Source organism: Trachurus trachurus (genome assembly GCF_905171665.1).
Source record: "Trachurus trachurus genome assembly, chromosome: 15".
Taxonomy (NCBI): Eukaryota; Metazoa; Chordata; class Actinopteri; order Carangiformes; family Carangidae; genus Trachurus; species Trachurus trachurus.
Window position 1 is genome coordinate 13328612 of NC_139906.1, and position 144179 is coordinate 13472790.

Consider the following 144179-nt stretch of genomic DNA (forward strand, 5'->3'; position numbering starts at 1 on the left):
TTGGTTTCTCCATTTTTAATAAGAGATGGTATTTAAAATATAAGACATAACATAAGCTTTAAAATACAAATACATTTTTTGATACAAGTAAAAATTATTCACATTATTTTTTGTGTAGATCAACAGAGTTAAAAGTGGGAACACAACAGACTAATCTGTTAACTGTTAATCAGAACAGTCCTAATTTAACAAAATGGGGAACTTTAGTTAGGGTGAAGGTGAATGTAAAAGGAACAATATCTTAGATCTTTAAAACAAGCTTTGGGGAAAAAAAGGACACTAATAATAAGTTGTGTCACCTCACACTTCTGGTTGCAAAGAGGTAGCCCCTGGTATCAGTTCACATCCTGTGTGGAAAATTTGTTTTTCCAACAACAAGCACTGAGGAAATCTTGTCTGCAGGATCCCATGGGAATTTCAGACATTTGCCACAGCAGAGATTTTGTTGTGGCCCGAGTGCCCCTGGTGTGTATCTGTTGTGCTATTGTTCCCTGAGGACAAGATGAGCATGAAAAAAAAAGCTGAATAACATGTTTCAGGCTGCATTCAGTACCCAGATGAGATTACCATACAATCCTTCTGTGCACGATCCTGACAAGGGTCAACTGTTCCACTTTATTTCTTTATTTCCCCAAGTTGAAGTTATAAATAACAAAGCCTTGTTGTAACTGGATTACTATTATGACTGAAATTGGTTATTGGGAATGATTATTAAATTCACTGGGTTATTATGGGGATTGGGTTTGAGGTGACTTCTAGTATTGTTCTGTTAATGTTGGAATATTTCTAAGTACATTACTAAAGTAGGTTGTATTTAAGTATAAATTTGCAGTACTGTGCTTGAGGATTTTCTTTCTTTATATATGACACTTTGTTGTAATTTCAACTGCCTTACTACAACAATAACAACAACAAGCCGACAGAAAGCAGATTGTTAGATAACTGTTTTAAGCCACTTTGCACAAATAGATACTTGTTATTATTTTAACAACTGCAAATGTTTGACAGATACAGATGTCTGTTGTATTGTGCTCTGGAAGATGTGTCATGTGCTTTCCCTGTTATTGTCTTGAATTTAAAAAATCTGTCAGTCAATTGATTAATCAGGAATTAGCATTTTAATCCATTATAAAAACTAGTCATTATTTGCAGCTTCATATAAAATAATTACAAACTCAACGAGCTGCAACAAGTAACAATGAGCCAAGGATGTACTCTTACTTTTGACACTTTCTCTTGTATGGTATGGTTATAGTAGTGGGATTTAATGAAAGCTTAATGGTTCTTCATCAGTGCTATTAGTGCTTTGTTGGTCATGTTATCAATTTACTGTTAAAAGGACATTTTTCTCTTGACCTCATCAACTACACCCTCTTTATCTAAAAAGGTTGATTGATGAAGGATCCATGTGAGGTGAAGTAATGTCATTAAATTAAAAGACAGCCATTTACTTGGATTAAGCATTAATATTTCAAAGAGAAAGTTGAGCCTTACTCCAGGAGTCCGTTATGGGAGCACACTGTTTTCCCGTCTCCCTATGAAGGTGCTTCTTCAGCTGTTTGGCCAGACGTTGCCACCTGATGAAAAGCAGTCACATCACAAACTCTTAAAATTGTGCTTATGTCGGCGTTAAAAATGAGCAAGTTGTTATTCATCTCACTTTTCTTACCTTTCCTGTGTGTCGTTGTACTTATTTAACCTATCTGCCTCCTCCCTCTTCTCCTCCATCCATCGCTGCAGGAGTTCCTCCTTCTCTCTCCAGGCCTGTGCCAACGCTTCCTTCAGCTGCTTCTGCTCTGTTCGCAGGGCTCCCAGCTCTTTGGACTGACACTCTACGGTAAACTCAAACTCTGAAAGGGTCGTCTTTAGGGTTTTACTTCCTTTAGCCAGAGTGAGCGCCTCTTGACGGAACCGGGACACACTGAAATTGCCAAGTAATGAAATGGTAATTTAGTTTAGCTTGATCACCCTGTGGTATTGTCACTTCACAGTTTCCAGTGTTCATACAGCAAACTGATTTATTCCTGTCCATCAATGTGTTGCACTGGTACTGTACCATTGTACAACTTGTGCCATTAATGCAGGAATGGACTTGAATGCAACACTAGATGGTAGTTTCATAGTTCATCAACTCATGTTGTTCCTGGACATAATACCCAAAGTAACCATTTTAACAATCACATTTACTTGATAACTTATAAAGTGATTATGGGAAGGTTTTCTTTCAAATTTGTCTGCATTTCTTCAACATGATTTGTGTCTAGAAGGTAAGGGACAGTATAAAAATGACAGGGTTAGAGAAGGAGGCTGAATATTATATTTCATTGTTCCCATATAGAGGACAAACCTGATTATAAGATGCAGCTGCTTTTCTTACATTTGTTTCTGAGGAGAATCTTTGAGAATAGAAGACAATTTTTTACTTGGGATAATCAGGACCCACTTCTACTTGGTAAAAAGCAGAGAATACATCTGAAAACCTGAAATTACCGTGACTCCCAGTGCTGCAGTTCAGCCTCTTTCAGATACAGGACGGTGGTCAGGTCAGAAACAGTCTGAGAAAGCTGTGGGGACAAGGAATGGGAGGATTGCATAAAGGTCAAAGGTCGACACCTGCTCACAAATTAAAGAAGGATCAATCTAGGCCAGTTTGTTCCTGCTTGTGATCTAACTTCTTGACTTCCATAGTCTGATGATTATTTTACAAGGTTAAAGCACCCACAGCTATCTATTAATGCATTTTCTAATGAACAGATGTATGCCTGAGGTTTATATAAAATATATTTCCCAACATGGTGCTGCTTATATTTAAATAATGGTTGAAACTGATTTGCTATAGCTGGAGGCTGATGTTATGGTGTCTCATTATTATTCTCAATTAACCCACCTTTTCTGCCAGGTGTTCACTCTCTCTCAGCTGGAGTTGAATAAGTCTGGTGTTTTTTCCAAATTCAACCCCGCCTCTTTCCAAACTGACAATGAAAACAGTGTAGGGATTTCAAATAAACAAGTCAGGCATTATAAATTCAGACAGACACAAAGGTCAAATGTGGGTTAAATTAAATCCAGTGTATTTCTGACCTCTTAGTCTGAACATCCTCCAAGATTTGTTTGCGAACTTCAAAACGTTCCTCCAGCTGAGACACTGACAGAAAACAGACAAAAGTCCTTAGGGACTTGGAAAATATCATCACTCCAAAAGCTGATCCAGTAAAATATTCATCTTACAGCTTGTAAAGACGCCAACATAGGGAAGTTTCTCCGCTTGGTCTCTCTGCTGCAGTCCAGCACGCACGTGATTCTTCCAGCTTCCCATTGTAGTAAACACTAAACTTTTAGGGGTTTAGGGTCCTCAAAACGCAGCAGGTAGCAGCTTTTGTTGTTTTCAGCTCTCACTTCACAACAGATATCACACTGACGAGGTCAGAGGCGAATTGATTGTTTCCACGAAGCCATCAGCTGAGGAATGAGTGGCCTGCAGCGAAGTTTCACAGCCCCTCCTCCATGATTGGTCAGCAGGCAGCTGACAGACCCCTGCTGGATACAACCTGTGGTCTTACCTCATGATCGTACTCCTGTCTCATTATGTAATAATTAAAATAAAATATATTGATTTACTTTTTACTTAAAACAGCAACACCACAGTGAAAGCCCAATATAAGTAGCTTAAACATAATAAATAACATAAAGTACTAACTTCAACTTCTAATTAAATATATCAGAACTTCTAATCGGACAATATTTCAAGATTGTAGCGATTATTGCATTCGACCTACGGTATGTGTGTAACATCCAATTGCAATGAGGCTAACTTTAATTAATTGAATCTGCACAGTAATAAAGGTTGCCAAATAAGTGTAGTAGGGTTAAAAAAAAATCTGGAAAACAGAAAGTAATAGGAAAAAAAGGGAGAACAACAGAAATATGAACCATTTATTATGATATTAACGCTAAACGCTAAATTTCAAAATAAAATACACCAGTGCAGAATGTGCTCAATTCTTCTAGAAAGAGCAGTTGACAGCTCTAAAAAGTACTTCCGGTTCATACTTATTTTCTCAATAAGTCGCTCGAACATAAAAACCTGCTTTCACAAACGCTAAGGAAATACGCTCATATCACCACTTTACCGATCAAAGTCCGTCGTTTATAAAAATAATTCTGAAATACGGCGTTTTTACGATAGTTGAAATAAGAGAGAGCGGCTGGTTTTGGAGTGGGAACCGGAAGTTGTTGCTGTCTCATCACTGGCACTAAACGTGTGCTCTGACAACACACTGATGGAAAGAGGAGCTACAGAGTTATTAACCGAGTAAACTAAAAGCTTAACACAACCGAAACTAACAGAGAAACGACGACTTCTTGTGTGAGTGTTTGGCGTTAATTTGACAGCGGTGTCGCGTCACTAACACTTTAATTTGCAGCTCTGTTGTGAGTCAGCTGGAGGAGCTAGCCTTTAAAGCTAACGCAGCTAACCAGAGACATCTCAAACTTTACCGATCTAACAGACATATCTCGGGCTGTTATCTGGCTAATGTATATACGTTGTCCAGGCCCAATGGCTGGGTGGTTTAGTCGTTGAGACGTCGCCAATATTTGCTGGTCCTGCGTCCAGTATGAGCGCATCAGCTGGGGACAGAGAGCCTGGGAACCCCTTGGACAATGTAAAGGAAGAGATCAGTGGCCCTACCTGCACAGGTGACAACAGCAAGCATGTAAGTAACGAGGCCGAGCAGATGTAAAAAGGATGTAAACATTGTTTTTTGTTTTATTATCTAAACAGGATAAACTAAACTGCCTCTGTGTAGACGCTAGTAAACTACAGTGGTGGATGTTGTCATACCTATATTTACATGATAGCAGTCACGTCACTGCCACCTGCAGTAACTTATCTGTTTATCAAGTGAAGGCTTATACAGAAATAGAGCTGCATTCACTTTTTGACCACTCTATATGTGGCAGTTTCATTATGAAGGATTTCTATAGAGATATCTAACTATCCAATAAGTAAACTATTCTGATTTATCATTGAAGTAATTTTTTATTGGAAAAAATGTCAGAATTTTATTGGTACTTTCATCTCAATACGTGAATGCACATATTCGTTTCTGTGATAAACAGTTTAGGGTTTTTGTATTTACTTTTTAAATAAACAATCAGTTATCATACAGTCCTATACATCTTATATTACTTTACTGGGACAGGTGCTACAGTCAGTGTCCTCTGGTCTAGGGCTTATAGTGTGGGATGTTATTTACCTGGATGTTATATTTTGTACATCTGAAAATGAATAAATAAAGTAAAAAAAAAAAAGATAGTTTCTATTTCCTTACAAGGGCAGTGCCATGTTTTAAAAAAAAATGTCTTTCTCATGTTTTGTAGACAGGAGATTGGACGTGGCTAAAAGGGTTTTACCACTGGCTAATTTACACCTCAGTCAGTGTCCTCTGGCCATCCTCACTAACTTATGATGTAATCAATGCTTTTGTTTATTATTTTGTAGGACTCAACCGTATGCTCGGGCAACACTGAAATTAAGAGCCGTGCTGTGGTCAAGTACTCGGCCGCCCCGCCTCCTCCCAGCTATGCCTTACTGCAGGAGAAGACGGACCTGAAGCTGCCTCCTGCTAACTGGCTGAGAGAAAACTCCCAGCTGGGCAGTGCAGGCACCACAATCTTAGGGTCCAGCAGCAAGAGCAAACCTTTCTCCAGGTATAATGTCATGAGCAATAGTATTACTACAACCTACTACAACCACACATTAGACATTGAGTGCTGCAGTTACCAATAGATTTTATTTATTTACCAATCATATTCAATTTGGATTTTGAGAAAAACTACTGTCTGTCTCCAGTGTTGGTGGCTTAATTGATCTTTAATTTAACCACATTTCTCTACTTGTGTCAGGTACTTTGATTCAAAGCACTGTCATTGTTGACAGCTTATTAGATACACCCAACTAAAACTGTTGCAGTCTAATGCACCAGCCACACAATATAACATAATGATTCCTATTTAGTTTTTAGTGAAACAGTTTGAGAGATGAGCAGAGAGATATTCAACCATATGGTAATTTTTGATCGTGACATTTTGTCCATCCCATTTATTTCAATAAGCATTAAATTAAATATTTGGTTAGATTTTTTTCAAATGTGATTTACTGTTGACGCCTGTTGAGTACAAGTCACAGTTTGTATTGGAGGCTGAAAGCGTCACGCACTGTGCTCTGCTTAATTGTGGAAACCTGCTGGCAGATGGCCCCTGTTGGTCAGAATGTACTCAACATAATAATGCGGTGTAGACACTGACGAGACACACTGGATAACTTCTGGCTGCATAAAGTGTTGATAATCCTCAATTGAGTGGATTAATATTGTGCTTATCAGTGGGTAAATAATGAATACGGACACTATTAAATCTTTAATCAGCCTGACACTAATCCACCGATGTGATTAACTTCCTGTCCGTCTTTTGTAGTTTTGGGATGGCCTATGACTTCATTGATTGCATCGGGGATGATGTTGACGTGGTGTCAGACTCAGAGGTTTGTGGAGCTGTGGCAACAAGGCAAACATTTCTTTCTTTGGTGCCCAAACAAGCTCACACAGCTGAACTTGAATATTGTTTTCTGTCCAATTCAGAACATCAAGAAGCTTTTGAAAATTCCCTACAGCAAGTCCCACGTCAGTATGGCTGTTCACCGCGTAGGGAGGACTTTACTTCTGGATGAGCTGGATATTCAAGAGCTCTTCATGAGGTCTTCTCAGGTATTTTTTACTTTTAAAGTCAAAGACAGTTTCTAGAGGTAATAGTGCAGGGTGTTATTTACCTTGATATGATCTGAAAATGAATAAAGTATTTAAAAAAGAAAAAAGACCGTTTCTATTTCCTAACAAGCGTTGCAGCGCCATGTTTTTAAAAATGTCATTCTCATGTTTTGTAGACAGGAGATTGGACATGGCTAAAAGAGTTTTACCAGCGGCTAATTGATCAGAAATGGCAGAGGAAAAAGAAGAGTAAAGAGCACTGGTATCAGAAAGCAATCCTGTCAAAGTTCCTCTACTACAGGTGAGTTAACTGGTGTTAATTGAGTAGTGGAGAGGAACGAGTGGAGTTTACCATCTGTCACCACTTTAGTTCTATCTCTTTGTTTCCTGCAGTATAAATGGTGATGGGGCTGCAGAGCCTGTACCAGACAACCGTCCTGAAGGGGAGGAGGAGAACGGGGCAGAGGAGTTCAGTTCTTCGTGGCCCACGACCTTCACCAGCACACCGTCTGACACCGAAGAATCAGATGCTCCCAAGCAGGTTAAAAGCAACAATAATGATAAAATTCAGAAAATGTCAGAAAAATGTCCCACACTTCAAACGTTATTACTGTATATCTACAGTATGTACTGTAGGTATATTAATTATATTAATGTGATGACTGAAATAGATGATTAAGAAAATCTCAGAAAACATATTTAAATGTCAGATGATCAATAAAATGCCAGATAAATATCAATTAACGGCAGAAAAATCTCCAAGAGAATAAGTAAAATGTCCAAAGTGTCCAGAAAATGTCAATAAAATGAGCAAAAAATAAAGAAACGTATAAAAAGGAAATGGGCGATATGTTTGCCCTAGGGCACTTATCTACTTTTTTTATGAAACAGACCAATTTGCATTGAAATGGAGATATGGAGATCCTTAGAAATTAGGTGATTGTAATCTTTATTAGGAACTATCCCTTCATATTCAATGGGACAAAATGTTACAGTAATTTTATAACCAGCATTTCTAGATTGAAAGTATCTCTTCGTGGCTGCAGGACTTGCAGTATGTAGAGGCCTTAGTTTGCACTGCTTACACTGACTGTATTGCTCCTTAAAAATATATAGGAAAGTATGGACAGTACGTTTGCCCTGGGTCAGGTGACGTCCGTCCCCAAAGAGCAGAACCTCCCTACACTGTTCAACGAAGGGGAGAACAGCCAGGTAATACAACTTTTTACTTTCTTCCAATGATAGGCCTATACTGTATGTGACACCTGTTTCCAATATATACTTGCTCATCAGGGTTTAAGAAACGACTTTCTGCGAAACATCATGTGGACGTTCGAGGATATCCACATGTTGGTCGGGTCCAACATGCCTATTTTTGGAGGTGGTCGCTATCCTGCCGTCAGTCTGAGACTCAGGTTAGAAGAATCCATCTGCCCTCACCCCAGATCTTGAATTAATGCTGATTTACCGTCTCTTATACCTGCCCTCCCTCTGTGTTTTTCAGGGACAATAATAAACCAATCAACATTCTGACAGGTATCGACTACTGGCTCGACAATCTCATGTGCAATGTCCCAGAACTGGTCATGTGCTTTCACGTTAATGGCATAGTTCAGGTGAATTGCCTCTGGCTTTTGTCCAGTATCATTATCGTCCATGTGATTATCGCCATAGTTCATTTTCATAGTATAAAATGTCATTTATAATGGCAGTGAAAATGTTTTACTGTCACAGATTTTTAGCCTTCACCTTTTCAAATGAGGTGATACATTTTGTGGTTTTTCCTGCAGAAATACGAGATGATAAAGACAGAGGACATTCCTCATCTGGAGAACTCCACTTTCTCCACAAGGGTAGTGAAAGACATTGCCCAAAACATCCTTTCCTTCCTGAAGTCCAACTGCACCAAAGAGGGTCACACCTACTGGCTTTTCAAAGGTGGGAGATGGCTTATTCGTTCTTTGTGCTGTATGCTAATGTGAGCACCTGTCTCCATGGTTTCTAATTGTTTTTCTTGACCCTGCAGCGAGTGGGAGCGACATTGTGAAGCTTTATGATCTAACTACTCTGTGTGAGGAGGCTGAAGAAGAGAAATGTCAGAATCCCTTCACTCTTCCTGTAGCAGTATTACTCTACAAGTAAGTATCTGAAGATTTGTACTATCGTTTAGTCATTACATTTCAGGATGATTAACTTCTGACTTAATACACAGTATTATACTATATGTATTTTTATGAACTTGCAGACTTTGATTAAGGCTCTTAAAGGGTTTGTAAAATCTGAACACCTAGCATTTTAAATAATTTAAATTTTGAAATATTAATATAAACATTTAAATAGGTTGTTTCCAGCTCAGCACCTTCCTCAGTTTTTATAAAGTTTGCTTAAATCTGACAACTGTTTTCTATTTTGTGATACAGAGTGGCCAGCAACCTGATGCTGAAGGCGAGGCAGAACAGAAAACACTACGGCACAATCAGAACTCTGCTCTTGAACTGTGTCAAACTTCTGGATCAGGAGAGACATCCGCAGGTAACGAGAAGTACTGAGCCAGTCTAGACTGGATTTAAACACTGACGCTGCTTCTAGGTAAAATGATAGATGCTAAAAAGGGGAGAGAATAGTTCTTTCCCGTACTAAATTTAACATCATAAACCACGATGAGTGTAGTCTAATTAAAATATGGTTCAATAATATAATATTACAGTAATATTATACGATTATACTCTTACTTTACAACTTATCGTAAAATAAGAGTGATATTTTTGATTTATGTTTGGACACCGGAGAAAGTACAAAAGTGATATCACTCTACTAAATCTGAGAAAGTTGCAGTTGAGATGTGATTGAACCCGACTGCGCTCCTGATCCCTTCTATCTCGTGTCTCTTCAGATCATCGCCTCGGCCCACTACATGCTGTCAGAGCTGTTCCAGCTCGACGAGCCCCCTGAAGAAGATGGAGGGGAGTCGCTCCGCGCCGGTGGCTCAGAGGACAGCTACAGCGACGAGGTGGAGGACGAGGAGGAGGAGGAGGAGGAGGAGCTGACGGAGGACAGCGACGACAGCAGCTCCTACAGTAACTGCTCCAGCCCGCAGGACGACAGCAAAGCCGTGGCCGTGATCCGCTCCGTAGGGGAGCTGTCGGTGCCAGAGAAATACAAATCCACTTACCAGATCAGAGTGAGTGCGTCTCCTCCACAGAGACCTAATAGGAGAGAGTGGAGTGTGTTAAACGATACAATAAAGACTATCTTCCCTTCTTCTTTTTTTAAATCTCTGCAGCCAAGTTGTGCTTTCCCTGTCTCTCAAGACAAAGAGGAGAGATGCAGACACGTCCTGTGCTACGCCCTGAAAGTGAGTCTCGACATGACGTCTGTGCTTAGCGTACATTCACTGCTGACGATGCAGAGTTTGTCACTTAACAGTTAATAATTGTAATGATACACAACACAGGGCCTGAAGGCGGTGGATGGCAGCGTAAAGAAGGAGAGTGATCTCCCGGCTGCAGATCCCAACACACCCATACCTCTCAAATATGAGGACAGAAGTGCTATCGGAGGCTGCACGGCCGAGAAAGGCCTCTCTCTTCTTCTGGAAAGAGGTCAGTCTGCAGTCCTTCTTACAAAGGATAACTGACATAACAAAGTGAGATTTGTTTTTTCTAATGAGCAGGGACTTACATCATTTTACAACCATATATGTGCATGTCGCTAGCGGGCCCCTTGCAAGCCGACCAGAAGCACCCGACACGTTCAGGGATGATCCCCGGGTCGTGGCAGCACCATATGAAGCTGCAGCTCTTCCTCAAAGCCTCCAAGGCCTACTACGTCCTGTCTGATGCAGCCACTAACTTGCTGAAGTATGGGCGAGCCCTGCGCTACATCAAGCTGTCTCTGCAGTGCTACGGTAACATCGTCAATTAACTCTAAACTTTGCAAAAGTTATGTTATTGTAACACTTCATTTTGATATGTATTTCTTTATTCATTCACATTTTTTATTATAATACTTATGATTGCTCTAAAAATCCTGTATTATATGGCTGCTATTATTATAACATTTAAACTTAATGCCCATTGCAGTTTTGTGAAGCACTATAATAACTTAGCATTTGTTTGTCTTTCTCCTTCCCCTCCTCTCCTGCTGTTTCCTCCAGATGCCTATTGCTCAGTGAGCGGTACACTGCACCCACAGGTGTTGCACTTTCACAGCCAGTGCCTGTCTCTCTGTGGGGACATCCAGCTGATGTTGGCCCAGAATGCCAACAACAGAGCAGCTTACCTGGAGGAATACAGCTACCAGACCAAAGAGGACCAGGAGATCCTGCACAGCCTGCACAGAGAGAGCAGCTGCCAGGGTCAGTCACCGAACACACACAGTCATGCAAAATCTGAAGGCACACGGTGGCCCAGTGGCGTTGGCCAACATTTTAAAGGCCTGGTCTGATATCTGATGTATTCTTTTTTTTCTGTTCAAGTTGTATTCACTTATTGATCATTCACAATCCTTTTACTCTGCATCCACCAGCCTTTAATATGGCAACAGACCTGGCAATGGACCCAGAGTACCAGCTGTTTGTTAGCAGTAAGTGCTACGAGGCAGCGTTCGAGCTGCTCGAATCTGAGGCTTTGAAAGACCAGGCCTCGGATCAGCTGGCTCAGGTGCTCAAACGACTGGGAAACATCCGCAACGAGATGGGAGTGTACTACATGAACCAGGCCGCGGCCGTGCAGACTGAGAAGGAAGGTAATGATGGATAACAGCTGCAACTCTAACAGCTGTACTGACCAATATCATTTAAAGTGGAACTATGCAGGATTTTTATACTTAACTATGCTACATTTTTACCTTAATTAAACAGCTCTGGAGTAATTGTGATGGTTTACAGTACTAAATGACATGTAACTTGTTACAGGGAGAACGGAGGCTCTCTGCCGTCCACCTAGCGTCTTGTGGCTGAAAAACAACTGTGCAAGATCAGTGCCGCTGCCCCGGTGTCCCCGCTCTCGAACTGTGCACCACGACACAAATGCGCTCCGTAACCCATAATCTCTTGTTTATGACAGATAATACTCCACAAATATACACATGGTAACATCGTGTATGATATATAACATTATGTACCACTCTATTCATTGATTTCTTGTCGGCTTTGTTGTAAACGAATGCACATGGCCAGGAGGAGGGTTAGCAAACAAGAGTAAAAGCGACCAGACTTGCGTAGTTCCCTTTTAAAAACTGGTTTGATCTCTCACCTGTGTCTCACTGAGCTTTTCCTCCTCCTCCTCCTGCAGTAAAGAAGTCCGTATCTGTAGCAGAGCAGGAGATGTGGAAAAAGAGTTTTGCCTTCTTTGAGAAGGGCATGAAGGACTTTGAAGCCATCGAGGACAGCACCAACACAGCTCTGCTGCTGTGCAACACTGGCAGGCTGATGAGAATCTGCGCTCAGGCCCACTGCGCCATCTCAGCCGACCACAGCAGAGGGGAGTTCTCACCTGAGGAAGCTCTCTACTACAACAAGGTGCCGTGTCAAAAACCTTTTACATCTTAAATCCACACTGATCTCTCTACAGTTAGATGCTCTTAATGATTTCCAACTAATTCCAACCCAGGCTATCGACTACTACCTGCGGGCGATGAAGTCACTGGCGAGCAGAGGGAGCCACCCAGCAGTGTGGGACAGTGTAAACTGGGAGCTGTCCACGACCTATTTCACCCTGGCTACACTCCTGCAGGACTACGCCCCGCTGTCCAGGAAGGCCCAGGAGCAGGTGCTTTAGTTCGACACATTTAAATGATGACGATGATCTTAACCTTTGCCCCTCTCCAAATGGCTCATTTCAAAGAGCTGTAAAAACATTTACATCTTCAAAAGGTCCCTGTTTCACAGATGAATATGACTCATGATCAAACATATAATCATTGGTCTTGTGGGTGTTTTTTCAGATTGAGAGGGAGGTGACGGAGGCGATGATGAAGTCCCTCAAGTACTGTGACCTCACGACTGAGTCGGCTCGTCAGCCGCTCTACCAGTACAGAGCTGCCACCATCCACCACCGCCTGGCCTCCATGTATCACAGCTGCTTCCGCAACCAGGTGGGAAGTCATGTCAAATTCTCCTTAATAGAAAATCTTTCTTTTTTTTCCTATATTTTTTGCTTTTAGAGCTAATAAGAGTTAATAGAGTTGTTTTTGTTTATGCTAAAAGAAAAATGTGTTACTTTCTGTGAGGAAAAGAAAGCACGGACTAACTGGAACAGAGTCAGAGTCTGTGTTTTATACTTACCACAGTATAATACACACTGAATGATGTCTGTGCCTCTGGCTCTAATCGTGTGACAGGTGGGGGATGAACACTTGAGGAAGCAGCATCGGAGCCTGGCAGAGCTTCACTACAGCAAAGCTGTTTGTTTATTCCTCAGCCTCAAAGATGCGCCCTGTGAGCTGCTCCGCACGCTGCTGGAGAGGGTGGCCTTCGCTGAGTTCACTATGGCAGGTGAGAAACTTGTTTGTTTTTTTCTTTTTTTATTAACAAAACCAACACCAAACAAACACACAACATGAAGTATTTCATCCAGTCCAACAACCTCAAAACGTAACAAAACATTTTAAGATATAAAGCAGGAAATCCTAGATTCTGTATACAAATAGTTTTAATTACAAAAAGCAAATATATTAAATCATGTTTCACACAATCCTCTTTCAGTCGGGTACAGACTTTTTTTACAAATCTCAAGCTTCAATAAACTTCAATAAACAGAAGCTTCAGCAATTTTTTTTTGTCTCTGTAGCATCACCAGTTCCACAGAGAAGAAAATATGAGCCTCCCTCCTGTAGGCAGTCAGCAGTGTTTAGAGTTGGCACTAGAGAAAGACTGAATTTAATGTTTCCTCCTGTGTCTCCACAGGTCAGAGCAGCAGCGCAGCTAAGCTGAAGAGCCTGACCGGTGCTCTGGAGATCATGACAGAGACTCGCCACGCTTTCACGCTGATTCACAAGGAGCTGCAGGAGGAGCAGGCAGAGGTCGGTTTCAGAGCAGCCGGTGGGAAATACTCTCCCTGGCTCGTTCATCTTCATAGAGCTTTTGTCCTCGATCACACACCATCACCTACAACATCGTCTCCTTTCATTTTCTCCTGCTATAGCCGAGTGAACCGAACCCTGCGGGACCTGCAGAGGCTCCTGATGTGACCGGCGGTCCCGCCTCAGGACCGAACCTCCAGGAAGTGATGAAGTTAATTGGCGTGTTTGAGCCAAGTTTCTCTTTCCTGCTGCTGCAGCTCATCAAACTGATGACGACCATGAAACGGAAACCAAGGTGAGCAAGAGTCTCTTAAACCTGCAGTGTTCATCTGATCGTGAATGTCTCTCTAATATTTTTTTTTTTTTTGCAGCAATAAGGACGAGGAGCTGCTGAAAACCTACAAGAACGTCTACTCCAAGCTGCTGCGAGCCGAGAAGAACGCGCCGCTCCTCAGCCGCGTCACGCTCTACGTCGAGCTCCTGCAGCAGCTCACCCCGCAAACAGGAAGTGACGACACAGGTGCTCATTCATGATATTGACATTAAACACAACAAGACTTTAGACTCCGCACGGACATCGAAGCTGCATCATTCTGGGGGAAGACTTGACAACTGTTTTCTCAAAGATGCCGTGACAGAAAACAGAGACTTTACAGACATCATTATTATTAACAGGCACATCCTCAGGCGACACTTGTCTCACTCTGAATTACAACGTCGAAGCTACTATTCACCTCCTGCGCCTTGAAAACAAACCCATCTTTTTCTAACATTTGCAACACAGGTTTTGAATTGTACATTTTTGTTGTAAATTCAAAAAGATTTTATTTAATTTTCTTATGGTTTGAGCACTTATGGGTCATAAGATAAAGCTCCTCTGTGTGGGATTTGTTGTTGTGCAAAAACACACCATAATAAGAACAATTTCACAATCACAATGAACCTCTACACAGAGGAAGGCTTGAAAAGTGATGAATCGTTTAGCACGGGCTCAGAAAACTTTAATATAATTGGTATTTTTGACTTTTGATTCACTAATACCAATGATGCTGTGAATAGAACAGATTTGAAGTGTGACTGAAGACGAGTTGAAATAAGCTCAAATGCGTTATTTGCTTTCCAAAACAACATTGTGCAATAGTTTGGCAACATTCAATGCAAACTCAAAGGCTAGTTTGTTCACATTGCTGTATCTATAAATGTGAGTTTATATCAGCATGGTTTGCTGTGACATGAAAATAAAAGCTTTTTCAATTTTAAACACTGTTTCTGTAGATATTCTGTCTCATCACCTTGGGCTAATATGACGCATCAGATTAACCTTTAGTGGAAGTTTGAGCTAAAATAGTGTATTTATCCACACCTTTTAATGATGCACTGTGCACAGCTGCTTCACCTTCAACAAGGTAATTCAGAGTGACTGATTTTTAGTGGCGCAGGCGACACCGTCCCCTCTGGCACTGACTCGAGCTGCACCGTTCAGCCCCAGTCGCTGAAGAGGCGACATGATGTTTTTAATGCAGTGTCAGTGAACTGGGTCACCCGGCTGTTACTGAGCTGTATCCACACCAGATGGAGCAGCAGGGGAGAGGGTGGGAGGGAGGGAGGAGGAGGAGGGGGGGCAAACTGTCCCTGCACCTCATTAATCAGGCTGGACCCTCGGTGCTGAGCGTGACTGGCTGTCGGACAGTGACTGAGGTGAAAAGGAGGAGCAGGGAGGCGAAGCCGCAGAATTATTACATCGTAAATCTCACTGTAGTCGGATAAAGAATTTAATTAGACTCTTTAAAATCTGGGAAAAATTATTCTTAGCAATTAAGTTACCAGATTGTTCTGTTGAATAAGAGGATGAAGTACAAATATAAATAATACCACATTGAAACTGTTGTGTAACTAACTATCAAAGAAAAAGCCAGAACTTGATGTGATGGAAATAAGGAACGACTATGCAACAACAACAACAACTACCCAAACAATATGATTCTGTACAATATAGTGCAATAATAAGTCCTTACTAGTTATACTGCTTATTTCACTGTCAATCAGTCACTGTATGACACAGCGGTCATTGGTCTGATCCTCTTGAGGTTCCTGTTGGGAGGCGGCAGGCGTCTCCTCTTGGTAATGAGACGCTCTGTGGTTCAAAATGTTTTGGAGGATGTCTTTACTCTCACTTGGTGGTAGGTTGTAGAAGAAATACTGTGGCGCCATCTGAGTGAACCTGAACAAGAAAACAGTGTTAGGAAAACCACTGAAGTGATGAAATGTTCATTCAGTCTCATTTTGGTTCAATTTTTGTGTAATGTAACTGATGCACATTATATTTCGATTCGCAAAAACTTGTCCTCAGTCAAAGTTAGTTGTGCATGGCACCCACTAATGCTGGAGAGGAGTCTCACAGTGCATGTGGTCCTCACATAATTTGAGCTGCAATGAACTGATGCACACATTTGATTTCAGGATGTGAAGGCTAAGGGAGCATGACAAAGGCTGCAGGGTTTCTCTTTTCCTGTGCAGCTCCACATTCCCAGGCATCTGCTCAATCCATAATCCCCTCTGAAACCAGCAAATACTAGAGAACAGGATTATGATACCCCCCCTCCCTCCTCCCTCACAACCAGCGCTGCTGCTAGTCTAATGCTGAACTGGAGCTTTACATCTGGTCCACAAGAGGAAGGGAATGTGTTTGATTAGTTTTAAGCCTCTCAGACACGAAGACATGAGGGTGGTCTACTTGGTGGTGGTTCTTCAAAAAAAAAAACAAGACAATGCAGCCTTGTTTATGATTAACAGATTTACGATTGACAGATTCAGTGATGTGGATGCAAGACAAGTGCACACTTTGAAATGAATATAATGTTAACAAGGCTGAGACTCACTCCTCGGGCGTTACGTGGGTGACGGTGCGGAGACAGTTGTCCTCGGAGAAGGAGTGCTCATGGAACAGCACCCACTCTGGCAGGCCCAGCTTAGGGCTCTTGGCTCCGTAGCCAGACAGAGGATGGATCTGTGCCACATGCTTATGGGTCAAAATGAAGTAGTTCCCTGATCCATCCACATCCCGAGCCACCTGAGCCGAAACACAGCCAGACACAGTCAGGTGGATTTCAACAAAGGAAAAGCAGTCACTGCCTAAGGAGACATTTTAAATGAACAGGAGCAGACACGACGAGCATCAAAAATGCATCTGTCAAGTCATACTTAGGGTTTTTGCCTCAGGAAACAAAGGAGATTAAACAATAAAGGGCTGTGAAAATATAAATACTGAAGGAAGCTGAAGTGCTGAAAGATGTGCTGATTTAAAGTGTCGTGAACTTTAAGTGCCGTAACGAGTGTGAGAGGATTCAGCAAAACGTCAAGCACTGAAAGCCGTTGAAGTGTTAATTGAAATGTACAATTTACAAAACTGAACAGGAAGTTTCAGGTGAAATAGGAGAGGCCCTAAAAGGAATTAGAGGTGATTCATCTGTATTGACTAAAATGAGTGTTTGCAGAAATGTAAAAACAGAAAATTGTGAATTTTAACCGTGAAAGTTGTGAGAAAGTCAGAAGACATTTTTGTTTATTTGTGTGCTGCTGTGTGAAGGTCTGACACAAGGGTCCTGGTAGACAATTAAATGTCAGTTGGTGTGTAAACATAAAAAGGAGCTGAAATCTCTGCTGTATAGAAAGAGGTTAATTGAGTTTAAGTGTTAGTTCAAGAACAACAGATAAAAGCAAGATGAAAAGTCTGCTAAGGAGTAAGATATGGAAGCAGCTGAACGGTGAGTTAAAGTGGAAGTGGAACAGGTGAAATGTCAGTTGCAGGATAAAAAAAGCAAAAGGGAGTTCAAGTGTGTATTGTGAACAACTGAAATGTCTTTGTTTCCATAAGCACTGAAAAGAGTTGAACTGACATAATAAGAGTAAATATCAGTATCAGTAAATATCACAATCATGGCTAAGTGATAAATCTAAGTATTAGGCTGTGTAACTTTCCCAATATTCATTATTAATATTAGTAATAACACAAACTAATTGTTGTTGATTCTACATATTTTAATCATCTCTAATACATTAACATTTAATCAAGATCATGGCTCATTTCTGCTGCGTGTGTTTGATGTAAATTGACGACGTTAAGCTGATAATCTCTCCTGCTGATCTAGTGTGTTTTTGTCGTGTGGTGTTTTGCTGCGTGTCAAGTCGTGTTATCCGACCTGCATGAAGAAACCTGCCAGCAGGGCTCTCCTGATGTTCAAGGTGTTGCTTCGGGACCCGAAGGCCGGCACCGAGACGGGAAGCTCGATCCTCTTCAGGGTGTCGGTGAGCTCGGTGTGAAGAGCGTCAGCCATCAGTAGAGAAGTGTGGTTCAGGTAGAAATCCTTACACCACTTCTCTACCACACAGTCTAATGTTGAGGTAAAAGAGATGTATTAGATAATAGATATTTCTATTAAAAGATAAGAACTGTTTGCTATAAATACACATTTTAAGGTCAATAAGCCTGTTTTTATTCTCTCTGAACTCACATGGGTCCTGCTGACACTGTTTAAAAGCCTTGTAGATATTGATGAGGGTGAAGTGGTCTCCCTCTGGGTGCTGGAACTTCATGTGGCACTGGGTGGCCTCCAGCTTCAGGTCCACAGGGGGAACCACGAAGCACGTTGGTGCTGAAATAAATATTACACAGGACAAATGTAATGATCAGAATTTACTGTTTTCCTTTTTTTTGGATAACATGTTATGTTTCCAGTGTGTGTTACCTGTTAGCATGGCAGCGATGATGACCACCTCGCTGACACAGTCGAACTCACAGGAGGTGAGCAGAGTCTTGGCCATCTGCGGCTCCAAGGGGAACTCGGACATGATGATGCCCATCTCAGACAGGTTGCCGTCATTATCCAGAGCTGCCAAGTAGTCCAGCTCCTCCAACGCCTGCATCAATCCTCCAGGATCTGGGGGGTAGAGAGGGGTTTTTGGATTATACACCAAAACAAACGGAGGTAAAAACCAGAAAACCAACATGTCCTTTTTGATTTCCCACTATCTAAACTGAGATTATTAATTACATCCAGAAACTGTTGTGGATTATTTGTGTGCTGTAATCCAAAGTGCTGATCCACTGGGACAATCCATATAGAGTATACTGGCACCCTGCTGGGCAGCGAAAAGACTCAGCAGATTAGGATGTTATAATCCTCACCAATATCTGCTGCCATGCATCACTATGCACCGTGAAGTCTGTGGGAGCTGCACAGGAGATTTTGTGCTCCGTCTTTGCCACAAACATGTTTTTGATGAACATCACGGTGGATGAAAAGAGATGTTTTTCAGAAAGAGAGCAGACACAGAGCAGGAGGAAATAATAGATGCTCTCTATTATCACACAGCAGCTACTAGTTTGTCTGCGCTCTAATCAACTAATGGGAGGCTCAGTGTGTTTGTGTGTTTGTTGTTGGAGTGGGGGTGAATAAATCCGGAGGAACAAAAGCCACACGGAAGCAGGTCAGCTCTGAAAGGATGCTCGCAGAACAGGAGCTGTCAGTTCAGCTGAGGCATGGATCACTGCCCCCCAATAAAAATAAAAAAAAGTTCCTGTCTGCTGGAACAAAAGGGGAACGGGACTGAACCAGCTCAACCCAAAATTCATATTATCATCACCACAGAGGACGTGAGGCTCAGGGAACAAACGAGGCTCAACACCATTTCTCTCATTAATGTAAATCTCACCTGGCCTGTCGATGAAGTCGCAGTGTCCCAGCCCTGCGATCTCCATCCTCTTCAGGAAGAGCACGGTGGAAGTGATGTCAGACTCCACGATGTGCGGTCGCAACTCGGCAGGAAGCTGTCTGTCCTCCGGGTACAGACAGAAACACTTGCCTGCAGCAAAGAAAGAGCCTTTTTTTATTTTTTAATGTTCATTTTAGGACAAGATGGCAGCCAGAGATTCACAGCTTCTCACCTGTTGCACCTGTCGCCAGCCGCCGCCGACTCTCCGCCTGAACTGAGCTGATTGGCTGAATGATGATCGAGTTAGTCCTGATCCTGGGGTTGTAAACCTGCAACACAATCACAGTGTGTTGACTATGAATAAACAACTGTTCAGAAGCTAAATGTAAACACATATCATTAATCACTTCATTATATTTCAGAGAATCAATTAAGGAAACAATAACTCTTCCTCCACTGGCTAAATGAATACACACTTGCATTATACTTACAATACATAGCATTTTCTGCAGGATAAGTACTTTAACTTTCAGTAACTTTACATTGTTAAACTTCTTTTACTTTTTTGTTCATTTTTATCCATTTATTTCATGTGGGACTTCCTGGTATTGGTACTGGCTTTTACTCAAGTTTCTCATTTAACTATCTGGCTACTTCTTCCATCATTGATCATCTACCATCTCAATATTATATTTACTGAACGTATACACAAATCTACTCAGGGCCGTAATTTAACACATTTTCAAATTAGAAGGCACCTAAAACTTGATTTATACGTAGATGTTTAATGGTGTATGGCACAGAAACATTTCAGACTGTAGAGTGAAACTTTGAAGAACATTTTGGTTTCCAGGCAGCAGTTTGTGAGGTAAGCTGAATTATTTACCCATGACAATACACTGCTATGTGATTCTTGTTATAGACAACAAAATACATAAAACATAACCAATTCATACCATCGTGATGGTTAAAGTGGCAACATATGAATCCTCTACATCCTCGAGGGATGCTAAAGGCACCTACTTCTGCTGCTATAGCAGTATGATATATAACCCTGGAGCCCTACTTTAAAAAGTTTATGAGGTCTTTAAGTAATTACTCGAAGTCTTACTCACATATCTCCTCTCAAGGCCGGCATCAATGACAAAGCTGATGGAGCGAACAGCCCAGAAGAAGTCCTCGTTCGGACTGGATGTGATGAATACTCTGCGGGTCCTGCTCGTCTCCTCTTCTCCTGGGGAGACGGGGAGATTCCCGGACTGACCAGGGTGCACAGCAACAGGCAGGAGCTCACCCAGAGCAGCGGGCAAGCTGTGAGCCTCATGCTGCAGGATGTCATGGGCCAGATCTATCTCCTGGTGGAGAGAGGAGAAGAGGAAGAAGAAGAAGAAGAAGAATTGATTGATTGATTTGGATCCCCATTAGCTATGGAGAAAGAGAAAAAGATAGATAGACGAGTGGTGTTTTGTTTGTTTTCTTGTCACAACTATGTTTCATCATCTTTAATATTTTGAAATAGGGTATAATATTGGTGTTGAAGTAAGCCAATGTAATTAGAACAACAGAGAGGGGCAGGTACTATAAGTTTTCTTCATCCTGCTCCTTTTCATTCATGGTGACAATGTGTACATTATGTAATTTTGTGCAACCTTGTGAAGAATGTATACCATGAATGGAATAAACCAAAAAAAGAAAGAAAGAAATGCCAAAACTATTCTTCCTGGGGTCCATACAACATATTTACAATGTACCAATGCAATTTATGTCCCATACAATACAATCCATGTTCAAATACAACATAAAACACAAAGAAATACAAACAGATACACAACACAACAATATAAGACAGCTCCCTAGGTCAGCAGTGGTACGTAGTATTTACATATCATGATGTCAATACGTGTCACATATTATATTTGGGTCACACAATTAGAACTCAGGTTTCTATAGCCCATTGATGTTACATCCAGTGCCATCGAAACTCAGTTCAAAAATCAGATTTGACAGAATTAAAGCAGATCTGACAGTATCCGAAGAAGAGGGGAGTGAGACTACAACATATTCACAGACTGTTATTTCCAGCAGTTTGTGTGTGTGTTGTGCTGCTTTATACCTGTGTCGTCACAAGGAACACAACCACATCTCCTTCCTCCTCGGAGTGGTGGATCTCCAGCAGCAGACGGAGAGCCGAGCAGAAGTAGCCCTCGCCCGTGCTGCTGTGCACCACCTCCCTGGCCCCGGGGCTCTCCAGGTGAATCAGAGGTAGAGGCGACCCGGTGAAGTGAGTCAGCTGCTTGGCGCCGGGCTGGGCCGAGCTGAGGAGAACCACGCGGAGCTCCGGCCTCTGCAGGGCGATGTCCTTCAGCAGGCCCTGCAGGACGTCGGTGGCCACGGTCCTCTGGTGGACCTGGTCCACCACCACCACGCTGTAGCGCTCGAGCAGAGGGTCCGACATCATCTCTCTCAGCAGCATGTCATCGGTGCAGTACCTGTGGCCAAGAGAGGAAAGCGTTAGGAAGGAGCCTGAAGAGACTTTCCTGACAGACACTGCATTCAAATTCATAAAACCCTGAAATAAATCATCAGGTTTATTTAATTCTAAGCCTCTAGGCTGCGGCAGTGGATCCTGGAAATCCTTTCAGCATACCTCAGAATGGCATCTTAATGAAAGCCACTTTGTCTACACTTCAGCTTTGCCCCCATTAGTGTAATTTACTCTGGTAATTAGTCTGGGGAGTGGATGCTTTCCTACTCACCGGCTGCCTGTTTATCTTGTCCCCCTCCCCTCAATGTGCTGACTTTCTCTTTTTTTCCCCCAGCTGACTTACAAGGGACCCACATGAGGGAGTGTGACATATGGGCACATGGAGAAGCCAGGCAGCTGTGGAGCCCCTGAAAAGAGCCCCCCTCCCTCTCCTCTCCATCCCTCAGGTCTTTTGTTCACTGCTCTCTTGGGGGTGAGAAAAGGCGGGGTGATTTAGCGGTGCATGTCGTCACTGTGCATTGTTGTAACTCAGCAAGAAGGGGGGAAAGTATCAGAAAGAAAGGGTACACTTTTATATTTGAAGGTATAGTCGTGGAGCTGTTGCTGCTCTAACGTACCGTAGGACTGTGTCTCCAGTGCAGCAGGTGTCCAGGGGGATGCTGTACCCAACCTCATGGCCGATGTTGACATCCATCTCATCAGCAACCCTCAGGGCGAGATCAACAGCCTGCTGGGCGTGGATCTGAGTACAAACCACCATGCCGTGCTGAAACTGGACTGACAGGCAGAACTCAGCACACCACTGAGGGATCTGTTTCAAAATAAGAGCAAGGGAAAGTGGGCAGTGAGAGAGAGGAGGCTTGGATATAAGTTCACTTTGCTGTTGCATGAATGAAAATGTGCAATCTCAGAGCATCAGATGGCCACAGTACTCACTTGAGAACTTCTCCCAGTTTTAGCAGAGCCACTGACTACAACAAACTGTCCTTTAGCCAAAGAGTCCATGAATTCACACTTAGCTTTCCACACTGGCAGCTCTTTTCTCTCCTTCAGCAGCTTGTAAAACCTGGAGGAATAAGGCAGTCCATCAAACTGATTAAGCTCCAGAATGTCATCATACTCTTTGTCCCCGTGACTCAAAGCTTCTGCGTCTGAACAAAGGGCAGATTTCCCCTCAAAACAGTCCTCTCCAGTTGAACTACTCATGTCCTGCGCCATTACAGCTGAGCTCCCGGTCTGTCCCGTTCAGACTTCATTTACAGATCCACAGGAATGAAGTTTGGAAACCTCCAGCTCTCAGCAAACTGTTGGACGGCACACAGACCGCCTCTGCAAGTGAAGCCAAATGAAAGGCTCACTAGGCGGCCAGCCCAGTGTTGTCATGTGGCCATTAATCCCATAGAAGAGCGGTCATCACCAGATGACACACACACACACACACAATGGTGTGAGAACAAAGATGGATGGGCATGGACTCAGAGGAGTCTGGTGTTTACAAAGAGAACTGGCTCACATGCAAAGAACACAAGCTTTACATAGTGTAAAATGCATTTATATATCAACTGTGGTTTAATTTAGTCATTTAGAAAATTAATTATCTCAGTGGTCGACAAAGAGGAGCAATTCATGTCCCGATCCAAAACAGGAGTGAGCCAGAAGCCCAGAACATGGAGACCTATAGAGGTTGGGGGTGGATGTAAAATCATATTAACTTTGGTAATCGTATTAAAACTATATTTGAAATGTGTGCCTGTGATCTGTTGTTATTCTTAATTTTTAATGGCTTATACTGTAGCTTCTATGTGTTTATACCTGACAAGAGCTGGACATTTGTGGCTTATAAATGCTAAATTCCTTTACATCATAAACTGAGCAGAGGAACATAGGCTACTTCCTCATATCTGATCTGAGCAGCTTTTTTTTTTTTTTTTTTTACTCTACTACAATTATCTGTCAGTTTTTATGACATGCTTACACGTTTACAATTTAAACTACAACTTCTTAATTTTTTAGGGCCAATTAACAGATAGTTAAGGGGCAGCTAATTTTTTTTTTTAAGTAAGTCAAACATCTCAAGTTTTCTGATTTTAATTAATTCTAAATAATCTTAATCTAAGCATTGTTTAAATAATGAATAAGAATTGTGAAGGTGTCACTGGATAATTATGATGAGGGTATAACTCATGGCCCTTTTAATCCTTACAAACCAGGCAATCCATTGATTAATGAAGAAAATTGCAAATTTATTCAATTAAAATTGTTGAACAATTAGTTCCACATTGGTCAGCTGCAGCAGTAATGATATACTGACATAATAATGGAGTCACAGCCATTTTCCAGCTTCATACTTCCACTTGATATACTATGATTACAATTACATACTGTACGTTTACTGATGATTTTAACTTGAGGGCTTTTACTTTTTACAGTGTGGTATTACTACATGACTTAAAATAAATATATTCTTCTTTCAGCTTGTTGAAATGTTTTCTTTACACACTTTAGTATTTTTTATTCATTTATTGATATAGACTTTTGGTTTGATTGTGTTCTTCAGTTTATAGGTCAGGGCCTTTTTTTTTTTTTTTTCTGTTTTCACATTCCTTCACAGTAATAGTCTAAATTGGGGAGCTGATCCTTAATCAGGACTCTGGCTTGAGAAATCCATGAAGCAAACATAACAGTCAAACAGGAGGGAGGGGATTCAGTATTTTAGTGTTTGTAATGACCAGTGTTGTTTGACAGGTGGCAGTGTTGAACAACCAGGACTCTGCTCCAGCAGAGCAGACCTGCAGTGATGAGCGAGGCAGCAGACTGCTGGGACTCTGTCACACAGGAAGTCACTGAAGTGTTTTTTCTTGACACAGAGAACCACTGTTTATTGGCTGCTGCGTGTCAGAAGTCATTTTCCCAATTACCTTCATAAGTGTTGGGTTATTGCTCTTTGTTCCTCTGCAGAATTGTGATACATATTCATGTTACCGAAATGTTCAGACTCGTGGTTCATCACAGTTTCTTCTTGTTGGCTCTGTAATGAGGACGGCTGACTGACACTGAGCTTTAAACAACAACAGTAAAATAAGTTATAAAGACATCTTCCATCCTTATGTAACAGGTCAAAGCTTCGAAGCTCAGCAGAGTGAGAATAAAAATTAAAACAACATGTTATAAACAGTCATAAAGGCAGTTTTATTTGGCTCCAATTTCATCAACCAAACTTCTCAGTTTAAATCCTGAAACATTTGTCTCTGGCCTACGAGTTACAGGTTCAAATGTTCAAAATCACGTTTTCACCAGCTCGTGTTGAGTGGGGAACGACCTCAAAGCAGTTCTTCAATTACTGTGCTTGTAAAAAAACAACATAAAAAGAGGAGAAATGATTACTGACGTACAATATTTACACTTTACAATGGTTTTTAAACATGTTACAGTTATGCAAATAAACACAGTACATTTAGGATTTACAAATGGCATAAACATTTAACGACTAACTGACACAACAGCACTAACAAATATTTCCCAACAGAGAGCAGAGCTGCTCTGACCGTTGGACGTGTGAACACTTCCAAAACAAAGAAGAAAGCATTACTTGCACACTTCTGTACACGAATGCATCAACGCAGGTACGCAGGGCTTCACTGACTTCAATTGCTCTGCAGTGGTGAGACGACCAGCACTGCTGAGTGGACACACTGCAAATTCAAAATGCATTATCCAAAGTGAACACTGTCACAGGGAAAAGAACAGAACTGCACTGTGAGGATTTTAACAGCTGAACAAACCTCCTCTTATACCAGCAAGTCAACAACAAATAACATCAAGGAAAGTGCCAAACTCAAAGTGCAACAGCATGCTCTGAATCTAATGAACGACGCATGAATAATCAGAGTTCAAGAATAACGCAGCCATACAAAATCAAAATGTAATGGGTTGGAACAAAAAAAAAAAAAAAAAAAACACGGGACAGATATGGTAAAACATCATGTTGGACACGGTGGGGGAGGAGCTTGGAAAGCTCACAGCGCTGAAGTCATCCAACTTGGCTCGCACACTCAAGGACAAAGTGAGCGTAAATGTTAAACACACAAACACCGGAGTTAATGTTGAATTATTTGGTGTTGGTGTAATTCTCTGGAACACAATCAGTCTGTCAGATCTGTTGAGGCTGTGCAGCGTCTGCCAGTATTGAAGAGAACGCGCCGGAGCGTCCAACACATGCCGTGAGCAGTGTGTCAGAGCCTGTGTGAAATGTGTGAAAAGAGCGTTTCCTGTTTGCACTTCACCGTGAGAGTGAACTTATAAGGAAATGAAGGAGACTGACTGTGAGACTGTAAAATGAGCTGATCTGATTGATCCCTCAATAAAACCAGAGTCTGAGGCTTTAATATGAGTTCAACTAGCAATTAGATGATGCATCTAGAAAACTGCTGGAACTGCTGTTTTTTTTCCATTGTGTTCAAGAAAACAAAGGGTTTTATTAATGTCTATTTTTAGCACCATGACCGCATGGATATAAAAGATGTATTTGATATTGAATACATCATAAAAATATGAAAAACTGAATAAATAACACTGCTCTATGGGCCACAAGCTACACTGACAACTTGCTGAGTTGTGCTCCATTTCCCTTTATCTGCATTTAAGTCCAAAAACCAACCTTTTTGCACTTCTATTATTCAAGCAACTTGACTGGTTATAAAAAACTTCATATATTTCAGCATTTTGTTTGAGAAAAAAGTATAAAAATCACCAAAGAATGCAAAAGAAATATCCTACATGACACCATGTTTCTTTCGTTTCTCAACATCTCCGTGGGGAACGTCGCCCTTCATCAGAGCGCTCTGTGCACAAACTGGTGATACTGAAGTTAAATAGTTAAATAGATAAATAGTTCATTGGTACCTGAGCGAGGACAACAAAGCACCTTTTAGAGGCGTTAACACTGAGGTGTGATGTTAGCCCCCTTTCACTAGAAACTCTGCGACGCTTCCAACTGTCCGCAGCGTCTGACAGACGTCCCAGTGTTTAGTGCAAATTAATAAAGTATCTATCCGTTGACGGGAGATCAACTCGTCCACGACGTCAAGAGCTCAGCAGTCCTTAGGAGTCTTTGGTGGTCTGTAGGGCAACACCGGCACAGGTCTGAAACATGAGCAGAGGCACAAACAAACAACGTCATTACAACAGGACAGACACAATTTTAAAACTGAACTTTCAACAAACAAAACGTGTTGTACAACATGCTACAGTAAGCTTTTCACAATCTGAGTAAACATGTGGGTCTCCTGTCTAAACAAGCCTGAGGCATTTCTACTTGCCATCTACTTTTATATCATTGTTACTTTTTCAGCACAGCACAAACCTAAACTGATTCATGTGACTGTTTTATCATAACTAGATTACATACGGTAAAGAGAGATATGAAAGGCAACAAATGTCTCATTCACCTTGTTAGGAGCAGTGTAATAACCCTAAAGGCATCACTAACACCAAAATAAAAAGTGGTTTCATAAACCAGGAATCACAGCAATGAGCCAATGTGGAGGTTTTAAGAAAAAAAGAAAGAAAAAATACAACTCTCGTACAACTACAATAATAATCAGACCAGCACTCAAACACATGCACACAGCATGGGAGCAAATGGGAGTTTAACGAGTCACGAGAGTCTAAAAAAAGTGATGAAACTGATGAGAAAGTCTATTAGAGAGAGAGAGAGGGGCTCGATGGTCATTAGTTATTAGTTGTTGGAAAAAATAAGAACAGAGAGCAGTGCTTTTCTTCCTCGATATCACTGCTTCCCTGCAGAGCTGCTGTTTCTTCTGAAGCCAAACATCACGCAACGTTGTGCCTGATTCTACTCTACTAAGTCTAAAGGCGTCACTTGAACAGGCAGCAATGTAACTTGGACATGTGACATGTGATTGGAGTCATGTTGCTCTGACCTGCTGGGTAGAGGGATGGTGGGTGGAGGTCTGGGCACGGTGGGAATAGGTATGGGAAGAGGTCCAGAGACGGGGATGTGGACCCCCACTGCTGCGGCGCTGTGACCCAGCCGAGAGCCCCTCCCTAGCGGGTCCGCAGGAAGGGGTTTCTGTGGTGGACTGGGCTTATCGAAGTCCTGAAAACAACAGAAGTCAACTTAAGTCACAAAGCACATTAATCTTCTCTTTCGACAAACGCGTAGTGACCTGAATAAATAGCACGTCACCATCTATCTGCCTTCCTGTGTAAATCAGCTGCATAGACGTTTACGTGTAGACAGAAGCACGTTTCACTAGAGGGCACTGTGTTATCAGCATCTTCTCTGAACTCCCACCACTAACATGAGACGGATCCCAGTCCGCCGCCTCCTCCTCCTCCTCCTCCTCCTCCTCCTCCGTCTCCACCACGTCTGTGGCGGTGCTGTGTGAGTGCAGAAGGTTATCTGAATGAGGTGCCATCATGTGTTACTAATCTACAGCGAGGAGGCGAGGCAGTGATAAACATCTGCTACCAGGAATCTGGCTACCGTCAACACACAAAACCCCCACTCTGACCACGCCACAAAACACCCCACACACACACACACACACAGAGGAGTACGTGGACAAACTGAAAGTAATATGCACACACAGAGGAGGGGGGGAAAAAAAAAAGTTTTCCACATCATGCATGGATAAGACTTAGAGATGTGGAAGGTTTAAAAGATTCATGAGTGCAGCCAAGATGGGACTGAGTTTGTCACATCAACATACAGAGTCATAAACCTGTGAGTGTTCGGTGCCGTGTGACCCAGAGGACGCAAACTCAGCCACGTTTGCACAGAGGTCATTTTTAACAGGAATGCCTGGGGAACCAAATAACCTGTGAAAAGATTGGCTGCTACAGCGAATGTGCTTTCCAGGTCTTCACTGAATGGACAAAAGTATGTACACACCCTGGAATAAACACACTTGTTTCAATACAAGGCCTAAAAAAATGAAAGAAATGGTGTCAGAGTTTGATGTGGGGGAACTTTATTGATCGGCATTCGGCACAGGGCACAAACCAAAACCTGTGTGTGGGTCTTCATCTTATCTGTTCAGGTGTCCACATGCTTTTTGGTCATGGAGTGTATTTTTGTGTCTTGTTGCAGGTTATTAGGAGTTTAACCGACAATTTGTTTAATTAAATTCCCACAACACGCACGGCGACCACATTGTTGTGTTTGATTAACAGTCCAGAACCAAAGATATACAATCAATTGGATGTAAAATTAATTACCATTAAGTGCTAAGAAAACCAGTTTATATTCACATTTGAACAGTCGGAACATGAGCATACGCCTTAAATATTTAATTGATCATCAAATTAGTTGCCTGTAGCAAATTAAGCAACCACACCGCCACAAGTCGCACTCTACAATCATATCTTATATGCTGCCAAGAAATCACCAAAAAAAAAGAAAAAAAAAAGGCAGCAATTCATTCATGTCATATAATATTTTTTTCTTTACATAGAAAAAGTTGTTTTTACAAACACAACATTTGCCCAAAGCTTTTCAGATGCAGTCAAAAACACAAGATACCCCCTCAGAGGTTGAAATGTTGTGCTGCTTTCATCAGACGCAGCTCCGTTAAAGCCACAGCAGGTTCCTTTCACTTAGAATCTGCTTCACAGTCCCATGTGGATGCTGCTCTGCCTCTTACTTGTTGAGATTTTTTTTTTTTTTTTTTTGGGAGGGTTGGGTGGGGTGGGGTGGGGTGGGGGGTGATAAAACGTACACAGCGAGATCCCATTAGAGGGATCTGTGTGAATATTAATTGAAACTAGCACAGACTTCCACACACAGTGTACCACACACTGGGATCATCAAGTACACATCACACCAGTCCTGTGGACCGTTCACAGTTTGTGTAGTTTGAGTGAAGAGCGACTCCCTCTCCAGAAATACACACTAAATCAGCCTGTTTTTTTTTGTGTTTTTTTTCTTTCAACTGAGGGGAGAAAACAAAGATGTAAATGGACAGATGCATCCACTCAAATGCAAGAATAATCCAGGACCCATGTGCATTCTAATGCTGCTCTTGGCAGAAAACCTCACACTGTAACTGGAGTCTTGGTGGTGTTCACATGTCTTAATTCAAAATGAAGGATTGCACTGTCCTCTGGCTTGAGAAAGATCTATGAGCCTGGGGCTTACAAGCACCTTTCAAAAACCCTCCGGAGGAGCTAAAAAATGCGCGGTCGTCTGGCCAAAAAAACAAAGCTATTTTTCTAAGTTCCTGAAAAGATGACATTTTGGAAAGGCACGACTTTCACTCCTCGGCCGCGTGATGCCGCAGTCTGCTCTTGCGGTGCACCTGAACCTGGTTGCAGTTTATTTTGCCTCACATTTGTTTGACTCTACAGGTATCTGATATGTTTTTTCTTCCTTCAGCTGAACAAGATAATAACAATGTGGTTGTTTGTGACAAGTCCTTGCGCCCACACTGGCTCCTATTCATACACCGCCTCATTGGAATAAATGTAGGCTTCATTCTCCTGGAAACCCCTCCACATTAATGTGGTGCTGTCGGCATGCAGGCAGAAGACAGCCTTGTGGAAGAAGTCTTAAAATAAGACATATTGGCACAGACAGCAGGGGAGGTTGTGTCAAGTATTAGAATAAGCTCGTAATACACTTTCTCTTTAAGGATTGATGTCCTCTATGTCCTTGCTGGCCTGTTATTAAACCTCTAGAATCCCCTCTTCTGTTTCTGACCTACATGCGTCGTCTCTACTCGCTCCATCTGTTTCATTACAGCGAAATGAGCTAGTAGATATTAGCAGGTAGCAGGGCTTCATTGTTTTGGCAGCCCAGTGAGCAGCCTATTTATGAAGCAAACAGCGGCCTTTCAGCTAAAGTGCATCTTTGGTTGGCACACATCCATAACAATCAAGGGTGATATGCTGGACACCACAAAACCATCCGAACCTGGGTGTGATGCCAGGTGTTTCTGCTGAGCAAATACTCACATCATTTAAAGTAAAAGTACCAACACAGTCATGGAAAAATACTCTATTACCAGCAAACGCCCAGCACTAAAAACCCATAAAGACCCCAGTTCATATAGATTCACGAGTGTGTGCATTACATATTACTGCTCTTTCCCATCAGGTGTACTGTAGGTGTTTTTAAAGACAGTTTAAACTGCTTTATATACAGTTGGAGGTTGCGCCCCTCCAGCGGGTCACCACATCAATCTTTGGTGGTCATAAGATGATTATTGGGAAAGTTTATTTTGCTACAAATTGCTGCAGTTAAGTTTTGCGACTTCAGTATTTTACTGCACTCACCTTCACATCACTAATTTACATGAAACTATTTCACGACCTTCAAGGGGAAATGTCTCTACACACTACTTTCATGTAAAGGCTCACTGGCCAAAGCCTTTTGGGAAACACTACTTCAATCTTTAATAATGAAGAGCCTATTTTATAAGCTCATGTTTTTTTAATGTTCAATATTATACTGAAAAGTAACTGGTAACTGTAGATGTAAAATTCATGCTTGCAAACTCTAGTAGAGTGTAAGTATAAAGCAGCAGAACATGGAAATAGTGAAGCACCCACTCCCTGATCCACCTGTAGTTAGTTATGTTCCAGCACTGCTGCTAATCTGACGACTGACTGATTAATGTAATGAGGTATTAAAACGACACGCTCCCTCCTGAGTTGTTCATGCTCTGGGATTATGTTTTACTCTTTATCCAACAGACAAAGTGTCATATCACAAAGCCAATGTCTTTCTCTTTTTTTCCCCTTTTAAAACAGCATGTATCTGCCAATTTCCCGTGCACCCCGCTGCAGCTCACAGAGAGCCAACATCCAGCACAACTCTCCTCGTTGTGCTGGTACACGAACGGATCAGGATTTGGATCCACCACCGGAGCAGACAGATGGATTTACTATCTCCACTGCATCCGATAGTGCTGGCTCAGCAGAAAGCTGTGCCTTACTCAGGAGCTGGGTCACAGCGAGGGAGGGAGATGGATTGAATTTTGCTGTCGATATGTGAGCGAGCGAGCCGCCCGCAGTGCAGAAGTGCAGCGAGTTGTGGCATCCAGCATCTTTGCTACAACCTTTAAAGATGAGCATACAGGTGGCCGTGCAAGTTTTAGACCATTAACTACAATTTGCATATATTTTACATTAGCACAGAACATTTTTTAAGAGTAGCAGAGTTCTCAGATGGATTTCCTTCCATCCCACTGGTTTCTGTTAATTCCAGTATGGCTATGAAAATCATAGACCTAAAATTAGTTTGACATAGGTAATCCATTACCGTCAGCACTATTTATTCTTAATATTAATACATTAATACATGATATGGCTCTGCAGCATGAGCATGGACCCATTTTAAAGCTCCTCATCTGAGTCCAAGACGGTGACATCAGAGAGACAAAATCCATGTATGTTTGTTGTCGACAAAATTACAACTTGTGTCCAAGATCATAAACGAACTTTGAGCTCACTTGTTAAGCCGACATGGAGAAGTACTAAATGGAAATCTGAACATCAACAATTCATTAATCATTGGGCAAACGTCATCTGCTGAGGAGGATTATGTGATATGACTGAAAGCTTCAGAACACCAAAATTGTTTTGGCAACAACATAGCCCGTGATTGCAATGCTTTTTCAGCAGCTGATTTAAATGTCTGATGTCAGAGCGTCCTTAAATGCACCACCAGGGATTCATCAAGATCTAGCTAGAGCGTAAAAAAGAAAAAATGCAAACGAAATGTTCAGTGTGACCTATTTTGAGCAAGTTTCAAGTCTCAGCTTTTGAATGAAAAATGAAATGAAATTGATATAGAGCAGAAAATCATTGTAGAAACCTACAGTATGGTTCACCAAATGGTCAGGAGTAATGCACTTTAAAATATTGATGGGCTTTGCCATACAGTATACATGGGCCGTTAAAGCTGTTAAAAAACAGTTTAAACAAGCGCACAAACCTGGTCTGTTCTGTATGCCGACTGCTGGCGAGGCAGACTGAGAAAAGGTGGCACTCGAGGTGGCGAGAGGGACGTGTGGGCAGGCAGGACCCTGTGGTGGGCCGGGAGAGGAGGCAGGGTGGGCTGGCCCACGCTCAGAGACACCGGCATGGGCTGACTGATGTGCAGGGGCTGGTACAGGGGCAGTCGGCGCAGGCTGTGGGAGTGGAAGTTGTGTGGAGGCAGGAGAGGCTCCGCGCTCAGGAGAGACGGCTGGAGAGAGGATGAGAGGAAGTTATCTTCATTAGTTTTCTGGTACGGCAGTAATGTGGCGGTTTTTGACTTCTCATAAAAAGGGAAGACATTAATGAGAGCCGTGTCCTATTCAGGTGTCCCAGTAAGACAATAAACAGACAGTAAAGTGAGGCAGCTAAATGGAGTTCAGCCATCTTTGATATTATTATTCACACCAGAGCTTTTACTGCAACCTATCAAAATGTCTTTCTATGACTCTTCTCTTTCATCATATATACATGATGCATAGATGATACATATATGATGATATATATACATAATGCATCATCATCATTCCTTGGAAATGATTGAATCATTAACAGAAAAGTTATGGAAAACCATTATTTGTCATAATGTCAAGCCTGTGAAGGTTCTGGGAGATTATGAAGGTTATTTTTCACTCTCTCTTGACATCTTGTACACTACATGGTAAGATAGATTACTTATAAAATAATCATCACTTTAAACGATCATAAAAACAATAATTAGCTGCAGCTCTAGTCTTGTGTAATGATTCCCGAGAAGCTTCAACACGAGACGCTGAGGTGTACCGCAGGCATGAAACGTAAAAATTCCACTTCAGTCATAAACCTCCTCCTTAGTGTGAACTTGCTGATGTCAGAGTCGGTCATAAAACTGCAAAACAACACTATTATTAATATGACGTGCTGAAAATGTAAAAGCCAGAGTCTGACCACATGGCCTGACCAGCTGTTAGCCCTCCACTGCAGGAGAAACCAATAACACCTAAAATGGCCAGAGAGGATTTGGCTGCTAGACAGGACGCATGCACACATGCACACGCACACACAATATACAGTTAATGTATTCAAAGAGAGCCACTTTGATGCTCACTGACATGTGGACACCAGTGAGTGGCTCAAGTGGTCCTTGTCATGGACAGTGTGCTGCTAAAAATACAGATGAGAAGGATGTCAGCACCCAACCTTCATGTTACATAACTTTTATGCGTAGCTGCTGCAGATAGAGGTCCGTGCAAACAAAAGGTAGCTGCACACACACACTCATGTATATATGCATGTGTCTTTAGTTCGTCATACACATGCAAATGACAGGTAATCTCCCCGTGTGCTTATCATTTCCACCAAACAAATCAAAACCAATTTTCTTCCTCTGCCTGAATCAATCAACTCTGCTCCCTCCTCATAAAAAAAAATCGTTTTATCATAAATATTAAAGAGGCTAAAAAAAACAAAACACAACAACATCCTGAGTCTCATTTAAAAGAGCAGTCTCTCAATTAAAGTTTCTCTTCCTCCTGTCGACAAAAGCGACATAATTAATATTTCTTTGATGGAGATATAGTGAGGCTGAATCAATCACCCGGTTTTACCGTCATCTGGCTTTGTCAACAAGCCTGGAAGCGTGACAAGTTTAGCTAAAGTGTTATTACAAAAGAAATCAAATCAAATGGACTGTGACAGAAAAGAGCACACAAACACACAGGCTCATATACAGTTAATATACGATATGTACTGACTCACATATACACTGGTTAGAGGATGTACAGAGTTACTCACTTTGTAAATGTTGGCTGTGGAGGGTTTGGGTGGAGGTTTCCGCTGAGGTGTGGGTCTGTACATGGACTGAGTCCTGATGGGGCTGGTTGGTCTGCTGGCCTGCACAGACCTGTAAACACAGCAACAGAGCTTAAAGCCTCTCAATCAGCTTCTTACCATGAGTGATGTGGTTCGACATGATCGCAGACTTTTCTGCCAAAGTTTTGAGGATTTCACAGGATGGACGTTGTGTGTTTGTGTTTGTGTTTTTGTCTTTGGTTTTCTCTCTGTTTTGGACCTGTGGGCTCTCTTGGAAAAAAGGGTGACATCACATTGTTTCTCTGTGCCAATCGGCATCAGTTGAGCAACAAACGAGTCAAAATGTGACATGAATCAAGTGTAAGCAAACCAGAGCAACATGGTGCAGACAACAGCTCAAGTTTTAAGTCTTATCCTCTAATTCTTCTTTTGTTTATAAACATAGATACTACTCATATATACACAAGACCTCTCACTGGTTACATTCACGGTTCATTCAAAATTAATTAAATGGAGGTTTACCAGTCTCCATTTCCCCCAGCATTACTGTTCTCTCCAGGAAACTTCTTGGAAATTATTAGGGGGATATTTCAAGATGTTATGGAGATAAAAAAAAATGGAAATAAAAGTTTTACCAGCTTTTAAAATGTTTGTGTAATGACGATGCTGACATTTACATAAATTACATCTTTAAAATAAGGGGCACAGTCTGACTGGCTGCTGTGAATTGATGGATTTAAACTACTTGGTTTAAACTTCACTCAATAAAAGTGATGTACAGCCACACAGTAGAACAACAAAGTCAGGAATTGATATAAAAAGTATTAATAGGGCAACTGTAAGGTGTTACTTCAAAATAATGGAGTTAACAGTTAGCAGGAACAAGCTCATTGGTTTTCTCTGGTCACCTGAGTTTCTCCAAAGTGCTCTTCTTATTGGTGAAGAGCAGTCGCAGCAGAGTCTTCCTCTTCACAAAGATGATGACGGTGGCCACCAGAAGGCTGACCAGGGTAACCAGGATTGCCACAGTAATGACCACGCTGTCGGCTGATGCCACATATGACAACACGCACATTAATACACACACACGCACATCTACAGCACAGAACGATGACAGGACATGACGCAAAGACCGTTACCGCTAGGCCACCGTCAGTGGCACAGTTTCACAATCACACTTTCCTGTTCATTTATCTGTCTCACTTTAAAAATCCATTTTCTTTCACAGACTCTGAAGTATTATGAATTTCTGTGTGGTGGAGAAGTTGCAATGTTCTAGGAAAGTTATTCTCCAGTCCAAACAAACACATCAATCCAATCCTGACTGCACAATAAAGTGATGTACAAGGTGCAAGCGGTGCAGCTCTGTGTTATTGCTTATTTCTGAGATAGTGCTGTTGTCTTTCTGACTGGGTGAGTGAGGATAGAAATGAAATCGTCCTCAATACCTGCAAGTCTCATCGGTCCGCTGTCAATGCTGCCACCGAAACCGCCTTTCTCACAGAGGGGAGGGGCCCAGTGCGCTTCACAGTGGCAGTTCTTCTTGTTGTTGCACACCTGCAAACATTTCACTGTTCATTACATGCAACACTGATATTTCCCTTGCTCTGCATCAAACGCTATCAAAAGGCATTTGTATTCCTTCCAGCTCAACTCCACATATAAATGATGCACCGCCCTCTACAAAGCCTCCATCCCCACAACTGAAATAGTTGATTTTTTTCATAAATACAACCGCTCTTATTTAGTTAGTCTAAGTGACTTTCAGTATAAAAAGGACACCGTGTAGCGTGTGCGTGTGTACAAGTGCGAGTGCGTGTCATAATAGATAAAACATGTGCAATGGGAGAGTCCATCCTGTAAAAGCCTCAGGTTTCCATTGCAAGGGTTTGATCCAGGAGGATTCCCTGGCGGGGTAACACAGTCCAGCTGTCAGTCGGAGGGAGGAGGAGGTAGGGAGGTGTACAGCTGTGAGGGATTTACATTAAGTACAGACGTACAGTCAAGTGCCTTCCCTGCCTCCAGGCCATGGACACTATTTGACTGGGTTAAGAGGCACTCGGGGGCTCTGAGGGAGGTATGATTTGGGGGAGTTTTATGTGCATGAAGGGAAAAGGAATTTGTTTCTAGAACAGAAAATGGACAAACAGCGGTGCAGACACAGTCTGTTAATTTCATCAGAGGGAGAAGGTAACCTTATCTTCCTCATCTCTCTAGTAGAACAAGAATAAAATACACAAAATGTGAAATGTGACATGTAAGGCGGCACCTATTTGTTTAAAATATGGGCTGCTAACAAAGAAAAAGAACAAGAGAAATGATTTACTATACATAGAGACATCTCATATATCAACCAGTGAATGTTATAATGGGTGCACACCCACGCTTCAGCTCCTCACACCAATATGCTTGATATACCAGGGAAGCTATAGCTGTAAACACCTACTTTATAAGCAACAAAAACAGACACCAATGTACCTGAATATAGTGGAAAGATGCTTCCAAAAAAAAAAGATGAAGTGAGTTAACTTGCAGGCAAACAGCGGTCTTTTAAGTCCCACAGTGAATTCAGTGAATCCCTCTTTACCAGTCAGGTCTCGTATTGTGTGAGGTGTTTGAGGAAAATGTCAGACAAATTGATTTGGTAGATATTTGTGTAAAAGAGAGACTGCAGCTCAGGTCCACCCTCTTAGTGACAAAGATTGCTCAAGTTTTCTTGAAGAGTCTTTTTTCTGTGATTGTTTTAGTTGTTTGTCTTTTTTTTTTTTGATGGGCAAGGTGATTGGTCAGTCGCAGGTTTGAGGAATATACAGTTTTAGTTGTTTCGCTTTGATTTCTCATCATATACCACCTCTACGCCGTGAATATCTGTAATTGACAGTGAAGATCAGAGGTTGCTGCAAACTAATGTAGCCTCGGGTGAGTGTTGTTAAACAAAGTAAATAAAACATAAACTCAGTGCCTGAATCATTGATAGGAGAGAAAGGTGAACATTTCTTGGCAGGAAGTGTTGATTTTACACTGCAATAGAGCTACAGCTGTGGTCTGCCCCCCCTGCACTGTTGCACTGTATCTCCTTTCTCTGTGCAGTAAAAAGATGATGGACAACAAAGTAAGTAGACCCTAAATGATGCTGTTAAGGGGGATTGATTTAACCTCAGTTGGACAATGAAGATTGATCACACAGCAGAGGAGCAGCTGCCATAACTCACTGTGCTGCACTGTAAATACACTGTTGCTCTGCTTTTGTGTTCAATTATAGACAAATACACAATCCTCATAGGCTTGTGTATAAATGAACACTAAATATTGAGCTAATATGTACTCACCCCACGTCCGTTGCACTTCCCAGAGCACTCGTGCACACCAAACACACTGACGTTCTGGCACTGTCGGTTCTGACACACCTGTAAAAGAAACAGCATCACTGATGAACACAAGATAAAGAGCAAAACGAAGACAAGGCAAGAAGATGTTTGCACAGGTTTAGTAACTGAACCAGAAAATATCCTGCATGATTGATGCCAGCAGCATGTACAGGCAGAGCACAGTTGCAATATGCCTATTTAAATCTGAAGTAACCATTTCAATCGAAAATACATAAATTATTGAGATTTAATACAGAAATATTGACACAGAGTTTTAATATCCCCTGAGGTGATATTTGGTGGATATCTACAGCAAACTGGGCGGTGGCTGCACTTCACATCACAACCTGAGATGCAGTTCAGGAGGTGAAAATGCAGGAGGCAGAATATGCTGTGTGTCGTCCAGAACAAAGACAAACATCAGACTGGAAGAAGCCAGCTGTTGCTTTCATGTAGAAAATAAGGCCTGCATTAGGCAGAGCAGTTTGGAGCTCTCAACTTCCTCAAACTGCCACTATTATGCGGGCTGCCAACTTAATGCCCCGATTGGCATGGAAAACGGAAAACCTTTTTGAGAAGAACAAAAGCCCATGACAAAGACCCACCTTCAGGCCATCAACATTTCCAGATAATGTGTGGCTCTAACTCATAATTTAGGAGACTGTAGCCAGGAGACAAGCTTACATGGCAGACAGCCATTTTGTGCTCAAAGCTCAAAGGCCTTTTAAGCGCTGAGGGTAAGTCCTGTGGGGTGAGTGAAAGAGCTTCTGGGGACTTGTAGAACTGTGAGACATCACCGTTTTGTTTTCTAACATGTTCATCCAGATTTTCAACCACACAGGCAGAACTCTGGCCTTTGACAAGTCATAGCTGCAGCGCGTTTGGCAAATGCAGCCATCCATACATCTGCTGAGGAGCAAGCAAAACACTGTAAAACACTGTGACTTGGCCACATCTGGGCCATTTGTCAAACTCTATAATTAATCAACAGAATGGCAGTGAATGGTGTGAAAGTAGAGTGTGTGCCCACAAGTGGATATTTGTTTTTCATTTTCTCAGGGAGAACTAGAGGTTGAAAGAATCCCCGGGTACATGACGAAATATTAACCGCCTCATATGGTACTACACTATAAGCAGGGGCCAACACCCAAAGGTGTGCTAGTGCTACAGAGGTGCTTTAAAAATGAATTTTCACCCACTTGTTGATACAAAACAGGAGAGGTTGTTAGTGAAACTGCCCATATGTGCCCCAGGTCATCTTGCTCTCACAACCACTTTGCCATTAATGCAAGACTGTGTACAGGCCTGGTAACCTCACCCACAGAGACAGTTCAGCAGGGAAGTGCTCCAGAAACCAAAAACTAGAGGCCTCTAACTTTTGGCAGGAAGAGGCCCTGATGTCACCGTTGTGGTGAGAGGTTGTTAGGCAGGCATATAGGAGGAGAAAAGTTGAGAGGCACACCTAATAAAATAACTGGTTGCCATGAGGGTCTTTCCAGCCCTGCGCGTGATGTGTAGTGCACATCTGGATCACTGGATTCACTCAGGAGTTAATTTCATTAGTGCTGTTTCTTAAGGAGAGTCTGCCTTGGCTTCTTGCTGCAGTACAACCTGCCAGTGCCCAGAGGAGCACTACTCTAGACTCATACACTTGTCAGTGTTTTGGTTCTTTAGAGAAGGGATAATATAACTTCAGGGAAATAAACAACAAGCTAAGAGCTACAGTACTTTAAAACCAACAGAAACAATACAGTGATTACGATGATGACGATGATCCCTCACCATGCCATCTCCACACTTTGTACCAGCCAAAACGAGTCCGGGGTCGGGCATGTCATCACCGAGGTAGACGTGTGTTCCTCGACACAGGATGCGCCCTCCTTCCTGCAGCGGGATGTTGGTTTCAATGGAAACCGCGTTGGTTCCGATCACTGGCCGGTTGGCTCCTCCCTGGCACTGGATTTTGCCACACTTTGCATCCCTGTATTCAACACACGCGCAAACACACATGAGTGTTCACAGGAAGATTATACAGATCATTAAAAAAAAAAAGCCTAAAACATAAAGGCCTGTCCATGACAGACGGAGATAAGTAACTGTAGAAAAAGATGAAAGACCGCTGAAAAGAGCTGCAGCGCTTCAGTCCTCGGGTCATTAAAGCAATTACATCAATTAACAAAGGGCTTGATTACAGAATTCACCCAAAGGGAGATTCGTGGAACAATTAGCTGACAAGAATAGCATGAAATGATTCATGAATACTTTCTCAAACCGTAATTAGCTACTATCATACCCAAATTACATTTTTCATCCGTGTAAACTTTTGTTTGAAGACCACATGTCAGATTCCACAACTCAGTGATGATTGCTAATGACACCACTTAAGTTAATCAGTTATGTTTTGCACAGACGTTCCTCTGTACCTCTGCCGCACCGGTGCAGCTGCTGCGTCTTACCTCGCATCGCATTTGGCAAAAGAGCCTTTGGAATCCTTCCCACAATTCCCGTAAGGATCCCCCGCAGAGTTGACTCGCTCAAAGCAGATCCCCGGGGCGGGCTTGGCTCCTGCACGCACACACACACAACCGATACAAATACAAAAATTCAATTGTCAATATAAAGTAGAGGATGTCAAAATTAGGACATGAAGATTATATATATGCATGGGTTGAATCACTAGTGGCTGTTGTTGATTTACCCGGCCCCCACAGGGTGATGCATTGTTGCTCGTGAGTCTGACAGATGCCGTTGTAACAGTAACCGTCGACGCTGTGACACGCGTGCCCATCATGCAGATAAACGTTCGCTGGGCAGTGAGGGTTGGCGCCGGTGCAGAACTCTGGCAGGTCACAGGAGTTACTGGACTCTCGACACAAGGTGCCAGCTGGCTTGAGCTGTGAACACAAATATAGTAAAGTACAGTGAACCATGCAGCAGTGTCGTGGTACTCGAGACCGGTCTTGAGGCCACCGCCACGTTTTCAAGGTCATGGTCTTGTCTCAGAATCCACTACATTTTTACCCCGTCTCGGTCGAGCTGGACTCAGGATTTTTTCTCAAGACCTGCCAAGACCACAGCTGCAGGGACATCTTTTTTTTTTAACCACAGATGTCTCTCACTGTCACTAGCTCACTTTGGTTTATGCAATGTAAATCAATAACTTTAAGATAATTAAAAATGTATCTGCTTGTGTAACCATGTGAAAAACTTGGTTGCACCAGAGTCAAGAGTAGGAGACTTGAGCAGTGTTAGAGCCATTTTGTATATTACACATAAGGTGATACATAATTTAGATTTGTTGGATTTATCCTTTATATACCATATTTGAGGTTATGAGAATGCCTATTAGTTAATAACAACTGCTCTCTTCTTATTGGCTGAGACGTGCGTAACATGATGTGTGCGTAATTTGGTTCAGTTATGATTATGGAAGCGAGGAGAGCACACTAGTTTTTGACCGTGCTAATCGTGCTAATGATTATTGCCTGATTTTGGATTGCTACACAGTTTTATTTTTTGTTGTAACTTGAAGAAAGGTTTCAATAAACCCTCGTGAGAAAGAACTGTGGAGTTTTGTGGCCAAAGACACTACACTACATGCTCACTCCATAATTTTAGTGTGTGTTTAAAAAAGTAAAAAGAGACTGAGCCACACTTACAAGCAGTTTCTCGGCTGTGTTCCTCTGTTCAATCCAAACTTTGAATCCATTAAATATGGTCTAGATTTTTTAAAATAAAATGATCTTTTCTTTTTAGCTGAGGATTAATATAAATATCAAGTCAGATGATTATTATGAGTACTGGTTCTGGATACGGTAATGGTCTTGAAAATGGTCTCGCATTTTATCAACCATTCGTTTGGGCTTGGTCTTGACTTCGTCTTGACCCCCTGAAAGTCTTTTTCTTGTCTTGGTCTTGACTGCAATTACAATTGTGAAGACACACAAGAAGCCCATGTACAGTTTTCAGAGGTGATTTTCTTTTGTATCTTTGTATGTAAAGACAGGGACACCCACTTGTGAAGGCCGTCTTCCTACACTTTTGTTGTGCAGCACGAGTTCTACCCTGCAAGAAATTGTACGCATGCTACATGCCACAAGGTCAAAGACACTTTTGTGTAACGTCAAGGAAGAAAGCTAAAGTCTTGCCTTGAAATGAAGAAGAAGAAATATTTCTAAGGACACAATGGGTATATATAAGATATATGATATATGAAATGACTCACATCTGAGAAAGAAAAAGATTTCCACGTCAAAGCAAAACCTACTGGTAACAAGCTGAAAGCAAACTTTATGCAATCCAACTGAAGAACTTCCCTTCAATTGAAACCTGTCTATTGAGATAACATATACTAAGTTGGAATGAACTGACCTGAGATATTAAATTATACAGGAAGACACACTATTGTGAATCTCTTAATAACCTGCCAGAGAGAATTAAGAGAGTTTTAGAAAGTTTCTGCCTTTGTACTTGAGTTTAGAAATGAAAAATGTCCATCTTTGCTGAATAAGGCTTTGAAAATACAGTTTTATAATACAGGTTTCCAAAGGTTTTTCAGCTAATGGAAAATGTGTACGTGCATTTAAATTGGGTAAGACTGGAAGATCTTAAGTGGAAAGAGAAGGTAGGTGACTGACCCCTTGCCTGCATGAGAAGCCTTACCCTGCAGTCTTCACAGCACTGTCCGTGGGCGCACACAGCGTCTCCCTTGAGGGTGCATGTGGTGGCGTTGCAGCATGGGTTCATACATTCCTGAGGACGAGGGATAGAAAACAAAATAGTTAACAACATGTGGATCTGATCACTGCTCTGAAGTCAGTTTGCTCCTGTCAGATCAAGACTTCCAGGTCAAGGGAGCACACTTCCTGTCCAGGGAGTCTCGTTTTACATAACCTGACCTGGAGAACCTTTGGATGAAGACATAATAACTGAAGCTCATGTCATCTGGATTTGGGGAATTCTGGAGACCCCTGAGTTTAGTGCGCTGACCCATGAGGGGTGAAAAAAGGTGGGAGCTGTTAGGCAGAAGAGCAAACGATAGGAATCAGATGTAGCAGCTGGACGATTCTGCGTTAGGATCATCAACGGAGATTGGATGTGAAAAGGTGTGTGTGTGTGTGATGCCTATCAGGGTGCCACAGAAAGGAGCGGGAGAGAGAACTCAAAGCTCTTATTAGGAGGCGAAGATTTGGGGCCACTTTGCCACAATGACAGGGATCAGTTGGCTGCTGGCAGAACACGACAAAAGGAGAAGAGGATACATGAGGAGAAGTTGAACTGCTATAAAACACTTCAGGGAGGTGTTGAGGTGTTTATCCTTTATTGGATGCCAAAACACATCAGCTTTGTTTTCCAAGGAGTGCCATGCATTGTTCTACCACTAAAATAACTCTCTCTATCCTTTATCTTCGCTCACTGTGGATGTTACTTACGCAGGGCCCTTTGGTCATAGCGAGATGTGTTGTAGGGCGCGAACTGGAGACAGCTGGTTTGGTGGATGTCTAGTTTTAAGTTGATGTGAGGTTTTATATGAGGCTGGTTGTTTACCTCTTGGCCCTGACGTACACGTATTGTTTGGGGAGAAAAGAGAGGGTTGCTTTCATCTCTCAGTCGAAGAGGCCTGGCAGATCAAACAAGCAGACCCTTTGTGGCAACATTATGGAGGTTATGGAGGGGCAAGCTGGCAGAAAATACTAGCTGGAGCTACCACTAAAGTATGGAGAACACAGTCATAATAGCACTTAAGTAAATGATAAAAGATAGTGTTGAGCCAGTCAGGTTTAAAGAGTTACTGGGCCATAATTACACATTGTAACACTGAAAAAATACTTTGTTTTTCAAAACAAGTGAACAGACTTTCTGGTCTGGTAATAAAATGGGATTAGTTAAACCGTGATACAAATGAATCTCTTACCAAAACTTCTTGCATTCAGTTTGATAAAGTTATCAGACTCATTCAAGACCAAGTAGTTCTATGTGCCTACCAGTTTATTTCCACCTACTTCCCACCCACCTAAATGTGGAGGGGTTTTTTTGACCAGGAGAATCATAACAAACGAGAATAAACAGCACGATTTCATTAGGGTCCTCGCACCCTCTGGGCCCTAATTAACAGTTCATATCTGGTGCTCGTCTCATTTTCAGGTTGAAGCTACAGGTTGTGAATATTAATTAAGCTGCCAGTTAAATCTATAGTGTTCCTGCCTTCTCAGCCAGCAGAAGCTAATTACTAATATGAATCTTTAAGCTCTAGTTATCTGGAGTATAACTTAAGTTAGAAATGTCGAAAGCTAAATTTTGACATACAGTATAGTTACAGCAAAAGGAAGAAAATCAAATGGGGCAAAATGATAGAACTAAAAGAAGGTGGTTCAAGTATGATATGGTATATGACAACAACCAGGGGCCTCATTTATCAAAGAGCGTGTAAAAGTCCTCTTAAATTTTCAGTACGACGGAAAGGCAAAATGTGCGTACGACCAAAAAATATACACTCTTTTCAGATCTATCAAACTCCGCGTACACACGGCTGCACGGTATTTCCCTTGATAGATCACACCGGACCTGAGAAAAGCGTGGATGAGAACACGCCTCATACCCAGCCCCCTAAACAGCCCCACACAACCATATGTGGTCAATGCAAATCAGTTACGTGCATATTAAGTAGCCATGTGCGCTCTGGAAACGTGTGGAATGACGTCAGTGGAAGACGGTGAAGACAACAGACGGACGGAGAGCGGAGAAAGAAGCGGAATTTCTCTGAAAGCGAGATACACGGTAACACGGCAATATCAGTCAGAAACATCATCTTGCATTGAAAGGCTACAATAAAAACAAAAAACTCCCAAATCTAAATGAAACAGAACAGAAAGAAGAAGAATCATATTTATTCTGCCCCTTATTTTAGATTATGTCATAATAATTTAAAGCAGGGTTTCCACTGCCAGTCAGTACTACTTTGCACCCCTTAACCCCCAACTTCCGTTCACTGGAAGATTTGATTTTCATTTGTGCATAGCTATATATTTAAAAAAAAAAAAAAAAAAAAAAACATTGAAGTCCACCAGTCTGTGACTTTTCCTAAAATGATGTTGGGCAGCACCCATTTTTGTTAAATAGGCTACAATAAATATTATTCACACAAAAAATATCGATCATGTTTTCTCATTTGCTTTGATTTGCGCCGACATTATTGGGCTTGCTGCTTGCTTGTGTGTGTCCAGTCTGGCTACTTAACACACGCACGTCGCAGAAATTATTTTCCAGACTGGACAGACTGGTTGTGGAAGAGGTGTAGCCTAGGCCTACATGCAGGGGGAAAATATCAATATGATATCAAAAGAAAACGAAATTCGTTTTATAAAGCCAGTATTTAGGAGCAAACTAGTGTAAATGCACAGGGGGAAAATCAGAGTCGCTGCTTTCATGTAAAGTGCCGACGTCAACACGTGTGCGGTGGTGGTGGTGGTGGGGGTGCTGGGGGGGGGGGGTCATCATCACCACCACTTGCTACTTCAAACAGTGTCCGCGCTCCTCTCTCCCTCGCATACTGCAGTTCTCTGACTCTGCAGCGGCGTCGCCAATTCCTCCTGTTCTTCAAAAAGCGTGTAAATGCCGGTACGCCATGGTCGGACTGGTCGTAAATTTTTGCACTTACTCCCGACAAGTTTTGGTTTGATAGATCCCAAATTAGGCGGAGAAAAGTGCGTACGCACAAAATGGGGGAAAGAGCGTGTAAAAAAGCGTGTATCCACAATGATAAATGAGGCCCCAGCTGTTTTCAATGTTTGAGTCATTGTTGTTCAAGCAAAAAACAAAAACTGTGGTGATTTAATGGGTTTTGGATGATGGTTGGTTGTGCACTTTTCACTTTTTTCTCCACCCTAACATTCTCCATGAACTCCATCTCCCTTGAGAGATTTACAATGATATATTCAACAGCAATCTCCTTTGGTTTTAGGGTCCTTAAGACAAGCAGCTGCCCTGCCGGCATCCGAGTGATACCTGCTCCACACATGTGAGTCATGTTTTAAAGCACCCTGCAGTGAGAGTTTGTGTGTTTGTGAGAGTGAAAGACACAGGATTCTTTGCGTGAGTGGATGCGTGCACCAGAGAATACCCTGTTGTTTGGGTGGCAGAGCCAAAGAAAGCTTAGTTCAGCTTCAACCCGATTACACTTCTGTTTGTTTCCTTTGTCACAAAGTTGGACAGTGGTTTGATTAATGGTCTTTCAACGAGGATGACATCACCATGGCAGCCTGTCAGAGCGCTGCTCAACACATGTGGAAGACAGAGAGAAGGTGTGATGCAAAAAAAAACAAAAGGACTTATATTGTGTCTCAGGTGGTTTTATGGGCTTTTAGGGTTGTTTTTTTTTCTTTTTGCACAGCAGGTCTTTGAAGCGGATAACAACATCGGTGTCAAGAGAAAGTTTAACGTAAAAGTTTTTCTGCTTTGTGTAGGGAGGGGAGTTCTGAGTGACCTGCTGATGCTTTATCGCTGGGAATCGTCTCCGTTTCAGTAAATGTTGACTTAGAATTAATTTTCTTTTTCACATTTTGTTGTGTTTTAACTTCTGTTTATCTGTCAAATCATTTTCTTTTTTTTTTAGCCTTGTTTCAACTTCACATGGTTAATATAAAGAGCTGCTGTGTGCAACCACAATGTTGGATGGAGACTGATCCACTCCACTGGAGCAGGTGAGGATGACAGTCATGGCTCTAGTCTTGAATTTACCTCTGGCTCTCCGCAGTCGCACTCCTCTCCCTCCTCCACGTAGCCATTGCCGCACTTCTGTCCACCATAGAGCACCTTGACCTCAGGCATGTTGTACAAACACATTCCCACACCTTTCTCCAGACTGGCGGCCAGGTCCTTCTTACTACACGTGCTGAACACTGTTGGGAATGGATACCTACGGGATGAATAGGAGAAAAAGGGTTGACTTAAAATGAAGGCGTGCAGATTATGATATGAAAAAAGTTTGCATGAGATTCCGAAAAGAAATCCTGCTTCATGTGTGCTTTTACTGTTTAAAAGCCAAAAATGAGTGGTCTCAACCATTCTGCTGAACCAGAATGCAGACAGAGCTTTCACTCAAAACCTTTCAACAATCTGCTCATTCAAGAGGCCTTTTCACACAAATTTAATGGTCTGCTGACACCGTATGAGCGCTGGTTCAAGAGATTTTCAGTGCTACTCAATACATGAACGGGCCATCGAATGTCCAGAGAAACATTTTCTCTGGCAACCACCTTTTCAAGAGGCATATCCTGGATGGAGCAGGACAATTTAAGCAACTGGCTGGAGGGAAGAGAATGAGGAGGTGTATGTTTGATGTGGATGACTCGTGTGTGTGTGTGAGCATGTGTGTATGTGAAACCTTGATAAAATAGCGAGCCCCAAACCACATAATTTCTACTGCATTAATTTCACTCCCTGGTATGACTTACCTGAAGTGCTGACTAATGTCTAATTTAGTGAGGAAAGAAATTGGATTTCGTATTGAAAACGAGGAAATGTTAAAGATGAAACTGTGCGATGTGCCAATAACAGCTGTGAAGCCCGAGGGAACAGTCGTCCTGCTCGAGCGAGTTTCTGTGAGTCGAAGAACCAAGGACCAGAAATAAATAGACAGAGAGGGAGACATGAAGAGTGAAAAACAAAAATAATGTTGAGACATGAAGAGAAGCGAGCGAGAGAAAACAGGATTATGCACAGTGGTGATAGAAACAAGACATGATGTGTAGACAAAGGGACATTTACGGAGAGTAACAGAAAGCATGAAAATTATGGAGGACAGAGAAAAATGACAGAAATCAAGCTATTTAACCACAGGCAGCGGTGGGGGGTGGGGGACGGTGAGGCAAAAATGATGACCCCATCAAGTTCCACTGCAAATAGGCACAAAACATCCATTAAGAGGTGCAAAATAACTATAAAGAGACACAAAACAACTACATAGAAGCACAGAATGACTACAAAGAGGCAAAAATGACTAAAAAGAGGAACAAAATGACTACGGACTGGAGATACGAAACACAACTTCAGGGATGCAAAAATGACAACGGAGATAAGATGAAAACAAAAACACACCAAGCGACAACAAAGAGATGCAAAATGACTTCAAATAGACAAAGATGACCACAACAAAGTCACAAAAACATTTACCACAAAATCACAGAGGGATGGACAGGGATAAGCGGCGCCACACAGACAAATGGCAGGAAGCTCGCTGCTCCACCAGCAGCAGGTCTAGAGGCACAGAGGAGGGTTGGGACACATATTCTCATAATGTCCATTTACTTGGCATGTATCTACTATGCTGAATAAATAAAAAAGTTGCCATTAATGATGTTGCCATCATGTATTTTTAGTCATTTTACAAAGGTTCTGCAGTCTGGTCACTTCACTTCAAATGTTTCTCTATTGACCTCAGTGTTTCACCTCCTCTGTAAAACTTGTGTCCTGCCTCAACCTCTCTAAACACAGTGGCAGCATGAAACACGAGCCACAGGACAGAACCAAAACACAGCGTATGACAGCAACATAGCCAAGCCTCGACCCCGTGCTCCGTGCCAGCTAACGGACAAAAACAGAATCACAGAGGGACTGACACAGAAAAGCAGGCTTTGGGGCGTAAAATGAATATCTCACACACAGTCATGGTGGGACACAGTCTAGCTTCAAAAAGAGGATGTGGAAGGATATAGGGTAACAAGGAGCAACGGCGAGCAAGAGAGGATTGGCAGACGTGGCATACGGAGAAGCAGCAGCTGGCATCGGGAGCTTGAAAAGCTTGACTTCAGACAGAAACATGTCATACACGTACTTATGCAGTGATGGACTGACTGGGGTCTTCAAATGCAACGGGGCGTGGAGACTGTCTGCAGAGCTCGGGGCTTGACAGGGCAGATTTGTGGAAATTCAACATTACACAGAATATGTTTGTGGAGCCTGGCGTTGGACAGAGGTGGAGGGGAGGGGAGGGGGAAGAGGGGGGAGGGGGTATGTGATGCTTTGCCTTTGCCTAAGGGGGATTTGGCTGCTGCAACTGCATGGATATTTCACTGCTGTTAGTTGACTATAGAGAAGCTCCTCCTGAGGGGACGAGAGATAACGGTGGAGGCATTCAATGGGAAAGAAATCTGTGTTTTTTTTGTTGTTTTTTTTCCCCTCTCTCCAAAAGAATACAGATTTCCCAAGAACATAGAACACTGAAAAACATTGTCTTCTAACAGGCGCCCATGGATGAAAGAGCTCCGTCCACTTCACAAACTGTCCACCTTTGAGTGTCGGGCGCTTTCATCTCTCACTGACCAAAAAGGCAATCGACCTGTCTCTGTCCGCCCTCGTCTGCCCCCATAATCCACTTGTTAGAGTCTTTTTAGTCGGAGAGAGAGAGCTTTTCTGCCCTGTCTATGGGGACCCTTCACCAAATCAAGGATAGAGAGACACTACGCAGATCACACAATGGCACGGAGCAGACCGGCCCCCTTGTAAATATACCATGGGCTGCCGCTGATAACAGAACACAGGCATGTTTCGGGATCTGCATGAGTGGATGGAATGTGTATGAGTAAGTAAACAGTGTCTGTTCTTAATAAACCGGCCTTAATAGTAAATGTTGGGACGGTTGTCAGTTAGAGATTTTTTTTTTTTCACTGAGGGAAAATCAGGTTTCTTGAGACTAAATTGGACCCACATGGTAAGTATTAGAAGCATCTAGTAGATTCATGTAGGCTATACTAAAATCAAAATGAGTTCAGCAGAACGAACACAGCCAGAGCTCTGAGGCAGAAGCAGCAGAGCTCATATGTTTTGAAGAGTTAGCCTCCTTTTTCCAGACTATTGACTGATTTATCTACTAAAACAGTGACAGTCTGAACCAAAAACACATTTACTCATCTGGGCTAAGCTATCCAAGCATCTGTCCACTATGTCCACCGTTATATACTGTGCAACCCTGCCATTGTTCTTATGGTATATAACTACAGCTACAGTACTGTGAACTTTAACTGTTGTGGTGCTTTCCAAGTGTTTCCGTACAGGCTGAATGTCAAACTGAACAGGGGTTTATTGGTGGACTGTAATATTTAAATGGTTTAAAATGCAAATGGTTTTTCTCATTTTACATTAAATATCCATGAAGAAATAAGTGAAAATCAGAGATGAAACGGGGGGAAAACATCCTCAGTTATTATCTGTTAAGAATTGAATGTGAACAGATGCTGCAAATTTCCCACATCAGGAGTGAGTGGTTGATCAAATTTGAGTCCCGCCCATCGAAAACAAGTGAGAAGAATACAATTGAAAATACATGTGAATTAATTAAACTGTTGACTGAAACATGTGTTTCATGAATTATATATATATTATACATATTTTCATTCATTTTGCTTAATTCTTTCATTCTAACTACAGATATATCTTAGGATATGCCATGTTTGAAGGTAATTCAGACAGTCATAAGGATTAAAGTCAACAAATATGTTCACAGCACCAGGAGTTTTCAATAAACCCATAAAAAAAGACATGCTATAAATCAGCATTAAATAACGTAGGAACAGCTCCAATGTACAGATCCCCGTCTGCACTAGACCCATGTTGAGGGTGTGTATTATCACAGCTGAGACCACATGGCTGCTCTGCTGTCCAGGAAATTAGCTGAGAAGCGCGTGTAGGTTTCCCTGGATAATATTAGCTTAAAGCCCTGCACCGTCTCCAGGTGTAGTCAGCTGGGGTGGAACTGTTATGGCTGCACACAAAAGTTACACAAAATCTAATTAGGCAGTCTATTTTTTTCAGTCCTGTTGTTACTGTCTGAAAGGCAAATATGTTATTCACCTTGAGAGAAACACATTGTTAAGACGCTACACTGCATCAGTGTCATCCAGCCTCATTCATTTGTGTAGTGACTGAAGAAAACGTGTGGCCCCATGCATCTCAGTTAGTGAAGCTGCCATGGCAGAAGAAAAAAAAAAATCTAATTATCTAATGTTGTCTGTTCGCTTTTGTTGTCTTTTCCTAACGTATGTGAAATCTGTCATGGAAATTGTAAAAATGGGAGAGAAGAACAGATATTTACCCCTCCCATATTGACTTTCTCTCTGAAAAGTCAACAGTGCATGCTTCACTAGGTTTCACCATCTGCTGTCTGAGCTGCCTATACGCCACAATGATGACTGGAGTCCTGCTTTCTCATACAATGGACAGCCACTGTGCTTTGGCATCCGAGAACTTTAAAGGGGAAGTTGAATAAAGCAGAGCCGTGAGCAAAAATGCAAAAATAATAATTAAAAAAACAAAAAAAAGCAACTTAAAAGGAAGCGAAGAAGGCTCTCTCAGCAGGATGCCACTGTCTCTCCTATATACCAGTGAGTTGCCTTTCACCTTCTGTTGAAACAAACCATCTGCTCAGGTATGAAGAGGAAGAGTAAGACTGAAACAAAGCTTTCCAAGAATACACAATATCAAACTAAGAAATACAAATTCTTCAGCTGCTCCTGACTGTAACGATTTATCTGTGAGCAAATGTGCAACATGAGTGAAACAATATCTATTTCAAAACAGTTTTCCCAAATTGACAGTTAGTCAGTGCATCTGAAAAAAGCAGCCATGAGATCATAAAATTTAATAGCTTAAACACAGACTTCAAATAAATGATTTAAAGGTGCATTTCAGCAGCGCAGCGCTGCATCCGTACAGCTGGGGACACTCATCAAATTGAAGAATGTGAGATTTTATCCATTGTATGGCAAGAAAACACTGACTGACTGGGATCCACAGCTCTATAGTAGCTTTATATAGTTGTTTTCACAGGTGGAGTAGTGGCTCCTTGTGACAAATAAGCTGAACTCTGTGTGCAAAAAATTGGAGGAATCCACCTTAAGACTCACTGAAATAGCACGGCAGAGCCCGGTGAATGGAGGGGGAATAAAGCAGGCAGTCTTTTTCGTAGTAACTTACAAAATGATCTTGTAGCATTCAGCTGAGCTCTTATTGACTGTGTAGTGAGATGCGAAGATACAGTCTCTTGTGCACCGAGCAGCTTTTCCTGGATCTGAAGCCATATGTGCAGCGCAGATGATTCCTGTCAGTTTAATCATCTCAGCATGTGAGGCCGGTGGGTTCAGAAAGAGGAGGAAACGTCAGTCTGGATGGGGAGTGAAATGGGTCTGTAAACAGTGGAGGCACCGGCCACACGAGGGGCTCTTCCTTTTTTTTGCCGGCTCTCGGATCGACATCGAGCTGTCTCCGGCGCTGTCTGTGCTGCACCACAGACTGACATGCATTTAGGTCGAGCTAAGCAGGAGCGACATGTCTGACCTTTCAGCAAATGTTAGGCTGCAACGCTGGCAGGAGCCTATGGTGATTAAATACCAAGAGGAAAAGCAAAACACGAGCTAAATTTACTGCAAACATTTACCCACTGGCAGCCTAACTAGCTTCCTCCCTCCTCTCCACAGCAGATAATGACATTTTGTACCTTCTCACCTCACTTGCACTCTTGTCACTTCGACGAGAAAATAACAAGAGTCACAGGCTCCCTCCTATTGTCTTGACAAAGTGTTCACCTCTTGGCCTCGCAGTCGAGCCACCACTCCCCGCTGGGCTTCACCTCTCTTCTCAGTCACACTTACAGACATGGGAAAGCACTTTTGAGCTTTCTCCCCACGTTCATGTGATGCAACTCTTAGCTCAACTTCTAAAAGACATCTCCACTTCAAAATGTCCATGTAAACTCTGTTCCCTTCCTCTATACTTCAAATTTCCACTCATTGTTATGACACAAATCTCCTGTGGCCAGTCTCATACGCCTGTCATAGTTGTCCATGTGTACCTAAATAATTCCTTCACTGTCATCCCTCTCCTGTTTGTCTCTCACTCTCACCTTTACCTCTCTTGTGTTTCCCCTCCCGCTTTACCACTGAGGGAGATAAAAGGCAAATAAAGCCGCTGCTTCCTCACTCTGCCTGTCTATCCAGGCATAAAGCACCTCTCTGCGGATCTCTCTTTGTGCCCTGGCCCTGATTGCAGCTGGCAGCGTCACTGATAATCATGTCATTTAGATGCAGCCTGTCCTCTCCTCCATTAGCAAGTCTAAGCTAAGAGTATCCCAAACACACAGTCAAATGAGCTGCACTGCTTTACAACGATGTGTTTGACATTCTGAAGGCATCTGGGCTGAGGGTCAAGGGAGGCTGCTAATATAAAAAGAAAGAAAAAAAGAAAAATAGAATAAAATAAAACTTGGGTAAGGAGATAATTTTTCTCTTTTAACCTGCCTAGGAAACTCTGGACAACACGTGACAAACTTCAGACTCTGTGGCTTAAAGTCTAACGCAGCTTCGGCTGATATCATCTAAATAACAACACTGTCTAGACAACACAGTTGGTCTCTTACCCTTAATATAAAAACATAAAAAAAAATAAAAAGCTATGTAAGAAGAACATAAGTACGAGTGTAAAGTTCTGTAGTCTGATTTGTTTGGCCTGTAAATAAGCCGTTACCACACCATGATGGGGAACGTCTCAACAACAAAAACACCAAAAAAATAAATAAAAAGCTTGTTCACAAATCCCGTAGACAGAGTGACATTAACATAAACCCAGAACCTTCTTGCTGTGAGGCGATAGTGCTAAGCTCTGCACCACAGTGGTGCCAGCGTATGAAAAAGTCAATGAACTCCACTAAATATGGTACTAGTCATCTTCACTGAACACAAACATACAGACTGCAATGACTGGTGGTCAATGCATGATTAAAATATGAATAATTAGACAGGGAAATATTGATAGTTGGAGTCATTGTATCAACACATAATTGGCAGACGACACATCAGCAGTGTATGGATTTATCCTGCTCTCTTTACTTTGCAAACAGAGGAGCGAGTTTTAAATGAAAGGTCACTGATCACCTCTCTCAACTGTTAATGTGTCTAATCTCATAATTATGTAGCAGGCGGTGCTGAGTGGGAGCGGCTGTGCTTCATTAACCTATTCTGTTACAGAGAATTCGATAGTGCCGTGACCCGTTCTAACTCATTTAGATCAGATCGTCATTTTTTCTCAACTCCCTGCATGACAACATTAGATATCTTTGGCCGCTGACGCACTACAGCAAAGTCATCACATCAGTACACTGCGTGCATATCTAAGAGCCACGCTGCATGAATCCAGCGGTGCTCTGTGTGCATTATGCATTTTCTCTTTCTCTGGAATAAATGTTGGAGAATGAGAACAGCAGGATGAGCTCACCGTTACCAGTGGCTGTACAAACAAACACAGTTTCTGAGCCCCCGCCACTCGCCCTCCCCCCACATGCCCTCCCCTCTTTTCTATTTGTACAGTAAAAGGTCATTCAAGTTTTTCTGGGACAGTTCTGGAGCATAGGAAAGTTATAGATTCATGTGTTTTTCAGCAGCTTTTGTAGCATTTTGAAGGATGTGCTCAGAAAACCATCTGTGGTTTTCCGTCACTGCTTATTTTATCTGCCTTTAATGTGTGTTTTTTAATGACAGAAGCCACAACTAGGGCCTGGGAAATCCTTTCACAGGTGCTTCAGATCTGAGCACATCACTGTAGTTAATGTCATTTTAATTCAGGTGCTGTAGTGCAAACAGCTGTCTTTACTCTTTTCAGCATTTCTCTGAACTCTTCTGTGTTTGTTTGTCCTTTTATCTCCCAGTTTTCTTCCTCTGTCTTTGACTAATGCAGCTGCTTCACACTGTCTTTGCAATTAGGAACTGGTCTGGTTCTGGCTTTACCCTGACTGATGTAATTACAGATGTTTGGATGTTTGAAAAAAATCTTTAACTCTTTATTGGCTGATAGTTACATTTTACAAGGATGCATAACATACACTAAAAATATTTTTGTCCTGGCTGCCTCTCTGATCATAACCTTCTCACAGCTGACCAAACTCCACTTGCTACAGCTCTTTACACCGTTTCCTCCACTATCACCTTGGAAACACTGGGTGCACACGTCAAACTCCGACATACTACAAACATACAACTCTTGGCTCAGCCAGAACATTTTACGAAAAGATTAGGAAAACATTCCTGTGGCATTATCAAAACTGCACAAATCCCCATTGACATGCATTGATATGTAGGACAGGCTTTGGCTACAGTTGGTGTTTGTATGAACTGTTTTTTTTTTTTTTTTTTTTATGTATTAAGGGAACTCAACATAATCTTTCAAGAACAATAGTAACTGTGTCTTTCAGCCTTTTTTCTCTGTCTTCTTCAGAACGCTGTGGAGTTTATCCATCAGACAAACCAGACTGGCACCAGACCAAGGGTGAAATCTGGTATTGCGCTCTGGGTTCGCCTTATCTGCTCGCTGTTTACTAACAGTCACAGAGTCCATCACTTGCAGCAGCGCCGTTATCTCAGCGACCCAGGCAACACGGGCAGAATGCTAGTGCAGCTGCTTTAGTCGCAGGCCAGTGTGTGCCTGTGTGTATCCGTGTGTGTGTGTTTGAGCCCTCTTCTCATACATCAACGTATAAACAATGGAGCATCATGTTGAGATGGAATGATCCTACGTGTGTGCAACTAGTGCAGCTTCATTTATCTCATGCGACTGTTTAGGTGCTGAAGAAGTCACTCATTTATTCAGAGAAGTTAAGCCGATAAACACTTTAAATCCTGTAGCTGTGTTTAACAAGGCTTTTAAAGGGTAATTGTTTAATGACTCTAAATGAACGCTCACAACAGAGAGAAAACAGCCTATAGTCACAATTTTAAGCTTCTGTGTGTGCTAATGTCAGGCCACTTTTACTAACTTTGTTCCCTGCTAGATCTTCCGGGAATAGACCAGAAATGGAAAAATGTAACTATGGAAAAACATTTATCATGTTGTCCTATAATTCTAATCTAAATACATATCATATAGTGATATAATGAAATGGCAATGTGGTGCAATGAGGGCACTTAATTAATGTTTTTCTACAAGCTGCTTTGACCAGTCTTGCTTCTGAAACATGTGTCACACTCTTGTTGAGCTTCAATCATAAATCATAAAGTTGTTTCCTGGAGAGAAGAACAAATGAATCTCACCCTGTGGAAGGAGTCATGATGCAGCCTCCACGATCGACGGTCATCCTGCAGCCACAGCCGCGCTCTGGGGTGTCGTGGTTCATGCCAAAATTGTGTCCCAGTTCGTGTGCCAAAGTCACGGCTGCACCCAGTGGGTTCTCGGAGTGATCCTGCAGCAGGGGGGGGAGAGGGGGGGAGGGAAACCCATGACATGAGAACATGCTAACCGCGTGTAATCCTATATATTGTAAGTTCAATCACAGTTCCCGGAGCAAGCTTTGTGTAAGAACCTAACCAAAGTGAAGAAGAGCACAGAAAAGGAGACAGAAAACGCAAAAGTTCAAAGACGACACTTCCAAAGGTGCAGATTCCTGAAACTGTTCGGTAACTTGTCTGAACCGGCCCCCTCCTCATCCTTCTTCTATTACTCATTCTCCTCATGGAGGCCTGAATTCATCTGCTGTTCCATTACCCCCGCAGACCCAATCATACCCGCAGTCAGGGGAAACAGCCACTGCGGGAAGCTCCGTGAACCTACCGCTGTATGACTTCGCTAGCACATTGATAAGCGAGACAACTGCCCTGCAACAAGGCAACAGGGATGGAGAATGACGCGGAGAGGTGAAGTTTCAGTCTCACCTAGTTTTGCAGACAGACGTGCTGAGAGGGAGACAGACATGGGGAGGGAGTGGGTGACTGGGAAATTAAGTCAGTGTTGTTTATATGAAAGTGGAACTGGAGAAGAGACAGAGAGGGATGAATTACACGATGGCAGCAGTCTCTTATCTTTTGTCATTTCCCACGTTAAGAAGGAAATTTGGGAGACATTCACTTTCTAACCAAAACCGATTCTGTGTGTGTATTGTGCGTATACACCAGCAGCTGGTGAGCTTAGTTTAGCATGAAGAACAGAAGAAAGGGAAGTTTGGTTCTGTCCATATATAACAAAATTCACCTATCAGCAACTTTCCATACAGATTTCCATAACTACAGATAAATAAATAGCATTAATTCCACATTCACTGCACCTCTGAGTGGGTGAGTTACTTATGCTGGAGTTATGGGTCTCTAAAGATGTGTGTTAACATCTCTGCATGTCTAAACTGAGAACAGAGTCACATGTAACCATGCAGTAGGTTGTAGAAGCACACAGAGGAGAATAAACATAACAAAAAAGCAAAAGAAAACAGACAGAGAAAACCTCTGCAAATAATCCCCGGAGAAGCATCTTGCAGCCTTGAGATAGATAAGTGCTGCAAAACTGGGGGCAGTTTGGGTACATGTTGGATAAGGTTGAAAAAAAAGAAAGAAGCTTGTCTGAAAAACCTTAATAATGTGCATGTTTTAGTATTTCAAATCTCACAACCCCCTGAGAAAGCGGCCCCCCACTTGGCTACTGTTTATCTTACTGTGGTCCTCGAATGCTCATGTACATGAGACAATGACATGCTTCCTTTGAGGGCGGGGTTATATGTCAAAGTTGGAGGCAAGTTGAGCCACTTTCTTCTCTGATTACAGAGCAGCATCATGGGTAACTGCACCCCGCCTTGTAAAGAGAAGGCTGGGAAAACTTTCATCTGCTTCTGTCATATTTTATCAGTGTGTGTGTCTCTGTCTGCGTGCGTGTTTGTGTGTGTGTGTGTGTGTGTGTGTGTAATTCATAGCCGAGTGCCTCCTCACAAAAAAGTGCAATATCAGAGTCAGCAGAAATGGATGAAACTCTAAGAAGCCACAGTCATTACTTTGAAGCCGCTATAAGCCATTGTTGTGATGGTGAGATTTTGATAGTGTTGGCTCCAACCAAGAAATGCTCTGATAGTCTCTCTGATATCACTTCCAGCCATGTGAGAAAATAACTCACAGACAAGAATGCCATATAAAAAAGTGGATATTGTCAGCCGTCACAGTTTAAAACCAAGCATTCACATGGAAAGACCAATAAGAGCTTAGCTGAGAAAATAAATAACATCATGATGTATAAACGCAAAGAACATACAGGCTTCGTAAAGGCTTTGAGGATGATTAACACATGGCAGTGTAGGGTCTGAGAAAAGGTTCATCTCATCTCATCTCATCTGGCTGCCCCTTTAACTGGTTAAATTTTCCTTTAATCTCGATCCAAATCTTCTGCCGTCCGTAAGTAATGGGGACAAACATCTGGAGAAGCCTCACCACAGCCACAGCCAGCAAAACATATCTATTAATGGGGGGATACACATCTGGGCTGGGATGTAATAGCAATGGGCAGATAACCACTTTCCAATTTGGCATGGATGTCAAGTGCTACAGCAGGTGGAGGAGCCCAACAGGCAGCTAATTTACTATGTGCAATAATTTAATGTACCAAGGGGCGATGCACAGTTGTGTGTAAAAAATGCATTTTGATTCAAATGTGTGTCTGTGAGAGCTTGCATCAACAATTTATCACATCTCATAAAAATGTTTTGTTTAAACACTGCGGCCTTTTATTCAGCCCAACCCTTTTAGAGATGTCACCGGAAAGCCTGATTGAATGACTTCAAATGATCTTACAAGGGTGTGTGTATCTGCACTACAAACCAGCTGAGGGTATATTTTTACATAATACTTTGAGCACTTAGCTTCGGTACGACTGTTGAGGGAGCTCAAGTACAAATATCATTAACCTTAAAAGCATGACATCCTCCTGGACCTGTCTGAAATGCCCCTCCCGGCGAAAAAAACAAACACCTTTTTCTGTGTAAATCGTGTCTGGATTGTGTTAGATTGTTGAATCTGAACAATGTCCACACTGATACAATCGGGATGCATGGAGGAAGAGGAGGGCGGAGGCGTGGTGGGAGCAGCGAGAGGGTTTTATACTCACCATGACAATGCCTCCAGATTGCTCTACCGTGCACATGCTCATGATGGGCGCCATGCCAATAGTGGTGCCCTGGAAGTAAACCCCGCTGCAGAGCACAGAGGACAGAAGGAGGGTGGAGAGGGGATTAAAATGTCATATTGAATTTTTTTTAGTCTGTTGGTTTTAGATTAAATCTTAGATGAATTTCCAACCATGTTATTATGTGGTATTGATTTGTTGGGAAATGTTTAAAAATACAGTTTTTAAAGTGTTTTTCAAAATTGTTCTTATCAGGAAGTATCCACTGCTGTTTACAAGGCGGGTGAGGAGAAGTCACCTCAACCAAGGAACAGCACGTGGAAGTACTTATCTAAATCCTATTTCTGAGGCAGGGCTACAACATAAATAAGCAAAATAAGCTTAAACTTAATTTTCATTATGAATGTGATGTTTTATTGTTTTGATATAATGGAGAAATGGTGATAATACAACTGTTTGTATCAATTATATGTGGCAAGTACCAGTAAAGATACTCTATACAGTATATAGATCCCAGGAAAAGGAGTTGTTGCCAAGGTGACAAATAAATGGGATCCAAATAAATAAATAACCCAACAAAAGTATATATTTGTAAGGTAATTTCAGTATCCTATGAAAATAAATTTACAGAAACAAGATGTTCAAATCTCTGTGGGCTTATTTACGACCAACAGTAAAATTAATGGGAAATGAGAAAACAGTTTGCACCAATGTAAAGTATAAGCAAATGAGCTGAGACATGTCTAACAACTTCTACAGCCCTGCAAGGATCTGTTTTCTTGTACGGGTATGAACATTTCATTTTTCACTTCTGGGCTCCATTTATATTCTGTGAAATTAAATTTCCACCTTATGAGCTGAGCATTGTCGTGCGGCTTCTGAGGCAGCAGCTTGACTTTCCTCCAGTCGAGGAACTCGTGCAAAGTGGTGAAGGGATCCTGGGTGACGGGACATTTATCAGAGTCACTCCAAACCTCGAGACCCACCAGGGCCACCCGGATGTTCAGAGCCCTGTAGAACTGAAGGGAAGCACATTCGCAGGGTTTTATAAAGCTTAAACTACATGACATTTTTACCTTTGGTCACTCAATTCATTGAACTGCGTTACATTTTATTATGGCAGCCCTGAATCTTACCCTTTGATCAGTGACATTTTTTTTGGTCATGTTTTTCAAATGATCTGAACATATCTCCATGTCTCTATCCATGCTTCCTTCAAGTAAATCCATCTGCCTACTCTATCTTCTAGCTACAGATCCACAGCTCTGGCAGAGGTTTTAGACAGACTCAAAGCAGCTGTTTTAGTAGGACATTAATATATCACACAGTCATCCCATTAATCTCTGCTGCCAGCAATATTTCTATTTTAAAAATGTGATTTATCCCTTCTGTGCAAAGGGGAGAGAATGTTTTACCTTGTCCACATAATTGGCTATCTCTGCCAGTCTCTGTTTCACCTTGTCCACGTCCTTCCCCTGTTTCTGAAACTGCAAACAAAATGACATGTAATCAGTGGTAGAAATTGTAACATTTACACGCACAGCATTTGTTTTGCAAGACGACATAAATGACACAGTGTTGCTGTGTTTACAGTCATTTGCGGAGCTAAAAAGGCATGAAAACAACACAGAACACCCGCAAAGGCATTATTTCGTATGAATCAGACGCTCACAGTATTCACAGGCAATACGTTTTACTGTGTGCTAGGCAGGCTGTCAAGCTGTGACCATCTGGATGTAGAAAAATCTCCCAGTGTTGGAGAGACGAATGGCACGGCCACAGGGAGCAGGTATATTGGCAGATCTGACAGCCTGTGAAGCCGTGGATCCAAATTGCAGCAAAGTCAGGCCTTCTATTTCCATCCAACAGAGCATTCACCTGCGCAGGTGCTGGACTTCAAAATCTGAGGGCTGACAAAACACTTGATCCCTTATTCCTTTCCTTTTGTTTTCATTTCCTTTCTCTCCATTCAGGTCAGTGGCATTAGTGGCCAGGAGGAAACCTCACAATGAGCTTGTCGTTGCTTACGGGAGAGACTCCTCTCTATCCACACGGCTTTTTCCTGTTTCCTGTCTGCGCCGCTGGGGAATCATTCAGCACTTCCTTTCAAAACGGAGCTGCTGCCACCAGACCACACTGCTTGCTGCACACTGACCTAATTCTGCAGCTCCTGTGGGACTTGCTCTACTGTTACTACGGCTTACCCTGCTTTTTTTGGTGTATGAAGAGGAGCTGTGTTTGCACTGTGTTGTTTTGGGTTGTTCAAAAACAGCCTTTGTGAATGGAAGCAAGGCTGGTGTATTACCTCTCTGTTGTCAGCAACAATGATCAGCTCAACGTATTTGGTTGTCTTCTGAGCATGCCTTTTATGCTGAAATGAAAAACAGAGATGCTGCATGTTAGAAAATACACTGTGACTTATTTACTTGATGTTACTTGATGTCTACTCTAAATTTTAAACACCGGCAAATATGAACAAACAACTGATACACAATCGAAACCTTAAAATGAAGCATTTTAATACACTAATACGTAACAATTTAAAGGAATAGATCAACATTTTGAGAACTACACTTATTCTCCTTTTTGCTGAACTGGATATATGAAAAGAAATTGGTTCCCACACTTTCTTATACATCAAATTCAAGGACTTAATGACTTTCCAGGCCCAATTCCCTCGAATTCAGGAATACAACGCCGTATAGTTTGAGCTATGGATCAAGGTTAATTACTGTTACGACCCAGAGATTTTCTATAATGAGAACTAGCAGGATTTACAGAAGCTCACAGACAATTAAATTAAAGAGAGTGAGAGGCTAAATGTTTTGAACACATCTCAGTTGTGCTACAATGTTGGAGTGGTGCAATGTATGTCACTTTCTTGCGTTCCTCAACACTGAAGAACAATGTGTTTGTGTTCACTAACAATATGTATACAGTATATAAAGAACTAAAAAATGTACTTGGATTTCCATTTAAGCACTAAATATATAAATCCAAACACTTTCAATAACCCATGTTAACTATGATCTATTGTCAAAACCTTTTAAAGCCTTGATTTTATTTCCATTCAACTTTAAAGGATTTCAAAGACCTGTGGAAAACGGAGTACACACGAAGCTACGCCCTGCAGCTGGTTAGCCTGACTTGGCACGGGTTGCTGTGCATAAAGATCCATCCAAGTCCATCTAACAGGGTTGGGGTTAACCCGATCCACTAAAGGTAATTAACATTATATATCCTCTTTATGTAATCAACACAAAAACAACTTAGTTACTGGTCTATTTTACAGGTTGGGCATAATGACTTCCATCAGCCACTGTGGCTTGCCATTTTTACACTTGGATTAAAAAGGATTTAACAGGTTAAATACTGTAGTGAGCTTTGAACTGAACTTTGTAATGAAGCCAAGCTAGCCTTTTTTTCAGCCTTTTAAGCAAATATAACCAACTGGAAGCTGGAGCTTCATACTTGGCATACACATATGGAGGGGTGTCAATCATCCAATCTGACTACTGAAGAAAGAGTAAACAAGCAAGTTTCCAAAAATGTCAAAACTTTTTCTTTTTTTTCTGAAATCTGCACCTACAGTAAACCACCAGATGCTGTATTTTCTTTCATGCTACTTGGTGTATTGAATTCATTAGAAAAGCCAGGGCCCCACACAAAATCTCACAAAGATATTCAGTGATCTTTTTAATGAGTTTGTCCCTTCCGTTAAGGTAGAACTGCTCTTGTAAAATCCCAAAGGCTTTTTATTGCTCAGGGGTCATTAAGTACTGTATGTCGGTAAGTTTCACATCCTCACTCTAATGGAGTTTTTAATGCTTGGGAATCGGGGCAGATGGATCCTGCACCTGCTCCGCGCAAATAAGCAGCCAACTCTTCTGCATGGACCCTCAACGTTGGGCTCTGAGTGCAGATAAAATGAGTGTCAAGCCCAAGGCAACACCCTCAGGGAACTTATCCAAACTGGTCTGGCTGCCAGTTTGCTGATCTTTGGTCAAAAGCCCATTTATCTTTCACCAAAGTGAATGTTAGTCTTACCCTTTGGAAACAATTAAATGCAACAAAAAAAAAATGCTCGCCTCGATGATAATGTAGACAACCAGCGGCCCTAATACAATATAAACATAATACATGATAATAACATAATACTAATCTCACCCTCGTGTGGAAGGATTGGAAGGGGCTTTTGATGTGGTTTTCAGGAGCAACAGAAGACATGTTGAAGCCATGCCCGCAGGCTCCTGGGGTCAGAGTGAGTTCTTCCACTCTGTAGATGAAGTGGGAACCGGTGTCTTGGCCGGGCACCGGTTCAATGATGAATGTCTTGTTTTCAAGTGCGATGAAGCCTCTGCAGAGACAGAAGTGCACGTTTGAAAACAACGCTTCAAAGTACAACCGATCCCTCAGATGCAGAGTTTGACTGAATGTGACTTTCTCTCATGGAATATGTGAGAGCTGAGGTATAGCTCACTTTTACTGAAGCCGGTTAAAACTTGAAAAACTTTTCGCTCTGTCTTTGATGGCAGAGGGGTTAAATGACACAGGTCATCTCAATAGCAGGCTTGTTAGGGTTAAAACTCCGAATAGCTTTGTGCACACACGCTCTCCAATTTCAGATCAAGAATATTTAGCAAATGATTAATTATTTAATACGCTTTGTCATTAGTTTTATTGCATTGATAAAAAGGTCATCATGGTAGACAACATTTTCTCTTTGCAAAAATGTTTCCCTGCTGTGTAATTAAGCAGAAGATGACACTGTGCGACTGAAGACTTGACTGTTGCCCATTTCTCAAATCTTCCAGTTGTGCTCGGTCGTTAGCAGCAGCGAGGTGCCCGGCCTGCTACTGCCAGACGGAGGGCAGATATTCACTAGATGCCTCTGAAGACAAAGACAATGAGGTGTGACATTTTCTATTCCTGCGAGTCACACCAACCAACTTACTGACAGCGCGCTTAAGGGGCTTAAGAGCGATGGGCTGCTGTGCAGAATGACTTAAGTAAATATAAACATTGCTGTGGCAAATAGCACTTAAAGGGCACCACTGAGATGCTGCTTGAATACAAAACGCTGGTCGTGTTTCTTACCGAAGGCCTGAGCAGGCGCTGAGGGTGACATCAGAGTTTGGATGTGCCTGCACTTCCCCGTGATAGTAGCAGTTATTCTAAAAAGAGATTATTTGAATTAAAAAAAAAAGCTTTAACATACATCAAAACACTGCATGCAAAGAAAAGCAAAGCAAGTAACACTGGATAATCCAATTAATTTATCATTAGCTATTTCTTCTTGTCACATTTCTTGTGGCAGTAGTTCTTACCTGACATCAAAAGAGCAAAATTGGACAAGGTACAGTTGAAGTGTGCTGATGCTGTGCTAAGCTGTGTTGATTTAAATCAGCATGCTCTGTGGAGCAGTATTTCCTCCACACTGTCTCCATATACAAACAGGCCTTTTTAAATTAATGCAACCTACATAGTTTAAGTGAGAAGCTGGGGAAACTGACATGGATGGAGGGTGACAGTAATATGGTAATTGTTTTTCCTTCATTATTCCACCAGGGTGGTCTAGTAAAAAGGGGGAAGAGGATGTTTAAGGCTCCTCAGACACAGTGAAAAGCACCGCTGTCTGATCGTAAGAAGAGCAGAGGAAATGATTCTTGTTAAAAATGGAATAGAGATCTCCATTTACTGTCGCGCAGCACTCCAGTCCTCTTAAATCAACTGTCATTTGTCACTATGCTGAACATTGCTCATCCCCAATATTGAACAGGAGGAGGAAATACTTAGGGGCGATATTTTTTGCAGGAAAGGAAAAGAAAAAAAAAAAACATCCACTGAAAGGACTTCTGTTTGACAAGAAGAATACACGTTACTGAGTTGGGTGGTGATAGATTCGAGATTCATTAAATTAAGTGTAAAAATAGAGCAGCTACAAAGACTGTGAGCTTAGGCTATGGTTGACCTAGATTAGTTCACCTTTCATAGAAGAAAACATCGCAGGCAATGATAGTGATTGTCTCTCACAGTTAGCCCCAGTGTGTCTGTGACTTTTACAGTAGCTAATGCTCTTTTTTAAAAGATTTCCTGAAGCTTCAAAAAGCAGAACAGAGGAGGAATAAATCGTGGTTAAAGCCCATTAACATCTCATCTCCTCATTTTATTTCCATTTAAGTATCTATACAGGTTTGGAAAAATCACCTTATTTTACAAAATGTGACAATTTTATATGGAATTGGTTCTGCACCAGCTTGTTCTGAGTCTTTTGAGTATGATGTTTAATTTCAGGGATTTATTTAAACCCAATCCCCCAATTCTTACTTCCCTAAAATTCAACCAGAAAAGTTTTTTTTTTTTTTAAACTTCCACTAAAAGAAATAAAGTTCTGTTCTTTGAACATTGTCTAGACAAGAGTTTGACAGCTGCTGCTTCTGTTTGTTTCAAACTTGCACACATAATTTGTATGTTGGAGAGTTTATTTACAGTACAGTTCATGTCTCTCCACTGATCACTGATACACACTGTAATGATTTATATGTTCAGCAACAGCGGGTATTGAAAGTGTGCAGCTGTGCGAGGCTCATTGAAGACAATACAGTATTTCTATTTGACAGCCTGATGCAATACTTGGAACATCCTCCCACTCAAAATTAAAAAGGTGAGAGAGTGGAAAACACTATTTGCACAACTTTGCAGGAAACAGACTTGTCAGCTGTTGCCAAATTACGAACACTGAGAGACAGAATGCTTTTCAAAGTCACAAATCACAGGTTGCTGCAACCCCACAGAAATGCTGCTTCTCCTCTACACGGGCTGCTGAAAAGTGCCAAACTGTTGTCACGCTGTAAAAACCATATTTCTACCTAACTTGAACTAAAAATACCTTCAACATAGAATGAAAAATCAATTTTCTTTTATGAGCCACATAAACTGATTCCAACCATTGAAGTACCACAGTGAGTGACCTTGATAAGTACAAGAAATTCAATGTGAACATCAATCTTTTCCTCCGTTTTCAAAAGCATAGCAGGCACTTTCCTTTAACAGACTGCTGCTAGAATATAGATGGAGGAAAATAACAAGCAGTCAGGAATAGATCAGCTGCTAAAAGGGGATTCCATAATGAAATCCTGATGGCAATGTTGGCTTAAAAACAGCCAGCATAAAACACGGCTTATCACCAAGTAGGCCACGGGCTAGTCGTCCTGCTCAGCAAGAGCTGGGGGCTTTCAGATACACACTGGGTCACAATGTAGTGAGCAAAAATACCACCACAATTAATTACTAATTTCAAGTCCTACATTTGATTTCCGACACTGATTGTCGATAAGAAAAAAACAAAACAAAACATGTGTGGGTCAGTTTTTATAGTGTGGCTGCAGAGCACCACTGCACATCAACTTGACCATAAATGTCAAAAGCACTCTATTGCCACCGTACCGTGAAGTTGTGAGCACCGGTGACTGCACTTCCATCCTCTCGGTAATGTGTCTCGGTGTAATGGCTTGCAAAAAGTCCCCTAAGAAGAGAACAAAAAAAAAGGAAACGGGTTACATCAAACACACACAGATTTTTTCATTGCTTCAAAAAAAAGTTGGTCTTTTTGGACTATACTGAGAAAGCTGGACACTTTTTATTCCCTGTGTGGATTCAGTTTTGCTTGTAAAGACTTGGAGGATAATAGTCGTTGATAGTCCAAGTTCTTAGCATTCTGCGGCGTGAAGAGACTTTTTGTGAATTTATTAGATGATTTGTACGGTCCTTGAATCCCCTGGCATTCAGCAGGACTGAGTAGAATCCCTGCTGAGGTAATTATTTTGTGCACGTGGGTTTCTGTGCAAATTGTGTGTGCATCTGTGGACATATTTTAAACTGTGTGTCAGTGTGAGTGTGTGTGCACATGTATGCGTGTGTGTGTTTTCCTCCTTGGGCCACGAACAGATGGACAGAGTGAGCTCCACCCCGAGCATTGGCAAAGGAGCAGTAGGAACACCCATCTTTTACAGCTGCATAATCACACTGACATCAGGCAGGACGATCTCAGAATGTGTGTGTGGGTGCATGCGTGTGTGTGTGGGTGACGGAGAAGTCAAGAGAGTGCAAGAGAGGGAGGGAGCCAAGTGAGAAGGTGACAGCAAGTGGGAAAAGAAGAAAGGTGATAATTACTAAAAGATCAGCGTCTAAAATCCACTTTATACACTTGTGTGTTTTAAAAGTTAAATGTCAAGCAAAATAATAATCTAAGCAGCATGCAAAGTGCACAACTGCTGTGACTTTTTGTTTTCATGCGAGGGAAGCGAGGGATGCACAAAGACAGAAGAAGAGGAGGACAGGATTTAGAAACTGGAACGCTGTGGTTGCCCGAATCACAGTGGGAATCACTCATATCCCACAATGCTGTGCCATCCCACACAGCATGCATGTACCAAAAACCAGAATTAGATGAGAGTAGATTAAGCCAATAATGTACTTCTTTTTTCATTTAGCATCTTATCCGAACATTTAAGGTTCATTTTTTATGACCTGTTTAAAAAAGGATCAATCCTCTGTAGCCCAGGCCTCACCACATTTAACTTCATTAAATACTTATTATCTCTTTAATGTGCCTTATCATGCCATTAGCACGCTCTAAACCAAATCTGATAAGCCAGCAGCCAGTAATCACTTTAAAGAGGCCGGTATGTCTCATTAAAAATGGATGACACATGAGAGGGGAGTGTGTGCTTAATAGACAATTTTCAAAATATATATCCTTATCCTGTATTCTTATACTATCCATACGCTGAATGCCGTGTTTACAGTAAGAAGTGGCAGTGATGAACACCCAATTCCCGAAAAACAACACAACGCACTATGATGTTTTTGTTGCATTAAAAGGCAAATTCAAAAAGCTCAGATAAAAGGTTGTGTTTGTAGTAAAGATGGGATTTGTGTCGTGTCAGTCGTTAATTCCAAGCAAATACTCCCGAGCTACATTTTGGTGGCCTGTCTGGGGAAAGCCAGCTTAGGGCAGCATGGCTCCTGATACTACGACACGACACACACATACACACATTGCATTAAAGCTGTGGGTTTTACATGAGAGAGTTTGCCTGTAATCAACTCCTTGGCAAGAGTACACAGAGTTTATGAGGCCATGAATGTTAACTGAGTGTCTGAGGAGGAGAGCATCCTCTGCCCTTGCTGGTTACCTTTTCGCTCAGCTGTGCATCTGATGCATCTGAAATCGACCCCACTGAGGATCAGATGGCCAGCACGGAGAAATAAATCTAAAAATGCAGCTGTGAAGGAGCGCAAAGGTGCAGTTTTCTCTCTGGGTACCGCAATACTTACACATGTGATTACACCTCTTTTCTTAGCAACCTTCATCCATGGTTTTGTCAAGAGGAACACGCAGCCCCTGAAATGAGTTTACCGTGGGAGGTGGCAGATGAGAATTGGTCTGAAAATCACCGCAGTTCACAGCTGTCAAGTACGTTAGTATTAGAGACAGGTGTTAAAATCTATGAACGGAACAGAAAGGCAAAGCGGCTGATGAATGTGCGAAAATGACTTTTTTTTTTTAAACAAATGCCTTTGCTCCACATGAGGTAGATGATGGTCTCAACCTCATACTGCCAACTTGTTCTACAACTCCAACTGCAGAATAACTTGGAGCACGTTTCGGGAAGCGCCCTGTGAACCGACAGTGTGCGTCTTTGTTAAAGTGCTTTTCTCTTACATTTTTCTTTATCAAAAGATGTTGTATAAATCTGCTATAATTGCTCCAGTCAATAATCATTGATTCGGTGCTCTTAAGTGTGTGTTGCGATTCATTAAACACAGTCTAACATCTAATTAACAATTCACTAAGAGTCTCACAGGTTAATTGTGATGAATGAGGAGCCTTTTAATAGCACCCCAGTGAGGCAGAAAATACTGTTATTTGTCTTAAAAGGTAATCTACCATCTCTTATATTCAGCATCACACAAACTGCCCAGAATTCAGGATTAATCAAATTTCTCTCAAAATTAATTTACTGCATGAATAACTGATTGTTTTTAAAAGCCAGAGGAGCAGTTTTTGACACTTTTACTAAGAGGCCAGTATGCTGTCCATGCTTACACTTACTGCGTAAGTAGAGTATGATTTAGTATTTGGAAAAGGCATTCAAGCTGAACACACATTGTGTCGAGGCAAAAGCTGGTCATTTTGATTTTTGCTGAACTTTCAACCTCTGATGCTCGATGTCTCAGGTGAACATACGCTGCCCACATCCTTTCATCCATCACTCTGCATGTGGAGTGATGGCGTATAGCACATGGGACACAACAATCAATTCATGTCAAACAGAGAAATGGTTCTCACAATACAGAAACAAAATGGAAAAAGACACAGCTGAATAACATTAGTTTTTGTTTTATCAGATATGACTTTCTGCCATGTTGTTGTTGCTGAACCAAACATGTTTTGATGAGTTTTATATGAAAAGAATAAATCAAACCCATCAGCCACAGACTCCCTACAAGAGTGTAATCAATGTAGCCGAAACTCGATGAATCTGAGTTTTTAATATCATCTTTTTTCTCAGCCATCCACAGAGTACAATGTTCGGTGCAAATTTAAAGGGTTGAGCCTCATTTACATATATGTGACTCCATGCCTCATGTAATAATTCACCATTACACAAAGCCCCTTGAGCATGAAACCATTTGAGAGAAATGTGGCTCCTCTTGCAGTCTCTCTGCTTCCTTTGAAGACTGCTAACTTCAGTGATTTCTTTTAATCCCCTCTCCCCCACAAGCCTAACCCTAAGCCTTCCTATAGCTGCTACTTATGGCACTGTATACTTAACTCGCAAAAGAGGAGACTACTACAGAGGGGAAGAGAGAGATGAAGAAGAGAGGAGGAACTAAAGAGGTGTGGTTGACAAGTCTAATTCTATTTCCACATGCGGCTGCGTTCCAAATTGATTTACATACAGCTCAGTGTCCCTTCAGCTTAGGCTTGGCTGTGGCAAGAGCATTGGTATGTACAAAGCCAGAGAAAAACCAGGGAGAGACAGATGAGGGTGGGAGGAGAGCAGGGAGCAGAAAAGAAAAATCCTCTGAACTGCAGAATTAAAAGGAGTGTCTTCCTTCACTCTGCTCCCCTGGCTTTGTAAAAGATTACTCATGTACACTTGCGGTTCTCCTGGTAGTGAGCACATGTCTGTGGCTCAGTAGGCACAGTAAGACCTAACATGAACTCTTCCTAACAGGTGTTATGTCACTTACACTTTATTATCAGTTTGGTAGCAGCCAGGTGGTCTGTATATGTTTGTCCTTCATATGTTTTCCACTGGTTTGTCTCACTGACATTCAAGTTAGCTAGCAGCTTTGGGAGTTGTAATTTAGCATAGCAGTTATTTGGGCTTCATGCCAACATCATAATGTTAACATGCTTACAGTACAATGATGCTAAAATGCATATGTTTAGCAGGCAGCCACATGCTAATACATTGTAGCAGCTTAGATGATTAGTTATCGTTGCGTATCGATTGTGAAATAATTCTGAATGTTTACAACTATTCCAGCAGCCTCTCAAATGAGAGCATTTCTTGCTTTTTATCTTTGGACATCTAGGGATATCATGTTCAGCTCAGCAAAGTTGTGATGAGCATTTTTGGACCGTTTTTGTTATCTTTCATCAACTTATCGGTGAATTAAAAAACTAAACACAAAAAACAAGCACATGAATGAGTTGTAAGGGAGTGAAATTATTTTTCCGTGTAGATTTGTTTGTAGTAATGCTGGGTTTTAAAAGCGCTGCTCATTTCTCATTACCTCCTCCTATTGACCGCTGAAAATGTCTGGCCCAGCTTAAGGTCTCGGTTTTAAAATCTGGCCCAACTGAACTTGTAATTGAATAGCCCTGGTATAGAGAGACAGGAAATGGGGAGGCAGAGAGAGGGGGAATGACATGCAGTTATGCGGGATTCGAACCGGGGCCGACTGCAGCGAGGACTGAAGCCTCAGCTTATGGGGCGACTGCTCTACCAACTGCGCCACACGACGACCATCAAATTCATCATTAAACATCTTCTGGGGCTCATTAATGTTTCTTCCTCAGTGTGGACTACATGGGTGCACTGACCAACTGAGACGTCCGAGTCCTGCTGCTAGCATGGCTCAAAAGTCACATTAATCGCAGAGCAGAGTAACACTTTCCAATATAAACGCTCCAGCAGGCAGCAGACCAATATCAAACAAGCAGGCTGATGGGCCAAGCCTATTTAAAATATTGACTGACTAAAGTAAAGATTGCTCCTTAATGAGTCAAGGTCTCACTTTGCAACAGCGAAAGCAGCCTGTTCACTTTGAAATCACTCTGCAGCCAGTCCACAAGGGTCCAGATTACGCCATTTTTCTTAAATAAATATTTGGATCCAAGGCAAAAGAAATAAATAAAAAAAACAAATCCTGAGTCACTAAAAAAGTCATTGTTTGTAGAGATTAAAGACGCGCACAAGCCCTGTGGATTTTAATTTACGAATGACTCAGTCTGCAAGCATTCAAAACCCACCAGATACTCGCTACAGTGACGAGTGTTACGGCTCGCGCCCCCCTTTATTGTTGACATTCAGTTCAGATCCAAATGAAAACCTTTGTCCATGCATTCACCAGGAGACTATACACTCATTCAAATCACATTCTCCGTCTGTGTCCCCTCACCTCAGGCTTCGTGTCTGTGTGTGTGTGTGTGTGATGTGGCGCCCAAGGCGAATGAAGTCATCACATCAGTAAAACAAACTACAAAAGGGAGAAACAAGGCTCCCTACACTAGTAAGAGGTGAATGATGAGTCATGGGATAGTGATACAGTTAGGAGAGGCTGTTTCTCTCTCTCCCACAGGCATTGATAGAGAAGGGAAGTATATATGCTTGATAATATACTGTATTCAAATGACATCTCCCTCCATCACTGACCATCTGATTTCTTTTATGTCTGCTTCACTGGTCAGGGATATAACCATGTAGGTCCCAGTGAAAGATAATATATTGGTGGTGGCAGAAAGTAATAAGAGGCGGTGATAGTAAGTGGCAGTGACGGCGGTGAGATTTTTCTCCTTGGGAATAAGAGACTGGTTTTGGTCAAATAGAAAAAGCACCCATCTAAAAGAGGAGACATTTTGACGATGCTGATGCACTGCAGGTACCCATATTGGATCGTCCCACTCTCCTGATCACTTTACAACACTTGAACGAAAGGTGACTGCATTACCGTGTAAGATAAATGCCTCGAGATAAATGTAGGTATCTGTAGCATCATGGGATTGTGCATTCACTGTCAAACATTTTTCTTCTTGGCATGTGAGCGTGTCAAGAACTTGCAGGCAGTTTCTTTCCTCTGAATTCTTCCTCTAGCATATCTTCTTACATCTCCAAAGCCTATTATTTTCTTTTATAGTACAGCAACAGCAACCTTGTCTTTTACGCTTACAGATATTTCTTCTCCTTCTTTTTTTCACCACCCTTTGCTTTTTACTGGCACTGCTTTTTACTAGCACAGAGTCTTACAAAGTCTTAAGAATTAATAATGGAATTGGGGTAAAAATGCAAAGCTGCAGGTGCAAAACAAAGATTAAACGTGCCGTGGTGTCAAGCCGCAAACCTTTTTATGATTCTAATGAAAGCAGAAATCAGTTTGGGGGTGAAACATTGCAATTTGTACCATTTTTATTTCCCTCAGTTGCGAACTAAACGACAGCCACCACAGCTAACAGCAGTGAGGTGCAGCAGACTTGTTAAAAGAATGAACTGCTTCATAGCTGCTGGCCTAAACGTCCGGAATATTTAACACCATAAAACGATTCCCACACTAAACATATTTTTCCTCATAACTATACAAAGAGCATGATGTCATATTCCCTCTGCACCCTTTAAAGGGAATAATTTGTCAAATCAGTGGGAGGGAAAAATGCGCTCATATGCAATACAGTCAGAGTCAAGTATAAACATGAATCCCGGCCAGTCATCCACCTTCTCTGTGGGTACAAGCTGCTGTAATGCCGACTTTAACCAGTCTATCTTGTGCAATATTAGCTGCTGGCATTGTATCCTCTTCACATATTGCACCACTGAGGCTCTTTGTTTGTAATTAATGCTCCAAGCTTTCACAGCTCAACATTAGACTGTTGTGACTGTTTGCGTGGCTAAAGGATTGTATGAATTCTTTATTACCCTAACAACAGAGGGCAAAATATTTCTGGGCACTGGATGATGATGGTGCAAACTCAATAAAAAGGTCTGAAGGCAACATCGCACCACTAACAAGCAGTCAACCATAAACTGTATTTATATGGGAAGCTGTTAGAAAAATATCCTCTTGGTAGCAAAGCAAATGAATAAATGCCCGACCAATTTATTGTGGTATCTGATTCAAAGAATTACAATTTTACAGAGAGATTTTGTGCTGAGTGTGTCAGTAATGACTAAAGAACCAACATCCTTGGCTTCTTCTCTGCATTTACTGTATAGATCAAAGAAAAGCACAAATTAAAAACTTCTATAAGAAAAGGTATACTCTGTAATTGATTATAGTTACCGTACTCATCTACCGAGCAATTAAGGAATTTTCAGCGCATAGTTTTAAAAAATCACTGAATTAAAAATTGAAATAATCTACAGTGAATGTGGGCCACCTACCTCATCTACAAGTTATGGCAGGGATGGATTAGTGTTTTAAATGCTCTGAAAGAAATCAATGCATTTTTCTGAGATACACATCTACCATACAATAGTTTTATGTAAGAATTACACCTCAGATAGTGGAGTTATATGAAAAAAATTCTGTAATCTCTGTGTTTTCATTGAACCTGTTGAAGAAATGTGTTCTATAGATAACAAGGGTCTTCATTAAAAGTTTGGGAGAAAGAAGTATTCTAAACAACCTCTGGAAAGAAGTTTTTGTATGCCCGCCCAGGACTGAGATGAACCGTTTTCTTTTTTTGCTTTCTGTTGCTTCAATATTCCCATCCATAAAAGCTACACACCGGAACTAATGAGTGACTGGGGATCTTCAAGGGAGGTGGTCTATTATTATTCATTGAAAAAGAGTAAACAAATGCATAAATGTTAATGTCAGAGGGTTCCTATCTGTCCAATTAATCTATGGTGGCTCCCCTGGGCAGCCTCATTGTTCAGCCATACTTTTTTTTGTCTTGGGGGGAAATATGCAATTAAGAAGTGAGCAGCCAAAAAAAAAATATTAAAGATGTTTTTGTCTTTCATTTTTCATTTCTGTCTTTTTTTATTTTTTGTCCTCTGCTTTTTCCTTTGCTTGAAGGAAGAATACGAACGGGTGCATATCAATATGAATCATCCACTGCTCTCCCATATTTTTGCCGATCCATGCCACCTAATCGATTCAAGTTCTTTTTGGAAATCCTTAACTTAAAAATTTCCAAGCTGTGTGGTGCAAACGCGCTGCACAGAACAACTGCTTGAATATAACACGTCATCGCTCCACTGACTGCACACATCCCAGACTATCAGCTCTCTGGTCCCAGGCCCCATGAAGCATACCCTCCCCACATCTTAGAAAACGTCTCACGTCATTAAACCCACTCTTTACACGTTCATGAACGCTGCGCTTATTCTTCAATAAGATAATAGCACACAATCTGTCATTCTCCACCCCATTACCTTGCAAACATGGTAGAGATGGAAACTTTCACTTGGCACTGATGTATCATTTTAACATAAGGATCAGGGTGAGCGATCTGTCACTGATGCTGATTCAGTGCTACGTGAAACATCGAGGCTTCTGGGTATCGAGCGGAAGACGTCAATTATTGAACAGGACACAGGTGGTAAAACAACAAAGTGCTTATTTAAGTTAATCAAAGCTGAATCCTGCACATGCCAAATTTTGTAAACCTGCACTGAATTATGTTAAATCGTAACTTGTTAGATCATTTCTTTGCTTTTGGTGAAACTTAAAGGAGACCCCCCTTTCCACAAATTAAAATAGTTCCCAGGTGTCTTAAAGACATGCTTTGGTCAAAATGAATCAACATCAAACTCTTTTCATCCTCTCAAAACAGCCCTGTTCAGAACGGCTGGTTTCAGTGCCTGTCCCTTTAAATGCAAATGACCCACTGCTTGCCCCGCCCCACCCCTTCTATTGGTACCAGGTAGGGGTGGTGTTATGCAAATTTGAATCCTAGTGACATTACTGGAAGACAACTGAGGTAACAGCTCGTAAAACCACATGGATTTCAACTTAAGTGAGCCTGCACATTACAGATTGTGTTGTCAATTCTCACATTTTGGAGGCCGGAAGGCAAGACAAACACCCAAATATATGTTAAAGAGCCACCAAAAAGTGATGTTTCCATAATATGCCCCCTTTAAAGTTCCTATATGGCTCAGTTTAACTGCATAAAAACATTTTCTACTATTTTAAATAGCAACAATACATGTCTAATTCCTGTACATTTACTGTACAGTTTATTTTCCAAAAGAACATATTTATCTGTCAGATCTGTTTTAGAAACAAATCTGCAACATTATGTCACTGTATCTTTCTTTCCCCCTCCAAGTTCCCTCTGGCTTCAATATTTATAAACACAGACCATAGATTAATTGCGCTGCTGTCCCTGTGTTGTCGAGTTCAACATGGACCCAGTACAGCAAAAACTTCCCCTCCATCAGTGATGTCATGTGATGTACTTCCTACCTACCTTGTTTTCCAAGGCACATCTGGATTTATTGTGAACACACACTTCCTCTTGGGTCAATGCGCTTGCAGAGCTACTTGTGTGTGTGTGTGCGTACGTGTGTTATGCATGTAAACACTCCTGACCTTTTGAACTGTATGCATCTAAGGCTGTTGTGACGTCCCCAGCATAGCTCTGAAAGGCTGTATATATGTATGTATATATGTATATATATATGTATATATACATATATACATATATATATATATATATATATATATATATATATATATATATATATATATATATATATATATATATATATATATATATATACATCCATATACATATATATATATATATATATATATATATATATATATATATATATATATATATATATATATATATATATATATATATATATATATATATATATATATGCAGGGTGATACAGTATGTATTAATTATATTAGTTTGAGTGATTTTAGAGAGACAAGCAGCCATCTAAATTGATCTGGAAAATACATGATAACATCAATCAAACGTTCTGCCATCCGGTGACTTTAGTTCAGAAGCATGAGCTGCAATTTCAATAATCCCTATAATCTGTATCTTATATCACCTGTATGGGTAGATGGCATGGTGAGTGATATTGCTGGAATCAACCACATCAGATAAACTCCAGTGAGAGAATGAAACAGCTACTGAGCTGTGCTGTCTCAGGCAGAATCGTTGTTATTTCTCATGGGTCCTCTACAAATGACCCATTCTCTGTACGGCGCCGTGTTACAGAGGAGGATGTGAATCACACACAAAGCAATTTCTACTTTGAAAAGGATTTCTCATTAAAGCTTTTATATTGAGCTTTTATGGCAAAAGGTTTTGGAAGGTGGCGTGTGAAACTTGATTATTCTACAGTGCAGGCTGATTCCCTGGCCTATAGGAAGTATAATTTGGTGACAAATTGTACACTAATGGCTGTATTCTGTCATAGACAAATTCATGAAGGAGCATTATAATGCACAGCGCACACATACATTTTATTATCTTGTGAAATCCATCTATGTAAGGCGAGGTGATGTAATCACTCATGCAACGCAGTCTCGGGGATGTGGTTCCTGCTGATGCAGATAAATGATACCCAGGATAAATACGCATATTATGCATCATCAACATCTGTAGACCCATTACACCATATCAGAAACTCCAACGCAGATAATAAATTTCCTACTCACCTACATCTAGGTAATAGTTCTTTCCCCTGACACCATACTGAGAACATCAGCGTCTAATTTATAATCAACTTGCGTTACCTCCTTGCAGTTATATACCTCTGCCAAACAGTCAAGTTGCAGTTTAAAGCCATGTCTGTCCCAGCTCCTACAATATAACATATGTGCTGGAGACTTTAAAGAGTTTTCATATACCACAATGTCATGGTGACCTTTGACCTTTAAAGAGGAACTATGCAGGATCTTTAGTTTAACTATGCTACATTTTTACATTAATTAAACAGCTTCAGAATAATTGTGATGGTTTAATAAATGACATGTAACTTGTTACAAGGGAGAAGGCTCTTTGCCTTCAACGTAGCGTCTCTTGGTTGAAAAACAGCTTTGCAAGATCAGTGCCACCGACCCAGTGTCCCAGCTCTCGTCTCTGTGCATCGTGACACAAACGTAACTCATAATGTCTTGTTTATGAAAGATAAGACGACACAAATATGTACATGTCGTAACATTGTATATGATATATAACGTAATGTACCGCTCTATTTATTGATTTCTCACTGGCGTCGTTGTAAACAAATGCACATGGCCGAGAGGAGGGTTAGTAGGTTAAACAGCGGAAAAGCGACCGGACTTCTTTAATCTACAGCTGGCCAATTCCAATGTGTTCATCCTTGAGTTCAAGTGGACATCTGTGCCACTTTTGAACAATGGAGAATGAGACAAAATTGGCATAAAAAGAATTGCAACCTTTTTAAAAAGGGGTTTTGTTTATGCAACATGCATACTGTACCCTCTGTAGTGCTCAGAAATGAAACAGGACATTGCTTATGTTCATTGCATCCCAATTGTCCTGCTAGTGAGCACTGTTGATAGGCGACTCACTCTGTGTACAGTGCACGTCAGGTTAAAAGCAGTTAAAAATGGGAGATTTTCTACTCTGTCCCCCTGCATGAATAAGAAATGAACATATGCAGAGACAGAGAGACGCACAGAAACACAAAATGCAGCCTGACCATATTGGCTAAGTGCTGTGACAACACCCTCGCCATCATCTCTGCTGCTGCAGGCCCCTAAAAATAGGTTTGTAGCAGTGAACAAAATAGATGATGCCATATGCTGACACACTGCATAAGAACATTAATGCATTTAACTGCTTCACTGAAAGCAAAATTACAGCAATAACTGGAACACATTTTATTTTGGTTGAGTCTCATAATTTTTGACTCTATCTGATGCATTCAAACTTGTGTGTTAGGTGGTCCGACTGTAATAAACATATTCAAGTAATCAAGACAGTTCCACAATCACTGACTGTAAATGTGTGAATAACATCATGCTGACATTTCGTTACTGGTCGGAAGTACGTGATTTTCTTTACGCCAAATATCACTTTGTCAAAAACGCTATTTTAACACTGGTCTTCCCCTAGAGAGCTTTAAATCTGGAAAATCAATCACACTTTTAGGGAACAAGGGAGGCAAACAGAGAAAGTGAACTCAAGATAGGGAGAGAACTTAAGAGAGAAAAACAAAGAGTAAGACAAAGACCTAGAGCTAGCTTGGCTTCGACGCTTGGCTCTGATCCCACCGGTCAAAAAACTACCACTCTAATCTTTTCCCCAAGCAACACCTAACACTGCTCTCTCTCTCTCTTTTCCTTTTTTCCCTTATTGTCCTTCAACATCAGGCCAACTCTCCCCAAGGGCGCTCTGCATTATCCACAAACTCTTTAGCCAACTAATTAAAGATGGCAGGAAGCTAAATGTGATTACTGTGTGCTCTACACTTAACAAAACTACGACTATAATGCCATCAGGGGAAAAAGAGGTGAAATTCACAGATCAATACTTAACCAGATAAGACGAGTGTTCTGGGTTAGCTGCCACTACACATGCACACACAGTATGAAAGGAGAGATGTTGATCTGACTGCCAAAGTATTTTGTTTCTCAACCTGAAATGACAAATAGCCAGCAGCAGGTAAAGGACTTATAGACACTGCAGTTGACTGCTATGAAAATCTTGGATTGTGATGGTGACAGGGTTTTTTATTTCAGCTATACCACTGAGACAATCAAATATGATCCAGGAGGGATGATTTCAGTCATAGATCCATGAGATTATCAGACATGAAAGCTCGGTTTCTGGGAAGTTATCAGAGCAGCATTTTATCATCCGCTGCAACAAGCCGCCAAGTTAACTGTGGAAACGTGCTGGTCATGTTACAAATGAATCTACCACAAATGTCGGCCTGTATTGAACATATTTGATTTGCCAAGACGGTGACTTGCCCAAAGATGTGCATTGTGCATTGCATTGCAGCATTTTCTCTTGATTGTTTGTCTATTCTGGCAAAGTAATAGATAAGACGACTGTCTTAGTGTGGTTTATATACAATAGCTTAGCGCAAAGACCGTAAACAGATGGCAAACGCTAGTCTGGTGCTGTTCGGAGGGGACAAAAAACTAATAGAACCATTAAACTTCAGTAATTAATCTCGTTATATCTCAATTGTTTAGTAAGTACAAGGACCAGTATAAAATGAAAAATGGCTATTCTATATTAGACAACGGATTATGCTCCAGACTGTTTGTGCTGTTGTCTGCCTGAACATGGTCTTAGTAGAAGATTTTCCCTGCACTGAATTCAGTGTACAATAAACAATATAGTACAGCTACAGTGCATCATAACAGGAAATCAGCTAATAACAACTATTAAATCCCCCCCCTTGCTTGTGACTGGGGTTTAACCTTGTAGTAATGCGACAGGCGGAACATGTGGACAGTGTGGGAGGAAAGGACAGGAAGAGGCAGCAGGAGAATATGGGAGGACTTGATGTGGACAGAAGCTGAGACATGAGATGGGTAAAGAAAACTTGGACACAGATACACAGGAACAGTGAGGAAAGTGGGAGTGATGGAAGAGTTGCTGTGAGGTGCAGCGGAAGAAGAGGACTGCCAAAGTGTTGCTGTGTAGCTCAGCTTCTTAGTACTTGACCTCATACAGGTCATTAGGTCAGCGCAGGTTTATTCAGACTGCATGGAAACCCATCATTACCGGCTAGTTACATATAATAGGTCCTTTATCAAGCCTGATTAGGCATCTGAGCTGACAGCCAAACAATCTAGCAGCCATTTCTTTTCCGGATAAACAGTGCTGCAGAAAGACACAGCCACATACAGTTCAACTTATCTCATACTCTTGACAGATCCAATTAAAGTGCAAAGGAAACCTGGGATCTCTCTTTGTCTGGCCTGAGACTCTCCTCATTGAACAGACTGGGTAATAATATACCTCCTACCACACACTGAGAGACATCTTGGCATTGGCAGCTGTGTTATTGAAATGGGGTGCATCTTCTGTCCCATAGAAAACACACTGAGGATGTTGCTATGGGGATTTCTCTTGTCAAAAACATAATGTTGTTTAGATGTGGCCATGTGTTTCAAGGGGCTCTTTCCTCCTTTCTTTCCTGTCACAGAAGAATGAAAGGAAATGTTCTCACTGGGAAACACATGGTCTTGTGCACAGAGCTAGTTAGAGTGTGCACACATCCAGCTCATTGTGTCTCAAGGAGAAAAGCTGAAAAAGGTATTTTAATCAAAATAGCAAACTTGAACAGGACTGAAGTGACTCACAATGGCAATACATCTTGTATGCCCTATAGAAAAATATAATCATCCCTATTAGCTGTGAATACTGTAAGTATAAATTAGACTATTAGAGTGGTGTGTCTTTATTTCATCAGAAGCATTGCAAACAGTTCAGGTGCTTGCATGATGCAGCATATTAATGTAAAATATCAGTCCTTAACATATTTTTTGTACAGACCGGCATTCTTAAAACTGGCATCAAATGTCAGGCTAGATTTGTAAACTTTGTAATTCTTCTCTTTAATAAGACATTCCTGATTACATGTGCTACAAAGTCAATGTTAGCAGAAAAACGTCTTTCCTTTACTCACCACGAGCTGCCTCCAGCAATGGAAAGCAATGGTAAAGTCAACTCTTGTTTTGGTCATGTCTTTTTTTTTCTACTTACAGTAAGTTAGCAGGCTAACCAGTTAGCCCCAGCCTGTCTCATTACTTCTCTTTAGTGGCTCACTCTGAAAAACTCACTCTGCTCAGACCATAGATCTTGCAAAGCTGTAAAAAACTGACAAATAGCCCCTTAGCTCATTTTGTTAAAGTAAAACTGCATAAATCAATTACCTAAAGTAATCAGCAATGATATACTCAGGCTATAACCAGTAGATAACGGTGGCTTGTGTAAGCCAATGTTAGCAAATATCAGCTCAAAAATGTTGTGTAACTGAGAGGTCCCATTCTGCTTTCTGACTTCCTGACTCTCATCTGCTTGTTAAACATAAGTCTTTATCATAATGGTACAGTAAAGTAGTTACTTGTGGTCAGAACAGCTGCTGTTCATCTAAAGAACAGTATCTCATTAAAATGAAAAAAGAGGTATTATATTACTGCTAGTATCAAAAAACTTCAAATACGGGGATCTATAAAGCAGAAATAGTACACTAAATGTAGAAAACTTTTCTAAGCGGGCCCAGCTGTACATCTTTGCCACTCCTCTCTCTCTCTCACACACACACACACACGCACCTTGGTCCCCCAGACAGTGCTATTGAAGTCTTTAATCAAGACTAATGTGGAATGTCCCATACGACCACCATTAATCATTTGAAGCAGGCCAACTGTGCCATTGATCAATGCTACACATCAAAGCAGCTGCTGCTGGCACAAGTCTGCATGTCAGTCCAGCTCTGTTTGCACTGTACAACGCGTCAAGCTTTAAATATTGTATATGACACACGGCCATTCCCGTTGCTCTTATGGGAAAAAGAAAACATGACAGAGTAATGGGGAAACATTTTCCCCGTTTCGACCATATAAGGGACGGCTATTTTGAACAGAACTGAAATGTGGAAAAATGTCATCAATATGTAACGGCGTATTAAGAGAGGTCGAGTGTGGCGCTGTGTGTGGGAAATTCAGAGACTGCCCACTCACTGGCTTGTACTGTATGATTTCTGTTCAGACCATTTGAACCCTGTGGTTGGCAAGGACACAACAGAGGTGACCTCCACCACCCAGGGAAATGTAATTCAGTCCACCCTGAGGTGCATCCGCAATGAATGCAAAATCTATAGTGTACAAAACAGACTGACTCTCTTTGGAACACACACACACACACACACACGCACACACACACACACACTACTTAAACTAGACTTGCATTCACACATACACGCACCCAACAGTGAACCCCCACTGATTTCTCTCCCCAGTAGATCTGTACTTGTCTTGCTGTAGCCAAGTTTCTCTGGACCAGGGCCAGGCAGCTAACAAACAGCAGTTTATTAATTGGATATGGTTGTGTGTTTATATTGGTGACGAGCAAGATCATTTCACACTGGCCTCGGAGCAGGTGTGCCCTGCAGTGGTGCCAAATGAGCGAACTGCACGGGCTCAGCAGATTCAAGCAACAAAAAAGGATGAGCCTTCACATAAAACCTGCTATAACTCAGCAAATAATGCAGCTCTTGAGTTCAGATCTATTCACTTCTCCAACCTCAACTTAATGGTTGTTTGTTCTTTTTTCGCCTTGATTCAGCAATTTCCTTTTACCTCTAAACTTCAGGATCATCACATTTCTCCCTAAGTAGCATTAAAGTTAAATCACATCCACACACTGTTGGGGTTGTCTGAACCTCACCTGCAAAAATAATTCACAGCAAAACCAGGTTGATGACGTGAATATTCAAACATCAGACACACTTTCACACATGTTCAGGATTGATTAACTCTTCAAAGGCTTGGCCATACAGTATGATTGTGCTGTTTCTGGAAGGGAGGTGTATATTATAGCAGGCATATCCTGCCCTAATAATCTAGCTCATTAGCAGAGCTCATGTATGAGAATCAGTAAAACCTGAACATTCCCGCTGAGCTCCATTAAAACACAAACTTACTCCTACTAACATGCAGCCTTGTGGCATTAAACATGGAGTGGTATGAAAAAATAAAATGCTGCTATGAAGAATACTCAATGAAGATCTCCATGCTGACGACGTGCATCAGTAAGTAAACCCAGAAGGACAACATCTGAAATTTCTGAACCACCTCTAATAAAATCCAAGAGGAATCATAATCTTAATATTGAGCACTTTAACTAGCAAGAATATCTCAGCTACATTGGCCTCTCCTCAACTAATGTAAATGTACACAAGCTGGGGATGTTTAATGTAAGATTATGTACATACTGGAGCAAAACCCGTGTTGCCAGATATATTATATTACCATAAATTATTCAGAAGAATCTTAAGGCAACTTCACATCCTTTCATGCCCCCCTCATCTGTACTTCCTCTCCTGACAGAACGGTTGCAGCATTGATGACACACAGACACAGACACACACTTGGAGGTCAGAGACCACCTGTTCTGAACTGGTGAAGCGATATCGGAGGACACATCTGGCCGGACAGGGAACAGGCCTCAGGCTGGTGATGAATGACTCACAGCTAATGCCGAGGTCAGTCAAGGTCACACAGAGGATGGGGAGCGGAGGGGTCAGTCGGGTCTGTCTGTGTCTGAGTGCGTAATTTCTGGAAAGTGACATTATAGGAAATCTTTCAGTTTGTTTGGCAGGAATTTGAATCGTGATTGAGGGAAAGAGTTGGCGGGGGTTCTTTGAGTTATGGGCGAGGGGGAAATAGACAAGGGGAGGGGTGCTTGCTTAGTGAGTTCAAATGTTGTCCATCTGCTGACGTAACAGACAGTTTGTTAGAAGATGTAAAGGAGCCATTTCGATGGTCGTTTCAGATTTGCTGTTTTTCAGAGTCGTTGCCTTTTATATGTTTGAGAATATGTAAATCGATGGTTTCATTTGTAAATTTGGTGTTCTTTCTTTCATTTTCAAACTCCGACTGGGGTCAAAAATTTCAGTGGTCTGATTTGTGTCCTCCTGAGTTACCACTGATGGAGGTCTGACCAGATGTGAACCAAGTCCATAATTGCAGAGTCAATATCTGCATCCCAAAGCTGCAGGTAAAGTATTGCTTCTCCACTCCCTCAGTCTGAATACAAAACATTGGCAAACATGAGGCCTGAGTCAGCGAACCCATCATTCATGTGAGATTGTAAATTTCCCCTGGACATCCAATGTGGCCTTCACGCCCACTTTCTCCTGGCTTTACAGCACTCCTTCCTCTCTATATGAAACAATTTGAGCCTGAGACTGTAAGTGTATCTACATGTTTATGAACTCCACATGATACCAACCCCCCTGTCTCACAGTTCATTTTCCGCAGTCTGGAAGGGAGCGGAGTGATGAGAAGAGAGAGAACAAGCATGTCCTCAGAGCTCTTTTTTGCCTTACTCTTTATCAGCTTTCATCTCTTGGTCCTTCAGAGAGTCTGAACCATAAAAGAGTCCAATCACTAGGGGACATATTATTTTCTTCCTCCTTGAATACACTATATCATATCCCAACCCATACAACTTCTCCTCCTCTTGCATATATAACTCCAGCCAGCAAAAGCGGGGTGCGTGGGTTTATCTATTGGCTCTGTGTGTGATTAACATAATGAATATCTCATTCCCTCTTCTCATGCTGCTCATCATGAGAATAGAAAGAGAATTTAAGAGGAAAACTCACTCATTTTTCTCCAGGAGCAAGATCAGCTGTTCACCTTCCACACGTACCAGCAGCTGGAGCGACGCAGGGTAACTCTGAAAAGTTAACACAAAAAAAGATGACAGGAGTGTTGAGGTGGTGCCCGGATCTCACCCATCCTGCCTTTGAATCAGCATATGTGCGGCGCTGCTGCACCTTACTTTGGCACACAGGCTGTATACTCGGCAGGATGTGGCAAGGCACAATAGCGTTAGAGGAACAGGAAGAAAACTTCCACATCCGACACTTCCCAAAGTCTCTGCATGACACAAAAGGAGGTGCACTGGACTAGTTTCACAGTTTTACCCATGAACAAGCATCCTGAAGATTTGCATTAAATTTAATTGTTTCATTTTTGCAATGATGTCATGGAAAAGAACGGGCAGCCGCTGTGCACCATCGGCGTGAGGACTTTTAGACGGCGGGTTGCACACCCCCCATCTCCTGAGCAAGGTGACCGAATTTACAGTGTGCCCTGCAGGTGTGTGGAAAACAACTTACAACGTGCAGCAGTGGTTAGCACCTTATGGTTGCTGACCACTGCCTGACTTCTTTATCAAAATAATGTGTATTTGCTAGGCGGCACTCTGAACAGATTCGCTCATTGTTCATGTGTAATATTTGAAAAAGCAACTGCTCTACAAGAGTTTGTTTCAGTATTAAACCCCATTTGCTGTCCCAACAGAAACCTGCCAAACCAGCCCAGATGAAGGATTACTATTTGAAATTACACATCTTGTTACACATTTGTGGTAGAATAGATAATCTTATCTGCAAAAAACATTGGACACGGGACACAGCATTTTGTACCTTGCTTTGAAAAAGAGTTCAACACTGTGAAAGTTTCTAAAATGCATTTCTGTGATGATTATTCAATGTCATGATTTTGGTGCCACTGATTTATGGCGGTGAGAACTTTAGAAATGAATGTGATGGGGGAGATTTTGTTCACAATGCCAAATGTTATTTTGAGATTTAATCCAAAATCAAATCTCTGTTTTGAGACTTGATTTTGGAGATTTGATTTTTTTTTTCAGCTAAAGAAATTGATTTAAGACTTTTTAACAGAGTGAAGCGCTGCCCTTGTGGCAGGACACAATCAAAGTGTATTAATGCCTCAGGTGCATGTTATCGGACCATTCCTTTAACCACAAGAAAAAGACAAAGACAGACATGGAAAATTCTTAAAAAAGGATTGGTGTATCCTGGCCAGCAGACCGACAGAAATTGTCAGATGTGCACAGTAAGGAATTTATGTATCAGTGGTTGATATTTCAGCCATACTTTGTCCTTTGCCCAGTGACATTTCTTATGTCTGCTGACCGATGCCCTTGGGCCAACACTTCCTCTTTGCCAGGCAGCCTTCTGCTTTATCTGAGAATCAGTGAGTCTGTGTTCGAGTTCAAGAGTATGTGTGCGCGTGTGTGTGTGTGTGTGTAGAGTTGATGTCACAGTCACATGCAGCAAAGACTGTAAGTAATGACTCTGCAGAGCTTTACGACTGTTTGATAACCTTCTATTGGCACTAGGAGCAGCAACATCAATCTGTTACCCAGGGGAGGTAGGAGTCAATACAGTCTCTGATAAGACAATCAGCAGCTGCCCTCACGGTCAGTTTCATTTGGGAAGGGTCAGTGTGTAGATAGTATACTGTAAATCCACTGTATCCCTGTATATGTCAGCAGTAGGTAAACATATCTGATGGAGCTGAAACTGCGTGCATAATTAACTCTATAAAAACTAAAAGTTGAATTTCCCTCATGCCCTCGTGACATATTGAGAGAGGAGCACAAGACTGGAAAAAACTATACTCCCTCGGATGGTGACTTCCCTGCACCAGGAAAAAATGTTAGATTTCTCCAGGGGGGTTTCAACACCTACGCATTTCCCTGCTCTGGAAAAGTTTCTTTAAGTTGTGGTGGGGGATGCCGAATTTCAAACATTTTCTTTTCCAGCTGTGGTCAGTGGGACAGACTGGTTTTCCCTGCCGGAGAGGACGAGTCTGGAGAGTCCAGACAGGACTGACACTGTATGACTGAACATATGTTCTGTATCTATGCATGTTTTAATCAAATATGTCTCATAGTACAGCAAATAAAAACGACACAATGTTCAAAGTGTTGTCGGGCTGCTTCAGGCAATGCCAAGTAAGAGCACTATTGACTTGTGAAGCTGTTGACAGGCTGAAGAGTTTCAGGACTATTTTCACATTATGTTTCGCCAGCGGGGCAGGCTCTTATTCAAACAAACAAAGGGAGGACACACTCAAAACAAAGGAGGGGGGAGAGGAACCACAACAGAGAGGATAAGCAGAGCGGGACTTTCTACAAAAGAAAATCAAAAAAACTGGGGAAACAGACAACAGGAAAAGGAGTCGTACACTGTGGTTATGTCGAACTAAGAGCCAGACATCTATACTTGGCTGAGCTCTCATAAGCACACGGGCCTCAGCCAGGCTGCCATCTGAGCCATCTCATTAGAAATTAAGCCAATGCCACTAAGTGACCTTGTGGGTCCTTACCCCGGGCGTGAGCTGGCTGAGAGGTCTGTGCTCCTCGCCCCTCAGCAGCAGAGGTACAGTGGTCCCACGGCGCTCTGGTCCGGTTCCTTCCCCTCGCCGTTTAGCCTCGTCTGGACTACTTCCTGCGAAAAGATCACCAGCGCAGATTAGTTAGACAAATTAGGTGAAGTTCGAACATCACACCAGAGAGCATCGTACTGTAGTGGTGCGGTATATTTTGCTCAACTGGCACGCAGACAATGGGGTCAGTCAGTATGGTTCAAAACCGCTCTATGAGGTCCTCAATAATTCAAACACAGCAATAATGTTTCAGAATGAAAAAAATAAAAAATAAACCACTGCAAGTGCAACAAAGGCGGAGAAGTCTCAGACACACGACACAGCACTATTAGAGATTGTGCACTGTGCTGCTGAGAAAGAGTAAAAGCTCACTCTTGTTCCTGTGAGAAGATGTGCTGTCCCCCAAAGGGCCTCTGCAATAGGGCCACAGCCACAGACACAGCATCAATAATAGATGCTCTCACACAATTTATAAGAAACTTAGACTTTACGATATCACCACCAGACAGGAATGGAGGTTTAAAAAAAAAAAAAACAAGTGCCAGAATGAAATTGTCCTTTCCACTTCTTATTTTTGTTTCTATCTTTACCCCCTTTCGTTTATTGTGTAGCAGGTCAGAAGCTGGCACTGCAGTCTGCTGATTTTCTTTCTCCTTCCAACTTTTTTCTCTTAAGCATACCGTTTTACTCCTCCTTTAAATGCACAGTGAAGTGAAATTGATCAAGTTTAAAGCCATTTTGCTAATTAGCCCTTAAAAGACTGCTCATTTGGGAGGCAAACAGCACAGGATGTATGTACAGTGTAGCATCAAATGAAATATGATGAACCGCATCAGTGGCTTCAAGCAGGATGTGGGAATAGTCGTCACAATTCCCCCTGCGCTCTCAGTCTCTCTCGGCTCTTCTCCCACGGAAAACCCAGGCCATCCCCGGTGCTCCCACAGTCTTCCTGAGAATGAGTCTTTACAGCAGCAGGCCCATGTTAACCCAGAGAGGAGGCATGAAGATGGAGTAGTGTAGCGTTGGGGGTGTTTGAGGGGAGAGGTTGTTTGAGGTTTCACACTGCTGCGATTCAGAGCGTATGCTGCAGCTAGCTCTGTTCTCCAACCCCCCAGCCCCCACCCCCAAGATGAGCACGTAAAGCATCTGTGTCTGCATGTGCATGGGTAACGTCATGCAGGGTACAACAAGAGTTCAGTAGTTCACCGAGCAGCGATGTGACATGTTTTCCAGCCAATGTGTCTTCACTTTCAAGTGCTGCGTTTCTCTTACAAGTCCGATGTGTCTTTTCTTTGAAGACGAGATTCGGTGACGACTCCTGCGCCACCGCAACTTGCATTGCTTACAACTTCAAACAGTCTGTGACGGCAGTTGCCCTGTGCTCTCGGTGCGGCCCAGACTCTCCATTTATCCACAGTGCATAATAAGCTAACAAGGGCATAAAAGGGACCTCCTATATTTAATGGGGTATTTGAGCATGTGCCGACAGTAGTTTGTTGGTTTTAGTGGCGCGTGAAAACCCACGTTAGACAGACGGAGCAGCATGACTGAGACCACAGGCTGCGGCTGGAGTGCCATTAAAAAAGAGCTATAAAAGGAAAGTCAGGCAGACGTCTTGTTAATAAAAGACCCTTAACACTTCCACTGGTGTCCCTCGCAATTCATTTAATCTCTCGGATAGCGACTGAGATTGTGTTAATTAAACAATACCAATTCAGGGAGAAGAACGCGCTTGAAAACAAAACGGAGTGTTTATAGCAGTTCTGCCATAAAGCAACACTTGAAAGAAACGCAAAAAGCCTGATGTCAACGAGGCGGCGAGACATAATGAATTCTAAACTCTTCAAGTTGTTCCTCAAAAGACGTTCATGGTGTCGCTACTTATTCGTTTGCAGGGATAAAAGAAGAGCTTGAGAGCTTGAGAGCAAAGTTCATATTCTGCCTTACTTTTTCTTACTTTTGCACACTTGCTGTGTGAAGTGCTTGTTAAATTACTGGTTTCCGAAAATTACAGAAATGTTTTTGGGTTTTACACACCGTTCAACAATCCAAAAAAACACTCTGACACATATAGACCCTTTTCATGTGAACCATGTGGTGCGCAAGGGCACCGCCTGCTCTAAGTGTGCTTTTCAAGGTTTTTTTGTGAGCACCAGGCCTCAGTATTAAATTGGATAAAGATTAAAGTTTGTATGCAGCATTCGTCATTGCTCCCCCAAAAAAGAAGCATTGCCTTCAAACAGCAAAGAAATATGACATTCATGATCATTCTCATGGGCTTCTTCCTCTTTGGGAACCTTTGAAATTCAAACTGAAACTGGGTTAATCCCATATGTTTTCTGGAGAGTATCTTGATTGCTAAGCCAACCACAGTTGTATCCCCATATTGGACACAAGGGAGAATCGGCTGCGGGTCATACATCTAAAAAACACAAGTTCTATTTGGCAGCCAAAAACATCTTTCCTCCACTCTCTCTTTAAATAGCCCCACACAAACCAGATCTCTTTTAAACCCAACTCCATTTTGACGATCTCACAAGAGTGATTTTTTTCCTGCTGTTTTAGCATTCCAAACCCAGGCATGAGCTGTATTGCTAATTAACCGGTAGGCAACGTGCATCCAAACAGAACCCGAGGTCCATTTTACTCAGCAGGGAAGTGACACACAGGCAACAACATAAACAAACAAAATAAGCCGCAATTACTTCAGTCAAACGGAGGGCGCTGCTGGACCCGGGACAAAAATCAAACTCATTATGTTCACTTAGTATGTTACCTGCTGCATCAGTGAGATTTCCTGATGACTCCTACATTTCATCTCTTTTTGGAGGAGAGAGGTGTGCATATTATGGAGATGATTAAAGTGAGAAAAGTATACATGCATAAATAGCAATTGAGAAAATGCATTTGTGCAGCATAATAGGCATTTCTTTCAGTCTAGTACGGTAGAAACAGAACACACTGCTTTGCATTCACACCTGATAGTGGAGTCTGCTCAATCAGCAATGTTACCACAGAGTCCTTCTCTTGAGATGAACAAGGGAATAAACAAGGTAAGCAAGGTCAAAGCAGGCGGATGAAGGACACGTGGTAATCTATAGGAGAGGTGTTCAGAGACTACAACAGAGAGTTAACGGTCACAGTGGTCCTTGAGAGATCCTTCTGTTAAGACTAAATAACGTTTACATATAAATTCTACATACTTTTATAGAGAGGACAAATTACACATAATACATGAAAAAAGATTTAAGGTACATTTTTTAAAATGCTCAAAGAATATGGAAATTTGACAGCCTATAATTCAATGACAACTGGGAAAACTTCATCTTCTAATTAATTTCATGTGACATGATCACGATACAGTAAAATAGATGCAGATTAAATCTCTTCTCATCAACTCTTACATAAATCAGCTCATCATTTCAGATCTAGTCTGAACATTTCCTAATTGTTATACTATACAATACTGTCAAAACATTCATCATTACCTTAAGTACAGTAAATCATCATTCAGTAAATCAACCTCAACAACAACCTCCTAACAACGAAGAAACAGAAGAATCCCAAAGTGAAAATAGTACAACTGCAACAGTGAAATACAGGAGAAATGGTCAAGGATGTTTGGTAGTGTTGTTACGGTGAAATACTTCTGTCAAATATATTTTTTTTTACTTGCAAACAGTGGGATTAACATCCATCTCTGTCTCAGTCTCACAAAGGCCTGGGTTCAACAGCTGTCGGATCAGGTAAAATATAAAAAGCGAGAAGACACGACTTTTCAATTTCAAGCAACCGACAACTTGAAGGTAAAACCAGCATCGTCTTGGTAAAGAAGTGAGCCGCCACGTGGCACTACGACTACTACCAGTGCAGCTTGCCATTGATTCTGCAACAACAAACTATGCCAGCAAAATCTGCCCCACAACATAACAGAGCCACCAGATTTGTTCTCCTGGTATGTGCCACACCAGCACTCACCCACTTGTGGACAGAACGGTGGCCAGTGACTCATCTAACCATAACCCTTTTTTTTTATACATCTCTGTCGAGCAGAGCCTCTGTTCTTTGCACTGCTGAACTCTCAAATGCGCATTCATCTTCATAATGAGGCCTTTACACACTGCAACCCCACTGTAACGTCTCATAACATCTCTCTCAGTGGTATTGACTGTCTGTTTTTGCCGATATATTCTGCTTTACTTGCTGCACCGACATTCTCAGTCACCTGAGGAGGAGCTGCTCATCTGTTTTTCCTTACACACAAGCATCACAGTCATCAAATACCAACCCGATGCACTGATGTCTTTCCATACATCTAAATGCAGCTGTCACTTCCTGCTGAATCACTGGCCAACGGAGTATAGTCTCCGTGCCTGAGACTGCTGCTGCCTGTCATCCTTACCCTAACAATGAACTCTCTCAAAGTCACTTCGATCTTTTCCTCTTGACACAAAATCAGCATCAACTAGGCCTGCTCAGCAGTCTGATACCTGCCACACTGCATGACTGTATGTCACTTGCTAAGCTGTGCTGTTCAACGCAGTTCACCTGTGTGGAAACATCTGCATTCATTATGTATCTGCCCATGTTTGTTCAGATGTTCAGGTTTTTAACACCAGACAAGACAGACCTTTAATAACAATGAATCAGAGGACAAAAACTCTGATTACAGATTTGATGGCAAAGATTTAATATTCAACATCTGCATAGCAGGTGCAGCCTGCCCCCTAGCTCCCAATCAAACTTCTGATGCATCTGCGAACACCTTGAAAAAGGTTCATCTTTGCCAAGAGTGACTCACTGAAAAAGCTTCTGAGCTAAGAAAAGGAGGACGACGCAACAATGATTACACAAATGGACAAATATCTTTAAAAAAAATAAAAACTTGTGTTTTGTGCCAGAACACTGACAAGCAGCAACACACAGCAGGGGTGAGTTCAACTGTTGCAATCAGATTTGATGGAAATCTGGATATAAACCAGAACCATTTCTGGGAGTGCCTAAGATATTGATTGTACATATTGATCACAAAATAGCAAGGTATTGAGCCAAGCTGAAACAACAGGATGGATGCTAGACGGGTGTTATTATCATTGTGGACAGGTGTGCACTTTGTTTAATGCTTTTTTCATTTACTGACTTTATGACATCAAATACAAAACATGGACACTTTAGAATACAATAGAAAACAACTTCTACTTTTGTGAAATTAAATGCATTTTCTGTTGACAGGTTTCAAAAGTGGTGCTTATTCAACTTTTGCAGATTTACATCAACAACAAAAAATTACAATACTCTTCACAAAAGTTTTACTTATTGTATGCTTTCTGATGTTTTTAAGGTGTCCCTGTATTTCTAACCACCCTCATATATTCACAGCAAGGATTTCCATTTTCATTACACATTTCTCTCTTGCTTCGACTTGGAAGACAAGGTTGATACCACTCTTAATTAATTTGCACTGTTAAAAATGAAGCTACATTAAGCAATGGTTAGCTTAGCATAATGACTATCAATAGAAAACTGCTAGCCTGGTTCTGAATATAATACAGATCCACCTACCAGAACCTCTAAACATTTGTGTGATAATGGAAGTTTCATTGGTGGAAACACTACACCAATATGGGTATGTTCATCTGCATTTGTGAACATGCTGATCATGAGGCAAGGAGCAGGGTTTAGTACATGGCCTAGTAGTTGCATGTGGGATGACAATCTGGAAAAGAAAGGAATAAGAAGAAAGGCAGATGAAGAGTGGTGCATGAGCGCTCTGATTCAGTGAACACCTTACTGTGTGATTTTCTTACTTCTGCCCCAGATGCCCTGGGTCCTACTTTCTCTCACCCATGAAGTCTGATGCTAAAATGTTTTCATCTTCCAGGTCCAAGTGGAACAAAGGCGCTGTGCAAACACCTTAGTGGAGATTTCTGTATACATCCAATTACTGATTCTGTATGAAAACACCACTGACCTAAATACGGCAACGGATGCTACACCTACATTGTGCCCTCGGAAATAAAGAGCCCATAACAAAGAGAATGGCAAATGAAGCTGCTTTGAAAACCTCGTACAGCTCATGACTATCTTAACAGAGCTTTTCCTGGAAATAAAAACTGTATCTAACTACTTCTGCAACATCAATTAGACAGTGATACCTTTGTGGTTGCCCTGACATTTATCAAATGATTAGAAGGAAGTGTGAGTCACTGAGAGAAATATCAACATCATCTTCGTGACTGGCAAGAGCATTTCATGTTGTCACTGTAAAACTCATCGCACTGTGAAACTGAGCACCATAACCAGGTGAAAAAACATGTATGGAGGCTTCTTTTCTGTGTAGAGGGTCAATGAACAAATCTATTTTTTCCATTTCATCTCTGCGTTTCATCTTGAGCAACATGATGCACTGGCTAGCTTTTCACTACTGTACGTTGATTCATTCATGCTCCTATTTACAGTATTACAGTAAATTCAACAACACAGGACACTGGTCAGATGTGTAATTTACAGTACCAGGTACTTGGTCGTTCAAAGGCAAACTCTATATTGTTTTTACCTTATAAATGTGTGTGTATCATTAAAGCAAAATGTGGTTTTGGAGATGGCAAAGGTAGTGTAGCAGGAAGCCAGGAACTACTATAGATGAGGCTGTAGGTCTGTGGACATGTTTGGAGCCACAACTTTGAAAACATGGTCACAAAATTTTATAAGTGTAGTTGTGGTGTGACCGAAGCCAGCTGACAGTATTGCCTGTGCCTGGGATGAGGCTGATGATGAAGCTAGAAGTATACCAGCTTCATCATCACCTTTTGTTCATAAAATCCCTCAAGCCTCTATTTCCCTCTTCTCTTTTCTTTTTTTGCACATCAGACTTTGCTGACTGGACTTTCTGACGTTTTACTACAGGAGCGGGCTAAATGAACTCTGAAATTTTGAGTCAAAAGTTGTATCAGTGGCCACTGGCCAAACCATTTTTGAGTTGGGAGTGGGGGTGTTCTTGACCACCATTTCAAGGACTATTAGGAAGAAAAAAATGAAAAGCTCTTATGTAATGTTATGTTAAGTATTATGTAGTATTTCCACAAATAGGCCTATTTTGAAAAATTAGTCGGGACGATACTTTAATGGTTGGAGGGCCTGGGACTTTGACCGGCTTGTCACCCTCTGTTGGCGGGCGTGGTGTGACTCAGGGTGACTTAGTGGTCATTTAACAATAACCTCAAACCCTGGACTTTTAGTCTTTTTTTGTTTTGTTTACCTTTTTAATTTTTGTTGTTGTTTATTTTTATGGTTCTCTGCAATTCATTTTTCTCCACAAAATGTTTTATTGTGAGGCTGGATTTCAGTATAGTAGCAGTGGTAAATTTAAATGGAGACACGAGACATTGCAACATAGCTCTGCCAAAAATGAACAATACTGTTAACAAGGCTGAATTATGTGAGCAGCTCTGTACCATATACTTTATCATGGCACTAAAAACCAGAAATGTCAACTTGCTGGTGGCGGCACAGGAAAAGTCATGGGATCACTCAAGTAACGAGGATTCATTTTCTGGGCCCCATGGATATTTGTACCAAATCTCATCAAAATGAATCAAACTGTTACTGTAAGAAGACATTTCATATTAGTCCAGAAATGTCAACCTCATGGTGGTGTTAGAGGAAAAGTAAATATCAAAAGCAGCAGACTTTTTCCTCTGGCAACCATGATTACACCAATTTAATTATGATGCATGGATTTTACAGTAGATATTAAAGCAGACCAATGCTGTTAATGTGGCAAAAAAAGAAAGTTGCCCACCTGAACTTCTTGTTTTGTTTTTTTCTTCTTTGTACATACAAGGCAGAATAAGGCTTCTTTGAGAAAGTTGTCAACAGCAGAATCACAGAAACAAAGAGGGGTGTATAAAATTGGACTTTCAATGAGGAAGAATATAATACGAATTTCCTATTCAGTGTGTGACCAGGGTGAAACATAGAAAACAGAGCTGAGACGCCTCTGGAGAAACAGAGTCTCAAAGCCTTTTCGAAGGAGTTGAGAATGTAAGTTCCCTCATTTCAACAACCCCTCCCTTTATCAACCCCCTCATTGCTCACTTTTCTATGTGATGACACACTGGAGTAATTAGCGCTGAACTCGAGAAGGTGTTAATCCTGGATGTGAGACCCCCCAGATACATTCCAAACTGAACCGCCCATTATTGGCGTGTGAGAGCGAGCTACAAGGTCAGTGGCTCACAGTGAAGTCATGGTAACAGGAGACTTTTTCAGGGTGGGGTTCTGAGTTTTGATTGTGTGTCCTTTTCCTATCCTGTGGGAGCAACAGTGGAAAAGCCAATTCCCATCTTGTCCTGTGCAGATTTGGGCATTATGTCTCGCAGCTATGGGGATTTCATCTTGGAGGATTTGGGGATTAACAAGAACTTATCACACATGCTGGGTCACCAAACAGCCATTGGTGGGGGAGGCGGGGTTCAACAAATATGGACTTTTTTCTCTTTTTTTTAAGACCATGCTAATAGTATGATTCTGTGGATGGCAACGTCAGCCGAGTTAAGCACTTAAGTCCAACACAACTATTGGGTGCGTTGTCGTGAAAATGTAGTCCTCAGGATGAATCCTTATAGTTGATTGGTTAATTGGTGATTTTTCCTTCATTGCCATAATAAATTGAAATTTGATATTTTAAGTGAAATGCCTCATTACTTGCCAATATAATTGTATTTAGTACTAATCGGTGCATCACTACTGTAGCTTTAAGATGCTAAACTAGCATTTTAATGAACACGCAAAATGGTAAATACAGTATATTACACCTTTTTGTTTTTTTTTATCTATGTTGTATAGTCAACTAACATTGGTATTGCAATATATTAATTTACTATACATTTGCACAGAAACCAAAAGCAGTGGCACCGATTGTGTTTGTCACTGTTTTGCAGAACACGAAAGCAAGAAAATTCAAGTATGTCACGTCCATACAACACACACACACACTCATGAACACATAGGGATCAAGAGGTCCCAAATTGCTGTAGACAACCCACGACAAACCTCTGCCTCAGGCTTTTCTTTACAAAAAAGGTGTTCACTTCACATAACGTTTTTTCAAAACTGCTTCTATTCCTCCATCAAAAGCCATAAAGGCTGATAATTCAAGAGCATCGCTGGGCTCCAATCAAAGATAGCTCACAGTAAATACACTGACAGAGGTGTGATGACCTTTCTGCTGTGAAATTATTGATGCAGGTTGACCTGGTGGTTCAGCCTGCTGTAGTATGGATGGATGGCCAAATGCAGACCATACAGTAGTATTGATAAGCTCCAACATTATTGGCTCTGAAATTAAAGCAGATATCAGCTTCACGGCCGTTTCGGCTAATGCTGCGTTCAAGGCAGGCTTTTGAAACCGTAAGTTACAGCTTCAAGTCACAACTACGACTTGGTAGCGTTCCAGGTAACCCGTAGCTCGTGTTTTTACCATCCTGTTGTCTGTGAAAGTTCCCTATAACGGCCACTCGTAACTTCCGACCCGTGAACTCGTACCAGATCGAACTGGTATGACTTCACAGGAAGGAAAAACACAAAGTACGAGTTCCTTTGAACGCACCATGAGTTAGCAGCCCCCGCCCTTGTCAGGCATCAATTGGTCCTCGTGCTACGTCACCACATTCACGCGCATCCCTTGGCTGCACACACAGCCCTTCATGCCGTTCTCTCTCCTCATTGGATAACACTTGTATCCCACAAGGAAAATTTTCTCCTCGGGTTACAGCAGAGCAGAGTGACGGAGAGACTCGTGTTTAGGCTGAAATACTTCATGTAAGTGATTGCTGACGGAAAATAGGACTATTTAGGACTTATATTAACAAAAACATTCCACTGATATCTGCTTTAAGATAAAACATTTTCTATTTACCGTTGCTACATAAAAATTCTCTCATGCATTTTATCTCTCCAACTCCATTTCTGATGACGCATTTTTCCCAAAGCACAAGTCTGTATTACATATCTTATACAGCACACACACAAACACACATAGAATCCACTGTTGGATGTGATTTCTTTTAAGTAAGGATGAAATCAAAATTGATCTTTTGAAACATCTACTGGAAGTCCATCATACAGGCAGAGGAATGTACAGTTTTCCGCCATCTAGCTCGTTGTTCACTTGTCCTTGATCTAGGTTTTTGTATGCCAAACAAAGAGTTGGCTACATTTCACACAGTTAACTGTCAACTGAAAGAAAAAGTCTTGTAGTAGATCAAAATGTTTTACATTTCCAACATTACAATAGGAATCTTCAAAGCAGTAATAGTGACTTGTTCAGTGGTGCTGAAGTTTGTCATGATAGTTCAGTGAGAACCTGAGAAAATACAGCAGTTAACTCTGCTCTTCTCGGAAACCAACCTAAACAGCCAACCACTGCTTTACAGATTTCATATGTTTGCCAGCTCTTTTCCTTATTTCCTCTGCTACACCTCTATAGCTTCTCATTCAATTTAAAAGTAAGAAGTGACGACTGCATGTGTGCACCTCTCGCAAATCCAATATCTGCCTCCATTCTGCATTCTAGCATAAATATCAACAGCTTACTGTTCACAGATAAGTTGACAGCAGAGACTCCCTGTTCCCGCCATACTCTACATCTATTTATCATTCCATTCTTCCTCCCTTCGCGCCACACAAAAAAGTAATATTTTTTTCTTCATTTCGGAGAAAATTGTCTGTCCCACAAAAATATCTGCGCTTCACAGGAAGTATGACATATTCAATCACTGAGGTAAATGGATGAGAGAGGTGGGTGACTGCCTTTGCACCTGTCGCTATGTGTCCCTTTTGGTTCTGTGAAGGATGAAGCAGGTGTGTGTGTGTGTGTGGGGGGGGGGGGCGCACTCATCTATCACATCCTTGACTGACTGCTGCCTGTCAGGGCTGTGCAAGTGGTGGTCTGCAGATTTCGCCACTCTTCTTTCACATACTTTCTATTCCATGTACTGTAGTTTCACTGCAGTATGGATCTCCAAGTTGTGCATGCAGCTGCTTTGTGTGTTGCGTGTTATGTTGCGCCTTCTCATAACATCAGCTTATCTATTATATCTGTGATCCCGTCATCCTCCTCGGGCACAGTGGCCCGTGGTGAGCGCGGGGTGGGGGTGGGGGTGGGGTGGGGGGGCAAATCACACTGATGGCCCATAATGACCAATGATGCTCAACAGAGGGAGACGTTTCTAACTGTGTCAGTCATTCCCTTTTTGCCAACAAATCAATGCCAGCCTGTCCTCAAAATGCCAACTGACAACCACCCCAAGGGTTTGAAAGACAGACCAGGGTGAGGTTGCTCCATAAAAGCAGGAAAAAGAGCTGTTATGACCGAGCCATACATCAGCGCTCCACCACAGATTAGAGGGTGGGTGTGAGTTACCTGTCAGGAAACTGTGCTGAAAGGTGGGTGATGCTTCTCTGAGACCACAAGACAAGGACTGACTGTGTGTGTGTGTGTGTGTGTGTGTGTGTGTGTGTGTGTGTGTGTGTGTGTGTGTGTGTGTGTGTGTGTGTGTGTGTGTGTGTGTGTGTGTGTTTTCCAGGGTGTGCAGGGCAGGTTTTATCCGCCTCTCTGCTAGTTTGTTTAGACATCACAGACATCCTAATCTTTCTAATTAATTCTGTCTGATGCTGCGGTCTGACCGGCTGATATCCTCAAATCTAATCCAGGTCATTTGCTTCCGTCTCTAATTATTTATTGTGTTTCCTCTGCCTAGGAAAAAAAAAGGATCAGACCCCTAGAAAAGCAGTTGATATGCAGAGCAGAGACAAAGAGAGACAGGCAAAGACAGAGAGCCTCAGACAGACCGATTCATCAAAGATTTGTAAACACAGCCTGCTTGATTCTTGCTCTTGTGGGACTTTGGTTTTATTTTGCTGTAAGAGTTCAGAAGGCAATCAAGCCCTGAGGGGTGATAACACTCAGTTAAAGAATTCACAAATGTTTTTCTCAAATTCACTTAATAGTCCAGTCATAAATATAAACAACATTTTTGAACACTAATGAGCAAATGGCCAACCACTGATCGCCTCCTGACTTTAACTTTGTAGATTGGTTCGACTGTTTTTACTCTAATCTAATTTCACCAACATTTTTACGGAGCCGGTCATTTGACTTTAACCAGAAAATTTGTTTCTATTCAAACAGTCACTCAAAGCGCCATCAGTCAAATTTTGGATAATTTCAAATATTCTTTTTGAGTCTTAAATTAGGGGAATAAGAGATGTCAGGGACAAACCAACATTTCATTTCAAGTTTCAGGCAATAGGAGACAGAATGAATTACTGAATGATTGTGGCACTCCAATGGCACTTATTCTGTTAACGGTCTTCTCTGTGCTTTCAGGGATCACAGTAGGTCAGTTCAAAAGTCTATGAAGAAAACCTCATTTCTTCAATGAAAATTATCTGCTAATTTTTTTTTTTACAGTTCTTTCACTTGTTGATTTTTTCTTGGAAATATACTCGGTAGTCAATATTACTGACTTCAAGGCCGGGATATACTCAACATGACACTTCTAAAAATCCCTCCAGAAAAAGTCCTAATTATCTGATGCATCACTTACTTCAGTAACCACTAACACAACACAAATTTTGAACTCTATCCAGGTAACCAATTGCAGTTGAGTGCTGGCACACTCAGAGGTATGCCGGCACTGGAGAGCCGTCAGTCGGCTCTGGTCCATATGTGGCTGCCAGACTTTGCGTTATTGAGGGTGCAGACTTGGGATGATTTGGGGGGTTAGAGTGTGTTTCAGTTAGCAGCACTCATGCTAACTTTGGACAAACGTCAGCTGATGGCATCTGCCCAGGTTTGGCTGATTCTGGCGGGGCACTCGCCACAAATCTGGCTAAAGTCAAGCAACCTGTCGAGCCAGATTTAGGACACAGTTAAGCCAGGCACTCTTTGCCAAATGGACACCTACCATTTTTACACTCAACATATTCTCCAGGCTGACCGCTGCTCTCAGGAACTACCTGAGACTCTGTTCTGCTCATATGCGAATTCATCTTTCAGCTCTGTTTTTTGTTTCTTCAAAATCAGGCAACAAGTGAACGATAATCTTAACGCCTTGCGAGGCATTCAGAATGACTCCGATACAGCAAACGTTCTTGCATATCGGCAAATCGAAAACTTCTGACTTCAAATCTGTAACAAATCACTGTTTCCTGATCTGGCATCACTGAGGTAAAGGCGGCTTGGTTAGGTTCAGACACAAAATTACTTGGTTAGGGCTTAAAATAACTTATTGATTTAACTTAGTTCATGGTTGTTTATGGTTAACGTAAATCAACAGAAAAAGAAAACAACACTCTCCTGTCTCAAAGCTGAACATTTTGTTAACCCATCTGAATCATGCAGTTCTCTACACCAGATCTGTACCAATGTCACACTACATGCAACAGCAGAGAGACATAGAGACGTAACTCCTACAGCTGCGAGATAATTTATCATGTGAATGTAAATAGTTGTTTTTGGATATTGTTGAAATTATTGATGATGACATTTTCATTGGGGGGGTGGTGAAAAGTTATGATCATTCCCTGCATACATTAGGCTACTCTTTTCTGCATCATAATAATTGCTGTGTAGGTGCTACAGTTAGTGTGTGAGATTGATCAGAAATGTTGTAACAGTGAATTTAGGCAATTTTCTCTGTCTTACCATCACCTAACAAAATAACAACATCTTCAATCAATGAACCTGAACACTAGCTCCCAAACCATACCATGATGAACACACTGTAGTGTGGTCTCCACCAAGGTGCAGGGAGGCTCTGACAAACATTTCAGAGAGAAGCTGAAGTCAATATCCTGCTGACATCAAAGCGCTGGTACATACTGCCCTATTTCAATACTCACACTACGCCTTAAAATTATTTTTACTCTCCGCATTCATCTATCAGCTAACCCTCTGAGTAAGAGCTTTAATGACCACACATTTAGATGATGTGTGCTGTAAACATCTCCTGGACTGCATCTTTCCACCCTTCTGCCAGCATGGGTAATTTGCAGGGGAGCTTTGCTAAAATGTGTGTGGGACTATTAATGACGCACCCTCAGGCTTCGTATTTGTTAGCACCAAATCTGTAACAATAAACAGTATGTGCATTTAAAAAAGTGTGGTGCTGCATCACATTTAACTTTTGATGGCTGGAAGAATTTAGACGTCTGACCTTTAAACTTATACATTTAGATGTTTTTTTTCTCTAATCTTTTCCCACGACTTGTTAACAGTGTGTACCTATTGCACACTCCATACAGTATGTGATGACAGCATTCAGTGTTGTTTTAACAGTACTGATCACAGTATATATATATATATATATATGTGTGTGTGTGTGTGTGTGAACCACCTGGGAATATGATTTATTCTTAGGTTTTTTTGATCTGTGTAATAGAGTTTGCTAGACCCTGACTTCTGTGAATCTCTTAAGATGTATTTTGTTTCTTGTCTGTTTCGTTGTCAGTCTGACTACCCACACAGCCACACAAATTAACACACAAACAAACATTTGTACCCAGTGACACGTGCTCTGTCCCATACGCACAATACCTTCTTATCACTGGCTTATTCATTCAGCAGATTAAATTTAGCAGCGGAACCAAAATAACATCCTGTTTGGTTTCATGTTTACAACCTAAAGATAAAGCTGTATCCTGCTGGATGTTAACCTCATCTGTCCATCCAGACAACATCCAGACTTCCCTTTATTGTTCCATCTGAGCAGAAAGATGGATCTAAAAAAGCAAACTCAATTTCCCCTCTGGCTGCCTCAAGCGTGAATTGCACAGCATGACAATAAAAAGAGCATTAAGACAAGAGAAATGTCCAAAAAAAAAGTGTAACCATGAGTCCCATCTAATCAAAATGAAGGATATTAGTCCTTTAACTCACTGACATGTCAATTAACTACAAGATAACCCTACTGTAAACAAAAATCTACTCGCACTGTACATGTATCCTGATGAAACAAGGATTAAATCAAGCCAAAACCCTCATGTTCAGCTTTCAAAATTGTGCTTTAACATCTGCGGTATTAGCTACACGCCAATATGCCAAGTGATTGATTAAAGACAGATACAGTATGTTAGAGACAGTCATGTTTGCTGTGACTTACCGTCCTGGATGTTGTAAACCGTGTTGTCAGCATTTTCTGTCGCCGTGGACAGGCACCAGAAGCGGAGAGCGAAGATCAGAAAGAGAAAGTTCCTCCGCCGCCTCCAGGTTCTCATGATGGGGCTTCTCTCTCTCTCTCTCTCTCGGTGGGGTGAATCGCTCCGGTCAGACTGCGTTAGTAATGCAGCAGGACCAGACACTTCTCACAGGTGACGAGGCGGAGATACAGGTCAAAGCACTTCACAGTAGTGTGGTAGTGAGAGAGAACTAAAAAAATAAATAAAATAAAATAAAATAAAAAAAAATAAAAAAGGAAACGTTTCACCACAAGACCCCAACGAGATGCGGCAGGCTGTCACTCCAAGGGAGAAGCTGTCAAAAACTTTTCCTCACAACACCAGACCTTTGGCGGGCAGCAGCGGTCCGGGGGGGGGGGGGAAATCGTACAAATGCATGTGTTAAGCAAAATGTTTGTTTGTGTGTGTGATGTGTTGCTCATGTGAGGAGGGGTATGGCAGGGAGCTGTAGGAAAGACAGAATGAGAGGGTGTTGGGGAGTAGTGAAGCGGACTTACCATCCCCTCTAGTACCGGAGCAGCCACACTTTGCCATGTGCGCTTCAGAGCGCGCTGGGTCCTAGAGCCGGACATGTAAAGGCGAACCCGAACCCAGTCCACTGAGTCCAGTTGTCTCTACTACTAGACCCTGTCAGCCGGTTTTTCAGCCCGTTTGCTGTGCTGGCATATTATACAGTAGGATTAAATGCAATTCAAAATAAAAGAAGTTGCTCTCGTTTTCTGTTGTGAAAAGCCGACCATAGCTGTCCAATTAAGACTGCATTCACTTCCAAAGTATTTCCAAGTTGCCCCCAAATTTTGTAACTGCGACATTTGTCTGACAAACCATCTGTTGACATAATTTAAAGACAGAGACTATGCAGATTAGAGAGAAACTTAGAAGCTCATAATCAGACAGAGCAATATGGCGACTGCCCTCCACAGTTTAGGCCTATCCAAAAACTAACGTTAGTCCATATACTTGTGGAGTTGTAGTAAAAAGCAACTGGACTTCTTTTCTTGCTTGAAAAGTTAGTTCCTCAGGTAATATGCGTCTCTGAGCTGGGTCCACAGGTCTCCGAAAGTTATCAAACGCGAGGCTGCACACGTAGCTTGCTTTTCTTTGTCCATTTGCTGGGAGTTTACCTGACAGGTGGGCAAGATGGCGACCGAACTTCTTAACAGCTGACCGGAAACCCTTGGGTGACGTCACGGAGGCAACCGCCATCTTTGTTTACTTTCTGACAGGCTTATAAAATAGAGGCAAGAGGATGTGATCCAGAAACAAACACAAAACACAATTTATCCTTTTAATGAACCATGTTTATTTTAATGTTGTTGTTTTTTGTTATTAAAGCAAAAATGATCACATACTGTCTCTATGACATAATCTTTCATTATTGAATCCTCAGAGTGACAAACACCTTATCATGAGGACGGTTATTTAAACATGTGGGAAAACCCAAACCCTTAGTGATCAGTCTCTCCTGTAACTCTAACCCTCTTTCTAAGAAATGGTGGATGGAAGCTGATACGAACCAAGTGAAGAAAAAAGATCTGAACAGGGCTGAAGCACATGAGATTTGTGGAATTAAATCTGTGCAATTATGCTGATAGGATTACAAACTGACATTTAAAAGAAAGTTTTCACCTGTTGAACTTGTTGACGTTTTTGCAAAAGGTTTCTGATGAAAGATTTGAAATTAAGCTGTGTTTACTTGTCTGCACAACATGCATTTGTTTTGAGTGATGTTGAGATAAAAAATAAAAACACTTCATTATTCAATTTGAGTAGGCTATGCATAGGCCTATTTATTTATTTATTTATTTATTTTGAAAAGGTACTTTTAGCAATCAAAATAGTGAGTCAGCCATCAATTTTGAAACACCCCTGGGTCTGATTTTTCTCTATATTTGTCTCTGGACACAAACACTCACAAACACACACAGCTATACATGGATGAACTGTCATCACCCAGGCCCCATCTGTGTTTTGCACGCGGTACCTGGTCTGGTCTAGTCCAATCTTTTTTAGTGTGTGTACGCTGCAGGCAAAAGAGTCACAGATGTCTTTGCGCAGGCGTCAGTTCACTCGACATCTCTATTTAGGCTAGAAACAGCAAGAAAATGAAGGAGAAAAAAAAGAAGCAGTGCTTTTCCAGAGCTGACTTTGAGTAAGTTATGTCCTTTAAATCACACAATGTCATAGTGTACCTGTGTATATTCTTTTAGTCTCTGAGGAGTTTTACTAAAATTTACACCCTGTTGTTCACTTGTAACTGCTGGACTGATTCTGTTTTATCCGTGCCTGTTGCTCACAAATTGATTCAGATTCACTTATTGTCCCAAGTGGGGAAACCCGATGTGCAGCCAAATAATAAACGATTCTGTAATGCCAAATTCAAGTCAATAGTAAATACTGGATTTTAACTGTGAAGACTATTTGTATTAATGTTCCTGTCACAATCCTAAAACACAAGGCCACTGCTAGCCATGGGCCTAAATGTTCAGATGAAAGGGGTGACAGTAAAATGACTAATGGCTAAACACTTGTAACCAGTGACTCTGCCTGGGCTGGCACAATTAGCCCTGTGAGCTCAGCCACTGCTCTGCTTTCTAGACAAGACAGACATATCACCCTCACCTTTAGGGCATTGAACTCAGTCAAGGCCATTGGGAGGCCAGTCAAGGGGCCTCAGAGCACATAACCCACATAATGCAGAAATGGCAATGTGACATACAGACACATGATGCCTCTGAGAGACAGAGGCTGACTGACAGGATCCCCTCTCCTCGAATACATCTGCCTGTCAGTCTGTGTTCATCGTGTGGAACCAGCCAGCATGGCAGGAGAACAGCTCTCCCATGTGGATTACACTTTTAAATGGCCTTCTTAGTGACACAGGCATCAGAGAAGTCAGTATACAACACATACACTGTACATATGTATGTGCATACATGCTCACACACATTGTGCTGTATTGTGTTGTGGCATGGTACTGTATGTTGCTATGGGCCATTATACTAGATGGCACAGATTGAAGTACTGTACATGATCATATTATCGATCACTATCATCCTAGTAAAATGAAATACAACAGCAGCATAAAATCAGCCTTCATTCAACAGTTAATTCATCATTTCATTCAGGGTTTAACGCAGTGTCAGTGGTTAGTCCAGAGCAATCCACTCCCCAAATCTGCCACAACAGTATGTATTTATACAGTGTGATTTATACAAACCTGCGGCACATGCCCTTCTCCTGTTCTCTCCTCATCCCAGCAGGCTCCACTTAAATGCCACAGAGATGTCAGTCACCTTTACAGGCTATATGTGGACTGTGGTCCCAAGCTGTGCTCAGACGTCTGCTCTCTTATTACAATGTCATCTCTGGTTTGGAGCTGTGCGACAAAGGCCCCTTTCACAGGAGCTGTGTGTCTCCTGAGTTCGATTAGCTTGGAATTCCACTGTTCCGGATGGGAGGATCCAGAGGCCTCGAGGCAGATGAGGCCAATGACGAAACATGGTTCTCCCTTCTCTTGCCCCTCTCCTTTACGGTACTGTACCAATGACATAGTCAAGGTGCTTTGCACAAAGCGCAGAGGCTCAATATCCTCGAAAATGACACTGCGTCAACACCGAACGTCCTTGGAATTCCTTTATTTCACTCCCAGATACTTGAGATGCATTGAAGGAAAATGAGATCACAGATAAGGAATCAAACCATTGGGAAAGAAATTATATGATAAATCTGTATTGCATTTATTCACTGGGTGTTAAGTGAGCAGGGAAGACAGATTACAATTTCATTGCTTTAATATTTCAGCTGTCAAACCCATTTCTTTAATTATAATTGTGTCATTTGTAGAAGAGGAGGCTGGTCTTTGTCAGCATCCGCACACAACATCAATTAACTCTATAGCATTTACATTTTCCTCTATAGAATAATTTCTTAGCATAATGTTGGTCAACAACATTGCTTGTTTTGCCATTATCTGCTGTTGTGACATAAGCAGAAATAGCAGCAATGTCAAATCAATTCATGTGACACAGCCACACAACAAAAACAAGCTTTCTCATGTGTTCTAAAGGGCTTATTAGCTGTAACTAACAGCTTTATTAAGGTTGAACACATCATTAGCAATGCTTCATCAGTCAACATTTGGGATACTGGATTGTGAAAAACTACATGAAAATTGATAATCCATTACTTGTGAGTTTTCACATTTTAATCTGCATCATATATGCAGGGGGCACCTCTGATTAATTAAAACTCAATGGTAACTGATATATTAACAGTTGATAAAGCTCCTGGTTCGAACTCATAAACCCTTTATAGTCAGCGATTTATCAGATAGTGGTAACATCTGACTTATCTCCACTTTATCAATGCTTTGCTGTTTGCAAAAGCTTGTTCAGCATTGTTTTTCTTTAATTGTTGTATCCTTTTGCAATAGTGTGATCAAACTGCAAAGAGTAAAGATAAAAGAAAGGGAGTCTTATCTAAATGAATACATACAATCATTGCAAATATTTGCATAAGCCTTATGATTAAGAATATTATAGTAACTGCATTAAATACAAAGTCACTTTTGATGTACTGTGCTGTCCATGAAAGAAATCGGGTTGTTTCTTGTTTATCTTTGAAGGATCTGGTCCAGAAGTCTCTGTGAAACAAAAGAAACAACAATGACATTGATAACTTGTCAGATCAAAAACCCATCTTTCTGCACTTCAATCTATTAAGTTCTGCATCACACAGGATTGACTAAACTGACTTTCATTTCCTCCAGCCTCACCCCTGAGGTGGCAGGGGTGAGGCTATCCAAGAACAGGACTACCCAAGAGCTGGAATCTCATTTCAGGCATCGTTCAAAACCCACACACCTTCTATCCTGCATTATTGCACCGTACTGTGAGTCTTCTCTGGGCTCCACCTCTCTATGTGTGTATGGACACTTTCTGACAAAAAATATGAGACCTCTAAAGCACACACAACTCAGTGTTTATCTGGGAGTGACACACTCCTTTTCTGCCCAATCTCACCGTGGTTGAGCCCGACTAATAGCTTCGTTTGAAAGGTCTCAAGGTCACACTGGCATCATAACAGTCCTGTCTGCTCCATTTCCCCAAGAAATAAAAATATTCTCCTACGGAGCCATTTGACGTAATATCATGCTCTGTAGTAGCTGGATGTGTCAGTAAACTGCACAGCACTAATGTTCTGTAGAATCATTGTTTCAAAGCATTTTTGCATAAGATACAATTATCAAGATGTCCCAGTTTACCTCAACACTGGCAAATGAGAGCGAAGCCAATCTTGGAAAAAATCTTTGTAAACACACACACACACATGCACACATTATGTGATGCTCCCATGGTTGTATAATTATCCGTAAAAGACTGGAAACATCTCTCTTCATATTCGTCACATGTCACCTCACTGACAACGGATTTGTTGTTGTGATTTGACTACAATGTTAGAGTGAATGAAGGCTTATCCACAAGTGAAGCTGAATGGATCTGTCTGACACTGCATGTCCTAAATATATCATTCATTTTTCACTGCTGAAGGACGTAGATGCTGCCTGTTAAAGTGCTGTCTATGCATTATGGCAACGGGGGCCTAAATAACCTAAGTAATATGAGTCATTACTGTGTCTGCTTTGGTTTTCTGCAGTGCTGAAAGCTAAGAATTACACCCCGGTGTAAAGAGTGAAATGGGTCCAGTTGTGATGGAGTAAAATTTTTTGCTCTGATGTGAAGCTTCCTCACTTTTTCTAATCTGGTTTTGAAGAAAACACCGGAAACTGAAAAATAAGATTTTATATGAAAAATAAAATAAAAAATGAGGGAAGGGAATAGACCCAGAGGTGGGATACTCTTAATGATGGTCCAGTGTAATAAATGACAGAGGTTGCAGTTTTGGCAGTCAAACAGTGACCTCTGCTGGACAATGATCAAACCATGTTTCATTCCCTCCTTATGAGTGATGCTTATATGACTTGAATGCTTCATTTGCTCATAAGAATCACGTCTAAAAGTACTAGTACTAGTACCAACAAAATAATTAAAACATTACCTGAAAAGTATCGCTATCCTGTTCAGGTACACTTTTGTGAATATATTTATTCTGGTCTGATATTGGATGTGAGTATAAAACTCCATCCTGGACTGTGGGAGGGAGCAAGAAGCACAGAGATAACATGCAAACTCCATCCAGAAAAGCCCAAAGCCTGGAAATCTAACCCAGAACCTTCTTGCTGAGAGGCAACAGTGCTAAACACTGGACTAACTGTGCCACCGTATAAAAAAACTATTTTGTAACATTTCTAGATATACTATAATAATAGTTTACTAACTACTACTAATTACTGTAGGCTTAGTTCAGTGTCATCTTACTGTCTGTGTACTGTCTAAAGTCTAATTATAACACTGTTTTTATGACAATGAGAATAGAAGAAAGAAGAAAATAAAATGCTGTTCCTTTAACACCACCTCCTGCATAACAAGTGAGTTCAACAAGGCCACAGTGACCGACATCTTCACCTCCAAAAACCCTCCTCATAAGCATTCTTTCGGTGGCACATCTGTCCGTGTGTGATATTCTATTTGAAGTTGATAGTTTTCATGTACAGTAAACAATGTTTTGAACTGGAAAAAAAAACTCTACCTTTTTGAAGACTTCTGCTCGCAATCTGTTGGTTTGTGATACAGCCCTCTTTTTCTCCTCTTCCTTTTTCTTTGTCACCTCTGGCAGCTTGTTGTAAATCCTACAGGCACAAAAAAAGGCAAATTCATACAGGGCAGGGGAATATGGTATCAGAAGTCTGAGGGTGGCTGAGCTATGCCAACGGATTGGCATACTAGAGACAAGGTATTATCTAGTGGGACCACAGCCGGCAAAAACCTGGATCCACTGATAAACAGGTCTCACACAGCCTCCTTTTTCACTCCCACAACTACAGCCAATTTGTTAAGAGATCCTCCAAGTCAGATAGTGTCGCTTTTGAAAAAAATTACAATGGGCAGCCATCGTCTGATCAGGTGTGCCTTTCCAGATAACGAAAGGGAAAAAAATAGAGAAAGAGATAAGGTATACAGAGGGTAGCTCAAATCTCCCGTCGAGACGTTTGGGCATCAAACATCTATTGTATCCATACAGTATGTGGGTGTGTGTATGCTCATCGTGTTTGTGCACAAACCTGCATGCATGGCGGATATGACAGGCTTGATAGATTGTGCTGAATAAAACACACACACACACACACACACACACACACACACACACACACACACACACACACACACACACACACACACACACACACACACACACACACACACACGCACACACACGCACACACACACACACACACACACACACACACACACACACACACACACACACACAAAGAGCGAGGAGAGACAGAGTGGCATCATCTGACGTGGGTTTGGTCTGGAGAACTCACCGTCTGGACCTCAGCTGCATCTCTCTGCCTGATATAGACCTCTCTCTAGGCTTGAAAAGGTTATCTAGGACACACACATGCACACACACACACACATACAAAAACACATTGGAATAACAAATAAGAATTAATATGTAAATGAACCTTGAATATGCAAATGAACAAAGAGGCCTGCGTGTGATCTCTCTTTTTCCGACATTTACGCACTTGTTTATTAACAAATGTTATATTTATGAAAGACACATGATATGTATGAAAGCACATGGACACATCTCAAGCGCACACATATAGCACAGATAGACATATCCAGTGCCAGTAAATCTGACGACTTTGTCTCCTGCAGACTGAAGTGAATGGCCTGACCGCCACTGCTTAGGTCAACAGCACCAGGACTTTCTGTTCATAATTAGACTTCAGATGTCAGTCAGAGACCAGCATGAGCTTTTCAAGGCTCCTAATTTCACAACTTCTCTGTGACCTTCCAAGGTTTATTTGGAGTGCTTTGATTACCTGAGGTATTAGACTGCCCTTGTGTATTCATATTTTACAAAGAGGGCTGAGCAGTCAGGTTTCCAGGACATTTGGATGAAGATAAATTGCTGTAAACACTCTGCTATGATGAATGTGTACAGAACAGATGCCCACTGTATAACCTGAATGCATTTCAAGAAATTCTTACATTACCCCATATATGTAGAGAATCCATCACATTCCCTGTGTAGCTTTTTTTTTTAAATGTCATATTACCCTAAATATGCACAGTGGAGGATCAAACAGCCAAGTTAAAGCTGGTGAGGGAAATGCTGGAAGTGGTGTGTGCTCACTTCAGTTGAACAAAGCCTTGTCAGAGTTTATAAGTCTGGCAGTTTCACTATGAGACAAAGATAAACAAGACTCTGACTGAGCATAAATATCAGCACTTTCTGCACACAAATCATCATCTACATCTTTATGAATATCAAACAATGTCACAACATTTCTGAAAAACACTAAGCTAGACACCCGGTGTTACTTGGTTGTTTACTACATTTTTTTTTTACTGACAGCCACAGAAAGCTTTTTTTGTGCATTTTTGATAAATACTGGTTTAAAGAAGACATTTTGCATTTAAATATGTTTTCATGATCAGTATGCTGCACTTTACATAATTTCTGTGTCCCATTTCTTTTCATTTAGGCAGGCTACTGTTTTAGACCTGATCTAATCTTATGAATTCATATTCATGATATTTTCTCTTTTTTCCTCACTATGACATCATGTATAAATGTATTTGGTTGCATATTGCTTTTGACATTGCACTGCTGAAGGAGGGAAGACAACTTTTAAAGGGTCATTTTATTCCAAAGACACTGGTCTCAGCATGTGTGTGTGTGCATCCTGCATGAAGAGCCAAAGAGACAAACATGCTTTAACAGATCTGCAATACTCGATAATGGCCAGCAGAGAGCAAAGTTGGATAAAAACCACTCCACTATATAGGGTATTATATCTAAAATCACCCTCCGCCCCCCACTCCCCAGACTGGTGAGGTTTCTGAGGTTACAGAGAATTATTTGAGATACAGTTGATAAGTTCCTCTATTCCCTTATTTTCCAATGTATATGAATGACTGCTCGTCTTCAGGAAGCTACAGTACTCCTACTTGACAAGCCTCCACAGTTAAGCGACTGTGTTGGTTTCTACAGGAGGTGACGTAACACCAGATGGGAAACATAGTAAAAGATTGATGATGAGGAGGTAGCGGATGAGGCCCTGTTTTGGATCGACTCCTGTGAGACTCAGTGATCTAAAAGTGCCAGACTGTGATTCGCACACTGCTGTCATCACAGCTGATGACACGCTTCCAGTGCCTTCTATCATATGACCTACAGTTGTTGTCGCTGTGTTGCTGGAACTACAGCCGCTTTTAACAGAGAGTTGACACATTTCACTTGGTGGTTTACTTCTATTATTCCGCTGCACGTACCGCTAAGTGGATCTGGTGTGGTGCAGTTCCTCTTTTGTTTGCCCTGATCCTCCCTGAGGCCCTGCACCAGGTCCGGATTCGAGTCCTGCAGCGCTCTCCTTCTCCTGGCCCTCTGCTCCACCCTCCTCACCCGACCCTGAGATCGGCTGATGAAGTCTGGCCTGAAGAGCTCCAAAGCCTCCTGGGGTGCGGAGAGGGATAAATACAGTAAGCTGCTAGTTGGTGGGAAGAATACAGTGTAACTCATATTCTCTAATCCAGAGAGAGAGAAAAAAAGGCACCGGGTTAGAATCTATTCTGAAAATATCCTTAATCTATTCCTTAACCTTGGAGAATCCTTTTCACAGCCTTGTAATAGCTAGGAGGTGTAGGCAACATGGTAATACCATGCTCAGCTTTAGTGGGGATAAAGGTAAGAGAGCTTTACCCACAAGGGGAATCTGAATCCTGCAGAAAGCCCTAGAAACCTCAATGGTTCTTTACCCCTCACACTGACAGAAAACTTGTTAAATTAACAGAATAGAAAAAAAAACTGGAGTAAAAAAAAAGGAGACGTGAAGGAAAAAAAAGGAGGAAATCCTGTAATTTTTAAAGACTTTGTTAAATTCCCCCTCTGATTGGCAGAAGCTGTGCCAGACACCAACTAGGGGGGGGAAAAAATCACCCCTCAAGAGATGCCACTGCTGTTGTGATCTTTATTCCAACAGTGAACACATTTAGATTTTCTGTGTGGGAGACCCTAATTGAAATAGTCTAACATCCCATCCCTAAGGTTTTAAAGGTTCCATATGGCACATATGCTGCTCTTTTCCGCATCTAATCATAAACCCTGTGTAGTTGCACTGGGTTTAAAACAGCTGTTTGTGGTATTTATTGACTGCATAAATGACCTTTATTCACGCTGCCAGCCTCGGAGTCACTATTTGGTCTATCTGATTATTTCATACTTTTTAAACTTTGACAGATTAGCAGCAGCTGATGAAGTAGAAATGGCAAAATCAAATGTTCTGTTATAATGTTAAATAGTGTTTTTTGTTTGTTTGTTTGCTTAGTTGTCATGAAGATTGTCTTTGAATGATCTCCATGGCAACTGAGCAGCCTCCAACTATTGATGAAGGCCATGAGATGTGCCCAAAAGCTACCTAAAATTTCCAATAAGTAGCAAACCTTGGCCAAGATTTATCTTTCTTTTTTGTCTGTTTTGGAGCACTCTTGACTATGTGTTCACATTGTGCAGTATATTTCTTAAAACACACTCAATTATTGTTTAAAAAGCTGTTCAGAAATGTGGTTCCTACTTTGAGGCTGAGAGTCTTGGGTGTTTCTTTCACAGAGTCAGCCTTCACTCTTGAATGATAGAAGCAGGTCTTATCCAAAGCAGACTCTTTCTGAAGTTCTGTGCATCGGCCATGTTCCTGTTGTTCTTCTGTGTTGATGGGCGTTTTCTTCTTGCTCCATGTTCTGGAGTCCACTGATGAGACAGAGAGAGAGAGGAGAAATGACTGTGAAATTCAATTCAGTCCCATCAATCAAAAAGAAAAAAAGAAAAGGAAAAAAACGGATTGGATTGCAAAAAGCTTTTTTAGTGGGATGAATAATTTAATGTTGATTTTACAGTTTATAGTTAAAATGTAGAAACAGGAAAATGAACTGGCCTCAAACTGACCTTAACTACACCCCACCCCCCTAACTGATAGAAAGAAAACAACCCAGAGGGAACATGAGTGTGGCCTATGAATAATGTAATAGATGACAGAGCATCCATCCCACACTCGTAACCCCATTCCTCTACCTTTTCTGGAGTATGCACCCGGTAATGAACATGTGGCATTGGGTCAGAGCATCATCACAGGCTCTGGGAGGCACAACGTAAAACTGCCAGTCAGGTTATTTCTACATGCTATGTCTTGTATTAGTAAATGAACTGAAGAAGAAAAAAAAAAGATACGCCTAAAAAAAACAAATAAAAAAAAGCAATGGAATGGTGCAGAAAATACATGTTGTTATAACTAGAGAGAGATATTATAAATATTTAATAAGTGTTGTTTTTCTTGCGAGAGCCCAGGTAATACGTGAAGAAGGCAGGTAAGAGTCAGAATTCGCTCCGGGCAGATTATGGTTTTAGAGTCCTCTTGGCTGTGACATCCACCTACAGAACTGTACAGCTAGTGCATGTAAAGTACAGTAGCTGTGCTGTATATTATATATGCTAGTCCTATGGCTCATTGCAATATTCATATACTGTATATACATATCAGTTTGGCCTTAAAATTAAAGAATAGTTTGACATTTCGGAAAATGTGCTCATTTGCATCCATTGGCTTATGTTAGCATAAGGACTGAAAGACACCTAGCTGTTCCTTGGCTGTGCAGTGAAAGTGAAATGAGATACAACCTGTTACATTGCGAGTTTTAAAGGTGCTATAGTATAATTTTTTTTTAAGTAGAATTTTTTTTGCCTTTATAAGATACTACAGTAGAGAGAGACAGGAAATGGGGAGGCAGAGAGAGGGATGACATGCAGGAAAGGGATACCCAATGCAGGATTCAAAATGACTGTCCTTTTTTTTTTTTTTGCACAGAGCTAGGCAAGCTGTTCTCTACTACATCTAGTCTCTAAAAAGAGCTAAGCTAAGACAAACTAAGGTAGCCTAAATTAAGATAAGATAATATAACCAGCTGCTCTTTGTAGCATTATATGTACAGTATTATACAGTGGTATCTAATACGCACTATAAGAAAAGAAAAGAAAAATTCCCGAAATGTGAAACTATTCTTTTAAGATGGCTCGTGTCAACAAAGTAGCTACATCTAGACCAAATATCCAAGGTTAGAGACAAAATCAATCACTCTTCAACTCCCCGAGGAGTCCGTCAACATCAATTACAGGAATCTCGGCAGTACATCATATTCCTTACTACAGCTATAACCTTGATCTTATTCTAACTTATGTACAGTGAAATCCTGGGAAGGATTCTTCGCAATCATGCAAATACAATCTATCTTTAGATTTGCAACCCATTGTTAATATATGCAGTCGCATTTGCTAACTTCAGATGTTATATAGAAGTACTGGAAGTCAGGGGAGGATAAATGAAAGTGTTTGTTCTTTATTTAAATCTGCTGCTGAAATGAGAGTGTGCATGTACCAGTTGGGATTTAGTCTAAACATTGTGAATGTACAGTAGGAGAAGTGTGGTGGGTGGGTGTGCTTCTCTTAGTTATGCATGAGGCATAAATCAAATGGTGGGAGGCAGAGTGGAAAAAAAATAATAAAAAAAACGAGACTTTCCACCCTCTAAGACCACCCCAGCACCACATTCAGCTGGCTGTTATGGCTTGGAAACGTGATCTTATCTTCAATAACTTTAGAATATACGAGCCACTGAAAAGGAATATACACATCAATTGGTGTGGGTACTTTAGATTTTCACTTCTGAAGGAAGGTGATGAAATTCATACCTGGGCCAATATTGAAAGTGTTCTGCCTGTGCCTGAAATTGCTCTCGGAAGGGAAGGCTGCCTCATCTGCATTCCCCTTCTGCCTGCCAGCCTTTGTGTTTGAGGGGCTTGGCCCTCTGAATGACAATAATCCCAAAGCAGGGCCGTGGTGCTGTGTGTCTAAATCATGGGTCTTGTTGTTATTACCATAAGCCGGTGCTATTTGTTCGACCTCACGGCCCCGCTGCTTTGATAGAGAGCTTCTGCAGTGACCCAAACCGCTCTCCCGGCCATTGCGTTTGTTTCTGCCCAACATGGCCGCTCTGTGTCTCCCGTAACCCTCATTTGTTTTGGCTGGTTTGTTATCTATAGGGGATCTACGGCAGTTTGGGACACCGAGGTGAACAGACAAGGTGGACCTGTACAAAGCAGGCTGACCCACTGTTCCTCCCTCCAGCTCCATGAGGGAAATGGAAAGTGACTTGTCCAAAAAGACAACAGAGCTCGTGCACCTCAGTGGCACCTCACGATGGATACAAGACTGGTAGGACAGGTTAATCAGCGATCCACCTATCACGTCTCGCTTTCTCTCGCCCTCTGTGTAGCTCAGTCTGCATTGTGCATCTTGTACTTTCCTATTCCCTGGATCTCCTGCTGCCAGTCCATCAGCTGCCTGTCTGAGCTGATTTGGTGTCACACTAGTAGGATTTTGTTTGCACAGGTCCAGATGGGAGTTTGAGACTCTCATTGTGCTTGTGGAGACCCTCCTTTCTGGTAGCAAAGGAGCAGTTGTCACCTTCACGCGTCGCATTGGAAACACAGACTCCACAGGTGATGGCAAAACCTTCCGGGCTGTGATGGTGATGGATGAAGAAAACGCTGTCTTTGGACTCCTTCCCAACGCATCTGGGTCACTTGCAGTCCTGAACAGATTGGAAAGTCCACTATCTGCAGTCTGAGCTGAGAGTAGGCGGTCTGTGTTACTGGACTAAGAGACACATTCTCCTTCTCCTCTGGCCCCTGCCACACACCCCATGACAGGACATTCCTGTGCAGTGAAGCAGCAACATCCTCACTTGAAGCCTACAGTATGAAAAAAGACAGAAAAGAAAAATCTTCATCATATCAGTGTGCAGCCGACTCCTCTGCAAACTGAACTAAAATGAAACAACAAATGCAAAGATATAACCCACTGTGATCTGACTGGGAGGATGTATTATCCGCTCTCTTGCTCGACTTGTTTCCTCATCTGTTGCTGTTGCCATGACAATGTGTAACTTGATGGGCAGCACTTGGGGACAAATTATCCATGACATTTAAAATGAACAATCCAGATTCATCTCTTGGAAGCTACCAGTCTCTGCTCTGTTCCATTTTTGGGGGGATAGTTTTAAAGATAGATTAGATACTTAAAATATATTTACTCTCCAGCTTCCCTTATACACAGGACACCTTGCTGCATTTTTCTTTCCTCCCTGTTTGAAGGGCAAACAATAAAACATCTTCCCCAAACGCAAAAGAGCTTGTGTTCACTCACTTTCCAGAGACCCAAATATCAGGAGAGTTTTACACAAATATAAACTGGCTTAATGAGTAATTTTGTCTCTTGTTTAAATGTTGTTGTAAACTAGAATAAAGGACATGTGCTCACATTACCCAATTAATTCTGAGATCTGATACTATACAATTATGGAAACAACTGTATTTGGTTACATTTTCAGACATGGAGTTTATTCATTTCAATTATTTACAGAAGAGATTTTGTTTTTGTTGATGGCAGTGAATTTTGTTCAATGCACATTTTGAGAAAACATGTTTCATTATACAGTATAGCTTCATCTTTCTGGCAAAACTATTTAGACTTTCAAGCACAAAATAGCAGAAGTAACAGTAACTGTATACACAGTACAGGAGTATGTGCACACAACAATTTTCAGTTGACTGACTCAGTGACTCTCCAGGTCATGCGACCTTGGGAAAACACATAAGTGTGCCCGGAGCTGTTTACCTCGTTGATGTTAGGTGTCGATATGCTTGAGATTCCCAAGCAACTCTCCAAACCCACTGACAACAACCAGCCGTTTTCTACTTTTTTATATGTCTGCTCCCAAAAGAAAAAGTAATGCAGTAATAAAGTAACAGCAGCTTCTGATTTTAACTAGGCTGCACATACGTGACATAAAAAGGAAGTCCACTTCAAAGGCACACTCCTCAACTTGAAACACAATTATCAAACTTACCTACTCATCACAAAAGTAAAGCCTTCTTTCTTGTCAGTGAAAATAGTCTTTCTGCTAACACTTCAATATCGCATTATTCTCTCCACTTTATCATCCCATCGTTTGTTCCATGCTTAGAGCCATGTTCGTTCCCACCTATCAGCTCCCAAAGGAAGAAATTCTCCCTCTCCGGCTTTCTGCTCCTCAGCTCAGCTGATGATGACTCTCCTAACGTGGTTATCTGCATTGCTTGCCTGGCACATTTTGGATAATTCCTTAACACCAAACAATGGCTTAAACGTTTACGCCTATTGTTTCAGAAAGGCAGAGGATGGGGCTTATCGATTCGTTTTTATTCACTACTCAGCATAATTCAGTTTTTTTAATCATAATACACCAAATGCACTGCTCTCAATTTAGCTGGTAAAAAGCCCCATGTAGCTATTACAGTCAATAAAACAGAGATTATAACAAATGGTGTCATAATTTGCTTTTTAAATAAACTTGTCAAGCAGAGCTTTCACTGTATGTCACAGTGAGGCCCTGCAAATTGAAATCATGCTCTTGGCCTGTTAAGGTGTTTGCGTGAATGGTACAGTGCATATAATACAAGAGAAGTAATTATGTTTACCCCGTGTGTTCCACTTTGAGGTGAGTCACATGGGACAGGGAATTCAGGCTTGAATAACAACACTGAAATAGAAATTTACACATTCATAGTTTCACCCCATTTTTGCTTTGATTTATTTTTGCCAACGCACCGAGTGTAATTGGAGGAACAACAGCATTTTTTATTATGCTGCACTCCACAAAAGAGTTTGTTTGTGCCAGAGAAAGGGGACTACGACCAGAGACCCTGAAGGATATGGCTTAAAAAGGGGGTTAAACAAAATTGAACTTGAATGAGTTCAGAAACAATGGAAACTGAGGGTGACAAGAGTCTTTCAGCTAAAGGCAGATTGCAGTGCCTGTGTTTATTACGATGAACTTGGGCACTGTGGTTTCTTCAGTTGGGCCCTGGGAGTGAGAGCTTGATGAATTTTGGACTTCTGAATTTGTAAGACATTTGTTTGTGTTTTCTTATGCACCTTTCTGCTACTAGAAATACTTGCTAGCCTGCTAAACCCACCTGCTAGAAAATACCCTACTTACTAGTATCTGGGCAGCATTTACCAAAACATTACAAGTAGGTGTTTTGGAAATTACTTAACCCTCTCCCAAATGAGTCTTTGCATTTGAGGCTGTTTGTTTAAACACTTATGTGTTTGCAGCTGAGATCCACAGTGTTTAGAGACATAGGCTACATATCGCTAGTGTTTATATTATAATTGGAGTGGTGAAAAACAAACAAACTATGAAATATGCAGCTTTATCCTTTAAAACTAAACCTTGTGCACCTCCAGCCCACAGGACTGTGAGATACAGAGACAGATATGCAAGGCGTACGTGTGAGAAGAATAGAAACAGAAAGTGTGTTTGTGAGAGACAGACAGCGTGACAGCACACAGAGAGTGAGCGAGCGGGGTTTGTACTTGGCTGATGCGACCGTATGCTTATTGTTTGTTTCATGCATGGGAGCCAGTGAGTAAGTAAACCTTTGTGGTCCTGACAGTGCCAGAAAACAGAGAGGGAGGCCACAGGACCCACAGCTGGTTAGGAAGCAGACAGGCTGTGCAGAGCTGTAGGTATATAGAGATAAACCCATCAGCACAGCCAGTGTTGAAATGAGGTTCAGTGAGGGAGCTTTCGGACAAAATGCCGGTATTCAGATGTGTCATATACTCGCAGGTGTTAGCAGGGGTTATTTTCTGCCACGGACAGCTTATTATCCTGGCCCTTTACTTCATGCATGCCTGACATTTCTCTGCACACAGGCCTTTGTACCACCTCACCACCTCCACCATTCAACCAGTTTTTTGTGAAAAGAAAAAGCCCCCTAATGATCTTAAAATTACCTCCTGTATGAGAAACATTTACCTATCTATGTTTCATTTTCAAATATACTATTGCTTAAGGTTAAATAACTTAACTTTAATTATTTAAATTACCCATGCGTTATTGGATTATGAGGATGTCGTATGCGCTCCTTAGAGTGCACGCTCCCCGTAATGAGCTGCAGCAGTTACCTACTGGTTCCTGTATTAAAGCAGTTTGTCAGACTGAGTCAAGCATGCTCTAATGGTCCTGACTGAGGGTCACTGGAATGTGGTCACATGCAGTGTAATTCACAGGAGGAAAACATACCAGTAGCCTTAAGAGTTATTCATAGATATTCAACATTTTCCTTCGCCCTAAACTAGCTATGAACACAGTAGCAACTATCCACTAAAGCAACATCTGCCAAGTGCTGTTAACATAATGTTCATAACTGGGATTTTTGCATATCCTGGTATAAATGTTGCAGTTTTTGTTTTGGTTTAATTCTGAAATCTGCCATGTTATGGACTTTGCCTCACCTGGAATAGCATCAACTGCTGCACTCCTCTGTAGAGAAGATGTATCCACTTGTTTCAGCAGAGGCAACAGCGTTGAGCTCCCCGGCACTCAGCACAGGAGCAGAGCAGATCCATGCAGTCACCAGGTAGGTGAGAGTGTGGTCTTTTCTCAAGCCACCAGCCAACCCCCCCCCCCCCCCCCCCCCCCCCCACTAGGGGAAACCTCCTCTCAGCTGACGAGTGGTAGGTGGGGGTGGGGGTGGGGGGGTGGATCAAGGAGCAAAGGAGCATCAACTGAGTCAATATGTTTATACAAATGAGCCTCTGAGCTTACATTTGCCGCCTGAGAGCTACGACCCAAATGCACTCGGCAAATGAATGAAAGGGCGAGACTGTGTCCTTTAACTTCCACGCTCTGCTGGACACACTTCAGTGGATCTTGATTTTCTCTCACTTACAGTAAAATCATTCTCAGCACGTGCCTCTGGTTTAGTTGTGGGGGTTAAGAAAAAAAAAAAAAAAACATCCACCAGGGAGCTTTGGAGCTTCCAGCAGAAACTTAGGCCCCGTCCATATGAGTTGAGTGCCCCTGGCTAGACGGCTCAGTGAGGCTGTCTACCCTTCTTCTTCTCCTCTACTCCTTCGTCCCCAAGGCCCGAGCTCAGGTAGCAGAACAGGTGACTGGCTCTCAGGTTTCAGGACTTGCATAATAGGTCCCCACTGCACAAGTTATTAATGGACTCAGAGGCTCACAGCAGCTCCTGCAGTTCTCTAACTGACACGGCAAAGAAAAAAAAATATATAGAGAGAGAGAGATAAAATAAAAATACAGCTGTTTGAACCCACTTTTATTCCTTTCAGGGCTTACTCAAACCAATACTTTCCAAAGATGCCCCCCAAAACTACATACATCTTCTCGGTATACGCAGACCTGGATAAACAAGAGAACACTCTCTCTTATAGGCAAAACTATAAATAAACGTCTAGATGCGGTACAGCAACTGAAGGTGCTGAATATTCAACTTATTGTTTCTGGCCTTTGTGAAAACCAGCCAAAGTAGGGTAGCTTTAAAAAAAGAGTACAGTAAGTTTACACTTTCCCCAATGATAAATTACCCAGTTACTCAACTAAAACAGTAATAACATTGAGGTATATTTCACTCTTGTCACCACAAATGACCAAGTGGTTATGCCGATATGAATGCTGAATGAAACACAGTGATGATCAATGACTTACACTTCCAGCGATTTATCTTTAGAACATGCTGTTACACTATTAAGTGCTTGTAAATATAAGTATACAGTACATGCTGATCATTTTACAGTCAAACAGTGCAGATGGGATATTTCTGTTATTTATCATAAAATGCTAGGAGTTTTCTTTAATGACCCTTTTTGTTTACAACCTAAAGTATGTTAAGGTTTCCCTCTGGATTATGTCTCCATATACAGTAGCCTGAATAATACATGTTTTTAATAAAAATGGTTATAATGTTATATTGGCCAAGTTCAGTATTTGATTTACATGACTTATCACCAGATACAGTAAATATCTCATAGTTTGATGTGTAATGATCTAAGGATTCCTCAGTTCACGTAAATATTAAGTGATTAACTTTGTGTCATTTATGCATTTGAGCATTTAATGTGATGTAACTGTTATGAGACAGTTTATTTGGACTCATTATTGACTAATTTTTTAAAGATATATTTCACTCTAGCAACAATGGACTAAATCTTTTACCTGTTTTATAGGTTCTGTTCTGTTTGTTCTTTGAAGAAAAAGTGCACGACTATTGATGCTGCTGTGTCCAGCCTCACTGCATCAAGCTGAGCCTGTACCTCTTTCCACCTCAACCTTTTTTTTTTTATTATTATTATTCCTGTTCCCGGAAATTTTGCTACGGATCGACGCACCCAACAAGAGCTCTTGAAATAAACACAGACATTTGCTGTTCTACTTTAATATTCCAGGCTGAGAGCTCTGAAAATGTAGCTGTGAAATAGTGTTTCTCTCAGCACGCCTAAAGATATATGTAGGGGAGTCTATTCCAAGCTGATCCTATTAAAGTTCTCATGCTGTATAATACTGTATGTCCACCTTAAGTCTTCCAGCGATGTCACTTTTCATTTGATTGCCCCTGTTTTGAGTTTCAAGGGGTTTTGTGCAATTAATAGTGCGCTCCAAAGCTAATATGTTCATTAGACAAAATCTTCTCTCTCTTTCCCTAAAGCATCCTTTTGTCTACATCAGAGACACCATGAGTATCACAGCTCCTCTCCTGGCCTGGTATGTTGTGTTTTTCACACTGACATAGTTGGATTAATCATTCATTACCAGTCTCTGCTTTAAGTCCACTGCTTGGAAGAATTTGAATAATGCAAATCTGGATCATAAGGTAAAAGAAAGTCAAGCTTTGTCCAATCACAGAGGGTCAGTTTCTAATCACTGGAATGTGGCCTATTTTCATCTTCACTTCTTCAGTTAAAAGTATGTGCAGTGTTCAGATGATACAAACTGGACTGGAATAGCAAGTAAATTAGATTAAAAGTCTGTGACTTTTAAAATACTTAAAGCAGAAGTGAGTGATATATTTGTGTTAATATAAGTCTTAAATAGTTATATCTTCCGACAGCAATCACTTACATAGAGTGTTTGGACCGAAACACGGGTCTGTCAGTCACTCTGCTCTGCTCTGAGCCGAGGAGAAAACATTTATCGTATCCTACAGTTTTATCCAATGAGGAGAGAGAACGGCATGCAGGGCTGTGTGTGCAGCCAAGGGACACCGTGAATGTGGTGACGTAGGGACGAGGACTGTTATGGTGTGTTCAAGGAAACTCGTATTTTTCCGACCGTGAAGTCGTACCAGTTCGATCTGGTACGACTTCACCGGTCGGAAGTTACGAGTGGCCGTTATAGTGACTTTCACCGGTAAAACAGGTCGGAAAAACACGAGTGGGTTGCCTGGAACGCTACAAAGTCGTAAGTTGTGACTTGAAGCTGTAATTTACGATTTCAAAAGCCTGCCTGGAACGTAGCATTAGCGAAAACGACCGGATCACTCACTTCTGCTTTAAACTTGCAATAAAGGTTTCCAAAAACTGGATTTACTATTTGAAGCTAACATCTGTGTTGTATTTTAAAGTAGAACTTTTGCCTAAAAATGTGTCCAAGCCAAATAAAAAATTAAATAACAGGAAGCTAGTTCTATTTGTCATAAAAAGACAACAACTTGTTTTATTGGGGAAAACTGCACAGCTCCAACGACCCATTTTACATCTAAAATTATTGGCATTTGAATTTGATAAAAACTGATGAAGATGTTAAATTTGTTTTTTTCACGTGACTGATTTGTGTGTTCAAATAAGCAAACATTGCAGTTGGAGGGCACTGGTCCATCTCACTGGTTTCCAGTTAACAAAGGTAAACGTACCGTTGGCTTGGCTTGTTTTGTTCTTTGGCAGTTGTTTCTCTAGGTGTCATCATCATAATCATGACAGGTAGTTTGCATTTTCATTTGTCAATTGTAGGTATCACATTATCTGCTAATATGAAAACAAAAATGCAAATTACTTTTGCATTTGGCTCACTGTGCACAGTATGTTCTCCTTCAGTGGTTCTCAAACTATTTTCCTGAAGCAGAGGGCTCCAGGGTGAGCAGATCATAACATAACATAACCTTTACATAAATCTAGTTCTTCACTTAATCACGTATAAAAGAATTTACCTCTCCAAGCATTCCTGACAGATGCATGGGGGATTTAGTAATATATAAACCAGACTTGAGGACAAACATGTCTCACTGTTTGACTGTTAACCCAGAGGTCCACATTGTGACAGTTCTCTGAATTAATTAGGGAGTATTAGACTAGCACGAAATCTGTCTCAAAATCTTATATACAGTAGTTGCTGATACACACAAAATAACAAGAAATGAGTAGGTCTGCTGTCTGGCTTCTCAGTGACACTTCTGGGCTGATTTTCTGATGAAACTTGAGGAGGAAGCAGCTGGATTTTTGATAAACCTGATTTCACAATAGTTTCCCTGATATTGCAATTATGTGGGAATAGATGCAGAGGCAGCATAACGGTGTGTCATGTGGAGAGCTTGGATCAGGATGATGTTGGTAGGCACCTGCTGCACTGTCAGTGTCCACGAAGAAGACAATCTATTTTGCATCTCTATCTCCCATTTTTGACAGGTAAAAGTCTGCTCATTGGTTTTGCTGAATTTATTAAAGATATGTTTTAATAAAGCTTTGAAGAAATGTATCCCAGAAATTTGCTCACCCTGGCAACTGTGACTTTTTTAAGTGGTGAAACACAATCAGCGAAGTAGCTACTATAAATAGTTTGTTCACTTTGCATATTCTGTTCATAATTAATATGTAATTGCCAGTGTACTGACAAAATATTGGAGGTCATTAAAATTTAGGTTTTCATCACCCTTCATTCATTAGATTCACATAATCATAACACACACAAACACAACTTATTATTATCATTATTATTTTTCTTTAGATGGTTTTGGTGATTCAGAGTTGTATAGTTGTATAGCGACAGGCAGGAATGATTTCCTGTGTCTCTCTGTTGTACGTACATGATGTGAGGGTGTGGATGAAAAATGTATACCACAGGATAATGTACAACCCACCAAGAAAAGTTGCCTTCCCCATTTGACAAGATTCAGCCTTTGTCAATGGGACTAATCATAAAAATGACAAAGGGAGTCAAGCTAGCTTTTAGACAACCATGCTGCCACAACGTGCGCACTGCGCACCATGATGAATGCAAACAAGCATCAGATCCTTTATGGGAAAGAGTGCTGTTGTGAGGTCATATATCACTTCCACAAACTAGATAACAGTGACAAACAAGGACACAAACCATGAACTCATCACAAATAGAGCTGATGAATAATTGCGCCTCCCTGTGTTGGGTCAAGTTCTTACTCCTTCAGAAACTTGGGTAAAATTTAAAAAAGTATAGGTAGAAACCATTGTCAGAGACTTCAGTTGTTTCGTCATTGGGTGATAAAATGGTGTGAAAAAGGCCTAACACTGTAGATGTGAATCTATGACTGCTTTGAACCATATTAGAAGATTTTCAGTTAATGATAGAAGCGGCCTTTGTGCAGGTGTCCTTTTCTTTTCAACGGCAGGCTTGGAAAAGGATCTGTTGCAGACGCACCATCAGATATACTGCACCACAGCGTAGAAAGAAAAAGATGATTTTTTGGATTAGTTAATTTATTTTCCCTCAGAGTTTATATGTGACCAGTGGCACACAAGATAAGATACATTTAATGAATCAGGAAACTTCACACTCTCACGTCAAAGGACAGATGTGTGTGGCAGAGCACTTGTGAAGCCTGTGCATCACGTGAGACACCTGTAATATTTGTAATATTTTAAACCTTGATATTGCAACGGTATCTAAGACAAACATTCTCAAACTGTACGAGCCATTGATCTTTAGTCTTGTTTTAAAAAGTGCTTTATTATACGTTTTTTAACGTTTTTAATCCTCTGGCAGTAACAAGCCCCAGGCGATCAGAGGGCTGGAGCATTCATTAGAAATGTAATTTAGTCCCAAACCATTGAGTGCTTTGTAAACAAGTATTTTTTTTTTTTTTAATCAATCCATTGACACTCAAATAGCCAGTGTAGTGATCTGAGAACTGAGGTAATGTTGTGCTTCTTTGTACAAATTCAGCATGTCTGAGAATAAAGAATAAATCCTTGGGGTAGTCCCTTGTGTCATTTTGCTCTGAAATCTGTAGTGACAGATTGCCAACAACCAATACTTGTTCTGGGAATTGGCACTGTTTAGTGTTGTTGTCATGTCTGTTTGATGGCAATGGTACACATCATTGATTGAAAATAAGATTTTATCACATTCAGTTTTCAACAGAATGTCATTTTAAATGGTGACAAGAGCATTTTCAGTGCCAAGCTGTTGAAATTCAAAATATACGAAACAATTCCTGATTTTTGACATGAATAACAAAACTGAACCAGAAAGCACTTTGTAATGCTGGAAATATTCACAGACTACAGTATATAATGTAAGAAAATGGTCAGACATTTTCCGTATTTCCATAAAACTTTTTCCCCAAGATATTTTTTGTATTTTTCCATGTATTAATGTGAATTTCAATTTATCAAAGATGAACAAAATTCTTGCAAAACTGTAATCATGGATCATGGCTAATGGAGAGAGAGAGAGAGAGAGAGAGAGAGAGAGAGAGAGAGAGAGAGAGAGAGAGAGAAAGAGTGAGAGAGATTTTTTTTTTCTTTTGCTTTAGTGGTGGTTCAGCATTACACATCTCTGGAATCCTCCACGACTTAAGAGCCCATCTGTGTATGGATTGATTATTTTAGCCCCAGATAATGAGCATGAATTGGGAACCGTATGGCGACACAGTTGCTTTCTTAAAATCAACACTGTTTTGGCTCTCTGTCTCCCTCTAAAAATATCGATCAGAGCAATTGAGTCTTTGTATTTTGTATCCCCTGATCCTACCATTTGTCAACATCCAGGAAGTGTGTTTGTGTGTATTTGTGTGCATATATGCTCATGAAGGTTGTCCTGGACTCACTTACTTTCTCTGCAGCCTGTGCCTGTGGGCAGTGGAGGCTTGCTGCTCTGCATTAGTATATCTGAATGCATTTCAACAGAATGAATCAACAGCATGAAACAATGATGACATATTTCAAAGCAGCAGTTCATTCATAATATTGGCGCATATGCTACATTGTGATGTGACAGGATACAAACGAGTTTTGAACGCATTGTGATTAGACTTGCAAAGTCAAGTGGAATGAAAAGGGGTGACAGTTCAGAAATGTGTGTGTAACTGGCAATGATAATGCTGCTTGAATGCAAGGAATTGCTGCTTTCTTTTTATATTTTAATGTTTGGTTGTTGCAGCATAGTCGGTGTTAGAATTTACAGCCAAGATCTCCAGCTATAGTTGCAATTTACAAGACAAAGGTCATGACAGACCCTGTGAGCAGTGCTACTGAAGGCTACAGTGGTTTGGTATAAGGAAGGGACAAAATGGAACAACTGGGCTAAGGTTAACATGCAAACTTTGTGATAGACATACACACACAGATGAGTGGGTGAAGGAATGTTTGATGTTGAATTTGCATAGTTTTTTCTAGACTGTTGAGTAAAAAAGTTGTTTTAACATTAGCTACATAGCAATAGCAAAAAGCTCCTTTAAAGTGGCAACAAAACACATAATTCAAAGGGCTCCAGATAAAGTTTGGAAGCCATTGTTTCACAGGAACAGAGTGGAGTAATTTATTTTACTGAGAAGTCAATAAAAAACCCACCAACTGTCTCAAAAGGTAAAATGAATCATCATCTGTATTTGATTAACCATCCAAATCTGCATATTCATCAACTATAACTCACACTCCAAGCCCTCCCTGTCTTGTCCTCAGTCTCCCTTGTGTTGTTGAGATTGTTTTTCTCCGTGTGTGTTTGTGTCCAGCTGAGCACTGTTATCCACTTCCTTGTCCTGCTAATGCACTTGAACATCTGCATCTAATCAACTCTACGAGCAGCTGGAGTATTTAAATCATCCCTCCCGTCTTTGCCACCTCCTCAGTACGAATGCCACGGCCAAGTTTCCATTCACTTTATTTCCTCGCGCTCACCTGCATGATCCTGACTCTGTGTTTGCCTCTGCCTCAGGTTGGTTGCTCCTGCCCGCTTCAATTACTTGTTTCAACGTCTGTTGCTCTGACACAAGCTCCATTGCCTGCTCAGCTTCAACTTCTACCTGTTCAGCTAACCCGCTCTGCTTTGCCAGTCATGACCTCATCAACGTGCTATACTCCAAGTAGACACTCTAGTTGCATCAGCTCAACATGTTCACTTAAAAATAAATCCTCTGTGAAACTTTGAGCTATCTAAAGTGTGTGTTCTGTATTTTGGCCAAAACTGGACTGATAGAAAAATGGTAGGAAGATTTCAGGGGTGTGTTGCTGCCGCTTAGCAATGTGCCTCAGTCTTGCCATTTTGTCCTCCTTGATTGCTTCCTTCTGCTACACCTGATGACGGCTAGCAGTCAAAACTCAAGAGAGAGGGAGTAGTAAGAATACAGCTGTACTGTGTTGATCTGGGGGAAATATATTTGGTAAATATCTGGAGGGTTTCTAAGGCTAAGGCTTGACTATTAGAACAACAGTCACAACATGTTTAGTTTATGCACAAAAATCACTTGGTTATGTTTATAAAGAGATCATGATTTCTCAACAGTTGTCATTGTTACTATAATGATGATGATATGGTTTAAACTTTGTTTAACACACCCGTATATATATATAAAAAAACAGCTGCTTTATGTGTCACATATGTTTGATGACAGATCCATTTACCCAAATCTTCTCCTCACATGGAGTCTGGCACAGCCTCTGCTCCATAATCAACATGGCCACTATATGTCACTTAACCTTGAGAGAACTTAACAACAAAAACTACTTGCTGCACAACTTTCTTTTCTTTTTTTACTGGAGTACAATCAGTGATTTTCAGTCAGTAATGCAGATTACAGCAGTGAACCATTTCTTTAGGAAAGCTTTAAATCATGGAAAGCGTGGAGGTACAGTTTAAATGAAATTTGGCAGTAGGCTATATTACTGAAGAGAAAAGCAAAAAATGATTTGTCCTGCTGCAGTGGGTCTACAGTGTCTGAGAGGAGTTTACAAAATGAATACTTGGATACCTGCTATCAGGAAGATAATGCAAGTTTTATACATTGCTATACACTGCTACAATCCAGTGTTGGCGTACACCGGTGTAAATGTCATCCATTTGCTCTCCATTGTACAACGTTCTTGAAAAAAACAGCTGGCACAGTGCAAGGCAGGGCACAAAGACGTTTTTTCTCTTTGACTGGCAGGAAGCAGGTGTCACCGACCTCACAACTCTGGCAAAGATGAACTTATGAACTTCACAGACAGAAACAAACATGGAGGAAAATACACTTGACAGTTAAAAAAAAAAGAAAAAAGAATCATTTATTGTATTGGGTTTTTTACATCTCAGGGAAACCAGCAGGAAACTAATAGCTCCCCAGTCAGAATCAATACAGCTATATTCCAGACATCATATTGATTCAAATCAGTAACTCATTACACATGTACAAGCCGCTGTAGGAAATCCAGCCGAAGTTATTGACTGTATTGTTATTTTGTTTGCAGTCATCCCTTATCTGCACCGTCCATGTCATTTATAACAGCGTGGTTGCTTGCACGGTTTTGTAAAACTCATGATGTTTGACCTTCTTAATCATATTCAGTGTTCCTATTCAGATCAGTTCAATTCAGTTAAATTCAGTACAATCAAACATCTCATTAACGACAGTAATTGCTTTAACTCGGCAGATTAGATATGGCACACCTCCTTGTATCCACGCCGAGGCTGAGCGGCTGTTGTTAACACAGATAAGAAGCATGACATGGCGAGCGTCTAGGATTGGCTGTCATGCCAACTCAAATCACAGGGCATATAAGAGTGTTTAAATTGGCTCGGTGGAGGCTGCTTGTTACACTCCTCACCTTGTGACAGTCATGTCTCCAGAATGATGTGGGAAGGAGGCTGTGGGAGGGATCTACACACACACATACATGGACACACACACACAATAACGCTATTGGTACAGTATCTTTAAAATGTTGTGCCAGGAAACAACGACAGTAACTGCTGGTGTCATGCACAGAAGGCTCCCTCATATGTGCTCCGACAAACTGGGAAGAGCCATGAAAAGTGAAATATTACATGCAACAGTTGGAAGTACAGTGATATTCTTACATTATGTTCAGCAGTCAATGCCAGGCCCTGCAGCTCTTCCAAAACCATCTCAATACCAGAAAGTAGCAAATGAGTTGGTACCCCTGCCAAAGCTATGCAGTCCTTTAAATTTGTTGTTGTAATAACAGAAAATGTGCAGGAAGTGAAATATAAGAGGAAAGTAGAAAGCAGCCAAAGAGGTTTGTTTGTTTTATTCTTTTATTTTTTGCATTTATAAGAAATATATATATGACATTAAGATTAATCTTAAATGTATGTTTGTAATCTTCTTAACCTATCTTGTTGTTCAAAGCTCTGACGGACAGGCAAACAAAGTTGAAGCCGTTCAGTCAACACTTGGGGACTCTGGAGCATCTGCCTGAGAAGGGGAAAGCTGGAACTCATTTCATCAACATTTCTGAGAAACCCTGCTAACTAGTGAAATGACAAACAAATGGGACTGAAAACATAATCTCAGTGGCAGAAGTAATTACACTGAAGGTATAAGAGAGGCAGGAGAGCACATAATCAGTTTGTCAGCCTTAATAAGACCTCGCTCCTGCTGAGAAGGAGTAATCTACTGGAAACTGATTTGACTGATGAACCTCTAAATAAACCGCCAAGCCAGTGAATCCATCACATTATACAGTACATTATCCTGGTGTTATTAAAGTGATCACAGAGGTTACAGTACAGACACTGTCTGCCATTATTCTGGCACTTTAATGAAGATATTACACTATATATTATTTATGATATGGCACCAGGAAGAGCTGAAATCTAGTTGCTTAGAATTAAATTTGTAAGTTTTTTTTGTTGTTGTTAAAAACAAAATCCAAAATGAATTCAACATTTGTGGGGCACAATTTGAAACAGAACCTAACCTAGTTTTACAACATAATGTATTCCTGTGGCTTACTACACAGCACTTTAGCAACAGGCACTGCAGCACACTGATGCTTGACCTCAATGAGATAAAAGACAGACTTGAAGTAGTTTGGATTGGAGTCGAGGGCCAGGTGACATGTTCAGAATAGCATCACAGTAATTGCTCTTCCCCCTCTCCCCTTTATTGCTCAGAAAAAACTCATATTGTTTATTGTGTCTATGATGGGAATCTGCTAATCATGATCGCTTAAACCCCTTAATGTAGGGCGCACTGACAGAGGTTTCACAAATTAAAAAAGAAGCTGAATGTGCAGTGTAACATGATAAACATGCAGTAAAGGGACCATCTGCCCATATGGCTGGCAATTACATTACAGCTCCAACTCTACAGCGGTGATTTAGTGAGTGAAAGAGCAATAGAAAGATACAGTGTGCATGACAGGTTAATGTCCCTGTGGTCAATAGGTTTTTACAGCAGGGCCCACTGGAGGAAGAGCTGCTCTCTCACATGTAAAACTTTAAATTGTTTTAGTTATTTTTCTTGACGTAAGACATCGGCTGGAAACCCCCACATTGATTCCTTACAAGACTCTTCTGCTGCTGTGCACTGAGAGTTTGGGTGTTTTCTGTGAAGGAGTGGAGAAAGGCCTTTCTGTTGTGAGTATGTGTATGTGTGTGTGACAAGGAGATTCTAATGAATAAGACTCATTATAACCAGAGTGTCATGTGGCAAATCGTGACAATTGCTTTGCACAGGGAACAGTTGCCCCTGTCCTGGCAGTGTTACACAGGACGGCCATCTGCAGCCCACATGTCAGAGAGCGGCAGCCAACACGGTGGCAGATAATTGGTGAGGGACGAGAGCTGGAGCAGGGACCTGGATCTAAACCTACTGAAATCAATTTGCAAGACTTGAACTAACAAAACAGTCGTAAGCACACTGGCATATACAGTACGTGTGTGCACACACCCACACCTAGAATTTACATATCCTCCATATATTCCTCAGTACATGGGAGAACCCTGTGGATGGATTCACTGACTGTGAAGGTCTCTGAGTTATTCATGGCCTGAGGGGGCCCATCATTCTTATACATTTCACTGCACCATTTGCTTCCATTTAACATCACTCATGTGAGGTAATGACAAAAGTCAATATGTAAAAGACGTGAGGAAGCACTGCTGTGGCACTGTTGACTCAATCTTCATGCACATTTGCGGTTAGGTGCTGTGTACCATTCTCTTTGCATTTAAGTAGGCATTTGCATGATGCATTTATTTTGCGCTTGGTTAGAATAACAAACCATAAAGATAAACAACTGGTTTCTCATGACTCGTTGAGATGGATTCATGTCTCGTCCGAGGTGATACCTCTGGATGCTGGCGGTCAATTTGTCAGTTGACATTTTCCAAACACTACACATTTGTTTTTGAGGGAATGTTTTCCAGCGTTGTATTGTGAAGTGACAACATTGTCCTAGAATATCCAGACACACACACAATCAGATAAACACACACACACACACACAGGCACAGGCGCAGGCACCAAGAGCTATCACATGCTGAATGACAGACAATCTGTCAAAACTTGCGTACGTCTCATTTGTCTGGGAATTAAAACAGGGAGACAGCTGAGGAATCTCAGACAGCAATCTATTCCTCAGACAATATGCTTGCACCACTTGTATGAGCCAAATGATTATTTACAGCCTGCTGTCAGCACAGAACGTATGAATAAATTCATGTGAGTGCTTTCATTGGACTGCGCAAAAATCAACTCGCTCGTCCTCCATGCATGAATTTAAGGTTATTGATTCTCAGATGAAAATCATGTTCAGTGTTCTCATCTAAAACTGATCCAATTACAAGTGAAAACGCATTCATACGATTTAATAAGTTTGGTTGTCTTTCTTTTCTGTTTTAATTTCATTCAGCAAATGATCTGTTTTCACAAAATCTTTGATTACACGTCTTGCATCTTCCTAGATTACATTCTCTAGCTGTTAGTGTTGATTAATGTTACCTGTTTGGCAGCAGTGCAATTCTGATGTTGAGGAGACAGGCTACACTGTCTGGTCCAGTGCATCTCCAGGAGGCCTCGTGTCAAAGTTGTCAGAGCTGGCTTCTGGGGAGCGACGCTGATAGGCAAAACAGTGATCCCAGACAATAACCTTTCATCATCCAACAGCTCAAGGCTGTTGTTTCTTCAAAAGACAAACTAAGGATCAGCTTGCCCATTAAATGATACCTGCAGGCACCGAGCACAGGCTGTGCAGCTGTAGGTTAAAGGACGGAGAAAATGAAAAAAATAAAATAACATTAAATTTGTCCTTCATCTTTAATCTTGATTATTCTTATTTCTTGTTCTGAGTTGTTTTCTTTCCTCTTGCTATTCATAAATGCATGAAAAGGAGGGAAGAGACACTTCACCTGAAGACCCTCCCCCACACATGAACATTAACGCTTAATTTTTGTCATGGACTTCTTCTTGTAGCTGCATGTAAAATATACAGTGTAGTTTAGAGGGAAACAAAACCTGTTAACCTGTATGGGGATTATCCTGTTTGACGGCGTCACTAAATTTGGAACAACGATGTAATCTTTTGCAAGGCTGATTACACTGGGTGAATCTTAATGAGGAGATACAACAATACAGCATATTTCCAAATTTAGGCAAATAAAATAAAAATTATCTGCATGAAGAGATAACACTCAAGGAGAGACTAAATATTTTTACATTTTCCTTCAAGGTTATTCAGAGATGTTTCACTGTAATAGTTCCTTTGCTATACTATAGTATTATTTTCTGTTCATGCTGCAGCAGCTACTGTATGTACACTTTTTGAAAGTCAGCCAAAAGTCTCTTTGTGTGATGTTTACTTTATCACAGCCAGCAGCCATTAGATAGAATACTTTAAAAGCACACAGAGAAAAGAAACTTATTTTTCACACAGTGGATTAAAATTAATGCTCTGCCGTGACTTGTGGATGCATTAATCATACACTGGTAGCACATCTGAGTTTATTCAAGGGCAGCTATTAAGTCTGCATTTATCAGCCGTTACAGGATCTCTGACTGTCCAGATACATTTGTTAAAGTCCAGGTCCAGCACCCAAACAGACTTTCAAAGAGAAAGTCTGCATGTATCATTTTACTTATTATTTATTTTGAGCTCAGCAACAAATGGTTGTTTTAATTCTAACAATGTTTTCAATAACCATCTTTAGTTATCTCTATAAAGATCTTTGGGCACCACTGGATCTCTGGTCCAGGTAAGGAACTCTTTTTCTATGTTTTCTACATCGAGTAGATACAACACAAAATATGGCATGGGGTTATTAGTCATAGTATATTAAGTCTCAGCTGGGCTAATTTCCAGTTAGAGTTGAATAAGAGCAGTGATGGGAATAACATTATTATAAAATAACGGCATTACCAATGGTGCTACTTTTTTCAGTAACCAAAAATCTATTTTCCTTAATTTGACCCACACTGGTAGATATAATAATAATATAATCCATCTCAACAGATATTGGTCAAATTTGACCTGAAACAGCCTCAAGGCACAAAAGTTTGTAGCATTTGTTAAAAAGTATAGGATTTTAAAATATTTTCATTCTTGTGTATTTTGGGTCACTAGAAAAGTCATCAAATTTCAGCCTAAATGATGCATAGGGTTAGCCTGACAAAGCCAGACTATACATTTTAATGTATAGTCTGGTAGACCTCGGCTCAATCCAGGGGGCGGGATGAAGGCTGTCTTTCAAACTGCCTCTGCATGCAATAGGGTAGCGCTACGACTAATCAGAGCAAAGAGCAGGATGTCGTTAGCCTGACAAGCCAATTAAAATGTATGTCGTCATCGCGTTAAGCCCGCCCAACGACTCTCCAAACTCTCCAAACAGATAGAACGGTGTTCGAGACTCAAAAAGTTCCTATGGCTCGTTTCTAGACCCACCTACGGAGCAAATATATTTGCTGCCGCTAGGGTGCGTCTAGATTTCTAGGCTAGCAGGGTATTTTTACTGCTGTAAATATGTCAAATGGGTCAAATTTGTTGTTTCGTTTGTAAGGGTTAAGCAATAAAGAATGAGAGTTGAGCAATGAAGAATTTGGCAATGACGAAGTCAGGCTTACAAGGGAGTTTATTAGGAAATAGTTCACAAATCCCATTGAAGAAAAGAAAGAAGTGACACTCAAGAATTTGAGATGAATCAGTTCAGATTAAAAACATAACCCAGCAAAAATTGTCTTACTGGCGCCAAGGCGTCGGGACTGCTTAGGGTCACGGCTGTCGTTTATTGTGACATTAGCTGCTGTATGATGTGAGATGGAACTGCCAAACCTCTGATTATTGGAAGACCCGCTCTACCTCCTGCGCCACTGCCACCCCAGGCTACAGTACACAACGCTACGCTGCACGACACACAACGTAATAACACTGCTCTCATACCACAACCACATGAATAAGACAATTAAATAGGTCAAATTATAACATTTGTGTCGTTTTTTAATATGCTTTATATTTCTGGTCAGCAGTCTCTAGTTTACTATTATGAGAGATTCTAAATAATACCGTCTATACCGTTGAATTCTATTTGAAAAGTACGTTGGCCCGCTATGAACGGCTGTAGAAAAAACTGTACCCCCGTTAAGCAACGCAATGCCCCTCTGCGAATCTGTGCCTGGCTCCGGGTCTGAGTGATAGTGCTGACCCAGTGTGGAACAAGCTGCCTATGTCACAGCCAAGTGGTAAAGTGAGAAATGTTCCAGACTGATAATACAAAGGTCAACAGCTTCATGCTGCACGACAAAGCTAATGCCTATGTCAATAATATATAAAGAGTATATAAACAAATGCACTTAACCTTTTCACCAGCACTTGCCTCTGTGCCATCCTGTTTAATGTTATGCTGATAATCAATTTAGAAATATGTCATAGTTCTGAACTTCTTGGCCTGACCCTCAAAGTCTCGGGTAAAGGGAGAGTGCAGCATAACCCTGTGCTGTTTTGCGGATTTTAAAGGTTTTAATGATCATTTTAAGGGATTTGTGAGATTTACTGCTGAGCCTGAGAAACTGACTCTGAAATAAGATAATGCAACCTAGCTTCTTCTTCTTCTTCTTCTTCTTCTTCTTCTTCTTCTTCTAAAAAACAGTTTTAGACTTGATTTCACCTGCCTGCTTTTGTTGTATTCTGACATTTTACTCATTGACGGACTTATAACGCCTCCTGGGGCTAAATGTTGTCCTAGGTTATGAGAAAACACAGAGCACAGTGTGTGCAGAGTGAGAGACAACTGCATCCAGCACAAACAAAATACTTGTACACTCACTGATGAATGAGCAGTGAACCTGATCTGAGTTGTTCTCATCCAACCTTAAATCATTAGTCATCTACTTAGATCAAAGAATCACAGAACCAAATTCACAGTATGTTATTTCCTCATTAAAACCATATTTAAAAATGATGAAAGCCACAGAAACACTATCAATCTGTTAACTCCATCACATCTCCTATTAAACTACTCCAATGTCCATCAGTGGTTATTGCAGACTCTCTTGTCACAGAAGCAGCAGCAGCGGTGCCAAACTTCATATGGTGACTGACTGAGTGCATGCAGCAGTGCCCTCAGGTCTGGGCTCACTGACAGGTTAGTTGAAATATGGACATAGTTCAAGAGGGACTGTCCCGGCATCAGTTGTGTGATAATACAGGCAGAGACAGAAGGAAACCCTGCTGTAGCTCAGAATTGATACCACACAGCCCCACAGACTCATCCTCCAGGTTTGACTAATGACCCACCCTTGGCTGTGTCTGTCCGGAAAAGGCTGCAGCAAGTGGATGTTGAAGGGGATGAAGAGGGTAGGTTAGTGGCAGTTGTGTGTGTGTATGTGTGGCGAAGTGTGGAAACTTAAACTACAAGGACACATGACGAGAAGTACAAATAGCTGTGTTCTTTATCCCGAGCGGGTTAGTCTTTGTTCTCTTTCTCTGCTGACGTGTCCCATATGTTAGAGGCATGACCAGCAGCGGGAGGATTTCTGTACTTGTCTTGTACGACATCTTCAGGAGATTACTCCAGAGTCTGATAAATTGGTTGTCATGGTTCGTCATATTTCTCATTGTTCAGCACAGTCACAGTTTTCTCAGCTCAGATAGTGAGATACTAATAAATGCGAAATAATAACATTTCAAAAGGTCCAACAACAAAATAATCTGAATCTTAATGATTGGCTATTGAATAATGCAATACTGTTTTAATATTTAATAAAGGCTTGGCCTGGAGTCTACAATTATTTTGGAAAGAGTATTTAAAAAGTATATATAATTCATACTGTACATAACTGAAAACAACAAGAACTAGAAATGCTCTTGCTTGTTATGCAGCCACAGTCAACTTCACCCGAGATAGCACGAAGCACATTGGTTAGTCCTTTTAAAAGCAATATTCCGTCTTCTAAAGTTGAAAGTCACAAATATACTGTTGAAAACATGAACAAGTTGTTGTTCTGCAAGTTAAGACAGTAAACAAGGTTATTATTCTTTTCATATTTAAAATACTTGGAATAATAAGATATTTGTGTGGGTGTCTGGTCTTGTTTATGGGGCTAATGGCAGCAGGGAAAGAACTAGAGATATACACTATGCTATCAGAGTCATTTAATCAAACTGTGTGCTGAAATGAAATTCCCTGAAAACATAACAAACCCCCCCCCAAAAAACCCAAGTGACCCTGTGAAATACGTAATTTTCTATGTGGTAACAATTTTGTCATGCTGGAACTAATTTTTGACAAGTGTATCAACCCGAAATAACCTATACTTTGGTTTTGACTAGAGTTTATATACTCTCTGAGTAACCAATATAAAATTACATTTATTCATTCATTCAGTCAATCATATGATAGACTTGGTTCATTATGAGAGCGTACATTACCCACAGAGAATTTTTTTAACATCATAATTATAATACTTTATTTGAATGAGTCAAATCGTACTGTGAACCTGCTGCAGTGTTCGAGCTCTGCACCTCAGGTTGTGATAGTTCTCATAGACTATCGCCAAAGAAAAGTTGACCTATTATTACACCAGCTTTTGAGCTTGACGGGTCAAGAGAAAACTTGTGCATGGTCAAAAAGCATATTAAGGGCTTTTGTTAATGAGTACAGCAACAGCAGCTTTAAAACTACACACTTTGACAAAACATATTTAAAGTGTGTGGAAATGAATTGCTGTGAAATTGACTTTGTTATTAGTCCAACTGCGGGTAAATAAAAACTGTAATAAGGCGACATTTGACAAAGTTCCCCTGGGGACAGGACTGTCAGACTTACACGGGCTTACAGTATACTTGATTCTTAAATGGTGCATGATTTGACATATTTCACAGAAAACATTAAGACAAATCCCTAACCTTAGTTTCATTCATTAGCTTGCCTGAGGCCAGGGCAACTGCATGACAAATTATTTTTGAATGAATTTCAAAAAAGGTATTTGGAAAACTTGCCAGATGATATGACAAAGCCAACGACCTTTTTAGACTTATTTATTATTTAAAAACAATAATTTAGTTTAATTACATTTAATTGGTATATTTGACACAATTTTACAGAGAAAAAATCCATTATAGCAAGACAAATTATCATGTTTAAAGGACAATTCCAGGCGAATTCAACTCGGGGGTGTATTTTCCTATCATTTTAGGTCTAAAAGAAGGAATCTGAAGATTTTCAGTTTAATTGCTCCTGTTTTGCGGTAGTTGCGTCTGTCTCCGCATCGCCACGGCAGCAATGAATGGGAGTGGATGTAAGTTCCGCTGTTTAGGCTGTTTACAGCCCTCAAAGCCGCAATTTTTTTCCACAGACAGCGTCAGATGGCTACTCAAACATGCACCGAGAAGTTTATTTACTTCAAGCAAGCCCACATTTTTGTAAAACTAGATCTAATTCAAAGTCTCCCGGAGTCTCGCGCGAGCCCGAAGTTGCCGCGCGCGGTGTATTCAGGTGCAGTCGGAGCTACCGTTTGTGTCATAAACACAGGAATATCAACTCTTGACTTGCTTGAAGTAAACATTTTTTTCCACAGACAGCGTCAGGTGGCTACTGAAACATGCGCCGAGAAGTTTTTTTTACTTGAAGCAAGTAAAGAGTTGATATTCCTGTGTTTATGACACAAACGGTAGCTTTCCAACTGAATACACCGCGCACGGCAACTGGGTCTAGCGCGAGACTCTGGGAGACTTTGAATTAGATCTAGTTTTACAAACATGCCGGCTTGCTTGAGGTAAATAAACTTCTCGGTGCATGTTTGAGTAGCCATCTGACGCTGTCTGTGGAAAAAAATTACGGCTTTGAGGGCTGGAAACAGCCTAAACAGCGGAACTTACATCCACTCCCATTCATTGCTGCCGCGGCGATGCGGAGACAGATGCAACTACCGCAAAACAGGAGCAATTAAACTGAAAATCTTCAGATTCCTTCTTTTAGACCTAAAATGAAAGGAAAATACACAAAATACACCCCCGAGTTGAATTCGCCTGGAATTGTCCTTTAAGAGAGAAAGAAAGAAAACTATAAAAATACATTAATGGAATGACAGGGTGCTTCTTATGTCTATGTATTTTGCTTGTAAATGGGGGGAAAGACTTAGATCAGTAATAGTATGCTTTACTGGATTTTCTAAAAATTCTAACCATGGAAGATATTAAATGCTCTCCAGATTATTTCATTCTTATACATACGGTAATACAATTATCACTCAAAGGAGTGCAGAGAAGGAGAATGTTTCTCTGAGCGGTTCTCTTTCCATCAGTAGATGTGCCAGTTGGAAACCGTTCTTTTGCCTCGAGACAATGTGGATGTGGGAGAGAGAGGAAAACAAAGTAGAGAGTGTCAGACAGTGAGCAGAAAACACAGAGAAAGGAATGAGGGATGAGAGATTTGTGACTGAAAGAGTGGACAAATCTGGAAGATGAACCTCCGCTCCAAACACTGCACATTATGCCCCCCACCCCCCACGCAACCATCTTCTATTCCCACCTTGAAAGATTACACTGCACAGATTCTGTCCTGATTTCAAGTCCTTTTTACCAATTTATCCACTTCTCCCCTTGCAGAGTAAATTTACCGTCCCTTTGCGCCCCCTGTGTCTGATGACTTGGTAAGTGGTCTTGAAATTAATTTGAGCACCACAGTTTTCATGGCTCCCGCTCCTCTCTCCTTCCTGCTGGCTTCTCCCACCGCTTTGGAGGGTTAAATGGTTTGAGAGATTGCTGGCAGCGGCAGTAAAGCATGCTGACAATGGGAGGATGAGACTGTGGGCTCACAGGATAGGTGGGGGAGGCGACTGCACCGCTAATGTTCCTGGGATGCAGGCGTCTGACAAAAAGCGGCTCAGATATGCTCCTAAACTCATGACATGATCAAATCCCAGAGAAATAACCCGGCACCTCCTGCTGACAGAAGACAAAATAAAAGCCTCTATAAAAGCAGTGACATGTTACATGTATAAAACCTGTTTACTTATTGGAAATACATCCTGCACTACTTTTGTATTCATGATAAGATAATACATACATGAAGCGTAATGGATTGTAATATCATTTTAAGAAGGATTTACAGCTTATGCATGGGTCTGATCTTGTGTTTCAGAGGTATTATCTTTTTTGGAAAGCCATCAAACTTTGGACACTGATTTAAATACTGGGAGTAGAAGAGGTATTTTCCATAGCATCTTGATGTGTTCTACACAAACATACAATCAAACACTTTCTTATACATAAAGGTATACAGTATACATACATATTCATGACCTGGTTGAAAGCACATCAAGTCTTTTTCTGTCACAGTAAAAGAGACTAATACGTTGAATGAGCCTTTTTCTGTGATGTTTCTCGGACTGAGCTTGGACTGATGTGTAATGAAGAAGGAAATGGGCCCACACTCCTCACAGTTGGTGCACATCCTTGGTCAACATTACAAATTTCACTTGGCAATCTACATGTCCCCCACTGGGCCTGGGCTGATGCATTTGAGCCTATAATACACACATTACAAACAGAGATGGCACAAAAATGTGTTAGAGAGGAAGCGAAATGGGGCTGCTGTGTTGATTTCATAAGACAGTACCAAACAAATGTTACTTTAGATTAAAACTCTCATATGTTTAACTCATTGCTGTAGTAAATTTAGGATGGTACATAAAAATGTTAAGAGATACGTTTTTCACATGAGTTACACTACAGCACAAAAGGCATCAAATTAAGATGTTGTAATGGAAAAAAAAACAAAAAACTACTTGGAGGTTACGTGTAAACAAGAGTGTCTCAGTCTGATGAAGTAAAAACCAGTATGGTAAGAACAAAAAAATGATTTATTTCACCTATGGTGAAAAAAAAACCAACATGGAAAATGGCAAAACACTGAGGTTAAATACACAAGAGAGAGATGAGACACAGAAGGGTAATCAACAGGTGAGACACATGATCACAATATATAATATATAATTCAATTTATTTGAAGTGGGACAGTGCAAATTCATGAACGAAACATAAAATCGTAAACAAGCCGGATTGTAGCCACAGGCTAATTTCCATCTGCTGTCCCATACATAGATGTTCCCTGGTACAAAATACAATAAATAAAAACAAAAGCATGTTATAAAATAGCAGCAGTCAGTTTACAGTACAATAGATAACAATACAGATTTGGTGCCGTAGTACGACAGTAGTTACAAGGAGAGCACAGGGAATTTCACAATAAGACAGGACAAACAGCAAACCAGAGCCAAAACATGACATAACATGTAGAGGATGTATCACACAGGGATCAGGTGCTGTTTACCCAAGGGGGCAGTTGTTGGTCTGAGAAGTGAAGCTCACTTCCGCGTTCAAAAAGCTGCAATCCCCTCGGCTGTCGCTGGGGGCTGGCTCCAGAAGGGAGCAACTCCAATTGAGCCCCATGTTAAAATCGCCGACTTTACAGCTTAAAAAAACATATTTACAGCCTGGTACATTTCATTTTTTTGGTCTCAACCGATAGTTTCTAACCCCGCACACACTCTGAGGGGGGTGAATTTTTTTTTTAACTCTACCGTTTTACTGTTATTAGGTTCAAAATTCTGGCCAATTAGGGCGCGGAAACGTTGAGTGACAGGTCTGGAGACCGCTGCTTCGAGGCCAGTGGGCGGGTTCTTGCCCGGCTAACCGCCGCACCGCTCCAAATATGGCAAGTAGAATCCAACATGGCGCAGTTCAAACCCCCGTAGTAGCGGCACAAAACAGACTCCCCCAAACCAATGGGTGACGTCACGGGTGCTACGTCCATTCTTTTTACAGTCTGTGTTTACCCAAAGCTGACATCCAAATTAGACTGTACTGCTAAAATTTCTCACTACACTACAGTACAATGATTAACTTACAACTGAGAAAATCCACTATCATGACAACTTCTCCTTTAAAAAGTAACAATAATTGCCATTTAAATAATAGGCTACACTTTGGTAACTGTAGGCCTATAGGCAAAAGGTTCTGGGTTTGGGGGCCACTGTAGACAACACTGTAGTTTACTTATTGCATGTAGAGGCTTAGGCTACTCAAAAAATAATCCAGTCTGACTAAAAAGAAAAAAAAAACTTAAAGAGTTTTCACAATCATTCATGATCCAAATGACAAAAATATTTCTTGATGTTGTTTCACTGGTAAAATTCTCTCTTTCTGCTCACAGAAGCGAAAGAGAAATATAAACCGTTTTCATGCAGACAGGAAAACATACCAATTTGTGCACAATCTTAAACTGTTCCATTGTGCCACTTATATTACAGTGGCTACTGACACCATCTATTTGCATTTGCAGTTTTGAGAATTTTGCTGTGGATGAAACTTGACAGTGTCTATGACATCTTTCCCAGACAAACAACCTTCAATGTATAGCTAGTTGTCAACCATCAGAGAGACACCAACAAAAAAAGAGAAGAAGAATACATTAAGATTTGATTTATTTGGAGGCACTCCATCCTCAGTTAATGAGCCGGTGGGGGTTTCTGATCCTTTGAGGTATTTGGGCTAAGTTTGCAAAATTTAGTCTCAATCTGTTCCACAGCTCTCCGTGTTGTTGTGTTTAGAGGCCAGATGTAGATAGATAGATAGATAGATAGATAGATAGATAGATAGATAGATAGATAGATAGATAGATAGATAGATGTAGCCTACTGTTGGCTATAGGCTATAATAAAATGTATAAGAAGTCAAACAAACATGACTTTTCCCAGAAAGAGCCACCTCCAATCGAGATATTTTCTTTGACTGAGCAGAAGCTAGGCCATATGTTTTAGTTTCTCTCATCAAAAGTGGGAAGATCGATTTTATTCTACATAAAATAGCAAACAGAGAACAGTTGAATAACCTGGTGACAGAAAACAAAAAAGTGTGACTTTTGGAGTCTATTTTCTAATTTACATAAAAATTACACATTGCCTATTATGCATTTTTTTTAGGGTGTTGAGTAACTTAATCGTATGAGCTGTGAAATAGATTTTAAATAAGACAAACATTATAGGCACATGTTGCACATAAATGCATATTCATTGATGAGGATTTAGCATTTCTGCTGAACAGTTGTGTATAAACTGAGCATTTCAAGCTTATGCTTGAAATTTATTTTGCAGAAAACAACAACAGTGTTTGTTGCCCCCTCTCATCACTCCTTTTAGGGAAAGGATTTGAAAGACCAGTAGACATATGGACAGGAAGGTTGACAACTTGAAAACCTGTTCCATTGTGCAGGCCTACATATATTCAGCTGCTGTGTCCGCTGTCCGTAGTGTTTAGTAGTCAAATGATCATGGGCATGGCACACAAAGGGTTAACAGTCGGTCTCTGCTAGAAGTCCCGCCTCTAATCTTAATATCGCTCTCCGATTGGCTCTGCCGTTTCTCGCTAACGTACATGTAATTGGCTGTCCCCGCTGTCACTCCATCTGCTTGTAAAATGCTCGTTGGTCGGCGGGACAGGATGTCACGGTGCTTGAATCTGCAACCGCGAATGTAAGTTGTGTGAACATGTTCGGCAATTTGTTCTGCCTGGGTCACGTTAGCTAGACGGATTTTAACATCAGTGGTGTAATTTACATGAACATTTGTGTTTGTGTCTGTCTGTTTGTTTGCATGCGTGCGTGCGTGCGTGTGCGTTCTACCTGTGGGTCTGTGCTTGGCAATAAGGATGTCAAAGAAAAGGAAAATGGACCTAAGACACTTTATAAGTGAAAGTGTAAGTTCTTTATAAGTGAAAGTGTAAGTTACTTCACTGGTATCTAACTGTAGGCTAGAGCCCCAACAATACAGATAATGAATAAAAGCCAATATTTAATTGCAAACAGATACACTTTTTATAAAAAGTTATACTTTTTACTAGCTTATTATTTCCATGTAGCCTATCTTTTGTGTGAAAGGGAACTGTTTAAAAAACAAAAATAAAGAACAT

At 41.2% G+C, this 144179-nt stretch overlaps 4 protein-coding genes across 4 annotated transcripts; 1 reads left to right on the top strand and 3 right to left on the bottom strand.

Annotated features, from left to right (window-relative positions):
* Positions 1–1471: 1471 nt before the first annotated feature.
* LOC310997730 (autophagy-related protein 16-1) lies at positions 1472–3452 on the bottom strand (the record flags this gene model as incomplete). Its single annotated transcript, XM_083987520.1, has 6 exons — positions 3229–3452; positions 3082–3145; positions 2888–2972; positions 2491–2564; positions 1670–1921; positions 1472–1577 (listed from the first exon to the last, which is right to left on the bottom strand). Exons 1-6 carry the CDS (start codon positions 3314–3316, stop codon positions 1472–1474), a joined length of 669 nt encoding a protein of 222 aa, XP_083843646.1. The 5' UTR covers positions 3317–3452.
* A 789-nt stretch (positions 3453–4241) lies between these two features.
* On the top strand, positions 4242–15037 carry edrf1 (erythroid differentiation regulatory factor 1). The gene is made up of 25 exons (XM_083988417.1): positions 4242–4715; positions 5504–5712; positions 6478–6544; positions 6642–6767; positions 6944–7068; positions 7161–7308; positions 7884–7979; positions 8061–8182; positions 8272–8383; positions 8558–8705; positions 8794–8905; positions 9188–9299; positions 9661–9948; positions 10051–10122; positions 10222–10369; positions 10483–10674; positions 10924–11124; positions 11295–11513; positions 12062–12288; positions 12380–12538; positions 12714–12863; positions 13110–13263; positions 13675–13790; positions 13913–14085; positions 14162–15037. Exons 1-25 carry the CDS (start codon positions 4617–4619, stop codon positions 14322–14324), a joined length of 3738 nt encoding a protein of 1245 aa, XP_083844543.1. The 5' UTR covers positions 4242–4616; the 3' UTR covers positions 14325–15037.
* A 799-nt stretch (positions 15038–15836) lies between these two features.
* dhx32b (DEAH (Asp-Glu-Ala-His) box polypeptide 32b) lies at positions 15837–23205 on the bottom strand (the record flags this gene model as incomplete). Its single annotated transcript, XM_083987888.1, has 11 exons — positions 15837–16011; positions 16670–16860; positions 17990–18180; positions 18302–18442; positions 18536–18727; positions 19503–19652; positions 19735–19831; positions 20618–20857; positions 21616–21991; positions 22605–22798; positions 22924–23205. 11 exons carry the CDS (start codon positions 23203–23205, stop codon positions 15837–15839), a joined length of 2229 nt encoding a protein of 742 aa, XP_083844014.1.
* A 3872-nt stretch (positions 23206–27077) lies between these two features.
* Positions 27078–102527, bottom strand: adam12b (ADAM metallopeptidase domain 12b; the record flags this gene model as incomplete). The annotated part of the gene is made up of 23 exons (XM_083988710.1): positions 27078–27129; positions 27930–28105; positions 32948–33199; positions 34762–34870; positions 35688–35874; positions 36228–36336; positions 38109–38186; positions 39930–40128; positions 40604–40712; positions 40846–41041; positions 42810–42899; positions 46884–47061; positions 56216–56364; positions 59040–59124; positions 59907–60076; positions 60473–60544; positions 61363–61428; positions 63225–63414; positions 64155–64231; positions 66504–66582; positions 84647–84720; positions 87186–87307; positions 102413–102527. The coding sequence occupies 23 exons, from the start codon at positions 102525–102527 to the stop codon at positions 27078–27080; spliced, it is 2934 nt and encodes a 977-aa protein (XP_083844836.1).
* Between the last annotated feature and the right edge of the window lie 41652 nt (positions 102528–144179).

Coding starts and splice junctions, on each gene's coding strand:
- edrf1 (XM_083988417.1), top strand. CDS start 4,617: ATGAGCGCATCAGCTGGGGACAGAGAGCCTGGGAACCCCTTGGACAAT. Junction 5,713..6,477: donor AAGAGCAAACCTTTCTCCAG/GTATAATGTCAT, acceptor CGTCTTTTGTAG/TTTTGGGATGGCCTATGACT. Junction 12,289..12,379: donor AAGCTCTCTACTACAACAAG/GTGCCGTGTCAA, acceptor ATTCCAACCCAG/GCTATCGACTACTACCTGCG.